The 144,179-nt window shown below is 39.3% G+C and overlaps 2 protein-coding genes across 11 annotated transcripts; one reads left to right on the top strand and one right to left on the bottom strand.

The window, feature by feature from the left end:
- Window positions 1–49,372: 49,372 nt before the first annotated feature.
- Window positions 49,373–71,291, bottom strand: ZNF146 (zinc finger protein 146). Of its 5 annotated transcripts, XM_053666630.1 has the most exons (4): window positions 71,018–71,125; window positions 60,702–60,934; window positions 56,387–56,516; window positions 49,373–53,279 (listed from the first exon to the last, which is right to left on the bottom strand). In XM_053666630.1, exon 4 carries the CDS (start codon window positions 52,566–52,568, stop codon window positions 51,690–51,692), a length of 879 nt encoding a protein of 292 aa, XP_053522605.1. In that variant the 5' UTR covers window positions 52,569–53,279; window positions 56,387–56,516; window positions 60,702–60,934; window positions 71,018–71,125; the 3' UTR covers window positions 49,373–51,689. The 5 variants fall into 5 exon arrangements, with proteins under 5 accessions (XP_053522605.1, XP_037001879.1, XP_037001878.1 ...); XM_037145984.2 differs by lacking the exons at window positions 56,387–56,516; window positions 71,018–71,125 and adding an exon at window positions 71,192–71,291; XM_037145983.2 differs by lacking the exon at window positions 56,387–56,516 and having other exon boundaries at window positions 71,058–71,157.
- A 141-nt stretch (window positions 71,292–71,432) lies between these two features.
- On the top strand, window positions 71,433–141,967 carry ZNF565 (zinc finger protein 565). 6 transcript variants are annotated; one of them, XM_053666624.1, is made up of 8 exons: window positions 71,433–71,580; window positions 85,871–85,980; window positions 88,272–88,429; window positions 104,067–104,141; window positions 106,715–106,841; window positions 107,317–107,406; window positions 127,141–127,209; window positions 136,337–141,967. In XM_053666624.1, exons 4-8 carry the CDS (start codon window positions 104,133–104,135, stop codon window positions 137,602–137,604), a joined length of 1,563 nt encoding a protein of 520 aa, XP_053522599.1. In that variant the 5' UTR covers window positions 71,433–71,580; window positions 85,871–85,980; window positions 88,272–88,429; window positions 104,067–104,132; the 3' UTR covers window positions 137,605–141,967. The 6 variants fall into 6 exon arrangements, with proteins under 6 accessions (XP_053522599.1, XP_053522598.1, XP_037001866.2 ...); XM_053666623.1 differs by lacking the exons at window positions 85,871–85,980; window positions 88,272–88,429; XM_037145971.2 differs by lacking the exons at window positions 85,871–85,980; window positions 88,272–88,429; window positions 127,141–127,209 and having other exon boundaries at window positions 136,337–141,966.
- The last annotated feature ends 2,212 nt before the right edge of the window (window positions 141,968–144,179 follow it).

Raw genomic sequence — 144,179 nt, 5'->3', positions numbered from 1 at the left:
AAGACAGAGCAACCACAGCTACAGGTGGGTGAACCTGGCAGGTCTCCCTGTGCTGGACACCTGTCAGTTTATGTCCACGAGGGAATATACTTTGCTGAGTTAGGAGAGTTAGGAAACAGATACAGGCAGAAAGAGAAGAAGTCTGTAGCAGTCTGGGTGCTGCACTTGTGGGATTCAGGTGCCAAAGGTATTTTTCTGTTAAGGACACATGGCCCATGGAGAAAACAGGCTAATGCACTGTGTGAGTGTAAGTCACGAGGAAGCTAGCCACGAGACAGAGACAAATATTGAGATTGAGATTTATTCCTGGTTTATATTAGCGTGGGTGAGAAACAGGCCAGGTGCTTTCTCAAAATAACTAATTAACTTTCCAAACTTTCATGTGCTATGGGTGGGTCCACCTCCCAACCAATCCTTTTTTTCCCCAAGCTAGACTGACAGGCCTCTCTGGTTCAGCACTTCTTCCCTGCTGTCATTTTGACTTCTGTGGTACACATCTCCGCCCTCACCTCATCCCACTTCCACTATGGTACTGAAAGGGAGAGGGAGGGGCTTTTCATGCACTCAATCTAAGAAACTCCCCCTGCTGACTTCTTGGCCAGGAGGGAGACTCCCCAGGCTCTGTTTGACCACCGTAGCCTTAACAACTCTCTTTTCCTTATCTATCTTCAGACTCTCCCATAACTCTACTACTCCAGCAGACATTTTCAATGCATTCTCATACTCACAAGCCTCCAATGCCCGTGCCAACTGGTTCAGAGAATGAGGACTTGGCCATCCTGCAATATCCCTCCACAGTGCCTGTTTTTCCCTTATTTTGCTACTGGATTTCATGGGTTCTTCAGAATCCTCCTCACAGCACCAACTGTAGGGGGAAAGCCCCAAAAGTCTAATTCAGAATCAATTCTGAATAACTGACACATAACCTTATTCATATCCATATAAGCTTTAATAGGGAAAGCTTATTATATACATGGACAAAGCAGTTGCTTGCTCCCAGTGGTGGCTGGCTAGGAGAGGTCCACACTCCCAAGTCAGGGTCTCTTTGTTATAAGGAGTTAATAGTAAAGCCATATGGTGGGTAGTCACAAAGACTACCAGGAAGAACAATGCATTTCCAAGTTCACAGATAACATCAGGTTTTATCCATAGTCTATACATCATTAACCTCCTTCCTGGGGGGCATGACATTTGTTATCTTTTTTTTTATTAAAGATTTTGTTTATTTATTTTTAGAGAGGAAGGGAAGGAGAGAAGGAGAGAAATATCAATATATGGTTGCCTCTCGTGAGTCCCCTGCTGGGAACTGGCCTGTAACCCAGGCATGTGCCCTGACTGGGAATCGAACCTCAATCATATGGTTCACAGGCCCACGCTCAATCCACTGAGCTACACCAGCCAGGGCTGAGATTTGTTATTTTTAGGTGGCACTCTGGCTTTCTGAGTAGTCAGCCAAGCCAGAGGTTACAGAGAGTTAAACAATATCAGAAGATTAAACAGAGTCCAACATTTCCCAAGTGTATTACTGTTAGAGCCATATTGTATTTCTTACTTCTCCTACAGTTGAATAAACTACATTTCGTTTATATATTCATCAGTAAATAGGTTGGAATTAATTGTGAAAACTGCTGCTACAATCATATTTATACAAGGTTTTGTTTAAACACATATTTTCTATTATGGAGGTGTATCTCTAGGAGCAGAAAGTCTGGATCACATGGTAATTCTATGTTTAATTTACTGATAAACTACCAAAATATTTTCTACCGTAACAGTACCCTTTTAAATTAAATATAGCAATATATGAGAGTTTCAGTTTCTTTATATCCTTGTCAAGACTTATTATTTTCCATTGTTTTGGCTATCACGTTTCTAGTGGATGTGAAGTGGTATCTTATTATGGTTTTAATTTGCATTTCCCTAAATATTAGTGACATTGAATATCTTGTTATGTATTTGTTGAACATTTATATACCTTCTTTGAAAAAAAAGGACTCAACTTTCTTGTGCATTTTTTATCAGGTTGACTTTTTTTTATTATAAAAGTTCTGCCAGTATAAGAAACATCCAAACCTGTCAGAATTTTTATGAGTTTATTAGAACCAAATTGACAATTGTTGGGAAGCAAAATCTCAAGATTTAGAAAATGCAACAGAAGGAAGATGGCACAAGATAGGTGGGAGTGGAGTCCACTTCCCCCCCAGCTCCCTGCTCCCGCCCCCACCATGCGCAGAGGTGAAACACCTAGCTGATCTGAAGAACAGAGTGAACAGACAACGGCATCCTAGCATATATGAAGATTGGCGGCCAAAACCGCAGAAGACATTGAAAAATCAGACGGTAAGGAGTGCTTTGGGACAATAAGGTCCCTGAGACCTGCACTTGAACTAGAGCAACTGCAGCCCCAGGCCTGGTGCCTGCTGAGTCTGCCACAGGATTCTTGGGAGAGGGCCAAGTCAACAGCTCCCTCCTCTGCCAAACAAGTTTTGAGCAGTACCAGGAGAGACCTGGATGCTTGACATGGCAGGGACGGGAATAGGGATGAAGTGGCAAACACCTAGGTGCATTGTGCAACTGCTGAGACTGTGGATGCCAGCTGGGAAGAGTTGGGCTGTGACAGACCCTGACCCAGATAGTCCGGGGTCTGGTTGGAGAGTTCGGCTGTGTGAGAGGCCAGGTGCTTGTTTGGAGTGGCAGGCCTGAATAGGAGGAATTTTTCAAAAAGAAAAAGAAAAAAAAGTTACTCAGAGGTTGTTTAGGAAATTCTTCCACAGCAGCCGCCTCTGCCTCCTGCACCCCCTACCCTCAGCTTCAGCAGCTGTGCTCCCGCTGCAGCAGCAGAGGCCAAGCGCTCCTGCCTACAGCCCCTGGGACGGTGAGCACCCAAACCCGCTACCCAGAGGCTGCCCATACCACCCCAGTGGCAGAGGCCTAGTGTTGACGGAAAAGACCTGGTTCTTGCGGACGCATGTAAAGAATTACATATCAGTAAATCCAGTAGCATGTAATCAGTTTTATTAGTGGCCTGTTCCTGTGGAAGAGAATAGGACTGGGTAGAGAAAGGAGTAAAAGGCAAAGTTTCAGGGCAAAGCAGGGTGACATAAGCAAGAGTGGCTGAAGACCAGGGTGGTAAGCTCCTGGGCAGCCTGAGGCCAGGTGACCAGAGGCCCAATGGCCCAAGAGCCAAGAGCAGCCTGAGAGCTACCAAGAGAGAGAGAAAAAGAAAGAGTCTTTTGTTCTCAGATCTTATATAGTTGGTGGGATAGGAGGGAAAAAAGTTACATATTGGTTAACAGGTCAATGCGGTGCCAGCTTCCTGGGGGAATATAACTACCCAAACTTAGGTATGTGTGGGGGTCTGTTAGCCCGAACCCTTATCTTGCTCCAGACCTCATTTGTTCATCTTGTTGTAAAACAAATATGTGACAGGAGGCAGTTAACTAAAATTGGGGCACTTCCCAAAATTATTTATGGGCTCTTTCTGTAAGCATCAGGGACTCCCTCATAAAACAGACAGTGACCAGAGGCAGGCAGTTAACCAAAGTTGCTTTATGGGCTCTTTCTTTGGGCACTGGGAGCCCTCTCCTACATTCAGGCCTTGGGATGAAAAGAGAGTTTCAAGGCTTTCTTTCCCAGATAGTGGAAATGTTACATAGAATTTCAAGGACTTCCCTTCTTTCTTGCTAATATAGTGTTTCTTATGATGTTGGAACACCTGGCAATATTATTGGACCAGGCTCAGAACTGCTGAGTTAGCATGTGAGACTTGTCTTCTTCCTCCTCTGTGCCCTGTTTTACTGTTTATTCTACCTAATTGGTAAAAGACATTTCCTGGCAACCAGGGTGCTAAATGCTGGCCAGTAACAGCAGTGTAGTCTTAGAGTTCTTCCTATGCTGTCTCCTGCCTCACTAGCACTCACTTCCACAGCTCTGGGGGCGGAAGGCACCTGACGCCACCATCCCAGCCCCATAGTAGCAGCAGCAGTAGCAGCAGAGGCCACACACTCACATCTGAAGCCCCAGAGATGCTGAGCACCCAAGGTGGCCCAGAGGCTGCCAGTCCCTAGCAGCAGAGGCCAAGCCCTCACATTCATGCCAGCAGCCCTGGGGAAAAAGCACACCTGACCCAACTGCCCAGAGGCACCTCACACCCACCCCCACCACCCAGAACACAGCAGAAGAGAAGTCACTCACCTGCATCCACCAGAGCAGCCCCCACCCCACAGGGCTGACTGCCCCTTCAAGAGGAAGGTAAAGATGCCCCCTGCAGAGGAAAGCATCAGGGTTCAGGAAGTCAGCAATCCCCAGAAAGACTTAAGGGGGGGGGGGGGGCTGAACTACCCAGAAGAGACTTTGAGAGGCCCTAGCCTGTAGGACAGCAAACAGCAAGAAACTGGTGTCTGAGTTGCCCCTAATTGGTGCACCTCAAGGTCAGCACAACTGGTGGACTGAAGGCATAGGCCAGGCACAGAAGGGCACTGGGGGCCAGGCATCAAACTGAGGAAATGGCCTGGAGGCTGGACAACTGTGAAGAGTACAGCTCAGACTTGGCCCCCACCGCCTGCAAAACCACAAGAAGGGAGAAAAGTGAAACCAATCCCCCCTCAGCCTGCTGTAGCCAGGAAGACCAGCAGAAGTGGCTTGGCTTGTCTAAACCCAGCAGGAGGCTTTAAAAAATTTTTTTTCTTCCTTTCTTTCCTTCTTTCTTTTTTCATTCCTTCTTCCTTTCTTTCTTTTTTTATTTCTTCTTCCTTTTTTCTTTTTTTTAAAATTCCCACAAGTAAGACGATAAAACCTAGACCTGTGAAAGAACCAGAGTTAGACCCAAAGAGGGGTCATCCCAACAACTGACACAGTGACAGAAATTTCAGTTTGCTACTCCAGAGAATTTGCAAGTTATTGTATATTTGTATTATGATTATTTTTCATTATTTTTACATCTTTTATTTAATCAGTCCTTTTTTCTTTCTCTACTTTCTGTTTAGTCTTCTTTGCTTGGTTTGTTAAATTGCATGATTTGAATGGTTTCTCTTGTTCTCTCTTTCATAGCGTGCTTTTAATTTGCCATCTTTCACTTCATTTGTGTTCCAATAGTACACTATTTTAAGTCCCGTACTTCCTATTCTTGTTATTCAGATCACATAGATTCTGTCATACAATTGTTGCTCCATTACTATTATAAATGCTACACCTATTTTCTATCCTTTACTCTCACTTTATCACATAATCTGACCTCACACAAGCTCACTTCTTTCTAGATCCAACTCACAATCCTTATCTCCCTTAACAAGAGTCTTATCTTTTTTCCATCCTTTCTAAAAAATGAGTAGTTGGCATATTATGGTTAACACTATATATAACCAAAGGATTTCCTATCTCTCCTCTATGGGTTGGTATCTTAAACACCATAGAATACAATCCCTCTGCTGTAAATCATTCTGCCTTCCCCCACCAACTGATCACAAAAAAAGAGTACATGGGAGCTATGAACATTAGTATACCTGCTGGAAGAGTAAACCGACCAACAAAGGAACCACCAATAAATAACAACAGAAGAAGGTGAAGGAGGGAGTAGAAGCCACACTAACCTCCACCCAGGATCAATCTGGAAATACAACTAAATGGTGGAGAAGTTACCCAGAACAAAGAACTGAAGAAGAAGAGAGAAGTCTCGAAACCTCATACAGACAGAAGAACTAGCTTCAACACAAACTGTTCACACCTGCACAACAGAATACAAGACGTGGTGGATGAAGTGACCCTCAGTTAACCAGCTGGTGGGAAGGACCCACCAAAGAAAGACCCACCAACAATCAAAACCCAAAGGCATGCAGAGAGCCAATATAAACGACAGCCCAAGACCACCAAGCTCAGGAGGTCAAGGAGACGGCACCACTAAATTCCACAGGTCTTCTACTATAGAAGTTCACACCAGAAACCCAGGGAGTCAGAACAGATTAATTTAAGAAGCAGAGGCTAACAAGAAGAGTCTCACAAACAATAGAAAGACAAAGAAACAATCCCCAAATGAAAGGAAAGGAAGGAGCATCAGAAACAATGCTAAATGAAATAGAAGCAAGTCAACTATCAGATACTGAGTTCGAAGCAGTGGTTATAAGGAAGCTCAATGAGCTCACAGAGAATTACCAAAAACTACAGGGAAACTACAGTGAACTCACTGAAAACATATCAACATGAAACAGAAAACAGAAACCATCAGCAAGGGACAAGAGGAAATGAAGAATACAATTTCTAAACTAAAGAACACAGTAGAAGGAATCAAAAGCAGGATCGATGAAGCAAAAGATCAGATCAGTGAGTTGGAGGACAAAGTATGAAAAAAACACCCAGAATGAGCAAGACAAGAAAAAAGGGCTCAGAAAGAATGAAAAGGGCATAAGGAAAATGCAGGACAACATGAAACAAAATAATATCCATATAATAGGGAAAAAAGAAGGAGGAGGAAGAAGAAGAAGAAGAAGAAGAAGAAGAAGAAGAAGAAGAAGAAGAAGAAGAAGAAGAAGAAGAAGAAGAAGAAGAAGAAGAGGAAGAGGAGGAGGAGGAGGAGGGGAGGAGGAGGAGGAGGAGGAGGAGGAGGAGGAGGAGGAGCAAGGGATAGAAAACCTGTTTGAAAAAGTAATGACGGATCCTGGCTAGTGTGGCTCAGTGGATTGAGCGCAGGTCTGTGAACCAGAGGATCACAATTCGGTTCCTGGTCAGGGCGCATGCCTGGGTTGTGGGCCAGTTCCCAGCAGGGGTCCCATGAGAGGCAACCATACATTGATATTCTCTCCCTCTCTCCTCCCCTTCCCCTCTAAAGATAAATACATTTTTTTTAAAGTAATGATGGAAAACTTCCCTAATTTGATGAGGGAAAAAGTCACACAAATCGAGGAAATACAGACAGTCCAATCAAGAGGAACCCAAAGAGGCCCACTTTAAGTATTATAATTAAAATGGTAAAATTCCAAGATGAAGACAGAATCTTAAAGGCAGCAAGGGAAAAACAGAAAGTAACATACAAGGGAGCCCCCATAAGGCTAGCAGCTGACTTCTCAATGAAAATGCTCCAGGCCAGAAGAGAATGGCAAGAAATATTCAAAGTAATGAAAACCAAGGGCCTGCAACCGAGACTACTCTATTCAGCAATGCTTCCAATTAAAATGGAAGGCCAATTAAGGAGCTTCCCGAACATAAGAAGCCTTAAAGAATATGCCTCCTTCAAACCTGCTCTGCAAGAGATCCTAAAGGGTCTGCTTTATGAACAGGAAGAAAAACAGTGAGAGAGAAAGGAATGCAGGTATGAAAAAATAGCCATGGATAAGTACCTATCAATAATAACCTAAATGTTAACTGATTAAAGTCCCCAGTCAAAAGAAATAAAATAGCTGAATGGGTAAGAAATCATGAGCCACATATGTGCTGCCACAAAAGACCCACCTCAGAACAAAAGACCTACACAGGCTTAAAGTGAAGGGCTGAAAACAAATATTTCAAGCAAATGGACAGGAAAAAAAAACCTGGGGTAGCAATACTCATATCAGACAAAGTAGACTTTAAGACAAGGGCCATAAAAAGAAACCCAGAGACTTCCACCAAGATGGAGGCATAGGTGGATGTGCCGTGCCTTCTCACACAACCAAGTTTAGAGACAACTAAATATTAGCAACAGAAAACACAGCCAGAACACGGAAAATTGAACTTTTTGGAAGTCCGTTAACAACAAATTCTTCAGCCTGACCGGTAAGGGGCAAAACCAGTGGCTGGTAAAGCGGAGTTGCACAGGAGGACTCAGTCAGACAGACTCAGGCGCACGGAATCCAGAGCGTGGAATCCAGGTGCGCGGATCCCAGGAGCAGGGTTGGACCTAGTGAGCAACCGCCGGGGAGAGAGCGGGGCAGTGGGGCTGCGTGTTGACTATGGTCGCGCATTTGTGCACGGGTGGACAGGCAAGGGAGTGGGTGGTTGGACTGGGGCCCGGCGGGTCCTCGAGGCCAGTGGCAGTGGAGGGTGCCGCCATTTCCCTGCTCTGACCCCACCTCCACATACAGCGTCATAACCCAGTGACTCTGAGTGGCCTGGCCCAGGTGAACTACCTAAGGCTCTGCTCCTACCCAGCTGTGAGAAACAGCAGAGGGAATCGCCATTTCCCCGCTCTGACCCCGCCCCCACATACAGCGTCACAACCCAGCAACCTGGGAGTCCAAGGCGCCGCTTCTCACACTTAAAGGGCATGAACAGACTAAAAATGGCACAGGAAGATCTCAAAGCCCCAGAGCCTATAGATCTAAGCAATGAAGAAATAGCAAAACTCCCAGACGCACAGTTTAAAACACTGGTGATAAGGATCCTCACAGAACTGGTTGATTATAGCCACAAATTAGACAAATATATGAAGGTGAAACTAATTGAAATGAATGGAATTGCACAGGGCACCAATAGCAATGAAAAGGAAACTGGGACTCAAATCAATGAAGTGGACCAGAAGAAAGCAAATAATGGCCAAACAGAAAAGAGTGAAGAAGCAAGAATTCAAAGAAATGAGGAGAGTCTTAGGAACCTCCAGGATATCTTTAAACACTCCAACATCTGAATTATAGGGGTACTAGAAGGGGGAAAGGCACAGCCATCAGTGGAAAACTTATTTGAACAAATAATAAAGGAGAATTTCCCCAATCTGGCAAAGGAAATAGACTTCCAGGAAATCCAGGAAGCTCTGAGAGTCCCAAAGAAGTTGGACCCAAGAAGGAACACACCAAGGCACATCATCATTACATTAGCCAAAATTAAAATGGAGGAGAGAATCCTAGAAGCAGCAAGAGCTAAGGGCACAGTCACCTACAAAGGAGTCCCCATCAGACTGTCAGCAGATTTCTCAAAAGAGACCTTACAGGCAAGAAGAGGCTGGAAAGAGGTATTCCAAGTCATGAAATCCAAAGACCTACAACCAAGATTGCTCTATCCAGCAAAACTTTCATTTAGAATGGAAGGACAGATAAGGTGCTTCTCAGATAAGATCAAATTCAAGGAGTTCATCATCACCAAGCCCTTATTATATGAAATGTTAAAGGGACTTATCTAAGAAAAAAGAAGTTAAAGAAACATGAACAGTGAAAGGACAACAAACTCACAGTTATTAACAACCACACCTAAAACAAAAGCAAACTAAAAGGACAGCTAGATCAGGAGTGGAAACATAGAAATGAAGATCTCAGGGAGGGTTAGCAACAGGGGAGTGGGAGGAGGAGAAAGGGGGCGAAGGTACAAAAAATAAGTAGCATAGACAGTAGATAGAAAATAGATGGGGGGGGCAAGAATAGCATGGGAAATATAGAATCTAAAGGACTTGACACACTTGGTCATAAACTAAGGGGGGGGTAATGGTGGGGATGGGGGGTAGGGTGGAGGGGAATGAAAGGGGGAATAGAACAACTGTAACAGCATAATCAATAAAATAAAAAAATAAAATGTGCATTTCCTTAAAAAAATAAAATAAAATAAATAAAAAGAAACCCAGAGGTCACTTCATAATACTGAAGATAAGAATCCATTAAGAAGACATAAACATTATAACATATATATGCACCCAACATAGGAGCACCCAAATACATAAAGAAAATCTTGGAGGACTTCAAGAAACATACTGACAACAAAAAAATAATAATGGAGTATTTCAACACTCCAAAGTCAAAATGAATAGATCTTTCAAACAAAGTATCAACCAAGATATTGTAGCATTGAACAATGCCCTAGATCAATTGGACTTACCTGATATATATAGAGAGACTTTCATCCCAAAGAAGCAAAACGCACATTCTTTTCAAATGCACAAGGAACATTTTCAAAGATAGGCCACATAATGGGACACAAAACAAGCCTCAACAAATTCAAAAAAATTGAAATCATCCCAAGCATTTTCTCTGACCACAAGGGACTGAAATCAGAAACTAACCTCAAGGAAAACACTCAAACTCATGGAGATTGACTAGCATGCTATTAAACAATTAATGGGTCAAGAATAAAATCATAGGAGAAATCAAAAAGTTTTTGAAAACAAATGGAAATGAACTTACAACAACCCAAAACTTATGGGACACAGCGAAGGCAGTCCTGACAGGGAAGTTCATAGTAATACAGGCCTACCTAAAAAGATAGAAACATTTCAAACAAACAACCTAACCCTACTCCTACAAGAACTCGAGGAACAACAAGAAAGACAGCCCAGAGCAAGTAGAAGGAAAGAAATAACCAAGATCATATCAGAATTAAATGGCATAGAGTCTAAAGGCACAATTCTAAGGATCAATAAATCCAGAAGCTGCCACGTCCTTTTCCAACCATGTTGTCTGACAAGGTCCGGGCATGGAGGATTTGAGTTCAAGGAATTCATCTCCCCAGAGGAGAACATGGCATCCAAAATGGGTTAACAATTGGCTTTTTATCTTAATTATTTTACTCTTGCTACTGAATATAGACATTGAACTGTACTTACTTATTCCTGTGAAAGTCACCCAAGAGGAGGGAACAGTTCAGGGGAAAACATTAGTATTGCCCATGGAACTGCCTGAAAGGATGGAAAAATCTCCACAGATTCCCCTCTCCTTTATACAGGGGAGTATGTACGACAGCAAGGGTAATATAATTGTTAACCATAAGGGAAAACATGTCAAGTTGTATAAATTACCCTGGTTTGAGCAACTTAAAGCAATCAGGACCGCCATAGTGTACCAGAAATAAGAAAAACAAGTTACATGTTTGTTTGGGTGATCAAAAGGTGGTAGAATTGTTACACACTTATATTTCAGGTTCATTGATTCGCATAATTCCTATGAAGTTGTACAAAATAATTTCTTGACCAGAGAACAAATTTTCTTCTAATGAAATAGTCCCTGAATGTTTAGAAGTTGTTGAAGTAACAGCCTCTCCTTTACCTTGAATAAGAATATATATCAATTACACAGGCAAAGAAATAACAAAAGCTGGCTAGTTATTACAAACTAAACACGTAGAAACAGTTACTAGAGAGTCAGTTTATAGTACACAGAGAAACATTTTAGACAGAAAAGGATAGATAGCTAAGTTAGACATCACAAAGGCCTTATAATAAATTTCCTATTACCTGTACTCAATCTAGCATATTCTTTTGCCCCATGATAAATTCTGAGAAACTTTAATATACAATTAAGACATTCAAATTCTGTACATACAGCTACTTCTAATTGTCTGATTAATGGCTCTCCTTGTCAAAATAATCTTTGTTTATTATAACTGAATCTATGGGAACTTTCATATTTTTCCTGGTTACCTTTGTATTGATTTTTTCTGCTTAACTGATCATGCTATACACCTGCAGATGTTAGTAATTACCTAAAATGAAAAGATAAAAACCTGCTTGTACTTGCAATAAATGGAACAGAGCTTCACTGTCCTTTGAGGCATGTTGTCTCCTGTTACCCATCGCTGATGCCTTACCCACCTTCGGGACTCCTAGACCCTGTTGTGGCTGGACCGAGGCAAGAAGCTAGTTCCTTGAAAAGATAAACAAAATAAAAAAGCCTGTAAGCAGACTCATAAAGAAAAAAAGAGACAGGACCAAAATAAACACAATAAGAAATGAAAGAGGAGAGATTACAACCAATACCACAGAAATAAAAGGATTGTAAGAAATTACTACAAAGAACTATATGCCAAGAAATTTGAAAACCTAGGTGAAATGGACAAATTTCTAGAAAAATAAAATTTTCAAAAACTAAATCAAGAAGAAGCAGAAAGCCCGAACAGACCAATAACAGCCAACAAAACTGAAATAGTAATCAGAAAACTGACACACAAAAGCTCTGGACCAGGTGGTTTCACAGGAGAATTCTACAAAGCATTTAAGGAAGAGCTAACCCCTATCCTTCATAGACTATTCAAAAAAATTCAAGAAGTTGAAAGATTCCCAAACTCTTTTTATGAAGCCAGCATCATCCTAATCTCCAAACTAGATGAAGACACAAAAAAGAGAGAAAACTCTAGGTCAGTATTGCTGATGAACATGGACACTAAACTCCTCAACAAAATATTGGAAAACTGCATCCAGCAATACATTTAAAAGATCATACACCATGACCAAGTGGGATTCATCCCAGGGATGCAAGAATGACACAATATTTGCTAATCAATAAACAATACATTACATAAACAAAACCAAAGGCAAAACCCACATGATCATATCAATAGATGCAGGAAGAGCTCTTGATAAGGTACAGTGCCCATTTATAATAACAACACTTACCAAAGTGGGAGTAGAGGGAGAATTCCTCAACATAATAAAGGCCATATATGAGAGACCTGCAGCCAACATCATACTCAATGTGCAAAAACTAAACTTTCCCACTAAGATCAGGAACAAGACAAGAATGCGTGCTTTCACCACTCCTATTCAACATAGTGTTGGAAGTCCTAGACACAACAATCAGACAAGAAGAAGAAATAAAAAAGCATCCAAATTGGAAAGGAGGAAGTAAAACTGTCATTGTTTGCAGATGACATGATAGTGTACATAGAAAATCCTATAGACTCCACCAAAAAACTACTTGACCTATTTAGTGAATTTGGCAAAACAGTGGGATACAAGGTATATATTCAGAAATCAAAGACATTTTATACACCAAAAATGAAATATCAGAAACAGAAATCAGGGAAAAAAATCCCATTTGATACAGCAACAAGAAAAATAAAGTATGTAGGAATAAACCTAACCAAGGAGGTAAAATACCTGTACTCAGAAAACTATACAACACTGAAGAAAGAAATTAAGGAAGACACAAACAAATGGAAGCATGTACTATGTTCATGGATTGGAAGAATTAACATCATCAAAATGTCCATACTACCCAAAGCAATTTGTAGATTTAATGCAATCCCTATTAAAGTACTAATGGTATATTTCAAAGATATAGAACAAACATTTCAAAAATTTATATCGAATCATAAATGACCCTGAATAGCCACAGCAAATTTGAGAAAGAACAAAGTGGGAGGGATCACAATACCTGATATAAAACTGTATTACAAGGCCACTCTAATCAAAACAGCCTGGTACTGGCATGAGAACAGACACATAGACCAATGGAACAGAAAAGAGAACCCCAAAATAAATCCAAGTCTCTATGGTCAACAAATTTCAACAAAGAGAGCAGAAGCATAAAGTGGAGTAAAAATACCTCTTCAACAAATGGTGTTGAGAGATCTGGACATCTACATGCAAAACAAAAATTAAATTTGATCTCCAACTTACATCATACACAAAAATAAATTTAAGGTAAATAAAAGACTTAAATATAAGTCATGACACCATAAAAGTCCTGGAGGAGAACATAGGCAGGAAAATATCTGATATCCCATGCCACAATATTTTCACTGATACATCCCCTAAAACAAGGGACATCAAAGAACGAATAAACAAATGGGATTTCATCAAAATAAAAAGCCCCTGTATGGCTGAAAAGAACAGCATTAAAATGAAAAGAGAACCAACTGAATGGGAAAATATATTTCCCAATATACCTCAGAGAAGGGTTTGAACTCCAATATATGTAAAGAACTCACACAACTCCACTCTAAGAAGACAAGCAACACAATTAAAAAATGGGCAAAGGACCTGAACAGACACTTCTTCAAGGAGGACATACAGAGGGCCCAGAAGACATATGAAAACATGCTCAGCATCACTAGCCATTAGAGAGATGCAAATTAAAACCACAATGAGATACCACTTCACACTGGTCAGAATGGCTGTCATAAACAAAACAACAAACAACAAGTATTTAAGAGGATGTGGAGAAAAGGGAACTTTAGTGCACTGTTGGTGGGAATGCCGACTGGTGCAGCCACTGTGGAAAACAGTATGAAATTTCCTCAGAAAACTAAAAATGGAACTGCCTTTTGACCCAGAAATTCCATTGTTGGGATTAGGCTCTAAGAATCCTGAAACACCAATCCAAAAGAGCCTATGCACCCCAATGTTCATAGAAGCACAATTTATTTTTTAATTTATTTTTTTATTTATTATGCTGTTACAGTTGTTCTATTCCCCCCTTCATTCCCCTCCACCCTACCCCCCGTCTCCACCATTACCCCCCCTTTAGTTTATGACCATGTGTCTCAAGTTCTTTAGATGCTACATTTCCCATACTATTCTTGCCCCCCCATCAATTTTCTATCTACTGTCTATGCTACTTATTTTTTGTACCTTCTCCCCCCTTCTCCTCCTCCCACTCCCCTGTTGCTAACCCTCCCTGAGATCTTCATTTCTATGTTTCCACTCCTGATCTAGCTGTCCTTTTAGTTTGCTTTTGTTTTAGGTGTGGTTGTTAATAACTGTGAGTTTGCTGTCCTTTCACTGTTCATGTTTTTTTAACTTCTTTTTCTTGGATAAGTCCCTTTAACATTTCATATAATAAGGGCTTGGTGATGATGAACTCCTTGAATTTGATCTTATCTGAGAAGCACTTTATCTGTCCTTCCATTCTAAATGAAAGTTTTGCTGGATAGAGCAATCTTGGATGTAGGTCTTTGGATTTCATGACTTGGAATACTTCTTTCCAGCCCCTTCTTGCCTGTAGGGTCTCTTTTGAGAAATCAGCTGACAGTCTGATGGGGACTCCTTTGTAGGTGATTGTCCCCTTAGCTCTTGCTGCTTCTAGGATTCTCTCCTTCATTTTAATCTTGGCTAATATAATGATGATGTGCCTTGGTGTGTTTCTTCTTGGGTCCAACTTCTTTGGGAATCTCTGAGCTTCCTGGATTTCCTGGAAGTCTATTTCCTTTGCCAGATTGGGGAAATTCTCCTTTATTATTTGTTCAAATAAGTTTTCCACTGGTGGCTGTGCCTTTCCCCCTCTGGTACCCCTATAATTTGGATGTTGGAGCATTTAAAGATGTCCTGGAGGTTCCTAAGACTCTCCTCATTTCTTTGAATTCTTGCTTCTTCACTCTTTTCTGTTTGGCCATTATTTGCTTTCTTCTGGTCCACTTCATTGATTTGAGTCCCAGTTTCCTTTTCATCACTATTGGTTTCCTGTGCAATTCCCTTCATTTCAATTAGTTTCGCCTTCATATATTTGTCTAATTTGTGGCTATAATCAACCAGTTCTGTGAGGATCCTGATCACCAGTGTTTTAAACTGTGCATCTGAGAGTTTTGCTATTTCTTCATCGCTTAGATTTATAGGCTCTGGGGCTTTGAGATCTTCTTGAGCCATTTTTGGTCTGTTCATGCTCTTTAAGTGTGAGGAGCGGAGCCTTGGACTCCCAGGTCGCTGGGTTGTGACTCTGTATGTGGAGGCAGGGTTACAGCGAGGAAATGGCGGCATCCTCTGCTGCCGCTTGACACTGGGGTTGCTGGCTCTCATCCAATCGCCCACTCCCTCGCTTGTTTATTCACACAAGAATGCGCGACCACAGTCAACCTGCAGCCCTGCTTCCTCGCTGTTTCCCCACAATTGCTTGCTGAGTTGCCCACTAGGTCCAACCCTGTGCCTGGATTCCGTGCGCCTGAGTCTGTCTGACCGAGTCCTCCTGTGCAACCCCGCTTCACCAGCCGCTGGTTTCGCCCCTTACCGGTCAGGCTGAAGAATTTGTTGTTATCAGACTTCCAAAAAGTTCAATTTTCTGTGTTCTGGCTGTGTTTTCTGTTGCTATTATTTAGTTTTCTCTGAACTTGGTTGTGTGAGGAAGCACGGTATCTACACCTATGCCTCCATCGTGGCAGAAGTAGCAGCACAATTTATAATAGCCAAGTGCTGGAAGTAACCTAAGTGCCCACCAGTAAATGAGTGGATCAAAAAACCATGATACATTTACTCAATAGAATACTATGCAGTAGAGAGAAAGAAGGAGCTCCTACACTTTGCAATAGCATGGATGGACCTGGAGAGTATTATGCTAAGTGAAATAAGCCAGGTGGTGAGGGACAAATACCATATGATCTCACCTATAAGTGGAACCTAATCAACAAAACAAACAAGAAATCAATATATATAACCAGATATAGTGAGATTAGGAACAAAGGGACACATGGACAAAACCAAAGGGGGATAGGATCAAGGGTGGGGAGTTGGGATGACTGGGGTGGAGGGAGTGGTGGAAGGAAATGGAGGCAACTGTACTCAAATAACAATAAAAATATATACATATACATATACATATATATAATTTAAATTTAAAAATATCATGCACCATGATCAAATGAAATTTACACTGGGAATTCAAGGTTAGTATAAATTCACAAATCAATAAATATGATCACATAAATTAAAGATAAAAACCACATGATCATATCAATAGATGCAGAATGGGAATTTGGTAAAATCCAGCACCTATGTATGATAAAAATTCTCAGCCAAATGGGAATGGAGGAAACATACTTAAACGTAATAAAGGCTATATGTGACAAAACCACTTCCTGCGTCATATTCAACAGGCAAAAACTACAAATGTCCCCCTTAAGATTGAAAACAAGACAGGAATGTCTACTTTCACCTCTATTATTCAACATAGTACTGGAAGTCCAAGCCACAGAAATCAGTCAAGAAGAAGAAACAAAGGCATCCATATTGGAAAGGAAGAAGTAAAACTGTCACTATATGTAGATAACACGATATTGTAATGTAGAGAGCCCTAAAGATTCTACCAAGAAATTACTGGAACTGATAAATGAATTCAATACAGTAGCAGGATTCAAAATTAATATCCAGAAATCAGTTGCATTTTTATAGCCAATGATGAATTGTCATAAAGCGAAATTAAGAAAACAATCCCATTCACAATCCTTGAAAAAGAATAAAATATCTAGGAATAAATTTAACCAAGGATGTGAAAGAACTATACTGAGAAAATTATAAGACACTGAAGAAAGAAATTCAAGAGAATATAAGTAAATGGAAGCACATATGGCATTCATGGATAAGGAGAATTAACATCCATAAAATGTCCATACTACCTAGAGCAATCTATAAATTCAACACAATTCCTCTCAAGATGTCAAAGACATATTTTACAGAACTAGAACAAATATTTTAAAAATTTATATGGAGCCAGAGAAGACCCCAAATAGCAACAGCAATCTTGAGAAAGAAGGACAAAATTGGAGGAATCACCCTAGCTGATATCAAACTACTATAAGGCCACAGTAATCAAAACAGTGTGGTACTGACATAAAAAATAAGACACATAGATCAATGTGTTTTGTTTTGAGTAGGGAGCCCAGAAATAAACCCACACCTTTATAGTCAATTAATATTTGGCATAGGAAGCAAGCACATACAATGGACTAAAGATAGTTTATTCACAAATCATGATGAGAAATTTGGACAGATACATGAAAAAATATGTAACTAGGGCATCTTCTTATGCCACACACACAGAATAAATTCAAAATGAATTAAAGACTTAAATGTTAGTGTGAAACCCTAAAAATCCTAGAAGAAAACATAGGCAGTAAAATCTTGGCCATTGCTCATAGCCATATTTTTTCTGACATATCTCCCAGGCAAGGGAAACAAAAGATAAAACAAATGGGATCACATCAAAAAAGTTTTTGCACAGCAAAGGAAACCATCAACAAAATGAAAAGACAAGTTCCTGAATGTGAGAGTATATTCACTAATACGTCCAAAATTTATAAAGAACTTATAAAACTCAACATCAAAAGAATTAATAATCCAAACTAAAAATGGGAGTTTGGGGGTGCTAGGTAGAAAAGGGTAAAGGAAAAAAAGTTGGTATAACTGTAAAAGCATAATCAATAAAATAAATAAATAAATAAATAAATAAATAGGCAAAGGACTTGAATAGATACTTCTCCAAAGAGAACACAAAGATGGCCAATAGACCTAGGAACAGATGCTCAACACCATAATCATGAAAGAAATGCAAATTAAAACCACAATGAAAAAAAAACCCACAATGAGATAACATGGCACACCTGTCAGAATGACTGTCATCAATAAATCAACAAACAAGTGTTGGCAAGAATGTGGAGAATGGGGAATTGCTGGTTGAAATGCAGATTGGTTCAGCCACATGGAAAGCAGTATAGAGTTACCTGAAATAATGAAAAATAGAACTGCCTTATGATCCAGCAATTCCACTTCTGGGAATTTATCTGAAAAAATCTGAAACACTAATTTGAAAGAATATATGCACCCCTATGTTTATTGCAGTGTTATTTACAATAGTAAAGATTTAGAAGCAGCTCAAGCATCCATCAGTAGGTGAGTGAATAAAATAGCTATGGTATATTTCCACAAAGGAATACTACTCATCTGTAAAAAAGAAGAAAATTTTACCCTTTGTGACAGCATGGATGGATCTGGAGAACACTATGCTAAGTGAAATAAGCCAGTAAGAGAATAACAAACACCACATGATTCTATTCACATTCCCATTCTGCATATATTGATATGATCATGTGGTTTTTATCTTTCATTTAATTTATGTGATCATATTTATTGATTTGTAAATTTATACTAACTTCGAATTCCCAGTGTAAACTTTATTTGATCATGGTGTATATTTTTTAATTTAAATTATATATATGTATATGTATATATATATTGTATTTTTATTGTTGTTTGAGTACAATTGTCTCCATTTCCTTCCACCACTCCCTCCACCCCAGCCATCCCCACTCCGCACCCTTGATCCTATCCCCCTTTGTTCTTGATTTCACTATATCTTTCACTATATTTCACCAAAATTTCATGTGGAATCTAATGAACAAACTGAACTAACAAGCAAAATAAACACAGACTCAGAGAGCAGGCTGATAGCTCTGAAGCAGTGAGGTAGAGGGATGAGTAAAAAAAAAAAAAAGAGCTCATGGAATGGACAGGTCAACAGTGTGCTGAGTGCAGAGGTGGGGGTGGGAGGTGGGTGGAGGTGGAAAAAGGGTAAGGGGGGATAAACAGTAACGTAAGAAGCGCACTAAGATAATAAATACAAGAAAGTAAATTTTGTAAATTAAAAAAAGAACTGTGGACATTTTGAGCATTATTTTATAAGGCAAAATCTTATTTGAACCTTCAATTTCAGATGGCTTCCTCTGACACTAACAGAACTAAAAGAGCAAAAATACCACCTTATTTTTGCCAGATGTGGATAGAAGTCTAGGTTCCTCACTCAGCCTTGACACCTGAGATGGGGAGGCCTCCTTGTTATTGATAAAGAGGAATAGAAGTTCCAGCTTTCTATTAGGTATCCACTGGTAACCACCATGACTGGTACAGATAAGACTGTGTATTATTACTGTTTCCCAGGTGGTCTCCACCGACAGCCTAGGAGTGTGTGTGGTATTGTTAACATGGACAGTGGTGAAAGTCCTCTCCAGTAAGCCTCCCAGACACCACTCAGTAAGGAGGTTGAGGAGTGTACATGCTTCAATACTGCTGGGTTGGAGTAGAAGTCCCAGTTCCCCAAATGGTCTACACTGACACCATGCATGGGGTGGGCATTGTCTCTTAACCTCCCAGTGGAGATGATAGTCCCAGCTCCTTACTTATCCTTTTCTGACACTGCTACTGTAAAAGGGTGGTGGCTTTGGAGCAGTCTTTTACAGCCTGGAGAGTGTGAAAATCCAACCTGCGCTCACAAACCGCACCACAGGACCTTTGCTGGTATGAGTAGGGCCAGTTTTTTTTTTGTTTTTTTTTTGTGGTGGTGTTGGCTGTAATATAGCCATAAAAGTTTTCTCTCTTATTGGGCTGTCCCTTACTTTGTTCTTTGGTTAGAGAGAACAGGCTTTTGGAGGGGCTTTTTTTCTTCCTGTTCTTTTCTTCTATCTACACCATTTGGCATGTCAGGGTCTCCAGCTTCTTCAGCTTTAAGTCTGAGACACATAAGGCAAAAAGAAAACCCAGATAACTTAGCACCATGATATTCCTTAGGCCCTATGGTCCCAACCTGGTCTGCCTCCTTTTTTCCACTTTAAAAGCCTTATCTTTCTTTTCTATAAACATCCCAAGTTTTTATTTGTACTTACCAGGAGATAGAAAAAATACATCTACTCAATGGATGTATTTTCACTACATGAAAATAGAAGAGGGACCTTCCTGAAGCAGAAGTCCTACTTCTAAATTGTAATCTGTTCTTTTCTTGCCCTTTTAAATGTCTAGCATGTGGATAGAGGTTATTCTAGCTCTATTATTATATTTTTAATTTTCTCTCATAATTTCAATGTCATTTTTTTTAGTCCAGTGATAACTTATCAAGCTGTTAAGATGAACTGATTTGGTACCATCCCATATTCAGTCTGCTAAATATAATTTCTGAATCCAATTGCTTCATTTTATTGGCCTTTGTTTGTTCGCTTATAAAGAAATTAGTCTTGCCCTGGCTGGTGTAGCTCAGTGGATTGAGCGCGGGCCTGCAAACCAGAGTATCGCGGTTCGATTCCCAGTCAGGGCACATGCCTGGGTTGTAGGCCAGTTCCCAGCAGGGAACTCACGAGAGGCAACCACACATTGATGTTTCTCTCCCACTCTTTCTCCTTCCCTTCCCCTCTCTCTAAAAATAAATAAATAAAATATTAAAAAAAAAAGAAATTAGTCTTTAGTTTTCCAACTTATCTTTAAAGATACACTATTACAATAATGGTTTGAGAACTAATAATTACTATGTAAATTTCTATTACCTCACTTATAAAAGAAAAATCCATGGTTAATTACTAGCTAGCTAAATTCTATTTCCTTATTTGTAAAATGAAAATAAGTGACTATATTTCATAGACCTGATATGAAGATTGACACAAGATAAAGTTTTTAGAACAGTATCTGGCAAATACTAAAAACCCAATTATTGGTAGTTTTTATTCAGAAACCTATGATTTCTTAGTGAACAAAGGCAGACATGTATAGAAAAGGCTTAATGAAAGAGTGACAACTGATCTCTGCCTCTGATGATGAATGCATTTTGATAGCTGATAATTGAGAACTACAGTAGATGGATATTCCAAGTAAAAAGGCATAAGAAAAATTGCTAATATGGAAAAGTGCAAAGCAATTTATGGGACCATCAAGCAATCTACTGTATATTTAGTTACTACATAAAGTACATAAATTTTAAAAAGTGAACAAAATATGTAAGACCTTAAATACTGAGTTAAGGAGCTCAGACTGTTCTCTACAGAAACTGAAGGATGATAAATGTTTATTCTTAGTATGCCAATCAGAAAACCAAAATTATCATTTTGATTTCTCTGAAAGATAAATGAAGATTACATGATTACCCAATAACTACATTCTGTATGGCTCTTATCATCTGAAAAAAAATTTGCTTCTCTTTGCCATTTCCTTCCTGGGTTATGTATTGGTGTGGAATTCTTCAATTATCTCAGCAACCCAGGCAATGAGACATTCAACCATTTTAACAAGGTCAGGAAAAAAATTTAAATGGTTTTGTTTCTATATGAAAGAGACGACTGTGACTGTCATAAATAATCCAGAGACTTTGCCCCAGAAAGTCAAACAGAACTGTGAGATCTCTTTAGTCCCACTTTTCAGTCCTGTGGGCATGGCCACTGCAATGAAGCATCCTAAGCTACACTTCCCCTCTGCTACTGTCTATGTCCTTGGAAATGCCAATCATAACACTAAGAGGGCTCATGTGCTAAACCTCAACACTAAATATTCTACACTTCTCCAAGGAGGACATACAGAAGATCCAGAGACACATGAAGAGATGCTCAATATCGTTAGCTATCAGAGAGATGCAAATTAAAACCACGATGAGATACCACTTTACACCGGTCAGGATGGCTATCATAAATAAAGCAACCAACAACAAATGTTGGAGGCGTTGTGGGGAAAAGGGGACCTTAGTTCACTGTTGGTAGGATTGCAGACTGGTACAACCATTATGAAAAACAGCATGGAATTTTCTCAGAAAAATAAAAATCGACCTGCCCTTTGACCCAGCAATTCCACTGCTAGGATTATATCCTAAGAATTCTAAAACATCAATTTCAAATAACCTATGCACCCCAATGTTCATAGCAGCACAATTTACAATAGCCAAGAGTTGGAAGCAACCTAGGTGCCCATCAGTAAGTGAATGGATAAAAAAAATGGTGGTACATATACACAATGGAATTCTATGCAGCAGAGAGAAAGAAGGAGCTACTACCCTTTGCAACAACATGGATGGAACTGGAAAGCATTATGCTGAGTGAAATAGGCCAGGCATTGAAAGACAAATACCATATGATCTCTCCTTTAATAGGAAGCTAAACAACAAAACAAACAAGCAAGCAGAATAAAAACAAAGACACTGAAATAGAGAACAAGGGGGGCAGTGACCAGAGGGGAGAGGGAAGGGAATTTAAGGGGGAAAAAAGGGAGGGATTTGGAGGAACAAATATGAAGGACACAGGGACGAAAACTAAGGGGGGTGGAAATGGGAGGGAGGTGGGGAGCATGGGGTGGAGGGGGCTGGGATGGGAGAAATAGACAAAAAACTGTACTTGAAAAATAACTAAATAAAATTAAAAAAATAAATATTCTACCTCCACTTCCTTTTTTTTCTTTTTAATCCTCACTTGAGGCTATGCCTACTGACTTGAGGGGCAACGGGGATAACATTGATGTGAAAGAGAAACATCAACTGGTTGCTTCTCATACATGTCCCAACATGGAGCAGGGAGATGAACCCGCAACCTTTTTGGTGTACACTCCAACCAACTGAGCCAACCAACCAGGGTGTACTTCCACTTTGTCTTAATTTAACCATACTTTTCAAAATATTTATCTTCCCCTATAGTACTATAGATGTTGCTCATTTCCCATGCCTCACATCCCATGGGTCCCATGGGATGAGAAAATAGGTGAATGTTATTTTTGTTGCCTACACATTCCTACAGCTCATCCTTACATAAAGTGCTTCAGTCAGAGCTATATCATTGATTATACCTCTCTCTACACTTTAACTTGATTAAACTTTAATTTGCTTAACTTCCTATACTATAATTTGCTTGAAACTCAGGCTGGAATATAGTTTTGAGAAAACTCATGGATCCAAGTATTTCTGTGTGCTTTTTCTTAAAAAAGAAACTTGCATTTCAGCTAAATTTGCTCAAATTCATGCTGGTAAATTTAAAGACTTGTGTATCTAAGCTTATTTTCACAGAATCTTCTCTTTTAGCTAAGCAAACTGATGTCCAAGGGTTGGATTATGTCTCCAAAAGGTATGTTTAAATTCAATGGGTTCCTGTATATGTGACTTCATTTGGATACAGGGTCTTGACAGATATAATGAAGTTAAGATGAGATTATACTTAGAGTAGGCCATAAACCCAAAAACTTGTATACTTATAAAGAGAGGAAGGTTTGGGAGGACTTCCAGTCAAGATGGAGGCATAGGTAGATGCCTCCTTCCACAACCAAGAGAAGAACAACAAATTTAAAAACAAAAATCAACCATAAATGCTGGAAAATTGAGCTGCATGGAAGTCTGACAACCAAGGAGTTACACAAACATTCATTCAGACTGGTAGGGGGGTGGAGACAGGCAGCTGGAGCATAGAGGACATGTGCCTGGGCAGTGGCTGGAGGTCCTGGGCAGGCCAGGTGGCAGCTGGTGGACTGAGTGGTACCACAACTGGGAGGAAAACCTGGGGAGCAACAGAAACATCTTAAATCAAGGTTCCGGTATGGGGAAATAAAGCCTCAAAACCTCTGACTGAGAAATCTATTATGTGTTGTGATGGTGGGAGAATCTCTGAGCCTCACAGGAGAGTGCATTGGAGAGACCCACAGCATCCTAGAAAATACACAAACCCATCCACCTACCCAGGAATCAGCACCTGAAGAGCCCAATTTCCTTGTGGGTGACAGGAAATGAGTGAAAGCTGGCAGAGAGCTGAGCGACTGGCATTGTTCCCTCTCGGACCCCTCCATGACATACAGTGCCACAAAGCAGTGAAGTGGATTGCCCCACACTGGTGGATACCTAAGGCTCTGCCTCTTAATATGTAATAGGCACACAAAGACAAAAAATGGCACAAATGGAAGAACAGATCAAACCTCTGAAAAAATTTAACTAAGCAATGAGTAGATGCACGACCTATCAGATGCACAGTTCAAAACACTGGTAATCAAGATGCTCACAGAAATAGTTTAGTATGGTCAAAAACACAGGAAAAAGTAAAGGCTATGAAAAGTGAAATAAAAGAAAATGTACGGGGAACCAACAATGATGAAAAGGAAACAAGAACTCAAATCAATGGTTTGGAACAGAAGGAAGAAACAAACATTCAGCCAGAACAGAATGAATAAGGAAGAATTCAAAAAATTTAGGAGAGGCTTAGGAACCTCCAAGACAACTTTAAACATTCCAACATTGGAATTACAGAGGTACCAAAAGGAGAAGAGGAAGACCAAGAAATTGAAAACTTATTTGAAAATGTAATGAAGGACACCTTCCCCAATCTGCCGACGAAAATAGGCTTCCAGGAAGTCCAGGAAGATCAGAGAGTCCCAAAGAAGTTGGACCCAAAGAAGCAGACACCAAGGCACATCATGATTACATTAGTCAAGATTAAAATGAAGGAGAGAATCCTAGAAGCAGCAAGAGATAATCAGACAGTTACCTACAAAGGACTTCCCATCAGACTGCCAGCTGATTTCTCAAAAGGAACATCGCAGGCAAGAAGGGGCTGGCAAGAAGTATTCAAAGTCATGAAAGGCAAGGACCTATGTCCAGAATTACTCTATCCAGCAAAGCTTTCATTTAGAATGGACGGGCAGAGAAAGCAGTTCTCAGATGAGGTCAAATTAAAGAAGTTCAACATCACTGAGCCCTTATTATATAAAATGTTAAAGGGACTTATCTAAGAAAAAGAAGAGCAAAAACTAGTAACAGTAAATTGGTAACAGACTTACAACTATCAACTGAACCTAAGAAAACAAAAACTAAGCAAACAAGTAGAACAGGAACAGAATTGCAGAAACAGAGATCACATAGGGAGTTATCAGTGGGGAGGGGGAAGGTATTGGGGCAAACGGTACGGGGAATAAGAAGCATAAATGTTAGGTATGAAATAGACAAGTGGAATTTAAGAATAGTGTAAGAAATGTAGAAGCCAAAGAACTTATATGTACAACCCATGAACATGAACTAAAGGGTGGGAATGTGGATGGGAATGGGTGTGCAAGAGGGAGGGGAGTGAGGGGAAGATATGGAACAACTGTAATAGCATAATCAATAAAATATATTAAATGTATAGTTTTATATTTTTATTTTATTTATCTTTTATTTGTGTGTTTATTTTAATATATTTTCATATTATTAAAAATAAATTTTATTGATTATGCCATTTAAAATTGTCCCATTTTCCCTCTTCATCCTCCTCCACCCTGCACCCCACTTCCCACCCATATTCCCACCCCTTAGTTCCTGTCCATGGGTAGTACATATAAGTTCTTTGGCTTCTACATTTCCTATACTATTCTTAACCTCCCCCTGTCTATTTTCTAACTACCATCTACGCTACTTACTCTCTGTACCTTTTCCCCCTCTCTCCCCTACCCATTCCCCTGTTGATAACCCTCCATGTGATCTCCATTTCTGTGATTCTGCTCCTTTTCCAGTTGTTTGTTTAGTTTGTTTTTGTGTTTGTTTCCAGTGTGGTTGTTAATGATTGTGAGCATGCTGTCATTTTACTGTTCATATTTTTTCTCTTTTCTTAGATAAGTCCCTTTAACATTTCATATAATAAGGGCTTGGTGATGATGAACTCCTTTAACTTGATCTTATCTAAGAAGCGCTTTATCTGCCCTTCCATTCTAAATGAAAGCTTTTCTGGATAGAGCAGTCTTGGATATAGGTCCTTGATTTTCATGACTTGGAATACTTCTTTCCAGCCCCTTCTTGCCTGTAAGGTCTCTTTTGAGAAATCCACTGACAGTCTGATGGGAACTCCTTTGTAGGTAACTGTCACCTTTTCTCTTGCTGCTTCTAGGATTCTCTCCTTCATTTTATTTTATTTCTTTTAAATTTTTTTTATTGATTATTCTGTTACAGTTGTTCTATTCCCCCTTTCATTCCCCTCCACCCTACCCCCCATCCCCACCATTACCCCCCCTTTAGTTTATGACCATGTGTCTCAAGTCTTTTAGATTCTATATTTCCCATGCTATTCTTGCCCCCCCATCTACTGTCTATGCTACTTATTTTCTGTACCTTCTCCCACCTTCTTCTCCTCCCACTCCCCTGTTGCTAACCCTCCCTGAGATCTTCATTTCTATGTTTCCACTCCTGATCTAGCTGTCCTTTTAGTTTGCTTTTTGTTTTAGGTGTGGTTGTTAATAACTGTGAGTTTGTTGTCCTTTCACTGTTCATGTTTCTTTAACTTCTTTTTCTTAGATAAGTCCCTTTAACATTTCATATAATAAGGGCTTGGTGATGATGAACTCCTTGAATTTGATCTTATCTGAGAAGCACCTTATCTGTCCTTCCATTCCAAATGAAAGTTTTGCTGGATAGAGCAATCTTGGTTGTAGGTCTTTGGATTTCATGACTTGGAATACTTCTTTCCAGCCCCTTCTTGCCTGTAAGGTCTCTTTTGAGAAATCTGCTGACAGTCTGATGGGGACTCCTTTGTAGGTGACTGTGCCCTTAGCTCTTGCTGCTTCTAGGATTCTCTCCTCCATTTTAATTTTGGCTAATGTAATTATGATGTGCCTTGGTGGGTTTCTTCTTGGGTCCAACTTCTTTGGGACTCTCTGAGCTTCCTGGATTTCCTGGAAGTCTATTTCCTTTGCCAGATTGGGGAAATTCTCCTTTATTATTTGTTCAAATAAGTTTTCCACTGGTGGCTGTGCCTTTCCCCCTTCTGGTACCCCTATAATTCAGATGTTGGAGCATTTAAAGATGTCCTGGAGGTTCCTAAGACTCTCCTCATTTCTTTGAATTCTTGCTTCTTGACTCTTTTCTGTTTGGCCATTATTTGCTTTCTTCTGGTCCACTTCATTGATTTGAGTCCCAGTTTCCTTTTCATTGCTATTGGTGTCCTGTGCAATTCCATTCATTTCAATTAGTTTCACCTTCATATATTTGTCTAATTTGTGGCTATAGTCAACCAGTTCTGTGAGGATCCTGATCACCAATGTTTTAAACTGTGCGTCTGAGAGTTTTGCTATTTCTTCATCGCTTAGATCTATAGGTTCTGGGGCTTTGAGGTCTTCTTGCGCCATTTTTGGTCTGTTCGTGCCCTTTAAGTGTGAGGAGCGGAGCCTTGGACTCCCAGGTCGCTGGGTTGTGACGCTGTATGTGGGGGCGGGGTCAGAGCGGGGAAATGGCGATCCCCTCTGCTGTTTCTCACAGCTGGGTGAGGAGCAGCACTTTAGATGGTTCACCAGGGCCGGGCCACTCAGAGTCGCTGGGTTAAGACGCTGTATGTGGAGGTGGGGTCAGAGCAGGGAAATGGCGGCACCCTCCACTGCCGCTGGCCGCGGGGACCCTCCGGCCCCGGTCCAACCGCCCACTCCCTCACCTGTCCACTCGCGCAAAAATGCGCGACCACAGTCAACATGCAGCCCCGCTGCCCCGCTGTCTCCCCCGCGGTCGCTTATTAGGTCCACCCCTGCTCCTGGATTCTGTGCGCCTGGATTCTGCACGCCTGGATTCCGCGCTTCTGAGTCCGTCTGACTGAGTCCTCCTGTGCAACCCTGCTTCACCAGGCGCTGGTTTCGCCCTTTACCGGTCAGGCTGAAGAATTTGTTGTTAATGGACTTCCAAAAAGTTCAATTTTCCGTGTTCTGGCTATGTTTTCTGTTGCTAATATTTAGTTGTCTCTAAACTTGGTTGTGTGAGAAGGCATGGCACATCCACCTATGCCTCCATCTTGGCGGAAGTCTCTCTCCTTCATTTTAATCTTGGGTAATGTAATTATGGTGTGCCTTGGTATGTTGTTCCTCCTTGGGTCCGACTTCTTTGGGACTCTCTGAGCTTCCTGGACTTCTGGAAGTCTATTTCCTTTGCCAGAGTGGGAAAGTTCTCTTATTATTGGTTTAGGTAAGTTTCCAATTTGGTGCTCTTCCTCTTCTTCTTCTGGTACTTGTATAATTTGGATATTGAACATTTATAAATGTCCTGGAGGTTCCTAAGCTTCTCCTCATTTTGTTGAATTCTTGTTTCTTGATTCTTTTCTGGTTGGATGTTTCTTTCTTCCTTCTGTTCCACACCATTGATCTGAGTCCCAGTTTCCTCCCCATCACTATTGATTCCCTGTACATTTTCCTTTATTTCACTTAGCATAGCCTTCATTTTTTCATCTAATTTGCAATTATATTCAACCAATTCTGTGAGCATCCTGATCACCAGTGTTTTGAACTGTGCATCTGATAGGTTGGCTATCTCTTCATTGCTTAGTTGTATTTTTTCTGGAGCTTTGATCTGTTCTTTCATTTGGGCCATTTTCTTTTTGTCTTGATGCCTCTGTTACATAGTAAGGGGCATAGTTACATAGTTAGGTATTCACCAGGGCAGAGTAACCCATGTCACTGTGTTGTGATGCTGTATGTGAGAAAGGAGTCTGAGAGGGAACAATGGCACTTGCTCAGCTCTCTGCCAGATTTCAGTCACTTCCCCCACTTCCCGCAAGCAAATTGGGCCCTCTGGTACTGATTCCCAGGTGGGTAGGTTTCTGTACATTCTAGGACCCAGTGGGTCTCTCCAACGATTTCTCCTGTGAGGCTAAGAGTTTCTCCTGCTGCCACCTCAACCCCCTCAAGTGTTTTCAAATCAGAGGTTTGAGGCTTTATTTCTCTGCACTGGGGTCCTGGGTTGTGCAATTTGTCCAGCTCCCCAGTTGTTTCTCCTGGTTTATCTGTACACAAATGTGGGACTGACAGGTTTGCAATCTGCTGCCTCACCAGGTCTGCCCACTGCAGCCTTGTGGGCCAGTTGCTCCACACTCTGTCACCTCGCTGGGTCTGCCAACCACCATCTTGCCACAAGTCCTCTTTGCCTGGCTGCCTGTCTTCACCCCTCCTACCAGTCTGGATGAATGTATTTTCTTTAACTCAGTGGTTGTTAGATTTCCATACACTTCAATTTTCTATCAGTTCTGTTTGGTTTTTGTTTTAAGATTGTTGTCCTTTTTTTGATTGTGCAAGGAGGCACAATAGGCCTACCTATGCCTCCATCTTGGCCTGAAGTCTCTATATTATCCTCAATAAAGATACATTTTTTAAATATATTTTATTGATTATGTCATTACAGTTGTTCTATTTCCCCCCTTAATTCCCCTCCACCCTGCACACCCCCTCCCCCACCATTCCCCCCCTTTACTTTATGACCACGTATCTCAAGTTCTTTAGATTCTATATTTCCCATACTATTCTTGCCCTCCCCCTATTTATTTTCTACCTACCGTCTATGCTACTTATTTTCTGTACCTTCTCCCCCCTTCTCCTTCTCCCACTCCCCTGTTGCTAACCCTCCATGTGATCTTCATTTCTATGGTTCTGCTCCTGATCTAGCTGTCCTCTTAGTTTGCTTTTTGTTTTAGCTGTGGTTAATAACTGTGAGTTTGCTGTCCTTTCACTGTTCATATTTTTTATCTTCTTTTTCTTAGATAAGTCCCTTTAACATTTCATATAATAAGGGCTTGGTGATGATGAACTCCTTGAATTTGATCTTATCTGAGAAGCACTTTATCTGCCCTTCCATTCTAAGTGAAAGTTTTGCTGGATAGATCAATCTTGGTTGTAGGTCTTTGGATTTCATGACTTGGAATACTTCTTTCCAGCCCCTTCTTGCCTGTAAGGTCTCTTTTGAGGAATCTGCTGACAGTCTGATGGGAACTCCTTTGTAGGTGACTGTCCCCTTATCTCTTGCTGCTTCTAGGATTCTCTCCTCCATTTTAATCTTGGCTAATGTAATGATGATGTGCCTTGGTGTGTTTCTTCTTGGGTCCAACTTCTTTGGGACTCTGAGCTTCCTGGAGTTCCTAGAGGTCTATTTATTTCCTTTGCCAGATTGGGGAAATTCTCCTTTATTATTAGTTCAAATAAGTTTTCCACTTGTGGCTGTTCCTCTTCTCCTCCTGGTACCCCTATAATTCTGATGTTGGAATGTTTAAAGATGTCCTGAAAGTTCGTAAGCCTCTCCTCATTTTTTTTGAATTCTTGTTTCTTCATCCTTTTCTGTTTGGTCATTTTTTTCCTCTTTCTGGTCCACTCCTTTGATTTGAGTCCCAGTTTCCTTTCCATTACTATTGGTTTCCTGTGTATTTCCCTTCATTTCAATTAGTTTAGCCTTCATATGTTCCTCTAATTTGTTACTAAAATCAACCAGTTCTGTGAGCATCCTGATCACCAGTGTTTTGAACTGTGCATCTGAAAGTTTGGCAATTTCTTGTTCACTTAGATTTATTGGCTCTGGGGTTCCGAGTTGTTCTTGAGCCATGTTTTGCTCTGATCATGCCTGTTACATATGAGGAGCGGGAGCCTTATATGTTCACCAGGGCGGGCCACCCAGGTCGCTGGTTTGTGACACTGTATGTGGGGGCGGGGTCAGAGAGGGACAACGGTTGTCCCCTCTGCCGCTTCCCGCCACTGGGGCCTGAGCGGTCTGTCTCACCACTCGCTCCTTCACCGATTTATCTGCACACGAATGTGTGACATCAGTCAGCACCACCTTGTGCCCTCAGTGGGTCCAACGCTTTTTTGCCTCATTGGGTCTGCCCACTACTCCACAGCTGGGACCCGCCCACAGCTGCTGGTGCACCTGGTTTGTGTGCCCGGGTCAGTCTGGTGTATCTTTCCTGCCAGACCCTGCTCTGCTGCTGGCGCTGCCCTTCTTACCAGTTTGGCTGAAGGGTTCATTGTTGTCGGACTTCCGTGTAGTTCAATTTTATGTGGTTTGGCTGCGTTTTTGTTGCTAAAACTTTGTTTTTTTTAAACTTGGTTGTGAGAGAAGGTGCAGTGCTTCCACCTATACCTCCATCTTGGTGGAAGTTCCAGGAGAGAATTTTAAAAGACTGATCTTTCTCTTCCTCTCTTTCTCCTTCCCTTCTTCTCCTCCTTAGGCTTTTGAAGCAGTATTTCCAGGGCGGGCAGAGCTGATTTTGGCAGCCAAAGATGAAACAGTTTTCTTTCTGTTTTGTTCCAGTGGAAGCAACCTTCCTGGTAGTTTTTGACTAAACGTGCAGCCCAGGAGATTGAAGCACGTGTCACTGGAACCCGAACTGCAGGAGAGGGTGGCGCCCGGTGCCCTTGCCCACTCTTGCAGCACTGCCTGACCCCAGCGGCGCCGGGTCTCAATAAAATATATTTTTATAAATAAGAGAGAGGGAGTTTGGAGACACACACATAGAAGAAACAAGGCGAGGAGAGCCATGTGAAGAATTTGGAGTGGTGATGACTCTATACAACCCAAGGAATGCCTAGAGTCACAAAAGTTGTTTGAGGAAAAAAACAGGATTCTTCTCTAGAGCCTTTGGAGTAGTCATGGCCCTTATCACACTTGTGGGTTTTAGACTTCTAGTCTCCAGAACTGTGAGAGAGGAACAAAATACCACACTTGGTGGATTTTTAACAAAGTACTTGATGGCTAGTTTTTTTTTAATTGTTGTTCAAATACAGTTGTCTCCACTTCCCCCTTACCACTCCCTCCCACCCCTTCCAGCCCTACCTCCCACCCTTGATCCCAATGGCTTTGGTTTTTTCCATGTGTCCTGGCTAGTTTTAAGTTTTGAAGTATTTTGCCATGGAAAATACTAGGGCCGATGTTTGCAGCCCTAGGAAACAAACATCTCATTCACTGAGAATTTCAGTACTAGTTTGTCAATTATCCTATCTCTACTTTTTAAAAAATCATTATCAGCATAAAAATTTAACCAATTGGCTAGTCCTCTTCTTCTCATATATTTTTACAATGGTGGAGAGTAGTAATAAATAAGAACATATCATGTATACTACAAACTCGAATTTAAAAGGAAAGTATGTATCAGTTTCACTTATGAAATAAAATATGAATGCTTAAATATAACCAAAGTTATTCCAGTAGGACTCCTAGTTAGTTGGTCAAGCAGAAATTCTTCAAGGAATGTAAAATAAAATTTTGTTGATTACTTTTATTACATAATACATCTATATTTTTAAAAGAAAAAATAAAATAGTAAAGAAAACCCTAGGTCATCCATAATCCTACCTATTCAAAACTTCCTATCATATCCTAGGAAATTACAGACTTATTGCACTGTACAAAGATGTAAGGGCAGTAGAAAAAGTGACTTGAGGGTAAAAAGTATGTGTCATGTAACTTTCCCACCCCACTCAATTCATGCTTCTTGGCACTCCCGAGCTAAGAAGAAAAGAGATTTCTCCTTTAAAGTATTTTTGATGGAAAGGTTTTCAAAAAGAGTGTGAGACTTCCAACTTACACACAGCCCTATGAGAAGGCCACTCTGATTCCATTATTAGTGAGAAAATAGTGCCCTGAGTAGAAAGAGCCAGGTCAAGGCCATGACACAACTTGGGATCCAGTTCTTACCCCTTCCAAAATCTTTTTAGGTATTCAAGCATGAGAAAGTAAAAAATAATAGCAATGATGAGTTTATCTTGAATTAGCTTTGCTCCAGATAATTTAAAAATATCTGGTAAATTCATTGATTTCTCTCTGCTTAATTTTTGCTGAGAATTTTTAATTCTTGGGCTATATTATTTAGAAATATACAAGATTAAAATCATTACATCTTCCTGGTGAATTGAAATTTTTACCTGACATGGACACCAGCCCACAGTGTCCATGGCTTTATGGATGAGATACGAGACAAATTCACATGGACTACCAAGTCCTGTGGAGGAAAAGGGATGGCACAGCTACTCTCTCAAGGGGAGAGTGCCTTGGAGCAGCCTGGCCACTCTCTCTCTCAAGAGGAGAGTGTGCAGACCCTTGCCTTGACAGGTTTTTATTGGCTTTCAGTTTGCACAGGAATACAGGTAAAGTTCATTAATCATTGTCAGGCAGGAAGGATCAAACGATAGCATACAAAGAACTATGAGGGCTTATTCTGAGACAGGGTATGTTATTTAAAGGGCTATGAGACTTTGGGAAACAAACTCATTTCCTGCTCAGACCCTTATCATTTAATTGAGAGTATTTTTAGTGGAGCAGGTTTCACAGGATTCTATGCATTCTATCTTAGGCCTGATCACCACCCTAGGGAACCCGCCCTTTCCAGGACAGGGCTGCATCCCCCTTTGTCATTGTTTCAGGCATAAGTCACGCAGGGGAAATAAGGCAACCAAGTGATTAGACTTCTCAGAGACAGAATGAGGACTCAGGCTATGTCAAAGAGGGTGAGGGTCCATCACCCTCTTTTGCTATAGCCCCCTAAGTCCTTCCCTGGGGCCTCCCCATGATCCTGCTTGTCTTAGATCATTCCCCCTTTGGGGAATCTTACTGTCATTGGCTAACTTATCAAGCATTGGGGGCCAGTTATGGATAAAATAAAAGGAGCAGAAACAGTGCTCCTGCCAGGGAGATAAGCTTTGTCTCCTTAGTGGCTTACAGTCTGAAGGTCACTCACTCAGCCTTAGCCATGGTGAGGTTACAGCTTCTGAAACCAGGCAGAGCAGTTCCCAACATTTACCAACTCTAGTGACTTTATCTCCAGCAGTGTGTTTGCCTTAAAAGACTATTTTGTCTGGTAATTAAATGCAACAGCTTTCTCTTGATTTCTATTGCCTGATATACTGTCTTCTGTATTTTTTCACTTGACTTCTTATCTTTTTAGATGTGCCCCTTGTAAATAGCCTATAGCTGCTTTAAAATAAAACTCCCATTTCACAATCTTTGATTTTAACTAAATAGTTTAGTTCATTTCTATTGGGATTAATGATATACTTAGAATTTTTCTATTATGTTGTTCCTACTTGTGCTTTTGTTTTTGTTTCTTCCTTGATTTCCTGCCTTTCTCTGGGTTGGATTTTTCTCATTCCATTATTTTTTTCTAGTTCAAAAGTCTTCTCTACTTGCTGCCCACCCTCCCTTCCTCTTTTTTAGTGGCCATCCTGGTTATTTTAGCATGTACTGTACACTTAAGTCAATATGTCGGCCAACCTTCCAGAATCAAAGGAAATTAGAATGCTTTTAACCCAGCAATTTTCAACTTTTTTATCTTATGGTACACATAAATTAATTACTAAAATTCTGCAGCACACCTAAAATACATTAGACCTTCCACCAACCTGACAAAAAATAGGTATAATTTTGATTCATTCACACTGAACAGCTAGTTGTATTGCCTGTTGTCATTTTTTATTTGACAATCTAAGGGAAAAGAGATCAGTGCCCCTAACTAAATAGTCAGGTGTTACATGTTTTAAAAACTCTGGTTGAATGAAAATCACATCCTTAACCCAGTAATTCCCAATTTTTTTCCTCAAAACTTTAGCTCTTTTAACTCTTAAAAATAGGTATTATCATTGCTTTATAGTCACTACTCCTTTAACCAACCATTTATATGTCTTGGCTGATGTGTCTCAGTGGGTTGTTGTGTCTCAGTGGGTCAGGGCCCATGCCTGGGTTGCAGGCCAGGTCCCTGGTTGGGGGCATGTAAGAGGTAACCAACTGATATTTCTCTCATGCATCAATATTTTTCTCCCTCTTCCTCCCTCCCTCTCTCTAAAAATAAAGAAAATTTTTAAATAAATATTTTTCTTAAAAATTATTTTGCATAAATAAATTAACCCATGTGTATGGTGACAACATAGGCCCCTTCCCAAGCTCCAACTCTCCCATCTTGTGGGAATATAATGAAGGCCATTTGTAAGTGTGCTGTGGGACCTTGGGAGCTTGACCAGCTTTTCAGTCAAGAAATGGTCTAACTGAAACTGGTTTCCAATGTGAGCCTGGATTGTAAATAGCTGGCATTTTGATCTCACACAGCTTTCATGGGAGCATATCCACCCTGCATGCCCTATTTGCTTTGTTTTCTGTACTCTATAGAACCTGTGTCGGAAGAGCCTGTGTTGTGTAGAACTTCACCAGCCAGCCACCCCTGGTGCGCATGTAAGTCCTAATAAATTCTTATCTTTTACAGCCAGTTCTCTGGGTTATTTCTTTGCAATTGGCAAGCAACATGCTGAAGCCTTCTTGGACCTTAGCTTTTTGCATAACAATTGGCATAGTTAGCAGGATTCCAGAGAAATTTCTGTAGAGTCCACAGCTGGTGAAGACACGATGGGGGCAGTGTGAATGCAATGGGTGAAATACCAGGTTAGGAAAGAAGCTCCATATGGTATGATGTAGCCACCCTAACTGACAGTGTGGACTACCACATGAGTACAGGTGCACTCCAAAAACACCAGCAGGACTACTTTTGGTCCTAGAATCAGTGGCACAGAAGCTGCCACTGGCAAAAGAGAAGGAACTTAGAGCAGCTGTTGCGGTGTTCACCTTGCCACTCTTACAGGCAGTGTGATATGCTACAGAGGCAGAGCTAGCCACTAACACAGCTCTACCTAGTCAAACTCCAAGAAGAGGTCAAATTGGAAAGGGACACTATGCTAACCTCTCTTTCTCCCCAAAGTTTAGAAGAGTGTGCTCCATGGGTGGTAGTGTACCTAAAAGCACAAGCATGGGCAATAAACCCCAACAAAATACAAGGGCCTGGGCTGTCAAGTTCTTGGGTGTTATCTGCTCTGGTAAGACAAAAGTACTATCTAATGCTGTTATAGATAAAGTACAAGCTTATCCCTTATCCACTACAAAAAAGAATGTTGCCAGAATTTGTTGAGCTACTAGGCTAATGGAGAACCTTTATCTCTCATTTAGCCCAGATACTGAAAGTTTTGTATGCTTTTATAAGGACAAAACAACAGTGAGATTGGGAGAAGCATCAGTGGGCTTAGGAGGAAGCAAAAAGAGCCGTTAAATAGGTAAAGGTGTTTTGTTGGTATCTATGATCCAGCCCTATCTGGAGAATTGGATGTACATGTAGCCCAGGAGGGGATGTCAATGTAGTCTTTGGCAATGACAGGGGAGGCTCCACACTCCAATAGAGTTTTGGTACCAGGTATGAAAAGGGGCTAAAGAGAGACACAATCTAAAAGAGAAACAGCTCTGCGCCACCTAATAAGGCCTGCAAGCAACAGAGCCTATAACTGGAAGCTCTGCTGTAACAGTGCAGACCACTATACCATCACAATGTGGCTGCATGATGTGTCTCACACTCTGAAGTCTGGCATAGCACAGACACAAACTATAATGAAACGAAGTGTTTACCTACAGCAGAGACACATTTATTCAACAGCTCCTCTTAGCCAGAAACTGCACAATTTGGGGCCAGTCACCTTTGTGTCAGGAGATGCTGAAAAGACACTCTTTACCAGTGAAAGCAAATGCAGTTCCAATACCACCTGAAGCATGATATACTAATGGCTCATGCAAAGGACAGCCCCCTAAGTGGCAAGCCATGATATACCAACCCCTCATGGAAGCCATTTGGATGGAGGATGGGGAAAAACACAGTAGTCAATGGGCTAAATTAAGGGCCATATGGCTGGTGATTGTACATGAACCAAATCCAATATTCATCTGTATGGATAGTTGGGCTGTTTTCAAAGGCCTGGCCTATGGTTAGAGTAATGGCGTGCTCAGGGTTGGTCTATCAACAATAGACCACTGTGGGATCAAATCATGTAGGCTGACATGGACAGTGGTACAGACTAAGGAGGTGACCCTATATCATGTCTCAGGACATCAAATGTTAAAATGTTCAGGGAATGATGAAACAGATACCCTCACTCACCTTTGATGGCTAGACCTGGCTACATGGCTACACAGGAAAATGAAGCATGCAGGGCAGAAAACTCTAAAGGCAACAGCTAAAGCCTAGGGACTCCCATTGAAAATGATACATTTGCCTGGCTGGTGTGGCTTAGTTGGCTGGGTATCCTCCTGCAGACCAAAAGGTCATGAGTTCGATTTCCAGTCAAGACACACAACTTGGTTACATGTTCAGTCCCCAGTCAGGGCATGTGCAGGAAGCAACCAATTGATGTTTCTCTCTCATATTGATAATTCTTTCCCTCTCTTTCTCCCTCCTGTACCCTCTCTCTGGAATCAATAAAAGAAAAAAATTGACTGACATTGTTACAGCTTGTGATCAGTGTTCTATACATGCATAGCAATATCCATATCCCTTGCTGGCAATGTCAGGATAAAGAAAGGATAAGATCCCCTGACCAGGTAACAAGTAGAGTATATAGGCCCTCTACTACTGTCAGAGGGAGCTCATAGATACAATAGTCTTGCTGTAAGGATGTCTCAGTAATAGACCTGCCTATATATGGTACTTCACATGCTATTGCAAGTGACTAAAGACCTATTTTATAAGACATATCTGCAAGACTGAGCCAAGAGCCACAACATTGAATGGCAAGTGCACATCCCTTATAATCCAACAGGAAGTGGACTGAGAGAATGTTATAATGGACTGTTGAATAAAAGCCCTGAAAACTAAAGGAGCATGGGGGTCATTACAAAGATGGACCACAAGACTCTGACACACTACTAACTATGAATGAAAAGTCCTGACCAGATAGACCTGTAGTGTTCCAGATGCTGCAGCAGACATGGGCATCCCCACTGACTGTGCAAGTTCAAACAGTAAATACTAAGAAAAGACCTTCTTGGTGAAGGGAGAACAACCTCTTGTTACCAGCACCCCAGGACATACACCCTCAAGCTAATGTATTAACCTGGGCCTGGGAAACTCAAACTGGTACATGTTGGTGTGTTATCCTAGCCCAATCTACCACATTCAAGTAAATGACCTTGGGCAACTTATTGGAGTAGGTGCCTTATTTATTTACATCTAATGGATTAATACTTCTCCTCTCACAGCTAGTGTTTTAGACTGGTGGGATGTCACTAAAGGTATGGTATAGGAGGCCAAGGAAACTATCTGAACACTCCACTGTTCTTACACAGGGTAAAGCAATGGCCTATATACTATCTACCAGTGCTGATTTGTCTCTGTTGGTGCTTGCTAAACATTTGTCTTATTCTCCTTATTTCAGTGCAGACTAACAGCTTTGCAAGAGCTCTTCTTCTTTGTGAAGAAGAGCTCTCTGGTGCAATGTTTTGAACCATTGAATATATTCAGAGATGCCCCTCTGCTGTCCTGGCTTGGAATATGAATCCAGTCAACCTAAAAGAATGATCCTATCTCAACATGGTTTGGAAGCTTGAGTGATCAGCTTTACATACTTTGTTACTGATATGTTTAAGTCTGTTATTCCTGTACCAGTCACATATTTGTTTTTCACAAAAATAGTGTTTCTGGACATTTTGATGTAAAAATTCTTGATTTATTAATTTTCATTGTAATGACACAAATGTAGCATTCTCCTTGGAATGGAAAACTTGCTTGTCCAGGTTATTTCATTCTTTTTCTCTTTATCAAAAGTGCATCTCGTAGTGCCAACTGCTTGTTTTGGAAGGCACGTTTATTTTTTTAAGTGGACATTATGGCTACACCACAGGCTGTGGAATAAAGACACAATGTCTCACCCATTCTCCTCCCTCTCCAGAACATATGCAAAAGATGTAATCGGCAGATCGTATGGGAGTAGAGAAAGGTACCATGTTGGGGTGGAATGTGTGGTATGTGAGAACATGAGCCCCTTCCTAAGCTCCAACTCCCCTTCCCACCCTATGGGAATATAATGAAGACCATCTGTAAGTGTGCTGCAGGACCTTGGGAATCTGGCCAGCTCCTTGGTCAAGAAGTGGCCATAATGAAACTGTTCTTGGATGTGAGCCAGGATTATAAATAGCTGTTATTTTGATGTCAAACAGCTTGCACACACGCATGACCACCCTGCATGCCCTTTACTGTTTTCTGTACTCTATACAACCCTGTGCTGGGAAAGCCTGTGTTATGGAGACTTCACCAGCAGGCTGCCCCCACCCCTCCACCTTCACAAGCATGTAAATCCTGATAAACTCGTGTCTTTTGCAGCCAGCCCTCTGGGTTACTTCTTTGGAATTGGCAAGCAATATGCTGAGGACTTCTCAGACCTTAGCTCTTTGCATAACACCTTGGTATATTTTAGTCTGGTCATTAGTATTTTCTCCTGTTTTACTTATCAACCTATTTTCTACAAGATTCCTGATGCAGCACTACCAGGAATTTCCTAGCCTCGATATGCTAATTAACTCTACCCAGCTAACAAAGATGCTCTCAAGTTCACTCCTCCAACTGTAGGAGGGTGCAGCCAGGGGGCCCCTAAAAGAAGGATTTGTAATGGGGTCCAGAACTCAGGGTATCCAGAAAATATTAAAAATATAGGATGTCCTCACCCCCACAAGTCTGAGCTGGGGGGATGGGATACATGGAGCAGAGACATTGAGTTGTTTTGTATAGCAACAGTTTCACAGATAACCTCTAGAATGGTCATTTAACATATCTGTAATGTTTAACTGGTTTCATAGGTATGTTAAATAGCTGTGGCCATGCTTTGAGCCAGGGAGAAGAGAATGACTTCCACCCAAGATGTAACTGGCAGGCAACTCCCAGCCTCTATTACAGCACTTCTGTGAGAGCTTGGAGATGATTGGCTCCATGCCATGGGGCCATGCCCTGCCCTGCCCAGACTCACTATGGCAGCCCAGTAAAGCTGGGAGGATATGGGAAGTCTGGCAAGTGCAGCTGATGGTGGGAGGAGTCGGAAATGGGGCTGCAGAGAGATTGGCACAGGGATTTAAATGCAGACATGGCAGCCACTGAAGAGAAAACCATGTGCTTTTGGCTAGAATGTGGCTTTGGCCAGAGTGGGGGGACCACTCCACCCTGCTGCAGCCATGAGAAGAATCATTATGCAGCTTCAGCAGAGAACCACTACACAGCTTTAGCAAAGAATCACCACACGGCTTTCTATTCTTTTCCCGAGATACGGTACCTTGGACTGGGCAAAGGGGGAAAGAAAGACTTTCCCCTTCATGTGTGTTTGTGGGTGTTTTAAGAGACTTTGGGATTTTGATGAAGACATTAAGTCATTACTCTTAAGTGTGTATAACTTGAATAAATAATTCCTTTCCTTTTCACCAATCTCTAACATGGAGAGCTATAATTCTCTGGCGAAGGGAAAGGTGAACCTAGTACAGGGGACTGCAGGAGAAGGGGAGGTCAACTAGGTAACATTGTGGGACCCCCTTCCCTGGCGGCCAATTCAGGAAAACCATGGGAGACCACATGTGCAGTAGCTTTAAAGTAATACTGTTACAGAACAACAGCACCCTCTCCCCCCCGCCCCCCCCCCACCAATGACAGTATACTAATACTGTCCTGACCACCTACTGGGCTCATCTGTTGGCCAGAGGAAAAAAATCTCTCAATGCCAGAGATTTGTGAAAAGGAAATGTTTATTTCATGCTATACAGACTTAAAGTAGTGACCCAATGTCTCCATTAAAATATCAAAGTCCTGTAGGGAAACCACAGGCGCCCACTGTGCTTCCTTCTCCGCCTGCCCTAATTTGGGATACCGTATCTCAGGAAAAGAAGCACATATCTGTGTTTCAGGCCGCTGGCACCATCAGCTACGTTGCCATCCAGGCAGGATCTCTAATTACTCCAAAGTCATGTGGCACCTTCTCATGGTCCACTGGCAAGAGTTCTTTGTACCCATTTTTTCAGGCAAAGTCTTTCCTGCTTCCCAGGCCACACGGTCAAAGGGAGCACCCTAAAGCCGAATGGGCCTCTTCTACCAGAGCTGCAGGGGTCTGCACTCTGATCAAAACCTCATGATTCTTTCCTTCACATGGCTGCAGGGTTTCCCACTCTGGCAAAGCCGCATGGTTCTCTCTCCAATGGCTGCCGTGTCTGGGTTTTTAAGACCCCGGGCCAGTCCTCCTTTGCAGCCCCATTTCCAACTCCTCCTACAATCAGCTACACTTGCCAGCATTCCTGTATTATTCCAAGTTTACTGGGCTGCCATTGTGAGTCTAGGCAGGTATGGCTCCCTGGCATAGAGCCAGTCATCTCCGAGCTCTCATGCAGGTGCTGTAACTTGGGGGACCTGCCCCCCCAGTTACATCTTGGGTGGAAGTCATTTCCATCTCCCTGGCTCAGAGCATGGCTACAACTATTTAACATATCTATGCAACCAGTTAAAGGTTATCAATAGGTTAAAACCATGCCAGAGGTTAGCTGCAAAGCCTTTGCTGTACAAAACAGCTCTCAATGGCCCTGTTCCATTTGTCCCTTCCCCCGACACCTGTGTGTCCTCCTCCCTCCAGAGGAGGACATCTTAATATTTCCCGGACACCTTGAGTTCCGGACCCCATTCCAAATCCCTTTTTGGGGCCCCCCTCTTAGCTGCACCCTGTTACAATACAACTACTTGTACATGCACAGTAAAAGCCTGCCAAAACTAGCCAGGAAGGATCCACCCTATAAGAATAGAGTCCCTCCAGCCCATGAGGTCAATCTTTCCTTGGAGTTGACCTACTCCCACATACTCTTCTATAAACTGTGGGTGTTTGGTTCAATTCTTCATCCCAATCACCAAGAATCTGGTTACCTGTGACTACTTGTGACACAATCATCTGCATTTTATGTTAAGTTGTGTAGGAGGATAATTTCATTATATAGAACTTTCATTAAGTAACACTGTTGAAATTCCCTTTCATGTGGCAGGGTGTCTGAATAAAAGTCTCTCAAGTGTAATAGTCATCTTACAGTACAAAAAAATCACTGGAGGACTTCCGCCAAGATGGAGGCATAGGTGGATATGCCATGCCTTCTCACACAACCAAGTTTAGAGACAACTAAATATTAGCAACAGAAAACACAGCCAGAACACGGAAAATTGAACTTTTTGGAAGTCCGTTAACAACAAATTCTTCAGCCTGACCGGTAAGGGGCGAAACCAGCGGCTGGTGAAGCGGGGTTGCATAGGAGGACTCAGTCAGACGGACACAGGCGCGCGGAATCCAGACGCGTGGAATCCAGGCGCAGGGTTGGACCTAGTGAGCGACCGAGCGAGTGACCAGGTGAGCGACCGCGGGGGAGACAGCGGTGCTGCATGTTGACTGTAGTCGCGCATTTGTGCACGGGTGGACAGGCAAGGGAGTGGGCGGTTGGACCAGGCCCGGCGGGTCCCCGTGGCCAGTGGCAGTGGAGGGTGCCGCCATTTCCCTGCTCTGACCCCACCTCCACATACAGGGTCATAACCCAGCGACTCTGAGTGGCCCGGCCCAGGTGAACCACCTAAGGCTCTGCTCCGCACCCAGCTGTGAGAAACAGCAGAGGGGATCGCCATTTCCCCGCTCTGACCACGCCCCCACATACAGCGTCACAACCCAGCAACCTGGGAGTCCAAGGCGCCGCTTCTCACACTTAAAGGGCATGAACAGACCAAAAATGGCGCAGGAAGATCTCAAAGCCCCAGAACCTATAGATCTAAGCAATGAAGAAATAGCAAAACTCTCAGACGCACAGTTTAAAACACTGCTGATCAGGATCCTCACAGAACTGGTTGATTATAGCCACAAATTAGACAAATATATGAAGGCAAAACTAATTGAAATGAATGGAATTGCACAGGGCACCAATAGCAATGAAAAGGAAACTGGGACTCAAATCAATGGAGTGGACCAGAAGAAAGCAAATAATGGCCAAACAGAAAAGAGTCTAGAAGCAAGAATTCAAAGAAATGAGGAGAGTCTTAGGAACCTCCAGGACATCTTTAAACACTCCAACATCCGAATTATAGGGGTATCAGAAGGGGGAAAGGCACAGCCACCAGTGGAAAACTTATTTGAACAAATAATAAAGGAGAATTTCCCCAATCTGGCAAAGGAAATAGACTTCCAGGAAATCCAGGAAGCTCAGAGAGTACCAAAGAAGTTGGACCTAAGAAGGAACACACCAAGGCACATCATAATTATATTAGCCAAAATTAAAATGAAGGAGAGAATCCTAGAAGCAGCAAGAGCTAAAGGGACAGTCACCTACAAAGGACTTCCCATCAGACTGTAAGCTGATCTCTCAAAAGACACCTTACAGGCAAGAAGGGGCTGGAAGGAAGTATTCCAAGTAATGAAATCCCAAGACCTACATCCAAGACTGCTCTATCCAGCAAAGCTTTCATTTAGAATGGAAGGGCAGATATAGTGCTTCTCAGATAAGGTCAAGTTCAAGGAGTTCATCATCACCAAGCCCTTATTATATGAAATGTTAAAGGGACTTAAAAAAAGGAGTTAGAAATATGAACAGTGAAAGGATAGCAAAATCAGTTACTAACAACCACACCTAAAACAAAAGCAAACTAAAAGGACAGCTAGATCAGGAGTGGAAACATAGAAATGAAGATCTCAAGGAGGGTTAGCAACAGGGGAGTGGGAGGAGGAGAAGAGGGGAGAAGGTATAGAAAATAAGTAGCATAGACAGTAGATAGAAAATAGAAGGGGGGCAATAATAGCATGGGAAATATAGAATCTAAAGGACTTGAGACACATGGTCATAAACTAAAGGGGGGGTAATGGTGGGGATAGGGGGATAGGGTGGAGGGGAATGAAAGGGGGAATAGAACAACTGTAACAGCATAATCAATAAAAAAATGAAAAAAAAAGAAAAGTGACAAACAACACCTTGTCTTTGAACAATTTTTGAGGAGAGAAGGTAAGTCTTCAGAGATTTCAAAGTCTTCATTTAGATAGTCTCCACAATCTTCAATACCTCTAAAAAATATAATGTTTTATATACAAAAAATCCACCATGTCTCATGATTCTATTTTAAAGAAATTAAATATTAAGATTACTTTATAAATGTACTAATAAAGACTTATGTTTTCTCTCATAAAAAAAATCACTGGAGAAGAACCACTGTGAGTATGTTTTAGATCAACTCCAGAAAATCCCAAAGGCATGCTTCAAATTGGACACATCTTAAGGATGTCTGAAATGATTGCCTGATGAGGAAAAAGAAATTTTTACTAAAAAATTTCAGAACCCTGAACAAGACAGATTTTATTGGGGATGTGTGAGCATGATTCAACAAGAGTAACACACATCTTTTTATCAACAAGAGTAACACACATCTTTTTATCTTATCAAATTTTGCATATTTCCTCCTTTTTCATTCTAACCAAACTACTTCACCTGATATTTCATTGGGAAAACAACCAGATAGAAACTTTTATTCTCCCCACCACTAAATTCTCAGATCTGCCTGTATTTACACCTATATTATCCTCCTGTTCACAGAAAAAGTAACCCAGTTCTTATCAACCACTAAATGTATCACCTATGCAACAGCTCATCTTCATTTGGCTTCTCAAATACTTTGCCATTAAGTTATCTAACTGGGTCTTTACCATAGTTTATACAAATATATTCTATGGATTCCAGCTTTAATAACAAACCCAAAACAAAGAACCCAAAATTCTTTCCTTAATCTTACATCTGCCTCAAGCTGACCCACCTTTGGGCTTCTGACAAAACATTACAAGATTGATCTGTTTACACTTGCAGTGATAACCTTTTCCTACCTTTATGTTCACTTTTAAACTCAGTAAAATACTGAACATTTACTATGTGTTGAGCACTACTCTGAAATTTAAAAACTGTGAGTTCAGTCCAACTCTATAAGCTGGTGATAAGGCAACTGTGGCAAATGTTACAAAACTTGCACAAAGGCTTAGAAACAGTGGTAAATAGGACCAATTTCAAAACCAGGCAGGATGATAGCAGAGCTATCAATTTAACCTATGCTACTCCAATCTGGTTTAATATAGGGAACCGATCTGCATGGCAATAACAAATGTAGCCCAGCCCAACTCAGAAAACCAGTGGGAGCGAGTCTGCACACAGGAACTGGGCCCACAGATTGGTTTTCCAGTGGGACACCACACCTGCACTGTACCTAGGCTGCTTTGAGGTTTGCTTTTGCTAAAACTCCCTCACTCTGAATTGAGGCAGAAAATGTTTACTGCATATCTTTAAAGTAACTTCCTAGTCTGTGCTAAACCTCCCAAGGATGGAGTGTAAGTGATGCAGATACTGGCCCACAGTGTCCGCGTCACTATGGATGAAATGATACATTCACATGGACTACCGAGTCCAGCGGAGGAAAAGGGACAGCATGGCTTTTCTCTCAAGGGGAGCATAAGCCCAGGCCCTTGCCGTGACCAGCCTTTATTGGGTTTCTCGGCACATTACATTATCATCCTCATTTACTTTGCACAGGTTCGCTTTAGGTGGTTATCTTTTACAGACAACAAAGGAGCCAATGCTGCTAATTGCATCACAGAAGAGGGATATTTGCAAATGAAAAGGGAAAAGTGGTTGAACCAGTTACATTCCTCCTTGTAAAGTTTAGCGTGGATTTCAGGAAGTTACTTTGCAATGTTTGCCACTAGGGACTGGGCCCATGCCAAGCAAAATGATCTCCGACAGTAAGCAGTTCAACCACTTTTCCCCTTGCATTTGCAACATACTTTCCTTTGTTATCTCTAAAAGGTAATCACCTAAAATGCAAATCACCTTATCATGCAAACCTGTGCATGATAAATGAGGACCATCCTCGATATAATGTGCCCAGAAAAGCAATAAAAGCTAGTCCAGGCAGGAGTCAGCACTCTTGTCACTCAGAGAGTGGCCATGCCATGCCTTTTTCTCCACAGGACTTCTGCAGTCTGTGAGAATTTGTTTGTTGCATCCACAACACACGCAGCTCTCTGGCCAGAGTCCACATCAGTTTATGACACCAACACAGCACCAAAAAGGTTTTTTGTTTACAATGGCCTACACAGTGCCAAATCTAAAGGACACTGGGTTCATTTTATAGTATTTTGTAGTAGCAATCAACAGAATGACTGTATCTTCATACACTTTGCTGTCTTGGCTACTAAGGCATCACACCTGCCCTGTTAGGAGACTGGCAGCATTTTTCTACATGACTTATGCTGGAGTGCCATGGCTCAAACCTAGGCTTTCTTATCCTCTATATCCTTTCCCTAAATGATCATATCCTATTGCCTGTCTTTAACGCTTAAAGGCTTGATTCCAAAGTTACCAAGTTGTCCCCTCTAATTTCCACAAAGTGTCAAAAATAAGCTTTTCAAATATAAAACACCGCAAACTAAATTCTATTTGCTTCTAAAGTGCTTCTCCATATCCCAGAACATCATAGCCAGTTGTCAAGGTTCCAAAAGTTGGTACAGTACTTAATGCCTTCCTTTATCATACACGCCACATAAATCTCAGGACTACTCACCTCTATCTCTCTCCAATGTACCATCTCTGTTCCCAACCTTTACCACCTTGCTTCAGTGATTATTTGGCCTCTAAAATGGTCGCCCTGCTTCTACTCTTGCTGCTATTTCAATCCACTCTACACAAAGCCTCACTGTTCTAATCAAAATGTTTGTCACATCACTGCCATTCTTAAAACCCACTGCACTTATAAAATCCAAGACTGTGACCAAAACATGTGCTCCATGCCAGTATCAACCACATCCCACACTTTGCCCTTTCCTACTAATGTATTATACAAGGTCTGTCCAGAAAAAGTCCAGCCATTGTTAATATAATGAGAATGGTTCACAAAATATGACATTACCCAATAGCCAAGGAAAGTCAACTGGAATGTACATGTGTGAACAGTGACAACTTCACTGCTGTAGTCAGTGGGGACAGTAGACACTATTGAATGAGCATGTGTACTGTGTGGCTGTAGCATTCAAAATGACTGAGCGAGCAGAGCAATGCATCTACATCAAATATTGCATGAAACTTGAACATTCCTCTACAGAAGATATTCAGATTTAGAATGCCACACTTACTGGCAACTTGTCATTGGAAGCTTCATCAGGACCACATGCCTCTTCATACATCACATCTCATGCAGTTTTTTGGCAAAACATCAAATCATCCAGGTGACTCAGCCTCCCTACAACCCAGATTTGGATGCCTGCAACTTATGTTTTTCCACAAAATTAAAATCACCTTTGAAAGGGCAGTCAATGAGATTCAGGAAAATATGACAGGGCAGCTGATGGTGATTGGGAGAGCTGTGTGAGTTCCCCAAGTGCCTACTTTACAGGGGACTGAGGCATCATTGTCCTATGCACGTTTGTCTCTTCAATAAATGCCACTATTTTCCTAATACATGGCTGGATACTTCCTGGGCAGGCCTGTATTTTTTGACATTTTTGAGTGATTTTTAAAAATTTAATCTTTATTATGTTTTCATTTCTATTTAGCCCCCTTAAACCTTCCTGCCCCCAGTAATCACCATTGTTGTCCATGTTCATACATCCTTTTTCCTCAATCTCTGCACCCCCTAATTTGGCCCCCTCCACACTAGCTGTCATGCCAGGTTATCATTGTATGACCAAAAAAAAAAAAAAAACCCAATCACACTTGTTATTCAACAGTAATTAGTAAAATTACAAAGCCATGTTTTTTTTTAAAATATTTGTTAGTTCATAGTATTTTAAACACGAAACACCTTAAATGTGAAATATATATGCAGCCATGCAAGGAAAGTAATGATAGTAGTTTACATAACCCACAACTATCAAGATTATGCCTTGCATTAGTATATGAGTAATAAACGAGGCTATTTCTAGGTCTCTCACATGGACTGGGTACTATACAAGGTAGCTAGTACTATACATCCAATGCGGAATTAACTGATTTGACAATTTAGGTGTCTAACATTCAAGTCACTTATACCTACATTCTGTCAATTGGGATGGAGTAAGATAAATGTGCTGAGGTCTGCCTCCTAACTCGAGTGAAATGATTCTGAATTGTTTAAGGGTTTTTTTTTAAAGAGGAAGGGAGATAAACAGTAACATGTGGTTGACTCTCACATGCCCCTTACTGGGTACCTGGTCCACAATGCAGGCATGTGCACTGACTGGGAATTGAACCAGCGACCCTTTCACAGGCCAGCACTCAACCACTGAGCCACACCAGCCAGGGGAGCTCTAAGCAATGGCCTATACATATTTAAAATATTCCCTGGTTTTGTCATCAGTCACACATCATTTCATTCTGTTGAGTCTGAAGTTGCAAAAACAAAAGCAGAGTTCAGAGTTAAGTGTTAAATAAAAGAGATTAAGAAGTGGTAGTTTAGGAAAACATCTTTTGACTAAAATCTTATTTTACCTACTGTGGGTGATAAATGCAGACAATTTTTAAATGTTGTACACATATCTGACATAACTTCTTAGTAGATTTAGTATATACATCCTTTTAAAGATGTCCTGGAGGTTCCTAAGACTCTCCTCATTTCTTTGAATTCTTGCTTCTTGACTCTTTCCTGTTTGGCCATTATTCGCTTTCTTCTGGTCCACTCCATTGATTTGAGTCCCAGTTTCCTTTTCATTGCTATTGGTGCCCTGTGCAATTCCATTCATTTCAATTAGTTTTGCCTTCATATATTTGTCTAATTTGTGGGTATAATCAACCAGTTCTGTGAGGATCCTGATCAGCAGTGTTTTAAACTGTGCGTCTGAGAGTTTTGCTATTTCTTCATTGCTTAGATTTATAGGCTCTGGGGCTTTGAGATCTTCTTGAGCCATTTGGGTCTGTTCGTGCCCTTTAAGTATGAGGAGCAGAGCCTTGGACTCCCAGGTCACTGGGTTGTGACTCTGTATGTGGGGGCGTGGTCAGAGCGGGGAAATGGCGGCCCCCTCTGCTGTTTCTCACAGCTGGGTGCGGAGCAGAGCCTTAGGTGGTTCACCTGGGCAGGGCCACTCAGAGTTGCTACATTATGACACGAGGTGGGGTCAGAGCAGGCAAATGGCGGCGCCCTCCCTGCCGTGGGGACCTGCTGGGTTCCGGTCCAATCGCCCACTCCCTCGCTTGTCTATCCACGCACCAATACGCGACCAGTCAACCCACAGCCCTGCTCCCTTGCTGTTTCCCCACGGTTGCTCGCTTGGTCGGTAGCTCACTAGGTCCAACCCTGCGCCTGGATTCCGCGCGCCTGAGTCCATCTGACCGAGTTTTCCTGTGCAACCCCGCCCCACCAACTGCTGGTTTCGCCCCTTACCGGTCAGGCTAAATAATTTGTTAACAGACTTCCGAAAAGTTCAATTTCCTGTGTTCTGGCTGTGTTTTCTATTGCTAATATTTAGTTGTCTCTAAACTTGGTTGTGTGAGAAGGCACAGCTTATCCACCTATGCCTCCATCTTGGCGGAAGTCCTCTATACATCCTTTTAAAAAAGGGGGTGAGGGACTCCCTATTAAAAAGGACTATTTCCTTTAGATAACTACGTATATAATTCATTCCTCAAAAAACACTAATAAAACACAGTAATGCTGTGGCAATTAACAAGTTTAAAACCTTTTGACATTTAAAAAATTTATTTATAGAAAGTGGGGCAGGGAAAGAAACAGAGAGGGAGAGAAAACATCAATGTGCAAGAGAAACATCAACTTGGTTGCCTTTTGTACACACCTTGACCAGGAACCAAGCCCGCAGCCCAGGCATATACTGTGACTGGGAATCCAACCCGTTACCTCTTGCTTCAGGGAACAAGGCCCAACAAATGGGCCAAACGAGTCATGGCTTAAAAGCTCTTTAAAAGCAGATTTGAAGTCAATCTCAAATGTTGTATTGCTGATGTTCACTACTATTCAAGAAAATCTTCAATGACATATCAATTTACACTGCAAACATGGGCAAAGAAAAAACAACTTTAGGAAGGATTGGTTTACACATAATTCTTCTTAGGATCTGTACCACTTTTCTCATACTGTCCCAACCTCTACACTTCTGTAAAAGAAACAACTTGATTGGGGGGTGTATTCCCTTCACAATGTATCTGTATATCAAGTCACCACATTATACACTTTCATTATCTTACAATTTTATTTGTCAACTACACCTCAATAAAGCGGGGAAAAAACTCAAGAGGGTTTCGAACCACTGGGAGGGATAAGAGTCTGTAGCTTGTAAATAAGATCCAGGTGTTAGCATTTAACTCATATTGTGGACGTTGTAGGAAGCTTTTTTTAAAAATAAAACTACCATTTATTAATGCATATCTGTTCCCATGGAAATTTACAGACAGGAAATTTGACATTCCAGAAGGTTTATCTAAAACGGCAAGTTATATGAAGTCTGTGTATCCTTAATTTAACTAAAAGCTCTAAAAGTTTTCTAAGCTTAAATGTTGCAAAATGTTACAAATGTATAGACCAACCATATAGTGTGTTCCATAACATGATAAAAAAAAGACTTGAATTATGCTATAATTTGTGATTTTAATAAAATAGATAATTTCATACTACATAGAGAACAGGTCCACCCACTCATCATTGATAAAATTTTACAATTATTTTCTATAAAAAGTTTAGTATTTGGGAATAAATCCATTCAAACATGATTTCTATAGGTTATGTTCCCATCCTCACCCCATTCTTATTAATTCTGAGAAAATTTAAAAATACAGAAAAGTACAAAAAATAAGACAAGATAGCCATATACCACAATCCAGAATTACCCAGTATTTTGATATATATATTTACTTGCAGTCTCTTGTTTTTAACAGAAATGGATGTTTACATATGAAAAGCAAGTCCCCTTTAACCAATCCCCAATCCACCCCCCCCCCAACACTTATCCCCTTCTCTTTTCAACTCTTCACAGGAAACTACTATCAAGAGTTTGGTCTGTATCTTTCCAATTCATTTCAAAAACATACATACATACATACATACACACACATATGTGTCTGTTACTAATATATAGTATTGAACTTTGTGAGGCAAATTTTAATTCAAATATACAAAAATGTCATGGTATTAAGATGTGTCATTCTGCAACGTCATTTCCCCCCAATATTTTTGATATCTTTCTCTGTAATACATGTAGGTAGATCTCATTTGTTACATTTTACAGACATGTATCCCATCATTCAGTACTTTGCACTTTACTCCTCATGGGCATTTAAGTTGTTTCCAATTTATGGCTACTACAAATCAAGCCACAGTAAATAGCCCGGTACATATTTCCTGAGCATACAAACTCAAGAGTAAAAATGTTATGTATTCTTCAATTCATTATAAGGAAAGTTTCCCTACTCCCAAGGTCATAATCATTTTAGTATATAGCTTTTCCATATTCCTGTTTTTAATCCCCATGGATTTTACCTTTGTGCATAGTTCATGGTCACTTTTTTCCTCAGAGAATTATCTCCAAATCATTTTTTAAAGTATCATTATCTTCTCACCTCCTGATGCCATTTCTCTCCTATTCTAAATTCTAATATATGCATAGGTATTTCCAGAATCTCTTCTGTGTGGCTAAAGCAATATCATAAAAGTAATTTCCTTTCCAATGCTTACAACTTAATATTCTTACAACACTGGTGAAGATCTCCAGATCTATCTATGCAGACAGTAACAACAAGAAGCATATTTTGACTTAGTGAAAATCCATTTAAAGTTTCAGCATTACCTTTGCTGTAGATTATTTTGCAGGGCACAGGATTTTTATAATACAAATGTCTTTCTCTTCAGTACAAATTCTCTGGTGTCCCTTAAGTTTTTAGTTTTTGTTTCCCTCATTTGTGATGTTTTCCTTCAGAATGATAATTACTGATGTGCTATGAGATATAAATTCCTGATGAATGCTTTCCAATTATCAAAATATTCATAGGGTTTTCTTAATGAGCATGAATTTTCTGATGTCTAATGTGATGTGACTTCTGGCTAAAAGCTTTCCCACATTCACTACATTGGTAAGGCTTCTTACCTGTGTGAATTCTCAAATGCAGAGCAAGAGTTGAAAATTGAGAGAAGGCTTTGCCACATTCATTACATCCATAGGGCTTCTCACCTGTATGGCTTCTTGCATGCACAGTGAGAGATGAGCTTTGGGAGAAGGCTTTCCCACATACATTGCATTCATAAGGCTTATCACCGGAATGAATTCTCACATGGACAATAAGTGATGTTCGTTGAGAGAAGGCTTTTCCACATTCATTACATTCATAGGGTTTCTCTCCAGTGTGAATGTTTTGATGTTTTATGAGGTACTTCTTCTGGCCAAAAGCTGTTCCACATTCACTGCATTTAAAGGGTTTCTCTCCAATATGAATTTTCTCATGCTCAGTAAGGTTTGATTTGCCACTGAAAGTTTTCCCACACTCCTTACATACAAAGGGTTTCTCTCCTGTGTGAGTTCTCTGGTGTCTAATGAGGTTTGACTTCTGAATGAAAGCTTTCCCACAATCTTTACACTCAAAAGGCTTCTCTCCAGTGTGAATTTTCTGATGGGTAAGAAGGTTTTCCTTCTGGCTGAAGGATTTTCCACATTCATTACATTCAAAAAGCTTTTCTCCAGTATGAGTGTTCTGATGTTTAATGACATACTGCTTTTGGCTGAAGGCTTTTCCACATTCATTACATTCAAAAGGTTTCTCTCTATTATGAAAATGCTCATGCTCAGTGAGATTTGATTTGTGGCTGAAGACTTTCCCACATACCTTACAGACAAAGGGGTTTTCCCCACTACAAATTCTCTGCTGACTGAGGCGTGACATCTGAATGGAAGCTTTCCCGCATTCACAAGGTTTCTCTCCAGTATGAATTTTTTGGTGAATGAGGCTTTACTTGTCGCTGAAGGTATTTCCACATTTCCTACATTTGTAGAGACTATCTGTTTATGACCTTTCAAATGTAAAGAAAGAGACCAGTTTGAGATAAAACTTTATCATACCAGGTTCAAAACTTTTTCATCAAATATAAATTTTCTTCTGCTCAATGAGGTATGTCATGTAGCTAGAGGCTTTTTAATATTCCTTAGAAGCAAAGGGTTTCTCTCCAGCCTGATTTCTACATTTCATAAGGTGTGACACATGAGTAAGTTTTCCCACATTCAGTAACTTCAGAGGGTATGAATATTCTGGTATCAGATGGAGTACAAACTTTTTAAACTGAAGGCATTTCCACACTGATTTATACTTATTACAGTAAGGAATAACCTGCGTCAGAATTTACAAATTAATACAACCGATGATTTGTTCCTATACAACATCCCTCAAGATCAAGTCTAAATTATGTTTCAAACTCTTCCGAGGTAAGTTGAAAAAGGTGTTGCTTTAAAAGATGTATAGTCTGAGATCAGAGGAATTATTTTTCCAATTTTTTATATTCACTGCTTTTCTCCTTCAGTCTGTACCTCACTGAAGACAGATGTAACTTGCCTCCCAAGTCTTGTTGCCTCTCTATCTGCTCATCATCTCAGGGGTCTTCTAAAATGGAGGACAAAAAAAATCATAATTTAAAGGAGTTAATGTATGAAGTGCTGAGAACTGTGACTGGCACATGATAAGTACTCAATAAATGTTAGCTTTATATTATCATCATTATTTATGAATTTCCCATACTAGTGATAAAATTTGTTTGTGCTTTTGGAGATCAACTCTGCTAGTTGATTTCACAATATGAATGGAGGTTCATAACCAACGTTTCCAACTAAATTCTGGTAAGACAACCCTTGTCGAAAATTAACATTCATTGGTACACAAGGTTTAGATTACTTTTTAAAAATAACCTTTCTCATTTCATAATTAAGCAATGAATGTAACAAACAATGAGTAATTAATAAATAAGATAAAAAGATGACCACATAAAAGTGAGAAAATCTACCTGTTTTGCCTAAGGGAAAGGAATAAACCAACATTTGCTTCCTCCCTAAACTCCATTACATGACAAAAGGGTAAATGGCCCAAACTCACATGAAAAAAGTATAACAGTATGATAGAAGACATCATTATACAGATATTAACAACCTTTTTGATAACATAAAGCAAATGGAAGATTTTCAACACAGAAGAACTTAGGAAGTTCAACTAACGTAAAGGTACTGAGACAGAGGATGCCAAGATCAAGCAAGCTAATTTGTGCTGTAAATTATTAAAAAGACTCAAAATGGAGGGAAATTAAATACCTCAAAACAAAGAATAAAGGATGGTGGGCCCTGGCTGGTGTAGCTCAGTGGATTGAGCACAGGCCTGTGAACCAAAGGATCGAGGTTCAATTCCCAGTCAGGGCACATGCCTGGGTTGCAGCCATTTCCCAGTAGGGGACACACAAGAGGCAACTATACATTGATAGTTCTCTCTCTCTCCTTCCCTTCCCCTCTAAAGATAAATTTAAAAATCTCAAAAAAAAAAAGTATATGCACACACACATAAATAACTGTATACAGATATACTTTTGTTGTACACCAAAGAATGATAGTTGTTTCACCTCTGTAAATAATCTAACTTGTAAGCTAAGCCAGTCTTTTTTTTTCCATAGGCACCATTAACTTGCTTTAAGTAAATTAATAAATGACTGCCTTAAAACCTATGATTATTGACACTTGGATATGGTTTGGCAGGTACTTTCTCCAGACAGAACAAAGACAATCCTTCCTTCAAAGGGAGAAACTGACAGTACACATGGCCAAATTTGAGTTTTAAAAAAATTAGAAGTTTTGTAAATTGGTATCCTCCACAAGATTGGTAGCTTCCAAATTCTTGAAAGACTTTTATGAGACTAGTGGTGATGTTAACAAAACATGTCTGATGTTATATGATGGGATACGTGAACATTTGAAAGATCTGCATAACTTAATTGACCAATGCATAATGTTAAGAAGCCCATTAGAAGTTTAAGACACATCAAAGGTTTAAGACATGGATTTCACTATAAAATTTTTGATATACCTTCAAATTCCACATTGAGGCTAATCTTGAAAAAATTACCACTTGTCCAGTGTTAGTGGTGTACCAAAAAATATCCGTAATTTTCTGAAGACTATTTTAACTATACCTGTATGAAGTCTCAATTTTAAAAAATACTTCAAAAGGTTATAAAAGCAGAAATGAGATCCCAGCTGTATTTTATTTAGCCAGACAGTGAAGATATTTACAAATATGCAAATATATAATATCACTTTCCTCACCACTATTTTTTTTTTTGAAAAATTATTACCTTTATAAGACATGTAATATAAGTTGGGAACTTCCAGCAAAGATGGAGGCGTGGGTAGACACACTGTACCTCCTCGCACAACCAAGGACAACACAAATTTAAAAACAAAACACAACTACAAGTGACAGAAAATCAAACTATATGTAAGTCTGACAACCAAGGAGTTAAAGAAGAAACATTCTTCCAGACTGGTAGGAGGGATAGTAATGGGCAGCTGGGTAAAGACTACTCACAGCAACGCAGTGGCTGGAGGACTGGGTGGTCCCACATTTGCCTGCAGATAAAACTGTGGACCAAGACAGATCACACAACCCAGAGTTCCAACACTGGGAAATAAAGCTTCAAACCTCTGACTGAGAACACCTGTGGGGGTTGAGACAGCAGCTGGAGAAAACTCCCAACTTCACAAGAGAGTTCAATGGAGACACCAACAGGGTCCTAGAATATACACAAACCCACACACCTGGGAATCAGCACCAGAAGGGCCCGATTTGATTGCAGGTAGCAGGGGAAGTGACTAAAAACCAGCAGAGAGAGGAGCAAGCAGCACTGTTCCCTCTCCGATCCCTCTCCCACATATGGAATCACAATGCAGTGAGGTGAGTTGCCCCGCCATGGTGAACATCTAAGGCTCCCCCATTACTACATTACAGGTGCACCAAGAGGGGGGAAAATAGCCAAAATGAAAGAACAGGTCAAAACGCCAAAAAAAATACAACTAAGAAACAAAGAGAGAGCCAACCTATCAGATGCACAGTTCAAAACACTGGTTATCAGGATGCCCACAGAATTGGTTGAATATGGTTGCAAATGAGATGGAAAATGAAGGCTACGCTTCATTTTTGTGAAATAAAAGAAAATGTACAGGGAACCAGTAGTGATAAGAAGGAAACCAGGACTCAACAATCTAGAGCAGAAGTTAAGAATAAATATCCAACCAGAACAGAATGAAGAAACAAGAACTCAAAAAAAAAAAGAGGAGAGGCTTGGGAACCTCCAGGACATCTTTAAATCTTCCAACATCCGAATTATAGGGGTACCAGAAGGGGAAGAAGAAGAGAAACAAGTGGAAAACTTATTTGAACAGACAAGAAAGGAGAACTTCCTCAATCTAGCAAAGGAAATAAGACTTCCAGGAAGTCCGGGAAGCTCAGAGAATCCCAAAGAAGTTGGACCCAAGAAGGAACACACCAAGGCACATCACAATCACATTACCCCAGATTAAAATGAAGGAGAAAATTCTAGAAGCAGCAAGAGATAAGGAGAGTTACCTACAAAGGAGTTCACATCAGACTGTCAGGTGATTTCTCAAAAGAGACCTTACAGGCAAGAAGGGTCTGGAAACCAGTATTCCAATTCACGAAAGGCAAGTACCTACATTCAAAATTGCTCTATCCAGCAAAGCTTTCATTTAGAATGGAATGGCAGATACAGTGCTTCTCAGATAAGGTCAAGTTCAAGGAGTTCATCACCAAGCCCTTATTATATGAAATGTTAAAGGGACTTACCTAAGAAAAAGAAGATAAAAAAGATGAACAGTAAAATAACAGTAAGCTCACAATCATTAACAACCACACCTTAAAAAAAAAAACACACTATACACACACAACTGAACCTAAAACAAAGAAAACAGAAAAACTAGTTGTTTGCTTAGACGGCAAACAACTAGACAGGAATAGAATCACAGAAATGGAGATCACATGGAGGGTTATTAGTGAGGGAGTTGGTGGGGAAAAGAGGGGGAAAAGGTACAGAGAATAAGTAGTATAAATGGTATATAGAAAATAGACAGGGAGAGGTTAAGAATAGTATAGGAAATGTAGAAACCAAAGAACTTATATGTATGACTCATGGACATGAACCAAAGGGGAATGGCAGGTGGGAAAGGGTGTACAGGGCAGAGGGGAATAAAGGGTGGAAAATGGGACAACTATAATAGCATAACAATAAAATATATTTATATAAGAAAAGAAATATAAGTTTATATGTAATGGGCTATTATTTGCGGTATTTTTATTTTTTACTACTATTATTTTTTAAGATTTTATTTATTTATCTTTATAGGATAAGGGAAGGAGAGAGGGAGAGAAATGTCAATGTATGCTTGCCTCTCATGCATTCCCTGCTGGGAACTGGCGTGCAAGCCAGGCATGTTCCCTGACTGGGAATCAAACCGTGATCCTTTGGTTTGCAGGCCCGTGCTCAATCCACTGAGCTACACCAGCCGGGGCTTATTTGTGGTATTTTTAAATAAATCAATGTTTTTAAATTTTTCTCAATTTTACTTTTAAATAAGGGGAATTATCACTAATTCCATATAAACCAAAGTTCTTTGGGGTGGGGGTCTTCAAATTTTAAGAATGTAAAGATTACCGCTAATAGTTATTGGGTTTCCTTTAGTGGTAATAAAAGTCTTCTAAAATTAAAAAAACTTCTAAAATTTGATAATGGCTATGGCTACAGAACTCTGAATTGAACATACTAAAAACAACTTAATAGTATACTCTAAAAACTAGATTTTATGTTATATGAATTAATAAAACTGTTATTTAAAAAAAGTTAAGAATGTAAAGAGGCCAAAAAGTATGAGAACTATTGCTCCAAATTATTTCTCATTATTCATCCAACAAATACCTTTTTCTCTCCTTAATATGTGCCTGGCACAGTTCTAAGCTCTAGGAATACAGTATTGAACAAAAGTGACAAAATTCTCTGCCCTCATTAAGTTTACACTCTATTTTGACCCAATTATTTCACCGCTGGTATTATATCCTAATAATTCTAAAACACCAATTCAAAAGAACCCATGTATGCCAATATTCATAGCAGCTTTATTTACAATAGCCTAAGTGCCCATCAGTAAATGAGTGGATCAAAAAAACTGGTGTGTTTATACAATGGAATACTATGCAGCAAAAAGAAACTCCCACCTTTCATGACAGTATGGATGGAACTGTAGAGTATTAATGCTAAGTGAAATAATCCAGGCAATGAAAGACAAATACCATATGATCTCACCTATAGGTGGAACCTAGTGAACAAAATAAACAAATGAGCAAAATAGAATCTGAGTCATAGAAACAAGGAACAGACTGACAATGACCAAAGTGATGGGAGAGGATAATGAGGAAAAAAGGGTCTAGTCAAGCAACATGAATAGAGCACCCATGGACATGGACAATGGGGTGGGGATTTACTATGGAAGTGGAGGTGGGAGGGGCAGTGGAGAGCAAAAGGGAAAAATTGGGACAAATGTAACAGAACAATCACAGAAAAAAAATTGAGTAGAAGTTTACAGTGCATACAAAAGTAGTTCACAAACTGAGAGCTTTAAAATGTAAAAGACTGATGAAGCTCTCTACCATGACATTTCGGGATGGCAAATAAAGATGAGTATGTTGTTTCACCAAAATAGTTTACAAAATGTGAAAAAATTTCAAGGAGATAGTGTGTTAAGAAATTGTAACTGCTATAAAAACATTTTCAGAAGGGATAGAGTTTTAATTTTAGATACAGCAGCCTCTCAGAAGGCAAGGTTCAAGATATGAAGGAAGAGAAGGATCCTTACAAATAAGCAGAAATGCATTTCTGCATTCTAAGCAGAAACTAAACAAACTCACAGGACCTGAGAAAGAGCCCACCAAGCATATTAAATATGTAATAAATGAGTCAGTCACATTTATGGCCGTCGTGCTCATGTACTTCTACCTCCTATTCCTTTTTTGAATCTATAAAACCTCCTGGAAGTATCTTTCCCTAAACTTTAAATCACAGTCAGATTCACTTTTTCTAAAATAAGTGTTTCATATGAAATATTTAAAAACCCAAATTTCTATGTAGTTATTTAACTTAATATCTTAACTATATAGCCTGAGATGCCAGATTGCATTAATGGTTCTACTCTATTCTTTGAATGGCTGACAGTAAATATTTGTTAAATACTGGGAGCAGTATTAAGGGGGAATGGAGAAAAGGAGAGAACGGTTTATATTTTAAAAACAAAAAAGGCAGCCCGGGATGGTGTGGCTCAGTAGCTTGAGCACAGGCCTATAAAGCAAAAGGTCACTGGTTTGATTCCCAATCAGGGCACATGCCTGAGTGGCAGGCCAGGTCCCTAGTAGGGGGAACGTTAGAGGCAACCACACATTAATGTTTCTCTTCCTCTCTCTCTAAAAATAAATAAGCAAATAAAATATTTAAAATAAAATGACAACCAAATTCAAAGTTTAAACCTTGACTGGATTCTGGTACTTAAAAAAAATGCTATATGAGGTATTTGGGAAATTAAAGAAATGCAGACCTCTTTAATACACGGTAACTCATTCTCTTTTGGTTAAAATTTCAGAGTCATCAGTTTATCAGCCAACCCTGTCAGCTATTACTTTAACATATCTTAAGAATGTGACTACTTGTCACTAGCTCAAGTACAACTATTTTCTTATCTAGATTATTGCAATAGCCTCCAATTACTCTCCTAGCCTTGCCACCCCACCCTACGTAATTTTCTATACAGGAGACAAAATGTAATTCTGACCTTATCACTCTTTTGCTCAAAACCCTCTGGTCTCCCAAAACACTCAGAACAAAGACCAAAGTCTATGATTTAGCCTGTTATCTAACAAATCTTCTCTTATTAACCTTGACCCAGCATTTCCACTTAGAATAAATCATTATGTAGTTACATCTGCATATCTCTGCAAAACAGTTATAAAGAAGTATATACATTTGTGTCTTCAATAGCGTAAGCCTGGAAGCAACCTAAATGGCCATTAATTAATAGGAGACAGGCTATTGATACAGAATCTCTCCAATACGCCCTGCCCCTGCCAAAACAAAACTATATACACAACACATACCACCATTTATATAAAAAGGAAAACTAAGGGCTTATATAGATTCTTATTTGCAGCACAGATACATAATATATGCTGGGTTTTTCATAGACTACCTTAAGAATCTATGTGAAACTCTTGAAAGTGTCTGCATCTTTGAAAAAGTACAGTACCAGGGCTCAGAGATTAGAAGAGAATTTTTCATTTTTTACCTTAATGTCCAAAAATTTCTTAGAAGTTCATGTATCACATTAAAAAATACAGACTCATACACTCATATTCTCACACACACAAGAGAAAGGCAGAAATTATTTCTAAAGCAACAACTTTTGAAAGAGGTATATGGGGCAGGCAGGGAGAGGGGTCAGTTTGTTGTTGTATAATGGAGGTAGATAAGACAATAGGAAGTATGATCACAGAGATAAAATATAATTCTGAAGCATTTAACCACTGAGAGAATGAGAAAGAGTGGTCAATAATAAAAAAAAAAAGACCCTAAATGTCAAGATAGTATGTAAAGACTCAAAACCTATAAAAGACAATTCATGAGGGAAGAAATTGATACACACTGGGAGATATGAGACTATGAGACCAAAGGTATCCATGAAAGAAAACAATCACACAGAGGCAGTACAAATGAAGTACAAAGCGTAGACATTCCAATTAAAGATAATAGGGGACTTGGTCCTCTAGAATCTAATTAAAGAGGTAGAATACTGAAACAGAAAACACAGGGGCTGAAAATGTCATTTGAGTATATAAAGAATTCATACCAAGTGATACTCCAAGACAAGGGCCTGTAAGAAAAAATACTTTAAAAGCATTTCAGGTGTCAATGCTGTCTGGTCATCATTCACTCACCTGAAAAAATTTCCTTTCATTCCTTTCTCCACCATCCAATTTGTCTTTTTGCTCCAAAAGAGGTTCACGTTCAGCTTGGTCAGCTTATAACCTGCTATTGGGGAAATGACATACCACTAGAATGTTAATGCTGGGCCAAAATACCAGTCTAGAACTCAGTCTGAGCCCTGGGGCCTCGGGCTTTCTGAAGGATGAGGACGATGCAATTTCCAGGGATGCACAAGAATGGGGACCTGTGAAAAAGAACAAAGTAATGATCTTTTTTATCTTACAATTACAATTACAAGAGCAAAGGGACTAAGATGATTTGAATCTTGAATTTCAAAGCCATATCCATTTAAGCCTCCACACATCCTGAAATGGGGGAAAAAAAGAAAACTTACTTTCAGATTTTTACTTACATAGGAAAGATGTTCATACCTTACCTGACTAGTTACTATCATTCTCTAGCACCACACCCCTGCACAAGTTCCTGAGTGGATTTTAACTATGGCCCTTATTCCTAAATGAATTTGATAGTCTTATCTATGCCTATCAGAACTAAACCACAAGTATACAATGCATAGGAAGTTGCTGTGACAGTATTCAGGAATAAAAAAACTCAAAACATTTTCCTGAAATCCTAATACTTACTTTGTTTGCATTATACTCTTGAGTAAAACTACATATTAGAAATGTCCTATAAATATTATCATACATTCAAAAAACATTTTTAAGATTATAAAAACTGACAATCTGAATATGGAATGGACTGAGAGTATTAACGTATCCATGTTAAATTTTCTGAGTTTGAAAAAGAAATGTTTTTGTTCTTAAAAAGTTCATGTTGAAGTATTCATAAAGGGAACATGTATGAACTTAGTCTCATATGCTTCAGAAAAAATTACACACATACTTAGAGAGAAGAAAAAATAAAGTGAAAAAACAAAATGTAAATGATCAGTGGATGTGGGCAAAGGATTTATAGGACTTCTCTGAGCTACTCTAATTTTTCTGTAATGTTGAAATCATACTTAAAAAGCAAAATTCTATAAAACTTAACTTACTGCTTATAAACACACTATCTACACCACAAGTAGCAAACACAAGGCCTGAACCCAGCCCTCCGCCTTATTTTATCCGGCCGGCACCTTGTTTCTTACCAGCAGCAGTGCTGAGCTCTTGCTTAACTGTTAAGGAGCAGTTATGTAACAGTTATACAGTCCTAAAATTATATTCAGCCCTATGAAGGCCACCACAAGGCTGACATGGCCCTCAGTGAAAATGAGTTTGACACCCCTGATCTACACTGTTTGTTGAAAAGGCTTGGTCATTATTTTGTACTGGGGTATGGCAGAGATGGACGACTTAGAGCCTTATTTAAAAAGTAATAGGAACAGACAGGAACATGAGAAGGTAAGCTGGCTGAATATTCTGATATTCTGGAATTCAGTGTCAGGTTTCTAAGGAACATACAAACGTATCATTTGTCAATTGTATGTGCAGATGAGGAGCTCAGACTAGACCTAGAATCATAATAGGAATTTGTCAGGTGTCAGAATATTGTTGCTGAAGACACAGATGAAATGTTACTATGACTACTTACAGAGAATATACACACTATGTGAGAAAGATGGCCAAGAATACAGACTCCTAAGAACACCATCAAGGAAGCAAGAAAAAGTTTGACAGAAACATTGTGGCTGCTAGTTTTGAAAAACACTTTTTGAAAACCATACAAACTTCAGGAATAAACAATGAGGAATAATACCAACCAGCCAATCCATAAACTACCTCTTTAGTGAAACTACTAGAATATGTTAACTTCAAATTATATGTAAGTATGGCACAAAACACCCAAAATAACAGGTGCTATAGGAACCATAATAGTGCAGTAGGAGTTACCAAGAATGGCTAGAATGCCCTGGCTGGTGTAGCTCAGTGGATTGAGTACCTGCCTGAAAAACAAAGGGTCACCAGTTCAATTCCCAGTCAGGGCACATGCCTGGTTTTCATGCCAGGTCCCCAGTAGGGAACAAACAAGGGGCAACCATATGTTGATGTTTCTCTATCTCTCCTTTCCCCTCTCTAAAAATAAATAAAATCTTAAAAAAAAAAAAGAATGGCTAGAAAATGGTGAGAAGTCCTTTAATAGTTAACAGTTCTCAGAAATAAAGCAAATATTCATTCTCAGAATGAGGCATTCACCCTAAGTGTCTACTTTTAGCCAACTCTAAGAACCAAACTAGGGACAAAGTAACCCCCCAAATTCCACATATTGGGTTGGCCAAAAAGTCCATATGGTTCTTTCCATAAAATGAGAGACACATTTTTTCATTTTTACCAATAACTGTACTGATTTGGATATTTTGAGTATGTCAGTTATTTCCTGCATGGTATAACACTGGTTGTTCTCAATGTCTTGATTTGATCACTATGAACTGGAACTGGTCTACCTGACCATGGGGCATTGTCCAACAAGAAATCTCCAGCACGACACTTTGCAAACCACTTCTGACATGTTCAATCTGTCACAGCGCCTTCTCTATACACTGCACAAACCTCTTTGTGTTCACCTGTGCTTTTACCTTCTTGAATAAAGCATAATATGCCAAAAATATTGTGTATTTCCTTCCATCTTCAATATTAAAATGGCTACACAAAAATTCACCAATTCTGATATTTTTTAATGCATGCTAATATCACAGCAGTCACAACACAATCTAATAAAATTGTTTAAAATGAAGTTAAAGACAACTAAGCACTACTAAAATCATCTTACAGGATAAAAAATGAACTTTTTGGCCAATCTCTGCTAAAGGCAGGCTCAAATAGGAGACCTAAACAAGTTACAAAGAAGCCTAGAAAGTACTGGAAATGCTGAGGGAAACTCTAAGGACTTCAAAGTTCAAATCTGAAGATAATATTTCCTTATATTCAAGTAGGCCTCACCCTAAGAGGTAACTGATGAAAGCAAAAACTAGATTAAACAGAAAAGGACTGAAGAGGGAAGCAAAAAGTAGACTTAAAAAACATAGTAAGCTCTTACTCAATATCATCAATAGGTTCTGCAACTTAAAGCAAAACAATGTGTAATGAAACCAATTTTACCACTGGCTAATCAATATAAACAAGAGTTCAGTTCCTATGGAATCTTATCAACATTATTTAACAAAAATAAAATAAAAAATAAAGGAAATGACATTACTCCAGGGCCTACTGTACTTGGGAGTGGGGCAGCCCCAGATTTAGCAACTTCTAAATACATCACTCTAAAATACAAGTTCTATGAGGAATTACAGGAAACAGAGATAGAGAATTCAGCCTCAACCAGGTTAGAGTCAATGAGCAAGAGATGATGCACAAGTTCCTTGCTTTAAAAACTAGAAGGCCCTAACTGGGTGGCTCAGTTGATTACAGCATCCTTGTGTGCATCAAAAGGTCGCAGGTTCAGTTCCTGGTGAGGGCAAATACCTGGGTTACCAATTTGACCCCTGGTCATGGCGCATGTGGGAGGCAGCCAATCAATGTTTCTCACATTGATATCTGTCTCTCTCTCCAAAACCAACAAACATATCTTTGGGTAAGTATTAAAAATAAATAAGCAAAAACTAGAAGAGGCACATGAGCTTTAAACCACAGAAAGATACTATGCCTCCATTATCCTGGTATTCACCTAGGAAAATCTGATACAAACATGAGTAACACAAAATAATTTGGGTCCATAAAAGGATACTATAGCCCTGGCTGGTGTAGCTCAGTGGATTGAGTGCGGGCCTGGGAACCAAGCAACCACGGTTTCGATTCCTAGTCAGGGCACATTCCTGGGTTGCAAGCCAGTTCCCAGCAGGGGACACATAAGAGGCAACCATACATTGATATTTCTCTCCCTCTCTCCTTCCTTTCCCCTCTAAAGATAAATAAATAAAATCTTTTAAAAAAAGATACTATAATAAACAGTAAAAATGAATAACATAATTTTCCAACAATTAAATAAACTCATCTGAAAAATATCGACACAAACCAGGTAAACATGAAACACAACAAAACAAAATGAACTTTTAAATTAAGACAAACTTTTAAGGAACAAGCAAAGCTACAAAAAGCACAAAAAAGACAAACAGAGGAACTGCATTTAAAAAAGGAAGAGGGAAAGGGAAGAAAACAGGATAGGAATGAACATCTACTGGGCATCTTATTTTTGTTCTGTTTGTCTTTTTTTTTTTTTTAAGATTGCAGTATCACAGTATGGAGGGATTTTTGTTTCCTTGATTAACATGATCTTCCTTGATCTTTCCTGGTTGTTGTATCCTAGACACAGCAGTAGCCCCAGCCTTATTAAACTTTTTGTTTCTATTTACATTTCTAGAGACCCAGGCAGCATGAGTAAACTTTATAGATAATTGTAATCTATCAGAACCACAAAAGCCATATTTTTTTTTAATTTTTGAAATTATTTTATTGTTGTTCAATCACAGTTGTCTGCATTTACCCTCCACTACTGTCCCCCAAGCCATATCCTTATTTAATGCAAAATCACTGGAAGTATCTGTATAAAATTCTGAAGATAGGATGCCCATATATCAATTATTTAACATAAACAGTTCAGTAAATTAAGCAGAGAATAAAACTATTTTATAGATATCAACAAGCTTCCCATATGACTCCACTGATAATAGTAATATAAAAGATAAAGTACCTAGAAACAAATTTAGTAAACAGTATCTAAAACCTATAGGAGTATTTAACATCGAAAAGGTCTAATGTTCCTTCCCACTAAATTATTTTATAAGTTTAATGAAATACAAGTAAAAATAAGGTTTCTTTCCCCCTAGAATGACAAGCTGATTCTAAAGTTTACATAGAAAAACAAACAAGTAGAATAGCTGGGAAACTGCAAAGGACAAGCAGTAAGAGACTAGTTACAGCAGATAATAAAACAAAAGTATAAAGCCTCAATAATAAAGACATAAATATTGGGCCCTGGCCAGCCTCAGCTGACTGGAGCATTGACTTGTGCATGAAAAGGTTGAGGGTTTCAGTTCCAGTCAAGGCACATACCTAGGTTGCAGCTTTTATCACCCGTTGGGGCATGTACAAGAGGCAATTGATATGTCTCTCTCCTCTTTCTCTTCTCTCTCTAAAATCAATAAACTTATCCTTAGGTGAGGATTTTTTTTAAAAGACATAAATATTGTGGCCCTGGCTGGTGTAGCTCAGTGGACTGAGCATGGGCCTGCGAACCAGAGGATCGTGGTTCGTTCCCAGTCAGGGCACATGCCTGGGTTGGGGTTCAGGCCAGTTCTAGGCAGGGGACACGGCCAGGGACCTACAAGAGGCAACCATACATTGATATTTCTCCCTCTCTCCTTCCCTTCTCCTCTAAAGATAATAAAATCTTTAAAAAAATAAAATAAAAATAAAAGGCACATACCTAGGTTGCAGCTTTTAGCCTGGAAGACGGAGACTATGAAGTCTAGAAATAAACTAAATACATAGAATTTAGTATATGATCAAAATGTAATCTTAAAATAATCAACACCTTAAATAAACAGTGTTGGAAGAAATGGGTAGCCAATTAGAAAAAGATAAATCTGGATACACACCTAATACTATATACCAAGAGAAACTCTAATTGAATTAAAAATATGAATAGGAAAATAAAACCCTATAAAAATTATAGCCTTGTAAGGATTTGAAAGTACAGCTAAATTTGGAATGGGAAAGGCATTCTTCTCTTAACTTGAAAAAAAAAAGTTGCAACTCATTTCACAAAGAGCTAAACTTTCTAATGCAATTTAAACAGGCCTTAAAAGAAAAAGGCACCCACCCCCAAAGAAAAATGAGATACGAACAAACAGTTCTCAGATAAACACATGTGACCCTTAAACATATAGAAAATACTCAACCTCACTCATAATGAGGAATATAAATTAAACCTAGAATGAGATACCAATATTTATTTATGCCTTTGCTTTGCCCCCTCCCCCAAATCAACTATTGTGGGAAAATAGGTGCTCTTGTACTCTGCTAAGTGCTAATGGGAGTATTAAATACTTAGTAACAAGGGCAACTCCACTTGTACCTATCTGCTTTAGAGATATTCCTGTGTTAAGGACAAAAATGACACAGATAAAAAAAGAAATTATTCATTATTGCAGTTAGTAACAGCAAAAGATTGGAAATAACCCCAGTGTCCAACAGAATGAACTATGGTACATGCACAGAGTAACATTTATTCAGCAGTTACAAGGAAAAAAAAAAGATAATGATTATCAACAAAGGAGATCTCCATGACATATTGTTAAGTGAACAAAGTCAGTAAGAGATGTATATAGTATGCTACCTTTAATGTAAGGAAGGTGAGGTATGTGAGAGAAAAAGAAATATACACTAGTGGCCCAACAAACAAACAATCCACTTAATAAACAAGAAAAAATACTTGAAGATTGTAATATGGGAGGGGAACAGAATGAGACAAGTATCTCTGAAATATATTTTGGTAAATCAGAAATGCATTACTTTTCTAAATGATCAAATTCATTTTCTAAAAAGCAATCCTTGAACTTGAAAACATATAGAAACAAATGAACCCAACTTGCTACCAATTATGTTACCATTAATTTGGTAGCATAATTCCTCAAAGAAAGGATTTATCTCAAATGCCTTAAAAACAGAGAACTTGACTACACATCTTTAGTACTATGCTTTCTAACCACAAAAATAGGTACAGTGAAGTTTCTCATGTAATACAGTGTTTATATTTATTATTAATATCAGCGGTATTTTGAAAACTTTTATGTTGCAGGACAAAGCTAAGAAAATTAAGTACTTATGTTAACTTGTTTCAGAATTTTTACTATAAAACACAGCTATGAGCTAATTGTTAGGTAAAAATACTGTACTATTTATAATGAATTAGAAATACTAATATGAACTCATGATTTTTAAAAATCAATTTCCTAGGTCTGTCACTGAAATGGCCTTGAAATAATGTTACCCCTGCAGCAATGAAAACATCCAGTACCCCGCCTTGCTCTCTCAATACCATTCTGCAGTAAAAGAAACCAGAGCTCCTTAGAGACATGGCCATTTCCTTGTCTGGGAAGGAAAGTACAACCTGGGCCTAGAGTAGGAAAGCTTTCAAATTTAAATAGTGACATATCAAAATAAAACAAATCAACTTGAAAGAGAGTCCCTGAGCTAAAAATGTGATGAATGAGAGTCACAAAGAACACTAGCTGCAGTTATCAGAACTCAACTTAAAATGAAGCTTAAAGAAGAAAAAGGCAGGAAAACTTTGAAACAATTTAAGGTAGCAAATAAATATCAAAGGAATGAAAAGTTATCACTTTGTAACCCCTTGGCTATTGATGAGCCAAGAATTATTTATTGGTGTTAAAACGATCCATTCAATGATTGGTGGGGAATGGACATTTGTATGATACCAAAGTAAAACCATACACATTACACCTTTGTCATAAAAGGACAAATACAATTAATGGTGGCCAAGTCACACAGTATGTCTCTACTGATATTATGCAATTTGAAGATCATCTCCCAAAAGTCACAATTGGGATTTTTAAAAATATCATCAGAGGTTCTGAATTAGAACCATAATAAAGTAATTATCATAGAAATCAAAGAACAAACATCACAAAGGCAGTGATGAGTTTCTAAGATGAATGTAACAAACACAGAAAGCTAACGTCCTCATTCCAGTTTTAAAAAGAAATGTCCCTCACCCAAAACTGTTTAAAAATGGAAATAAGGCCCTGGCTGGTATAGGTCAGTGGATTGAACATGGGCCTGCAAAACAGACAATCGCAGTTCGATTCCCAGTCAGGGCACATACTGGGGTTGCAGGCAGGTTCCCTGCAGGCCGGTTCCCAGCAGGGGACGCATGAAAGGCAACCATACGTTGATGTTTCTCTCCCTCTCTCCTTCCCTTCCCCTCTAAAGATAAATAAATAAAATCTTTTAAAAAAATGGAAATAAGAAGAGCCTCTTTCAGAAATCTCTAACAGAAACAGTAAGAACAACTGTACTATTTCTGAGAAAGTATTATTTTATGGATAGTAATAACAGTAGTAACATTTATCCAGTATTTGCTACATCCCAGGCACTATTCTACAGAATTAGAATTCCATGATCTGCACAACCACCCTGTAAATCAAGCATTATTTTCTCTATATTATTAGATAAAAAACTGAGGCACAAGTTTTAAGTGACTGCCTAAGGTCACCAAGATACAAGGTGGCAAAGGAAGGAGTTAACAGAAGCAGTCTTGCTCCGGGGCCTATTTCCTCCTTTAAAAAAAATAGCAAACACTAACTATTGAATATATACTAAGTTCATATAGTTAAAAAACAAACAAAAAGGTTTTTGCCTTTGCCCTACCCATCCCTGTACCACTGCTCTTAACAAAGATAGCCACTTTCCTTATTTCTCCCTTTTCTTACTCCATACCATATATTCTGCATATGGTGCAGAATATATGCACCATATATTGCATAGCTTGAAATAAGCTATAAAAAGCTTCCTTTTCATTCTTTTGTATAGCTGCTTATTACTGTTAAATATATGTACTATAATTTTATCCAAACAGTCTCTGAATGATAGGCAAGAACTGTTTCTAATCTTTTCTTCTGCCTAACACTAATGCACTGAGCAACCATGTACCCTTATTATTCCATGCAAATGCAGGTACACTTGTAGGATTAATTTCCAGGTATGAAATAGCTAGCTCCAAAACAACAACAAAAAAACCCACACAAGCAAACTTGTAGTTATATAGATACTGCCAAATTGCCATTCCTAGGCCAGCTTCATGCTACTACTATGTTAATTTCCAAGGATTTATATTTTCAAACATCACCAGTGGCTCCCACTTTCATGCACCCAACTGCTTTCCTTTTCCAGTTTTACTGGGTACTCTAGCTTGTCTATTTTTCCATCTGAAGTGCAGAATCAGTTTATCTAGTTCCAAAGGGAGAACTGTACTTTTATCTAAAACATATTAATCAATTTATTCAAGTTTGCACACACTTCTTTTTATCTTATTGAAAAACATGGTATATCTAATTATTCACATCTTATGTTAACACCCCTTAGTCCTTTAAAGTTATTTTCTGTTAGTTTTGCCTATTTAAGTTTATCCCTCAATATTTATTGCTCTTGTAAATATTGGTTTTCTTATGTCTTCTAACTTCTGTTATCTATTTGAATTTGGAGTCTATGGCCACACCACACTGAATGTGCTGGATCTAGTCTGATTTTGGAACTCAAGAACTTTAACCCTACATAACTTTAATAACAATTATTAAAAATTATGTGAAGGATAACTGTGGTTGGATTCCTTACAAAAAGCACCTTTGGAGACACGAATTTTTTTCATTACTTCACAAAATCCACAAATCTGTGACTACCTCCATTCATCCAGATTCTAGTCCAGACTCTTAAATAAAGATGGCAACAGAACCGGTTTCTTGAAAGAACGAAAATAATGCTGGACTCCCTAATTCTGGGCTTTCTGTGCCCAGAATATAACACTGCTTCTCAAAGTGTAACATTGATATTTAGTCTAGGACTCTTTGGGGTTAAGTAACCCAAAAGATCAGGGGATCGGAAATCGTCTGAGGCAGGCCCTCTCAAAACAAAAATTCAGCCCTGGCTTGTGTGTCTCAGTGGATTGAGCGCCAGCCTACAAACCAAAGGGTGGTGGGTTCATTTCCAGACAGGGCACATGCCTCAGTTGCGAGCCAGGTCCGCAGTAGGCGGCCTGCTAGACGCAACCACCCATTAATGTCTGTCTCTCTCTCCCTTCCTATCTCTAAAAATAAATTTTTAAAAAACCTCCTTTTAAACATTCATGGTTTTAAAAAAGAGTTAGAAATCATGGGGTTTTGCATTCCACCGCAATTAAAAACAAATGTGGTTTTATACAAAAATCCACTTTTAAATTATTTACAACTTAGCTCCCCCCCTTCAAATCTTCATGTAAAATTGATACTCCAGGAAGATGGCACCGTCATCAGCACTTTCGACCAGGGAAGTGCGGCTCAAATGTAATTACCTCAATACTAGTCTCCTATAGCTACCCCTCAAACACAGCCACACACAATCCTGCACTCAGTTTCTCACTCAATAACTTCAAACATCGGTAAAACTGAAAGTCACACATGCTCGAATCCTCTTTAAGGGCCGCCAACCCGACCCCACACGTAGGCCGAAAGCCGTTAAACCCACTCCCCCGGCCCCCGGCCGCATCCCAAAAGATCTGGAGTTCTCCCCTTCTACCTTCCGAACCCGACCGCACCAAGACACCCACATCCCACCTCCTACTTTCGCGCCACGTGGACCCACGGACGGACTGACCAGCGGACAAAGACCAAAATGTCCACTCGGTGCGATGCGCCTGCGCTTTCGGAGGGCTGCTGAGCAATCCCACAAGTCTCCGCGACTCAGCACGCACAGTCAATAAGGCCTATCCCAGGGTGGTGTCTGATTACCTACTATCAACAGCAATGCAGTTTTTCTGGCCTTAGACTACATTTCCCTTAAGGCTTTGCTGGTCGACACGTTGTCTCTTCAACTCGAACTTGATGGCTCTTCCTGCGATTGTGGCGCTCTTGGGACGAGTAGTCCTGCCTCGGAGGAAGTTCAGCTCGTGCTTAGTGAGAGGTCGGGAGTGGGAACTCCCTCTTTGAAATCTCCCGAGAACAACGTCAAGCGAACCAATTTCAAATTCTGAAATAGGAGGACGCCATCTTATCTGGCTGGTCCGGATCTGAACTACGTTTCCCAGAGTCAACAGCGGTGCGACGTTACCTCTTTCAAAGAGGTGACAAGATTGCTTTCTCCCCGCAGGGACCCACGCGGGACTAAGGGGAGACACAAGGTAAGGGGGGTCTGGGACTCTCAGGCGGGAATGGGGCGTGTCCAGAGCTTCGGGTGGGTGTGCTGGCTGTAGCGGGCTGAGGACGTCGCCTTTGAGTGAATCTTTGTGGCTGTGGTTAGGTGCCTGTGAGTGTGCGGTTGTGACCAGGGTATGTGTCTGGTTGGGTTTTTTGTAACCACCTGTGATAGTGTTGGATTGGGGGGAAGGTGAGAGTCTTGTGTCTGGGGGTAATACTGCCTGTGCCCCTGTTGTGTACATATGACCAGACCCCTTGTCCTTGGAGGTGTGAGTATAGTTGTAACTGTGCAATGGGCGTGAGTATGTGGGATATGATAACATGTTTCTAAGGTGAATGTATGGTTGCGCGGTATTATGCCCTTGTGTGGTACCATGGGCATTGTGTGTCTGTGACGGTGTAGTGACACTGTCATCCCAGTTACAACTGTGTATCCGTTGTCTTGTGCGGGTGTGGCATGTCTTTCCCTGTGTGAGTGTAGCTGTGTGTTTCCAGAATGAATGTTGAATTGTGACTGGTTAACATTGAGTTGGCCAGAGTAGAGTGTCAGTGTATGCGTGTGTCCCCTAAGTAGATATGTGATGTGTCTGTGTGGAGCATTTGTGAGTGTTGGTGTAGGGAGTCTGTGACTATATGAGAGAGATTTTGTGTGTCTCGGTGGTGAGGTTTTGTGATTATGTCTTTTTAGTAGGTGTGAGATTGTGACTGTGTATAAGAGTGTTGAGGTATCTATAATTAGTGTGATTGTGTCCTGTGTGTCTCAGGAGTGGATGTGTGGTTATGTTTGTGTGACACTGACCATTTGTGCAGCACCAAGTGTGTGGATGTGAGGTGTCTGTGACTCCAGTGCACTTTTTCACTGCCGAACCTGTGAAATTAAGACAGATTGTGGCCCTAGGCAGTGAGAACCTCAGCCTTAAACTGTAACACTGGGATTGGGCCGAGTGGCAAGTCTTCCCTGACTTCTCTCCTGTGTGGGAAGTAGGGAGTTGACCCTTCAAAAATATCTTGGTCCCTCATTATTCCTTTTTTCATAAACATGTATTTTACTGATTATGCTATTACAGTTGTCCCACTCCCCCCCCCCCTTTATTGCCCTGCATACCTCCTCCCACCCACATTTCCCTCCTTTACATATGTATGTCCATGGTCATACATATGTAAGTTCTGTGGTTTCTGCATTTTCCATACTATTCTCAACCTCCCCCTGTCTTATTCTACCTACCATTTATGATACCTTTCCCCCCTCCCCCACTGATAATCCTCCATGTGATCTCCATTTCTGTGATTCTATTCCTGTTCTAGCTGTTTGCTTAGTTTTTGTTTTTGATTTTTGATTTTTTGGTTCAGTTATAGCTGTGAGTTTGTTGTCATTTTACTGTTCATATTTTTTCTCTTCTTTTTCTTAGATAAGTCTCTTTAACATTTTATATAATAAGGGCTTGGTGATGATGAACTCCTTTAACTTGACCTTATCTGGGAAGCACTTTATCTGCCCTTCCATTCTAAATGAAAGCTTTGCTGGAGAGAGTAATCTTGGGTGTAAGTCTTGGGATTTCATGACTTCAGATACTTCTTTCCAGACCCTTTCTTGCCTGCAAGTTTTTGGGTGTTTGTTTGTTTGTTTTATGAGAAATGAGCCGAGAGTCTAATGGAAACTTCTTTGTAGTCAACTGTCTCCTTTTCTCTTGCTACTTTTAAGATTCTGTCCTTATCCTTAATCTTCGATAATGTAATTATGATGTGCCTTGGTGTGTGTTTCCCTGGGTCCAACTTCTTTGGGACTCTGAGCTTCCTGGACTTCCTGGAAGTCTATCTTCTTTGCCAGATTAGGGAAGTTCTTCTTCATTATGTTTTCAATTTCTTGGTCTTCTTCTCCTCTGGCACCCCTAGGATTCAGATGTTGGAATGTTTAAAATGTCCTGGAGATTGCTAAGCCTCTCTTCATTTTCTTTGAGTTCTTGTTTCTTCATTCTGTTCTGGTTGAATGTTTATTTCTTCCTTCTGCTCCAAATTGTTGATTTGAGTCCTGGTTTCCTTCCTGTCACTCTCTTTGTTACTTAGTTGTATTTTTTGGAGCTTTGAGCTGTTCTTTCATTTGGGCAATTTTTTTTCCCCTCTGGCACACCTGTTACATAGTAAGGGGACGAAGACTTAGATGTTCACCTTGTGTGGCAACCTACCTTGCTGCATTGTGATTGGTATGTGGGGGAGGGGTCCAAGAGGGAACAGTGCTGCTTGCTCAGCTCTCTGCCAGTTTTCGGTCACTTCCTTTGCTACCCACAAGCAAATTGGGCCTTTCTGGTGCTGATTCCCGGGTGGGTCGGTTTGTGTATGTTCTAGGACCCTGTGGGTCTCTCCAACAAACTCTCCTCTGAGGCCAGGAGTTTCTCCCAATGCCACTTCAACCCCCACGGGTGTTTTCAGTAAGAGATTTTAACTTTATTTCCCCATACTGTAACTCTAGGTTGTGTGGTCTGTCTTGCTCCCCAGTTGTTCCTCCGGCTTTATCTGTATGTGAATCTGGGACTGCCCAGTCTGCGAGCCACTGCCTCACCCACCCACATCCACCAGCCACTGCCTTGCCTGCCTAGTCCTCCAGCAGCTGCTTTGCTGCAGTCCTCTCCGCCCCTCCTACCAGTCTGGGTGAATGTTTTTTCTTTAACTCCTCATTGTCAGACTTCCATACAGTTTGATTTTTCTGTCAGTTCTGGTTGGTTTTTGTTTTTAAATTGTTGTCCTTCTTTTGGTTGTGCAAGGAGGCACAGTATGTCTACCTGTCTTGGCTGGAAGTCCATTATTGCTTTTTCTTAACTCCAAGAGAGATGTTCAGAGAAGGAAAAAATTTCTATTGAACATCTGAAAGCCAAGTTTAAGGTTTATCAAGTTTTCTTCTAACTTCCCTAAAATTCTTCTTGTTTTTCAAGATGTGCTTTTCTTTCCTTCTTTTTTGAGGGGAAGGGGGAAGAAAGAGAAAGAGAAACATCAATGTGCAGTTGCTTCTGGGCAACCAATGTGAGGGTTACCTGGCTCCCTACTGGGGATTTGGCCCGCAGCCCAGGCATGTGCCCTGACTGGGAATAGAACAGGCGATCCTTTGGTTTGCAGGCCAGCACTCAATCCACCTAACACCATTATCCTCCCTCCTGCCAACATGACCTGGTTTCTAGTAGTAGGTGCCATTGAAGTAAATTACTGGGTGCCTTGGAGGTGAACTGAAAGGCACTCCTGGCTCTCTGCATACCTAATATTCATTAAAAAATTTTTTTTAACTTTTCATTGAATTAGTTTTAGACTTAAAATTGCTACAGAAAATAGAATTCCCACATGATCTTCACCTAGCTTCTTCATATGTTAACATCTTGCATAATAACAATACATGATCAAAACCAGGAGATCATGTCTCTTAATGTCTTTTTTCTGGACAAGGATCCAATCCACAATCATATGTTGCCTTAGTTAGTAAGTCTCCTTAGTCTTTTTGATCTGGCACAGTTCCTCAGTCTTTCTTTGTCTTTCCTGTACTTGACACTTGAAAAGAGTATGCTATTTATTTTGTAAATTTTGCCATGGAGAATGTTCCTTAAATTGAGATTGTCTGATGCTTCTTCATGATTTAATTCAGATTATGCATTTGAGGCAAGAATACCCCAAAAATGATGTTTTCAGTGCTCCATATCAGGAAATCCATGAAGTCATTTGTTTTATTATTAGAGTGTTCACTTAGGCAGTTGATTACTGTGGTATCTCCACTATTTTTCCTGTTTTGATTAATGTGTTTTATGGAGAAATACTTTAAATCTATATAAAATCCCTGTTTCTCATTCTAATTTTATCTACTAACCTTTTTAAAAAATAAATAGTGCTCTTTTTTATTTTTTATTTTAGATTTTATTTATTTATCTTTAGAGGGGAAGGGAAGGGGAGTGGGAGAAAAATATCAATGTATGGTTGCCTCTCATGCATCCCCTTCTGGGACCTGCCCTGCAACCCAGGCATGTGCTCTGACTGGGAATCGAACCACTATCCTTTGGTTCGCAGGCCCGTGCTCAATCCAGTGAGCTACACTAGCCAGGGCCTTTTTTTTTTTTTTTTTAAATAAAAAATTATTTATTTATATTTAGGGAGAGGGGGAGGGAGAGAGAAAGAGAGGGAGGGAAACATCAATGTGTGGTTGTCCCTCACATAACCTGTACCAGGGACCTGGCCTGCAACCCAGGCATATGCCCTGACTGGCGATTGAACTGGTGACCATTTGTTTTGCAGGCCAGTTCTCAGTCCACTGAGCCACACCAGCCAGGGCTCACCTACTACTCTTGATCCATTGATAATTCTTGCTTGAAAATGTTATTACTAGCTGTTTGCCTAAGGGTATCTTTTTTGTTTGTTTCCATCATTTCTTCTTTATTTATTAATTAGAATCTACTGATAGAGAGATTTTCCTTCTCCCCCAGTTACTTATTTACTAAATTATGTAAGTATAGATTGCATTCATTTTTGTTATTCTATAGGTTACAATTGATCTCTCACTATTTTGTTGGTCAGATTGTTCCAAATTTGGCCACTGGAAGCCCCTTCCAGTTGGTTTCTTTCTCCTTTCAATGTTCTCTTTATTACTTATTTTTTAGTACTTTCTTATTTTCTGCACCACAAAATGTTCCAGGCTGATACTGTACTTTACCAGCCTCAATCCTAAATCAGGAAATTTCCCAGGGAACACTGGCTCTTTTTATTAGAAAATGATACTTGTGGACTTCTGCTAAGATGGAGGTGTAGGTGGAAGCATTGCTCCTTCTCCCACAACCAAGTTTAAAAACAACAAAGTTTTAACAACAAAAACGCAGCCAAACCACAGAAAATTGAACTACACAGAGGTCCGACAACAATGAACCCTTCAGCCAAACTGGTAAGAGGGGCAGAGCCAGCAGCAGAGCGGGGTCCAACAGGAAAGATCCACCAGACCGACCCGGGCACACAACCCAGGTACACCAGCAGCCATGGGAGGATCCTAGGTGTGGAGAAGCGGGCAGACCCACTGAGGGCACAAGGCGGTGGACCCACTGAGGGCTGATCTCAGTCACACATTCGAGTGCAGATAAACTGGTGAAGGAAATAGCAGTGAGACGGGCAGGCCCCAGTGACAGGAAGTGGCAGAGGGAACTGCCATTGTTTCTCTCTGACCCCGCCCCGACATACGCCAGCACAAACCAATGACCTGAGTGGCCCCTCTCTGACCACACCCCCACATACAGCGTCAGAAACCAGTGATCTGGGTGGCCCCACCCTGGTAAACAACTAAGGCTCTGCTCCTCATACGTAAAGGGCACAAACAGATCAAAACATGGCTGAAGAACTTAGAGCCCCAGAGTCGAAGAATCTAAGCGATGAAGAAATAGTAAAACTTTCAGATGCACAGTTGAAAACACTGGTGATCAGGATACTCACAGAACTGGTTGATTTTAGTCACAAATTAGAGGAACATATGAAGGCTAAACTAATTGAAATGAATGGAAATGCACAGGAAACCAATAGTAGTAGAAAGGAAACTGGGACTCAAATCAAAGGAGTGGACCAGAAGGAGGAAAAAAATGACCAAACAGAAAAGGATGAAGAAACAAGAATTCAAAAAAATGAGGAGAGGCTTAGGAACCTTCAGGACATCTTTAAATGTTCAAACATCTGAATTATAGGGGTACCAGAAGGAGAAGAGGAACAGCCACGAGTGGAAAACTTATTTGAACAACTAATAAAGGAGAACTTCCCCAATCTGGCAAAGGAAATACACTTCCAGGAAATTCAGGAAGCTCAGAGAGTCCCAAAGAAGTTGGACCCAAGAAGAAACACACCAAAGCACATCATAATTACATTAGCCAAAATTAAAATGAAGCAGAGAATCCTAGAAGCAGCAAGAGATAAGGGGACAGTCACCTACGAATGAGTTCCCATCAGACTGTCAGCTGATTTCTCAAAAGAGACCTTGCAGGCAAGAAGGGGCTGGAAAGAAGTATTCCAAGTCATGAAATCCAAAGGCCTACATCCAAGATTGCTCTATCCAGCAAAGCTTTCATTTAGAATGGAAGGACAGATAAAGTGCTTCTCAGATAAGATCAAATTCAAGGAGTTCATCATCACCATGCCCTTATTATATGAAATGTTAAAGGGACTTACTTAAGAAAAAAAAGATGAACAGTGAAAGGACAGCAAACTCAAAGTTATTGAGAACCACACCTAAAACAAAAGCAAACTAAGAGGACAGCTAGATGAGGAGCAGAACCATAGAAATGAAGATCACATGAAGGGTTAACAACAGGGGAGTGGGAGGAGGAGAAGGGGGGAGAAGGTACAGAAAATAAGTAGCATAGACGGTAGGTAGAAAATAGATGGGGGGAGGGAGTATGGGAAATATAGAATCTAAAGAACTTGAGACGTGGTCATAAACTAAAGGGGGGGTGGTGGGGGAGGAGGTATGCAGGGTGAAGTGAAATGAAGGGGGGAAATAGAACAAATGTAATGGCATAATTAATAAAATATATTTTAAAAAATACTTATTTTTTTCAAGATTTTATTTATTTTTTAGAGAGAGAAGAAGGGAGGGAGAAAGAGAGGGAGAGAAACATCAATGTGTGGTTGCCCCTCATGTGTCCTGCACTGAGTACCTGGCCTGAAACTCAGGCATGTGCCCTGACTGGGAATGGAACCAGTGACCCTTTGGTTCCCAGGCCAGAGCTTGATCCACTGTGATCACACCAGCAGAAAATAATATTTAAAAATCAAGGTTAGATGTGCTTATTGCTATTGGATGTCATTGTTTCTTGCACCTCTCACTATGAAATATGTATGTATCTACACACATGCACGTCTGTATTTATCTGCATGTATACCTATCCAGATAATCCATGATTTCATAGGATATCTTCAGTTCTGCTTCAATACCACAGGGCTTATTTTTGCTGCCCCCTTTTGCTTTTTCATAACTCCTTTCCCTAAACTGAAAAACTTGACTCTAATGAACCACAATACATTTATTTGCTGAATCTTAAGTAGAAAATTTAAGAATTGCTAACAATACCCCCACACCTCATACAGTTCTTTTTGTCTTTAGTCTTTTGCGTATGTGAAACATTAACATGTTTCTAAAAGTCAGAATTAAAGAAAAGGTCTACTCAGTCACTCTTCTTCATTTCTGTACCCGATAACCCATTGTAGGTAACCAGTCTCATCAGTTTGTGAGGGGTTTTTGTAGATAAATATTCATAACAGAAAATTTACCATTTTGACTATTTTTAAGTAGTTGAGTGACATTAAGAACATTTGCACTGTTGCACAGACATCACCACTGTCCATCTCCAGAATTCCTTCAGTCTCCCAGAACTGAAGTTCTATACCCATTAAACAATAACTCCCCATTGCCCCCTCCATCCAGCCTCTGGAAACCACCATTTTTCTCTTTATCTCTATTAATTATTGGATAATAATGATTAATTTGTAATCAAATTATTATAATTTGTAGCTTTGATACCTTTGGCTTTGTTCTTTTTTCTCAGGGTTGCTTTGGCTTTTTGGGATCTTTTGTGGTTCCATACAAATTTGATTTTTTTGTTGTACTTTAAAAAATGCCATTGGGATTTTGATATGATTGTATTAAATCTGTATATTGCTTTGGATAATATGGCCATTTTAATTATGTTGATTCTTATAATCTGTGAACATATAATATATTTCCATTTTTTGCTGTCATCTTTAATTTCTTTTAATAATGCCTTGTAGGGTTTTTTTCTAAAATTTCATTGGATTTTTGTTCATTTGCAACTCTGCTGTATTTCTTTATTGTTTCTAGCAGTTTTTTTGGTGGAGTCTTTAGGATTTTCTACATAAAGAATGAGGTCATCTGCAAAAAATAATATTTTTACTTCTTCATTTCCAACATTTGTATGCCTTTTATTTTTTTCTCTTGCCTGATTGCTCTGGCTGAGACTTGCAATGCTATGCTATGCTGAATAACAGTGGTGAGAATGGGTATCCTTGTCTTGTTTCTGATCTTAGATGAAATGCTTTCAGTTTTTTACCATTGAGTATATGATATTAGCTGAGGTTTTGTCATATAGCCTTTATTATGTTGAGGTACTTTCCTTCCATACCTATTTCATTGAGCATGTTAATCACAAATGGATATTGTATCTTGTCAAATGTTTTTTCTGCATCTGTTGATATGATCATATGGCTCTTTATCCTTTACTTTGTTAATGTGGTGTATCACATTGATCAACTTACATATGCTGAACCATCCTAGTCCCCCTAGAATGAACCCCACTTGATCATAATGTATTATCTGGTGTCAAATATTCTTTGAATGTTTGGTAGAATTCACAAATGAAGCCATCTGGTCCTGGATTTTTACTTTGGGAAGATTTTTTATAGTAATTTCAATATCCTTACTGTTGATTGGTCTATTTAGATTTTCCAGTTTTTCATGATTTAGTCTAAGAAGGTTATATATTTCTAAGCATTTGTCCATGTCTTCTAGCTTGTTGAATTTGGTGTTAGATACCTTATTTTGTCATGTATAATGTGCTCCTGTGTGTTCTGCACACTCACATTTTTGGGCCAAACTTTCAGGAAATAAGAAAAATTAGAAGACAAAGAAAAACACTGATGTGAGAGAGAAACATCGATTGGTTGCCTCCTATAAGTGCCCCAACAGGGATCAAATCTGCAACTTAGATATGTGCCCCGACAGGAATCGAACCCATGCTCTTTCAGTATATGGGACAGTGCTCTAAGCCACCCCACCAGGGCCAAACCAGTTTTTTAAATTTTTAATTCAATTTTTTATTTATATTTAGAAACAAAACCAATTATCATATTTCAGGATATTACTTTGCATATGGACATTGTTATTGCTTTCTAGAGTTACACTCTTAATGCATAAGCATAAATAAAAGAACTTAAAACATTTATATGGATACAGAATTAGTACTACCCATGTGTAATGTGCATCTTTATTTTTCCCTCAAAAGTTTGGGCAGAAAAGTGTGCGTTATACATGACAAAATTAGGTAAGTCTTTCATTGCATTATTATATAGTTCTTGTGTCTGTTGTAACTTCTCTTTCTTATTTTGTTTATTTGAATCTTTTTTCTTAGTGAGTCTAGTCTTATCAATCTTTTTAAAGAACAAGTTCTTTGACCCTGGTGGGGTGGCTTAGAGCATTGTCCCATACACCAAAAGATCATGGGTTCGATTCCTGTCAGGGCACATACCTAAGTTGCAGATTTGATCCCTGTTGGGGCACTTAGAGGAGGCAACCAATCGATGTTTCTCTCTCACATCAGTGGTTTTCTTTTTCTTCTAATTTTTCTTATTTCCTTCCTTTTACTGACCTTAGGCTTCATTTGTTGTTTTTTCAGTTCTTAAAAGTGTAGTGTGGGGTTATTTGAGATTTTTTTTTGCTTCTTGAGGTAGACCTGTAATACTATAAACTATTGCCATTTTTGCTGTATCCTAAAAATTTTGATATGTCATATTGTCATTCTCATTTGTCTTTATGGTATCTTTTGTTATTTTGTTATTTTTATTTGGTTTTTTTATTGTTGTTCAAGTACAGTTTTCTGCCTTTTTCCCCACCTCTTCCCACCATCCCAGCCCTCCCGGACACCCTCCCCCATTTCCACACTCCCCTTGTTGTTGTCCATGTGTCCTTTATAATTGTTCCTGAAAACCCTTCACCCTTTTCCTCCTTTATCCCCTCCCCTCTCCCTTCTGATCACTCTCAGCCTGTTCTCAATTTCATTGTCTTTGGCTATATTTGGCTTGCTTATTCATTTTGTTGATTAGGTTCCTGTTAATGGTGAAATCTTTTGAGCTTTTAAAAAATTTCTTCTTTAACCCTGTTGTTGTTTAGTAGCATGTTGTCTGACTTCCACATATTTGTGATTTTTCCTGCTTTCTTTTTGCAGTTGATTTTAAATTTCAAAGCATTGTGACTGAAGAATATGTTTGGTATGATTTCAATCTTCTTAAATTCATCAAAGCTGGTTTTGTTTCCCTAATGTATGGTCTATCCTTAAGAATATTCCAGGTGCATTAGAGAAGAATTTATAATCTGGTGTTCTGGTATGAAAAACTCTGTAAATATCAATTATGTCTATTTGGTTTAATGTGTCATTAAGGAAGATATTTCCTTATTGATTTTCTTTTTGGATGATCTGTCTATAGCTATCAATGGGGCATTTAGGTCCCCTATATGATTATATTTTTGTCAGTTTCTACCTTTAGTTCTGTTTGTATAATTGCTTTATATCTTTTGGTGCTGTCAGGTTGGGTGCATATATATTAATAAGTATGTCTTTTTGATGTATTCTTTCCTTTATCAGTATAAACTATCCATCTTTGTCTCGTTACTTTTTTTAATTTAATCTTGAAATCTATTTTGTTATAAGTGTGGCTACATCTGCTTTTCTCTGGATGCCATTTGCTTGGAGTATCCTTTTCCACCCCTTTACTTTGATTATGTGTTTGTCTTTGCAGCTAAGATGTATCTCCTGAAGGGAGCATACAGTTTTTGTTGCTGTTTTTATTGGTGGTGGTGTTGGGTTTTTATCAATCTCACTATTCTGTGCCCTTTTTATTGGTGAGTTCAGTCCATTTACATTTAGGGTGATTATAGATATGTGAGGATTTTTAAGCTTATTTATATTTTGTTATCTGATAGTTCTGTGCTTTCATTGTTTCTTTTCTCATGTGTTTCTGTCTGTGATTTTAGTTTGGTGGTATCTTATGATACCACCAAAATCCTATGATTTTTTTCCCTTTCTTTCTTCTTTTTGTTTGTATGGGTTGTTTTTTTGTTACGAGTTTCAGTTCTAGATTTGTATGTGAGTGTGCATGTGTGGTTACCATTAGGCTTATGTAAAAGAAAGTTTAGTTTCAGATACATAGTAGTTCTTTTTCTTCTGATTGTACCTTTTCCATTCCTTTGTGCAAATTCAGACCTTTTCCCCCTCCTCTTTTATGTTTTTGTTTTCACAAATCATCCCTCTTGATGCTGTGAGTTCATTTCCAACTTGCAGTAGGTATTGTGTTCTTTTTTTAATGTTTTTGCCTCCTTTAATGTTTATGTTATATTTATCGTTTGATATCCTATTCTGAATAAGGATTATAGTTTTCTGTTTCTCTCTGCTTGTCATCTTACTCATAATTTTGAGTTCTTTTTTCTTTTTGTCTCAGGTAGAAGAACAAACACCCTTCTGTATTTCCTGTAATTCAGGTCTTGTGAATTTCCTCAGCTTCTGTATGTCTGGAAAAGCCTTTATTTCTCTTTCATATCTAAAGGATAACTTTGCCAGATAAATTATTCTTAGCTGGTGATTTCTCTTTCAATAATTTGAATATTTGGATCTAGGTACAGAAACTCTTTTCTAGTTTTTATAGGGGTTCTGTTGAAAACCCCTATAATAATCTAATGGGATCCTTTTTAGGTTACCATCTACTTTTTCCTAGATGCCTTGAGAATTCTCTGTCATAAATTTTTGAGTTTTAATACAATGTGCCTTGGAGAAAGCCTTTTTTGGATTGAGATAATTAGGTGTTGTGTTAGCCTCTTGAATTCAAGGATCAGTTCTTTCTATTGGTTATTTATTTCAATACACTCTCAGTCCCTCCTCCCTCTCATCTCCTTCTGGTTAACCCATTATTCTTATACTGCTCTTTCTGATGGAGTCAGATATTTCTCCTAGAGTTTTTCTCTATTTTTACTCTCAGATCTTACACTTCATCTGGGTCATTTCTAGATTTCTATCTTCAATATCACTAATTCTGTTTTTTTAATATATTTTATTGATTATGCCATTACAGTTGTCCCATTTCCCCCCCTTCATTCCCCTCCACCCTGCACACCCCCTCCCCCACCATTCCTTCCCTTTGGTTTATGACCATGTGTCTCAAGTTCTTTAGATTCTATATTTCCCCTACTATTCTTGCCGTCCCCCCTATCTATTTTCTACCTACCGTCTATGCTACTTATTTTCTGTACCTTCTCCCCCCTTCTCCTTCTCTCAGTCCCCTGTTGCTAACCCTCCATGTGATCTCCATTTCTATGGTTCCTCTCCTGATCTAGCTGTCCTCTCAGTTTGCTTTTGTTTTAGGTGTGGCTGTTAATAACTGCGAGTTTGCTGTCCTTTCACTGTTCATATTTTTTATCTTCTATTCTTAGGTAAGTCCTTTTAACATTTCATATAATAAGGGCTTGGTGATGATGAACTCCTTGAATTTGATCTTACCTGAGAAGCACTTTATCTGTCCTTCTATTCTAAATGAAAGCTTTGCTGGATAGAGCAATCTTGGATGTAGGTCTTTGGATTTCATGACTTGGAATACTTCTTTCCAGCCCCTTCTTGCCTGTAAGGTCTCTTTTGAGAAATCCACGGACAGTCTGATGGGAACTCCTTTCTAAGTGACTATTCCCTTATCTCTTGCTGCTTCTAGGATTCTCTCCTTCATTTTAATTTTGGCTAATGTAATTATGATGTGCCTTGGTGTGTTCCTTCTTGGGTCCAACTTCTTTGGGACTCTCTGAGCATTCTGGATTTCCTGGAAGTGTATTTCCTTTGCCAGATTGGGGAGGTTCTCCTTTATTACTTGTTCAAATAAGTTTTCCACTCGTGGCTGTTCCTCTTCCCCTTCTGGTACCCCTATAATTCAGATGTTGGAACGTTTAAAGGTGTCCTGGAGGTTCCTAAGCCTCTCCTCATTTTTTTGAATTCTTGTTTCTTCATCCTTTTTTGTTTGGTCATTTTTCCCCTCTTTCTGGTCCAGTCCTTCGATTTGAGTCCCAGTTTCCTTTCCATTACTATTGGTTTCCTGTGCATTTCCCTTCATTTCAATTAGTTTCGTCTTCATGTGTTCCTCTAATTTGTGACTAAAATCAACCAGTTCTGTGAGCATCCTGGTCACCAGTGTTTTAGAAAGTTTTGCTATTTCTTCATCGCTTAGATTTATTGGCTCTGGGGCTCTGAGTTGTTCTTGAGCCATGTTTTCATCTGTTTGTGCCTGTTACCTATGAGGAGTGGAGCTTTAGATGTTCACCAGGGCAGGCCACCCAGATCGCTGGTTTGTGACCATACGCTATATGTGGGGGAGTTGTCCGAGAGGGGTCACCCAGGTTGCTGGCTTGTGACGCTGTATGTATGGCAGGGTCAGAGAGGGACAATGGCGGTTCCCTCTGCCACTTACCACCACTGGGGCCTGCATGGTGAGGTCCGTCTCACTGCTATCTCCTTCACCAGTTTATCTGCACGTGAATGTGTGACTGAAATCAGCCCTCAGTGGGTCCACCCGCTTCTCTACACCTGGGATCCACCCACAGCTGCTGGCTACCTGGGTCATGCGCCCAGGTCGGTCTGGTGGATCTTTCCTGCCCAACCCCACTCTGCTGCTGGGTCTGCCCATCTTACCGGTTTAGCTGAAGGGTTCATTGTTGTCAGACTTCCATATAGTTCAGTTTTCTGTGGTTTGGCTGCATTTTTGTTGCTAAAACTTTGTTGTTTTTAAACTTGGTTGTGTGAGAAGGTACAGTGCTTCCACCTATGCCTCCATCTTGGCGGAAGTAATTCTGTTTTTTTAAGGTTTATTTTATTCTCATTTGAGAATAAGTTCACAGATTTTTAGAAAGAGGGGAAGAAAGAGAGAGACACAGACAGACAGACATTGATCAGCTGCCTTTTGTTGGCAACCTGACCAGGGATGGAACCTGCAATCTAGGTATGTGCCCTGACCAGGCATAGAACCAGAGACCCTTTGTTGTACAGGGACAACTCTCTAACCAACTGATCCACACCAGCCAGGGCAGTATCACTAAGTCTTTTGTCCATCTGGTCTGGTCTGTTTCTTAAGCTCATTCTTTTTCTCTTTTTATTATTGAGTTCTTCAGCTCCAGAATTATATTATTTTTATAGTTTTAATTTCTTTGGTAAAGTACTTGTTTTGTTCATTGATTTTATTTCTGAGTTCATTAAACTATCTTTCTGAGTTATCTTGTATCCTGTTGAGTTTTTTCAGAATGGCAATCTCTATCATTTCAATCATGTTTCTATGTCTTTAAGCTTATTTTCTGGAGGTTCTTTATTTTGTTTCTCAGCTACCTAGTTACCTTGATTACTCGTGGTATTTGATGGACTATGTTTCTGCTTTTATAGGAATGAAATTTGCTTTTTTAACAGGTATTCAGTGCTTCACTGTTTTAGGCTGGTAAGTAAAAGTCTTTCTTTTGTTTTCCAGTAGGTGGCACAAGTTTTATTTTTCTCTTAACTTGCACTGCTGGGGCTTCTGGGATCTCTGTAGGATGGTGTTACCTCACCTGTGGAAAATGCCCTGTCCTCCCTGGGAAGGTAGGCATCCCCTCTGTCAACAGGTCTCCTTTGTCTCAGGGCTCTATGCTAGTGGGGAAATGTCATGGACAGTGGGGCTCCTGAGATGCTAGTGCTGCCTCCTGCAACTAGATGCTTCCAGCAATGCTGTGCTGCCTGAGGTATCCCAGGTGCCTCCACTGCAATGGATGGGGACAAGTTGAGCCTGTTCCTGTATTTTTTACCTTGTTCTCCTTCCAGTAATGGTGGCTGCCAGACCTCGGTTGACACATCTCTGTGTCTCTGTGTTCCTGTCAGTGGGTTTAGCCACAGTATGTGCCTGCCGCTTAGAGAGAAATGTTTCTGCTTTTCTAGTCTTCAGGGCTGCCTAGAGAGTGTGTGTTGCAACCTAACACTTAGCAGCTACAGGGTCTGCGAGGGCCACTTCTCTGGGAGGTGAGGGGAAGCAGCTATGTATCTGGGGCTTTGTTTTCTTTTTTTTTTTGAGGTTTTTAAAAAGATTTTATTTATTTATCTTTAGAGGCGAAGGGAAGGAGAGAAGGAGAGAAATACCAATATATGGTTGCCTCTTGTGAATCCCTTGCTGGGAACTGGCCTGCAACCCAGGCATGTGCCCTGACTGGGAATCGAACTAGTGACCCTTTGGTTCACAGGCCTGCACTCAATCCACTGAGCTACACCAGCCAGGGCTGGGGCTTTATTTTCTACCCAGTAATGGCAGCTGCTAGACCACAGCCGGCACACCTTTATGTTCCTTTCTGCCTCTGTCACTGAGTTCACATGCAGTATGTGCTGACTACTTAGGCAGGAGTGTTGATTTTAGCCCCTGCTCCTTAGGGCTGCAGAGTGTGTCCACTGTAACCCAACTCCTCCCCTGCTCCTGAGTTTTCTGGAGTCACAGTGAGCTCCACATTTTGGATCTGTAGCACCCATCTCCATCCTCCCCTGTTCTCTCAAATGTGCCCACCTTCAGTTGTTTCAATGCAGGGATCTCTCAGACATGTTTGTGTATTGAACAGGGACTTCTTTGTTGAATTGTAGTTGTGCAGCTTGTACAAGAGCAAAAAGCTGGAGGACCTCTCATGCATCCATCCTGCTGATATCACTCTGGTATCACTTTATAAATTCTGTAACCTGCCTGCCTTGCTTAATAGTGCATTGCTATGGTACTGTTACTTTTTAAATACTTTTTAAAATATTTTATTTATTGATTTTCAAGAAGGAGAGGAAAGGAGAGTGAGAGAAACATTGATTTGTTGTGCACTTATTTATGTAATTTATTGGTTGCTTCTTGTATGTGCCCTAACTGGAGATTGAACCCACAACCTTGGCATTTCAGGACGGCACTCTAGCCTGCTGAGCTACCTGATCAGAGCACTACTGTTACATTATAAAATCACTGTATTGTATTTCATTACTGAGATACACCTTAATGTATTTATTTTATTGCCTACTAGAAAGTACTTATGTTTCTATATTTTAATTTTGAAATAGTCCCCAAAGTATTCCTGTACATACAACTTTGTATGTTTTTTTTTAAGATTTTATTTATTTATCTTTAGAGGGAAAAGAAAGGAGAGAGGGAGAGAAACATCAATGTATGGTTGCCTCTCATGTGTCCCCTGCTGGAAACTGGCCTGCAGGGAACTGGCCTGCAACCCAGGCATGTGCCCTGACTGGGAACCGAACCAGGATTGTCTGGTTCGCAGGCCCGAGCTCAATCCACTGAGCTACACCAGCCGGGGCCAACTTTGTATGTTTTTGTAGTGAATTTATTGGGGTTGGGCATTACACATTTATTAAGAATTTGCAAATATGAAAAATCTACTAGAATTCAGAGAAATGAAATATTTTTTAAAGTTATGCTCACTTTTTAAATTGCACATAATGTTATAGGAGAGATTAAATTTTTATACAAATAACCAAAGTAAAGGATGATAAAGGGGACTAGTGTGGCCTGATAAGTATACTGTGAGAATTCATAATAGGGAGATATTTGTATGACCCGAGTAGCTGTTATCATGTCATATCATATATCGTATCTACGTCAACTGATCCAATAAGAACTTTGTGAAAATGGATTCATTTTCTTGAATGATCTATATTCCCTGCAGTTTTCATTCTAATTATCAGAAGGTAATCCAAGGTATTGACCAATGGATGGAACACAACGATTCTGTAGCTGTTTGGAGAACATTGGGGCAAATAGGACAGGTGCAGAAACATAATAAACTGATCTGGGAAGAAAGGCTGAAAAGAAAAGCATCACTTATACAGAGGACATAGACAAGTGACTTTTAGTTTTTTTCCAGGCAGGACTCCAGTACACATGAATATAGTTACCAAATCAAGAAGTTTTCAACTATTGGGAGCTGATGAAGCAAAAACAACAAAAGGCATCTATAAAAATACAGCTGTTTTTAGAATACCCTGAGCTATTATTTCATGTTCAAAGGAAGGTATTTTTAAAGTAAGTATTTTTTTTATCTGCTATTTGGAAACAGCTTACAATTTTTATAGAATTTTAAAATACACATTTAAAAATTAATGCATTGTTATTGAAAAAATACACTTAGGTAAAACTAAGAAAATTAGAGATCACAGCCCAGAGGTAACCACAGGAATCTTTTTTTTTTTAATCGTATTCTTTCCATTACCATTTATCGCCTTATACCCTCTTCCCTCCTACCTCCACCATCACCCCCACAAGTACCACACTGTTGTCCATGCCCATGGGTCCTTTTTCTGTTATTTATTTATTTATTTATTTTAGAGGAGAAGAGGGGGAAAAAGAGAGGGAGAGAATCATTGATGTGAGAGAGAAACAAAAATTGGTTGTCTATTGCACATGCCCCAACTGGGGAACAAGTCTGCAACCTAGGCATGTGCCCTGACTGGGAATCAAACCCACATCACTGGCCAGCGCTCAGCAGTTTCATAATCTACTTTTTTCCCACTGGTCATATTTTGAACAATTTCTATGTATTGATTATTACATAAGTACTAAATTTGTAAGTATTCAGAATTACTATTTTATAGAAATGTTTCATTCATTTAACCTGCTATTGTATGACTCAGGATACTGAATATTGCCTGAGAATGTACATGTCTGTAATGTATTGATTTTTGGTTAATGTGTATACTGGAAAATCTTAGGTTTATATCCATATAATTCAACACAACATTTTAAAATATGACACATAGGAAAAGTTTCAAATTACATCAGAAGTACAATTAGTAAAACCATAGAGTTATATAAATATTTTGATTAGTATATAGATTGGTATATATCAACAAAATGGATGTGCAGATGTTCATGATATTAAGAGAGGCCATGTTGTTGCACACAAAGCAACTAGCTGTTAATAACCATAATTTTGTTTGGCCATCAGATGTTTGGTGATCAGCAAGTGATATTTTAATTTTTGTCCAAATATAATAGTTTATTACTTATGTAGTTTGTGTTGTTTAATTGTGTTTTAGGAAATAATGTGGGGGTTTTGCATTTAATGTGATGCATTATATTTTTCACTTTCTAAATATTGGAGAAAAGCCTTCTGGGTAGAGATTTTCACTCAGAAAGATTGCTTTTTCAAGAATAGTTAAGGTGGAGAGACCTATGTAATATCTAGTTCTCATAACCTGGCAACACCCCCCAAACTCCCAGTCCCCCAGCCCAGATCCTGTGTGATGTAGGACTTATGCATGGTCTCTAAAAAAGTAAGAATATCTGTCAATTTAGAGATAGGGAAAAATCTAGCATCAAGCTTTACTAGGTTTTACATAGATGGCCAAGTTTTGCTTAGAATTTGCATTATACAAATCTGATGTTAAGAGATCTAGAGGAGCATGGTTTTGCTAGGTCAAGATCAACTTGTGACATTATTTCTAATCTGCCTTTTTAGGGCCTTTTGTTTGATGTTGTGGGTTTGTGAAAAATCTCTTTGAGATGTGCAGAGTTGGAAATGGACACCTCTACTCTGTTATTTCTGTAGCTTCCTCTTCTTCCTAATTGTTCTTTCTCATATTGACCAAGGCTTTGAGTCGAATTTTGATATAGTCATAGTATAACTGAATTAGTATATTAGTTAGGATAAGTATCGTACTCTGTGTGCAAACAACCCCCAAACCTCAATGATTTACAAAATAACTTTTTATTTCTTGCTCACATTCCATGTCCAGTGTCAGCCAGCATAGACAGGGTCCTAGACCGAAGGAGGCTCCACCAACTTATAGCTGTACCACCCTGAACACACAGCTTCCTTTGCCACCACATCACGGAATAGAAAAATTAGGGAACTGTGCAGTTTTCGCAGTGCTTCAGACTGAAGTGACACATCACTTCAGCTCATATTTAACTGACTACAACCAGATTATGGCCCTACCTAACTGCTAGGGCATGAAATATGTTATCTTCTGTGTACCCAGAAGGAGGTGAAAACTGGATAACTGGAAAACTGGACAATGGTGATGAAACATTAGTAATAAAACTAGTAATATCTACCACACTGGCTAAGGCCTATTTCTTTTTCTATATGTAGGAAGTTGATTCTGTAAGTTAGGAATGATTTTTCTTTGTAGTAAGGACATCCTGGACTGTGGAGAGAGGGTTAACAAGAGGTCTGTGCCCAGGTGAGGGGACTGAGGAATCAGGAAGCCTTTCTTTCTTGTGAAAGTTCACCTCCTCTGTGGGAAGTCAGAAACTTTAAGTTATTTGAGAATATTTCCCTGAAAGGCTCTAAAACTATGAGAAAATAGAGCTCCTTCAGCATACAAATTCCCAAAGTCACCTACCTCGCTGTCACTCATGAATTACTCTGTTCATATTTACTTTTATAATATACCACTGCCCCCCATTAAAAAAGAAAAGGATTGATTGTATATGATTATAAAACATGCTTAAGGGAAACCTTGAAAATACAGGAAAAAAAGATCCCCCATAATTATACACCTATAGACAAAAGTGAAAATTTATTTTTGAAGTATATTTTATTGATTATGCTATTACAGTTGTCCCATTTTTTCTCTCTTTTATCACCCCACTGCCCTGCCCCGACTCCAACCAGCATTCCCTGCCCTTACTTCACTCATACATATAAGTTCTTTAGCTTCTCCATTTCCTGTACTATTCTTGAGCAACCCGTCTATTTCGTACTTACTATTTATGCTTCTTATTCCCTGTACCTTTTCACCCATTCCTCCCTCCCCCTCCCCACTGATAACAACCTGTGAGATTCCCATTTCTGTGATTCTGTTCCAGTTCTAGTTGTTCTGAGTTTGGTTTTTTTGTTTGTTTCTTTGTTTGTTTTTTAGGTTCAGTTGTTGATACTTGTGAGTGTGTTGTCATTTTACTGTTCATATTTCTTATCGATGTTCCATTTCATACGATAACAGCTTGGTGACGATGAACTCCTTTACCTCAACCCTATCTAGGAAGCACTTTATCTGCCCATCCATTCTAAATGATACCTTTGCTGGAGAGAGTAATATTAGATGTAGGTTAGATGTAGGTCCTTGCCTTTCATGACTTCAAATAATTCTTTTCAGACCCTTCTTGCCTATAAGGTTTCTTTTGAGAAATCAGCTGGTAATCTAATGGGAACTTCTTTGTAGGTAACTCTCTCCTTTTCTCTTGCTGCTTTCAAGATTCTCTCCTTATCTTTAATCTTGGGTAATGTAATTATAATGTGCCTTGGTGTGTGCTTCCTTAGGTCCAACTTTTATGGGATTCTCTGAGCTTCCTGGACTTCCTGAAAGACTCTTTGCCAGATTCGGGAACTTCTCCTTCATTATTTTTTCAAATAACCTTTCAATTTTTAAAAAATACATTTTATTGATTATGCTGTTACAGTTTTCCATTCCCCTTCCTTCATTCCCCTCCACTCTGCACAGCCCCTCACACACACATTCCCCCCTTTAGTTCATGTCCACACGTCCTAAGTTCTTTAGCTTCTACATTTCTTACACTATTCTTAACCTCTCCCTGCCTATTTTCTACCTACCATCTATGCTTTTTAAAATATATTTTATTGATTATGCCATTACAGTTGTCCCATTCCCCCCTTCATTCCCCTCCACCATACACACCCCCTCCCCCACTATTCCCCCTCTTTAGTTTATGTTCATGTGTCACAAGTTCTTTAGATTCTATATTTCCCATACTATTCTTTCCCTCCTCCCTATCTATTTTCTACCTACCATCTGTGCTACTTATTTTCTGTACCTTCTTCCTTCTTCTCCTCCCACTTCCCTGTTGTTAACCCTCCATGTGATCTCCATTTCTATGGTTCCTCTCCTGATCTAGCTGTCCTCTCAGTTTGCTTTTGTTTTAGGTGTGGCTGTTAATAACTGCAAGTTTGCTGTCCTTTCACTGTTCATATTTTTTATCTTCTTTTCTTAGGTAAGTCCCTTTAACATTTCATATAATAAGGGCATGGTGATGATGAACTCCTTGAATTTGATCTTATCTGAGAAGCACTTTATCTGTCCTTCCATTCTAAATGAAAGCTTTGCTGGATAGAGCAATCTTGGATGTAGGTCTTTGGATTTCATGACTTGCAATACTTCTTTCCAGCCCCTTCTTGCCTGTAAGGTCTCTTTTGAGAAATCCACGGACAGTCTGATGGGAACTCCTTTCTAAGTGACTGTCCCCTTATCTCTTGCTGCTTCTAGGATTCTCTCCTTCATTTTAATTTTGGCTAATGTAATTATGATGTGCCTTGGTGTGTTTCTTCTTGGGTCCAACTTCTTTGGGACTCTCTGAGCATTCTGGATTTCCTGGAAGTGTATTTCCTTTGCCAGATTGGGGAAGTTCTCCTTTATTACTTGTTCAAATAAGTTTTCCACTCGTGGCTGTTCCTCTTCCCCTTCTGGTACCCCTATTATTCGGATGTTGGAACATTAAAGTTGTCCTGGAGGTTCCTAAGCCTCTCCTCACTTTTTTGAATTCTTGTTTCTTCATTCTTTTCTGTTTGGTTGTTTCTTTCTCCCTTCTGGTCCACTTGATTGATTTGAGTCCCAGTTTCCTTCCCATTACTATTGGTTCCCGTTGTCTTTTGCTTCATTTCACTTAGCATAGCCTTCATTTTTTCATCTAATTTGGGACCAAAATCAACCAATTCTGTGAGCTTCCTGATCACTGGTGCTTTGAACTGTTCATCTGATAGGTTGGCTGTCTCTTGGTAGCTTAGGTGTATTGGCTCTGGGGCTTTGATCTGTTCTTCTGTTTGAGCCCCCCTCCCCCGCCCTTTTTCTTTTCTTTTTTTTTTTTTTTTTTTTTTTGGTCTGTTATATATGAGGGGCAGAGTTTTAGGTGTTCACCAGGGTGAGGCAACCCAGTTCCTGGGTTGTGACACTGTATGTGGAGACGGGGTCAGAGAGGGAATAACGGTACTTACTCTACTCTCTCTTGGATTTCAGTCTCTTCTGCCACTTCCCACAAGCAGACTGGGCCCTTCTGGTGCTGGTTCCCAGGTGTGTGGGCTTGTGTACATTCTAGGACCCTGTGGGTCTCTCCAACAAACTCTCCTGTGAGGTTGGGAGTCTCTCCCTGCACCTCAACCCCCACAGGTGTTTTCAATCATTGCTTTTAGGCTTTATTTCCTGGTGCTGGGGCCTTGGGTTGTGAGGTCTGTCTCACTGCCCACTTTCGCCTGTCTCACTACCCACTTTTGCCTGGTTTACTGGTCTGGATGAATAGTTGTCAGACTTCCATATAGTTCAATTTTCTCTCAGTTCTGGGTGGTTTTTTTGTTTCTAAATTTTTGTTGTCCTTAATTTTGGTTTCGTGAGGAGGCATAGTGTCTACCTGCGCCTCTGTCTTGGCCAGAAGTCCAGTTTTCAATTTCTTGATCTTCTTCTTTTTCTTCTGATATCCCTATAATTTGGGTGTTGAAACATTTAAAAGTTGTTCCAGAGTTTCCTAAGACTCTCCTCATTTAAAAAAAAAATTTATTTACTTATTTTTCAAATACAGTTTTCTATTTCTCCCATCCCTGCCCCCCCACCCCATGCTCCCCACCTCCCTCCCAAATCCACCCCCCTTAGTTCTTGTCCTTGTGTCCTTCATACTTGTTCCTCCAAATCCCTCCCCCTTTTCCCCCTTAATTTCTATTCCCTCTCCCCTCTGGTCACTGACCCCTTGTTCTCTATTTCAGTGTCTTTGTTTTTATTCTGCTTGCTTGTTTGTTTTGTTGTTTAGCTTCCTGTTAAAGGTGAGATCATATGGTATTTGTCTTTCAACACCTGGCCTATTTCACTCAGCATAATGCTTTCCAGTTCCATCCATGTTGTTGCAAAGAGTAGTAGCTCCTTCTTTCTCTCTGCTGCATAGAATTCCATTGTGTATATGTACCACAATTTTGTGATCCATTCATTTACTGATGGGCACCTAGGTTGCTTCCAACTCATGGCTATTGTAAATTGTGCTGCTATGAACATTGTGGTGCATAGGTTCTTTGATATTGATGTTTTAGGATTCTTAGGATATAATCCTAGCAGTGGTCTCTCCTCATTTTTAAAAATTATTTTCTCTCCATTCTGTTCTGCTTGAATGTTTATTTCTTCCTTCTGCTCCAAGTCATTAATTTGAGTCCCAGTTTCCTTCCCTTCACTGTTGGTTTCCTCTCTATATTCGTTTATTTCACTCTGGGTAGCCTTCACTTTTTCCTCTATTTTATAACCATACTGAGCCATTTCTGTGAACATCCTGATTAAGTGTTTTGAACTCTGCATCTGATAAGTTTGCTATCTCTTCCTTGATTTCTTAGTTCTATTTACAGAGTTTTCATCTGTTCTTTCATTTGGACCATATTTCTTTGTCACAGCTCACCTATTATGTTGTTAGGGGCAGAGCCTTACATATTTCACCAGGGTAGGGCAACCCACATGCTGCATTGTGGCTCTGTATGTGGGGTAGGGGTCAGACAAGGAACAATGCCACCTGCTCAGCTCTTGGCCAGCTTTCAGTCACTTCCCCCATTACCCATAAGCAAATTGGGCCCTTCTGGTGCTGATACCCAGGTGGGTGGGTTTGTGTTCATTCTAAGACCCAGTGGGTCTCTCCAACAAACTCTCCTGTGAGGCTGGGAGTTTCTTTTGCTGCCACAACTCCCACAGATTTTTACCGCCAGAGGTTTTGAGCCTTTCTTTTCCCACTCTGTAACCCTGTGTGCGGTCTGTCTCACGCACAAATGTGGGACCTCCCAGTCTGCTGGATGCCCATCTCTGCCCCTCCTACCAGTCTGGATGTTTCTTCTTTAACTCCTTGGTTGTCAGACTTCCATACAGTTCGATTTTCTGACAGTTCTGGTGATTTTTTGTTTTTAAATTTGTTGTCCTTTTTTTGGTTGTGCAAGGAGAGAAAGTGTATCTACCTACACTTCCACTTTGACCAGAATTCCAAATGTGAAAATTTAATTTAAATAGTTCAGTCCATCTTTTATACACATACATGCATACACACACATGAGGTCTGTCCAGAAGGTATCCGGCCATTTACTATGAAAAATAAAGACATTTATTGAAGAAGATATAAGGTACAAGAAACATTGTACATAGGACAATGATACCTCAGTCCCTTTCAAAATAGTTACCTTGGGATCTCACACTATACTCCCACTGTCTCTTCCTTTGTTTCAAACCCTGCAAAATCCTTTGTTGTAATTGCCATCAGCTGCCCCATTGTATTTTCCTGAATCTCATCAGCTGTCTGAAATCTCTTCCACTTCAAAGTTGATTTTGGTTTGGGGAAAAGCAGGAGTTACAGAACACCAAATCTGGGCTGTTGCAGGGCTGAGTCACCTGGGTAACTTGATGTTCCACAAAAAAAGTCTGCACGAGATGTGATGCATGAGACGTGATGAAGCTGCCAATTATAATTGCCCATAGCTGCAGACATTTTTATTGTTACATCTCAACTGACAAAGAACATTGAGGTAGTAGTACTCCTTATTAATTGTTTGGTCTGGGTGGACACACTTATGATGGACAACACCTTCCCATTCAGAAACAACAGTTAACATGTTCTTGATCTTGCTGCAGCTTTGCCATGCCTTCTTTGAGCATGGAGTACCAGGCAGCTTCCACTGGGACCACTGGGCCTTTATTTCCAGATCATAGTTGTAGAACCACCATTCATCTCTGGTTATGACCTTAGGAAATTTAGTCCACTGATTGTGGTGTGTACTGACCAGCAGTGCCCACAGCATCATGGATGAGACATGAGACAAATTCACACGGACTACCGAGTCCTGTAGAGGAAAAGATCTGGCGAGGCTACTTCCTCAAGGGGAGAGAACCTCAGAACGGCCTCGCCACCCACTCAAGGGGAGAGTGGCTTGGAGCGGCAGCTGGGCAACTCTCTCCAAGGGGGAGAGAACGCCCAGACCCTTGCTTAGTCAGGCTTTTATTGGGATTTTTGCACAGGAGTTCAGGTACAGCTTATTAATCATTGTCAAGCAGTAAACAGTAGATCGTATACAAAGAACCATTTGGGTTTCTTCTAAGTCAGGGCCTGTCAGCTAAAAGGCTACAGAACTTTGGGAACATAAACTCTTCTTCTGCTCAGGCCCTCATCATCTAACTAAAAGCATTCTTAAACAAAGCAGGTCTCACAGGGTTTCACATATTCCTTCTCAGGCCTAATTACCCAGGAAGCCCGCCATTCCCAGCACAAGGCTTGTATCACGTTCCCCATCATAAGTTTTTAGGCTTAAGTAGATTAGAGCCAGGAAGTGCTTCTCCCAGAGGACTTGGGGACTCAGGCTTCATGACAGCTGGGGGTGGGGGTGAGGGGTGGGGGTCCATCACTCCCTCTTTGTCGCAGCTCGTCGAGTCCTTCCATGATGCCCTCCCAAGTGATCGAGTCTGGCCTAGGTTGCCCCTCCTCTAAGGGGTCTCACCTGTCACTGACCACCCAGCCATACTTTGGTGGCAGGGAGATGAAGCAGGGGCAGCATCTGCTGCCAGAGACAAGCCTTGTCTCCTCAGCGGCTCGAATTCCAAAGGTTGCTCACAGCCTTAGACGGTTGCAATTCCTGAAACCAGGCAGGGCGGTCCCCAACAGCTGATAGTGGTGTGAATCAAGTCATTAGCAACTGCAGCATGATGTTCCTTCTGCTCTGGTAGCAGAAGCTGCAGAATGAATTTTGCCACAACATGTTTCATGCCAAGATCCTACATCAAAATCTTGGACACAGTAGTTTTTGGAATCCCCAGATCATCTTCTGGTTCTTGTGCCCTCAGTCAGCCATCTTTGTTGATTGCAGCCCATACACATTCTACATTCTCAGGTGCTCTGCTTATTGCAGGACTTCCAGAACGTGGATCACTTTCAACAGATTCTCAACCATCTTTGAAGCATTTGTGTCACTCTTTATTTATGCTGCATTCATTGCATCATCTCTGAAAGCCTTCTGAAGCCTGAATCATCTGAATAGTTTCCATGGAGAAATGTTCAAGCTTAACAGAGAAGTTGATATAGATTTGTTGTTCTACTTAGTCATTTTTAGTGCGACAGCCACACGGTACATATGCTGACTCAATAGCATCTACTGCCCCCACTGACTAGTACAGTGAAATCATTATTGTTTATGCATGTGTGTGTTCCAGTCCACTCTCCTTGACTGCCAGGTTTCATCGATGTTGTGCAAACCATTCTCATATTAATGATGAATGGACTTTTTCCTGACGGATCTCATATGTATGTATCTTTTTATAAAATAGCGTTTCATTAATCAGGGTGAGACAGAAATAGGTTAACAGTTGTGCATGTGAGAAACAGAGTTTATTCTTGTATTATTGATTCTTATATTATTTTTCATATGGACAACTGGAAACCCACATTTGCCCCACCCTCTACTGTTATATTATTACCTGCCTTATTTACTCAAGGTTGTTTTTTAACATCGTAACATCAGCAAAGATAGGTATCATTTTAAGGGCAACAGTGTCTCCATTGTATGGATACACTATGGTGTATCTAATCAGTCCTCTTTTGTAGGCTTATCTAATCATTCCTCTTTTGTAGGCTATTTAAGTGCTCTCCATGTTGTTTCCATTGTCAACAGGGTCTATATAATAATCCACATACACATCTGTTGGACAGAGCCTCAGCTATGGAATTGCTTCATCAGAGCACATTGTAGTTTAATTTCTACTAACATTGCCTTATTGAAAGTTTACACTAACTACAGCCTACTTTATGTGTCCATTTCCTCATGTCCTGCTATTGTGGAGTGTTATCAGTCTTTTAATTTTTGCCAAATCAGTAACTATAAAATGGTATTTTGTTGCTTTAATGCAGTCCCTTCATTACTGAAATTTAAATACTTTTGATAGGCTGAGCCACTTTATTACTTAGTGAATTGCCCATGTATAGCCTTTGTTCATCTATCTAAAATTACTGCTTTTTTCTGAAAATTTAATTTTAAAAGCACTAGCTATGAAGAGTTTTTATTGTTTTTCTGACATGTGACTTAAAGGTTTTTTTTCATTTTATCATTTGCCTTTTCATTTTGATTTTAATATTGGGGGTGGAATTTTTTTATCTCAAATGTTTTTTCTTTTTGTTTTTCTATGTTTTAATGTCATATGTCCACAAAATATAAATATATTATACTTGTCTGAGATACTTTTACAGTTATTTAAGTTTGTATAGTAAATATCAAGTTAGAACTTTTTTGGCCTATGATATGACCACAAAAAAATAGGATGAGAAATTTCCACTTTGATAAATTCCTAAGGTTTTCATTGTGATAGTGTGCATTCATTGAAGTGTTTGTGTGCCTCCCATGCAGAGTTTTGTGTCTTGATATTAATAATGAATAAAACTACCAAGATCCCTGCATTTAGGTTTAATGGGGAGAGTCAAATAGTAAAGCAGAGAAGGCTAGAAAGAAGGGCAATGTGTAATATTTTAATAGTTTGGTCACAGGGGTGAAGTTTAAGCAGAAACCTTCATGAAGGAGAAAGCAAGCTCTTTAACAACCTAATGGGGGAACATGCTTGGCATTATATGGTGAGTTCTAAATAGTCCAGGACACTTAAAAATCATGAATAATCCATTGGTAAGTACAATTTCTGAAATTGTTATCATTATTAGGATGCATACAGGTGTGGCTCCTTATGAATTTTATAAGCTCTCATGAATTCTTTTTAATTTAAAGGTTCAAATATCTCATTTCCTCCAAAAAACATTTTATTCATTATCTCAAGTTGTTCTGTTATCCACTTTTATACATATTTTATGTCTTATGGATCTCTCTCTGCCTTATCTCTGACCTTTATTTTCAGAGTCCATTCTTCTGTATCTTTTCCTTCTGAATTCCAAGATGTTCTCTAAGGCTCCCTCTATCCTGATATCTAAGACATCTGGTATCTTCTCTATAATTATTAGAACAAACTATTGTCAGGACTGTCTCCTGTGGCAAAGCACTTACAAAAGGTTCTTAGTTTCCTTCTTCTGTTAACCTCCAACTCTTTGAGTTGTCCCCTGCTACTCTGAGAATTATTGTTTATTCCTTCATTAACGGCAGCAACCACAGGATCCAGTTTTCTCAGAAATTTCCGAGGGCATCAACAGAGAACACTTGTGTTCTTATCCCATCTCTGATTTTATTAGCATTGTGGCCACAGGTGGATCTCATAACCTTTCAGGCATTCTAGCTTCTCTTCTGTGTGATGTGGGGAATACAGTCAACTTTATTTAACCCACAGGGTAGTTGTAAAAATAAAAGTAAGTAAAAAGTATATCTGAATAGTATCACATCACCTCGCCCTGGAATCCTGGGGGTCATTTCTATAGCTATATATTTACTTTTCCCAAGGATAAGTTATCTGTGATCTGTAATGCAGTCCCCAACACTTGGGTGCTAATTCCCATCCCCTCTCTCCTACTCAAGATCATTGCTTCAGCAATTGTCTCCTATGTTCCTGCTATATTAATTTCTCTCTATTGGGTCATTCCCATCACTATAAAACATGTTGTAATTTCTCCCACGTTCAATACAAACAACCCTGCCTGGACCACATATCCACCTCTGCCTCTGTTTTCTCTGTTCTTTTCAGCACATCTCCTTGAAAAGGGAGTACTCTCCTGTCTCCGTTTCATGTCCTCCTATTCTCTCTTGAACTCAACTCCAGCCAAGTTTTTGTGTCCTCCATTCCAGAGTATCAGCTTTTGTCCAGATTTCTAATATATCATAATGCCAAATTAACAGTTCTCATTTTTGATTTGGTCACTATTCTTAACTTCCTTCTTGGTACACTTTCTTCATTGGGCTTCCAGTGAAGCCCAATCCTCTTTATTTTTCCTTCTATTCAGGTGGTATCTCCTTTTCAGACTCCTTTTTACCTTTTCATCTCCCTGTTCTCTAACCAAATTTAAGCCCCCTGGCTCAGGTCTTGGACCTTTTAACCTAAAAATAAAAGGCCAAAGTAAGAGCCAACAAGTTTTTATTTGAGATCCAGGAAGCACTGGATCTCAAAAGCACTGATGAGGAAGCACTGATCCAGGCAGAATCCTGAATTGGTGTTCTGATTAGGAGATAGAGGCAAGGGATATTTATGAGAAAGAGAAGGGGGAAATTACATCGACAGAAGGAGGGCATTTCTATAGATAGAGATTAGCTAACATAGTGATGCTGATTCTAAAGATTATTGTTCATTTTCAGTCCAGTAATCATAATATCTCCTTTGCTGTTATCTCTGCAAACAGTTACTTGTGATACAGTGTTACTTCCTGCCCAGGCCAAAGGTTCTTTGTCCTAGTTTTAACATTCCAAAGGCTTAAGGAATAAGACTACAAGGCAGTTCCTCTGGGATTTCTGCTCTGGCTCCATTTTAGAGTGGCATCATTTATATTATTTTTTATAGACATTTTCCTTACTTTCACTCACTCTGGAGGTGAACTTATCTGGTCTCAGGGCTTTAAATGCCATCCGTACATCAGTAATTTTCTATTTTATTTATTTATTTTTAAATCTTTTATTGATCGATTTTAGAGAAAGAGGAAGGGAGCAAGGAGAGAGAGAGACGTCAATTTGTTGTTCCACTTATTCAGCATTCACTGTTGCTTCTTGTACGTGCTCTAGCTGGAGATTGAACCTGCAACAACCTTAGATGACTAAGATGATGCTCTAACGAACGAGCTACAGAGCCAGGGCTCCAATTTTATATTTGTACATTTAGACTTTGACTTTATCCTGAACTTCAAAACCAAATGTCTAATGGACACTTGACATTTCCACTTATGATTGTTGAGATGATTATTAAAGTCCATGATGGATGGACTTTTTCCTGATGGACCTCATATGTATATTTTTTTCTATAAAATAGGGTTTCATTAATCAGGGTGAGACAGAAATAAGTTAACAGCTGTGCATGTGAGAAACACAGAGTTTATTCTTGTTTTATTTATTCTTATATTTTCATATGGACAACTGGAAACCTATTTGCCCCACCCTCTACTGTTTTATTATTACAGTAGAGGTATATAATAATCATCTCAAGTATTAAAAGTCTAAAACAGAACTCGTAATGTTCACTCTAGAACTGATTCTCTCATAATCCTGTGTGTTAAAAAAAGGCAACTTCATATTTCTGGTTGCTCAAGCCAAAAACCTTAGTGTAATCTTGGTTTTATTTTCATATATACCTAAAATTAGCAAATCCTGTCAGCTCTGCCTTAAGAGTATATCTAAGCTCTGATCATTTCTCATCACCTCCACCACCCTAATGCAAACCATCCTCACCCCTTGCCTAGATTACTGCAATAACCTTCTCACTGGTCTCCCTGCTTCTCTCATCCCTTTGTTCTCTTCAGTCCATTTTTCATGCCTGACCTTTTTAAATCTAAATCAGATCATATCATTCCTTGGCTTAAAACAGTTCAGTGGCTCCCGTCTTACATAAGAGTAAACGCCTAAGTTCTTACAGTAATGTATAAGGCCCATGTGATCCAACTTCCAGCTACTTCTCTGACCCAGATGAGCCTCTGACCTTTCTCTCACATACCTCATTCCGCTGCTCTACTCTCCTTCCTGTGTTAATCAGAGAAAGCCTGCTCCTGCCTTGAGGCTTTTGCAATTGATCTCTCTGCTAGGAACGCACCTTCCCTAGATATCTGCATTACCCACTCTATTTTTACATGGCACCTTCTCAATGAAAAACCTTCTTGGGCCACCCTCTGTGCCCCTCAAACTCTCTATGCCCTTATTTTATTTTCTCCATAGTACTTTGGCCACCTGGCATATGAATAGCAATATCAGTGTATTTGCGACTGCCTTTTTTCTTTAGAATGTGGAATCCGCTAGGACAGGGACTAGATTTATTATCTTCCTCACAAATAAAACCATGCTATTTGAACTAGGAACTTAGTAAATATGGAAGAATTCTTTACTCCTTTTTCTTTCTCTGCCTCCCTCCAGATCCAGTTAGTTACCAGAGCCTTTGATTATACTACTTCTCTACACACGAATTCATCCCTTCCTTCTTATTTCCACTTGTCACTAACTGTCCTGGGGACAAGTACAAGCACCTTTCCGTTGATATTCCTGACTTCAATTTTACTACTCTCCAATAAAAGAATCTGGTCATATTGGCTTTATCACTTCCTTCTTTAAATTCTTCAGTGTCCTTCCACTTCTTAATGAATGAAAAGCAAACTTATATTTAGTGAGTATTCATTGATCAGTTATACCCTTCAAATACCATGGCAAGTGTCAGTCACAGTGATGATGAGACCTGGCCCTTGCTCTTATTTTATTTCATTCATACACCTTTACTTTCCAACCCCTAAGGTAATCTCCAGCAGTATCTTCCTCTAGTTTTTCAAAACTAATTAAACTTAAATTTGGATTGATTAAAATTAAATTAAGTAAGAAGTTTAGTTCCTCAGTCAAATGGGGCTAATGGCTATATTCTCTTGATGACACAGATTTCAATCATCACAGAAAGTTTATTGGCTAGCAAACACTGGTCTAGACTTTTCCCAAACTATACAAGTCATTCAAGCAGATTATTCTGTGCTCCTCAAACACATTATAAACTTTTGTCCACTGTTTTACCACTGCTCTTCACTCTTCTCTGAATGCTCTTCTTTCCCTTTTCTGTCTATTAAAATTATCTGATTTTAAGATCCCATATCATTTTCTATAACTTATAGGGAATTTTCCTTGACACCATCCCTATTGATTAAATCAGTCCTTCCTCTGACACTCCTACCACGGGAAGCTTCTTGCCCCTCTAATTAAAACCAGCCTTGCTATCCTTCTTAAAACCCTTGAGATCTCAATACCTGGAGGTACTGGCCATTCTCCACAGAACTCCAACCTTAGCAACTGCCAGCCAGTGAGGAAGTGATATTCTGCAGGAAAGCAATAGGAGGGATTTGAATGAAAAATAAGTGCTGGGCCAAGAGGCTGCTACAAATTGAGTTTCCACTTAGGTCAGTATTCTGGATGGGCAGGTGTGCTTATAAGATGCCTGTTTTTCTGTGGTTTTCTTGTTCTGTCTAATGAGTCCAGCTGGGGATGGAGGCTTTGATGAAGCCTCTAGAGTGAGTGGTATGTACAGTCAGGGAGCTACCCAAGAGGTTTTGCCTGTTGAGCATACAGAAACTGAAAGACTTTGTTTAAGAATGTCTTTCCCAGGGTTTGGACTATACAGGTATGCTATGCTGGCACTGTCCTAATCCTTAGAGGGTAAAGTCTGGGTTATGATCCTCCTTGCTGCAGCTGCAAAGGAAGATCTAATTGGAACAGGCAGAAGCTCTCTAGGCCCTATCTGAGGTACAGATTAACAGCAACAAGATGAGTGAATGTCCAGGCCATAATCCCTCCTGCAGAGGTGCATCGATTCTTGGTCAGTGCAGGAGCACACCTGCTTTGAATCCATCTTTTGGTTTCCCTAGGGTTTTAGGAGGGGCTGGGTTTTGTTTACTGTAGTTCTTAGAATTGGTATTGTGTGGAGAGACAAGGGGAGGGCAGGGGAAGTAGAGCAGGCACACTGGAAGTTCAACTGTTTTTCAGCTCATGTATTTCAGATTGTTAAGGCAAACTAAATTTATGAGAGATTTGCCCCTTCTCCCCCCTACTCTGCTTTTTCAGGACTCTGTACTTGTCTAAAAGAAGAACCTAGAGTAATCTGAGCAGGTCAGGTAGTTCTAAAAAGCCATGGCCCAGGTAAGTGGAAATTCTCTCTCTACTTGAAATAATCTGTCTTCCCTTCAGGTTATATGAACATGTGTCATCTCTGTGCTGAAATTTCCCTGTCTGAGCCCCACTTAGTAACCTGCTTGCAGTCCCTCCATTCCAGGGAATGAGTGATGGTGCTTCTCCTCTCCTAGTGGCCCTCTGTACCCAGTGTTCACATATGTACACAGTGCTTTATCAGAGCACCAATGGAGCAGAAATAAATTCTCTTGAGAGCCCCCCTTATAAGAACCATGGTTGAGTGGGGCCAAAGATAAGATAACTTTGATATTTTTCAGTAACCAGGTTAGTTTCTCTTTTTTTTTTCTATTTTTAAATGTCACCCCCTCTTTAAAAATCATAAAGTCTTTCACACTATCAGTAGTTCTTCAGCCTTGCAAGGGAATTTATGAGAGATGAATAACTGAAAAATGGTTCATTGAGGCTGAACAATCTGTGTTGGTTATGGGCCACATTTATGAGACTGAGGTACACCCTCCCTCAGCTCTTTTATTTTAGGAACAAGGAAGAGTAGACAGTGAAGAATGATAATTATTCACAAGTCTCGTTTAAACTAAATGCCCTCAAGATAATGGAATGATTATCTTATAGGACGTAAAGTACAATATTATATAACAAATAAAAATTCCCATGTTTATTATAAAATTTGCTATAACCAAAAATTGCTCATATGTCTAGCAAACAGAAGCAGTGAGAACACTATTGTCATTTTCAGCGGTATAGTTCTTTGTTGTATGGGACTGTCCAGGGTAAATAGCACAGCTAATTCAGGGTGTTTGACATTCCTGAGGCCCCAGCACACTATACCCCCTAGCCCAACCACCCACAACATGTGACAACTAGCCCACCTTCTGCATGGTCCCAAGTGTATTGTAAAGGAGAAGGTATAACGTATGTTGAGATCCACAGACTACTTATGACCCTGAATCTTCAGGATAGATTTTAAACTTCTATAAATCCTCTATTTTAAAATAGAGGATTATAAGATATTTTGAACCCTTTCTTTTTTATATCAAGGGAGGAAAAATGGTAAAGGGGGATGCATTTTTAAAGATGTTATTATTTGCTAGGCTGATGTTTGCTGCATGTTTTGTATATATTTATTTATAAGACCCTACTTAGCTAGATATTGCTCATTCCTAGACCTTGTAGTGAATAGGAAAGGAGATCTTTCTTATCTGTAGCCATCTAGGCCTTTCATTATGTATATTTGCTTCTTACACATCCTTTGTAGCATGGACATTCAGCCCCAGGCTACTAGTTTGCTTTATCACCTCCTTTCTACAGCAGCTTTTTCTTTCCATCTTACAGACATTTTCCTGGATGGATCAGGTTAAAACCTCAACCTACTCATCAATTTTAACCTCATTAAAAATGGGACAACAGTTATTGCCTCCTAATGGGACAGTACAGGAAGTACACAGGACCACCTCTAACATATTCATGCCCTCCTCAAGAAAAAGTCAGGCAGGTCTCCAGATCTTACTACCATTCACAGAAAATAAAGAAGTAGAATTTGTTAAACTGCATCATGAAGATGCAGTCAGCCAAATCCAAAATGTGGGAAACTGTACTGACTTAAATGTTTCTTTTTTAAAAATTCCTTTCTAGAGAAAGGGGAAGGGAAGGAAAAAGAGAGGGAGAGAAACATCAATCAGTTTCCTCTCATATTAAAGCATAACTGAACTAACAGCAGCTAACAGGGCTAATAACTATTGCACAGGAACAGATAAAAACTATTATTTTCATTTTCCTAGCAGCAAGGTTCATATATAAAATATTTTTGTGTTTAGTTAATTTAAGCTTTATCATGGAGTAATTTTTTAAAATATTTTCTTTACTCATTTCTAGAGAGAGGGGAAGGGAGGGAGAAAGAAAGAGAAACATAGCTATGACATAGACTGGTTGCCTCTCCCACATCCTCAACTGGGGACCTGGCTGGCAACCCAGGCATGTGGGCTGACTGGGAATCAAACCAGCAACCTTTGGGTTTGCAGGCCGGTCCTCAAATCACTGAACCACACCAGTCAGGGCTAAATATTTCTTAATAAATAGATAGTGATAAAAATTTTAGAGGCCTTTGGGAACTGTTATAGATTTGAGAGACTTTAGAAAACCTATTGGCTGAACACAGTACGTGGAGCTTGTTTGAATCCTGATTTGAACAAATCAACAGTAAGAAAAATCACTTTTGAGGAAGTTGGGGCAATTTGAAACTTAGTCTGATTACTAGGTAATTAATATTACTAATAATATTCTGGTTATGCTTTAAAAAATCTAATCAGATAGTAAAGCATTTATGGGTAAAATACTATGATGTTTGGTATGTGGGATTTGCCAAAAGATACACCAGAGGTAGAAAATGAAAAGAAAGAAATGAAACCAATTTGCAAACTCTTATTAATTGTTGAAGCAGAGTGATGAATTTATGGGGTCATTATACAAGTCTCTATACTTTTATGTATTTTGAAGTGTTTTGTAATAAATGAAAAAATTTAAAAGTCCTTTCATTTTACTAGTAATGCATGGATTTATTGTTTCAGGGATTTGTGACATTCAGGGATGTGGCCATAGAGTTCTCTCAGGAAGAATGGAAGTATCTGGAACCTGCCCAGAGGGACTTGTACAGGGATGTGACTTTGGAGAACTTCGGTAACTTGGTCTCACTAGGTAAGGATACAGGGACAGACAGAAACAAGGCTCCCAGGGACTACAACAGTGGGAGGCTGTACCAACAACTCTGGCCAGAAGGGGTAAATGAAGGAAAACACTGCTAGTGGAAGATTGTGGAGAAGGGCGTGGCTGGCAGCAGCTGAAGCTACTTCCAGAACTCCTGAGTCAAAGGATGGAGGGAAAGGGATAAGAAATAGCCTGAACTCTGTTTTCTCCTGCCAAACCAAATGAGAAACAAAAAGACCAGTATACTACAGTCCTTTACAAAGAAGCTGTCCAGAGCAGAGCAGGGTCAGGAACAGCAAGGAATGGAAATGGAAGTGGATAGTTCCATTGGCACCTCCACCTTCCCATCCTTTGGACAACTTTCATGCCTTCCTTTATGTAATTGCCCTTCTTCCTGGATAACTAAGAGACTAGGTTTGAATTTTGGAACAGCATGATCATTCCCTATATCTCTTCCTATAAACAGGACTTTCCTTTTCTAAGCCTGATGTCATCTCCTTATTGGAGCAAGGGAAAGAACCCTGGATGATTGCAAATGATGTAACCAGGTGCCCAGGTGAGCAAGAGTTGATCCAGTGGGGGAGGTCATTGGGATTAACAGCCGATTTGGTGAGTCACCTGGTAACAGTAACTTGAGCTATTGTGAGGGAAACTCCTCCCAAAGCCCTAACAACTAAGAAAAATGAAAGCCCAAGACATGAAAAGCAAACATCCTGTCAGCCTCAGCTCCCAAGGGAACCTTGTCCTTACCCACAATAATTTCTTTCTGTTCTTTCTTATCTCAGATTTTTATCCCATTTCAAAAAGAGATGTGCTCCCAACTTCCCCAGAGGCAGCCATTTTACCTATACTTGGGATTCTTTTTTCTGCAAGTCCATTTAAAAATACTTTTAAAAAAAATAGCTTCTCACTTGACCTAATTCAGCAACTCATCTGTAAACTTTTGGAGGTAAAGATTTGTAGTGGCTGAGGACAGACTCTGGAGTCAGACTGCCTGAGTTCAAATCCTGGCTCTGCCACTTCCTACATTTGTAAATGTAGGTAAATTATTTACATTCTCTATGCTTCAGTTTTCTTCTCTACAAATGGGATAACAATAGTATCTTAAGTAGTTATCGTGGCTTTTGTATGCATTAATAATGGGAAAATTCCTAGAACAATGCCAGGCAATCATGACCACTAAATAAATATTAGCAAATATTATTAATTAGCACTTGCTATACACTATTAGAACTTTTGAGTACTTAATTATAGGCTACCCTCCTTCCTGACTAATCTGCTGTGCTCATTATTTTTCATCTGAGGTCATTTTTTCCTCTTATGTGAAGAACACCCTTAAAATTTTCTTTTGTGAAGGTCTGCTGACAAATTCTCTGTTTTTGACTACATGAAAATGACTTCATTCTACATTATTCATTGTTAGTTGTAGGATACTTTCACTGAGTATGGAGTTCTGTTTTGACAAGAATTTTCTCTCATTTCAAAGAAGAAATCATTCCACTTCCTTTTCTCTTCCAATGTTGTCAACAAGTCAAATTGTTCCGATTTTAGAAAATGTGTCACATATATTTAAAAAGGCGAAAGATTTATACGATCTAAAGAGAAACCAGAGTATGTGTCACATATATTTAAAACTAGCGTTCTTTCGACAGAACCTCTTTGTCTTACTATAAATCTTTTGATTATGTTATTCAAGATCTGCATATTCTTTAACTTTCTCTGTACTTGTGCTATTAGATCTGAGAGCTGTATTATATATTTTGCTACTATAATTAAATTTTTGTAAAAATGAAATATAGCACTGGCTGGTGTGGCTCAGTGGATTGAGTTCAGGCTGCGAACCTTTAAAGATTTTATTTATTCATTTTTAGAGAGAGGGGAGGGGAAGGGGAAAGGGAGAGAAACACTGATGTGTGGTTGCCTCTCACACACCCCCTGCTGGGGACCTGACCTGCAACCCAGGCATGTGCCCTGACTGGGAATCGAACCAGTGACCCTTTGGTTCACAGTCCGTGCTCAATCTTCTGAGCTACACCAACCAGGTAAATAAAATCTTTACAAAAAATGAAATATAAATCCTTACATAGTTTGTGCTTTTATCAGTACATCCTTTCTTTTCCTACTTAGTGCTTTTAACCTTGATTTTTATATTTCTGATATTAATAACAAATGCCCTCTTTTGTTGACTAAAATAATGAAATATCTTTGCTTATCTTTTTTAAAAAAATATTGCTACTTTATTTTAAGTGTATCCATGATAATCAGGATTCTATTTGAGTTTTCTTTTTGAATCAGTCTGAAATTTTTTGACTTTAGTAAGGGAATTTAGTTCATTCTCATTTATTCTGATAATTAGTATGTCCTTATTCCTGCCATTTCATTTTATATTTTCTGTTCCTCATTCTTATTTCCAACTATTCCTAATTTGCTCACATTTTATTATACCACTGTTCTACTTTCAGGTGATTTTGAAGTTGTACTTCCTGTTGCTTTGTAATAGAATAGTCTTTAATTTGACTTTTAAAAATATGTTTAAACCTATATATTTATCTACTCACCTCAAGATTGAAATAGAATTTTTTCTTTGTAGTAAAGTTATTCTGAACTTTCTTATTCTGAAATAATTTTAGGCCTGCAAAAATATTACAGAGAATTCCCATATACCCTTCACTCAGCTTCCAATTATGTTAACATTTTATTTGACCACAGTACTATTGTCAAAAATGGAAATTAGACTTCTGCCCAGATGGAGGGATAGGTGGAGACGCTGTGCTTTCTCACACAACCAAGTTGAGAGACAACAAAATATTAGCAACAGAAAACACAGCCAGAACACGGAAAATTGAACTTTTCGGAAGTCTGATAACAACGAATTCTTCAGCCTGATTGGTAAGAGGGGCGAAGCCAGCAGCTGGCGGAGCAGGGTTGCACAGGAAAACTCAGTCAGACGGACTCAGGTGTGCGGATCCCAGGTGTGGGGTTGCAACAGGCAGACCCAGTGAGTGACCCAGTGAGCAATCCAGTGAGCTACTGGTAGACCCAGCGAAGGCGCAGGGTGGCGGGTTAACTGTGGTCGCACATTCCTGCACAGATAGACCAATGAGGGAGTAGGCGGTGAGACTGGACCAAGCAGGCCCCAGTGGCGGGGGCAGAGGGGGCTGCCCTTTACCTGCTCTGACCCTGCCCCCACATACAGCATCACAAACTGGCAACCTGGGCAGCTCCGCCCTGGTGAATACTTAAGGCTCTGCGCCTCATACTTAATGGGTGTGAACAGACCAAAAATGGCTTAAGAAGAACTCAAAGCTCCAGAGCCCATAACTAAACAATGAAGAAATAGCCAAACTTTGAGATGCACAGTTCAAAACACTGGTGACCAGGATGCTCACAGAACTGGTTGATTTTAGTCACAAATTAGACAGATATATGAAGGCGAAACTAATTGAAATGAATGGAATTGCACAGGGCACCAATAGCAATGAAAAGGAAACTGGGACTCAAATCAATGGAGTGGACCAGAAGAAAGCAAATAATGGCCAAACAGAAAAGAGTCAAGAAGCAAGAATTCAAAGAAATGAGGAGAGACTTAGGAACCTCCAGGACATCTTTAAATGCTCCAACATCCAAATTATAGGGGAATCAGAAGGGGGAAAGGCACAGCCACCAGTGGAAAACTTATCTGAACAAATAATAAAGGAGAATTTCCCCAATCTGGCAAAGGAAATAGACTTCCAGGAAATCCAGGAAGCTCAGAGAGTACCAAAGAAGTTGGACCCAAGAAGGAACACACCAAGGCACATCATAATTACATCAGCCAAGATTAAAATGAAGGAGAGAATCCTAGAAGCAGCAAGAGATAAGGGGACAGTCATCTACAAAGGAGTCCCCATCAGACTGTCAGCTGATTTCTCAAAAGAGACCTTACAGGCAAGAAGGGGCTGGAAAGAAGTATTCCAAGTCATGAAATCCAAAGACCTACAACCAAGATTGCTCTATCCAGCAAAGCTTTCATTTACAATGGAAGGACAGATAAAGTGCTTCTCAGATAAGATCAAATTCAAGGAGTTCATCATCACCAAGCCCTTATTATATGAAATGTTAAAGGGACTTATCTAAGAAAAAGAAGTTAAAAAAACATGAACAGTGAAAGGACAGCAAACTCACAGTTACTAACAACCACACCTAAAACAAAAGCAAACTAAAAGGACAGCTAGATCAGGAGTGGAAACATAGAAATGAAGATCTCATGGAGGGTTAGCAACAGGGGAGTGGGAGGAGGAGAAGGGGGGAGAAGGTACAGAAAGTAAGTAGCATAGACAGTAGGTAGAAAATTGATGGGGGGGCAAGAATAGTATGGGAAATATAGAATCTAAAGAACTTGAGATGCATGGTCATAAACTAAAGGGGGGGAACGGTGGGGGCGGGGGGTGCAGGGTGGAGGGGAATGAAGGGGGGAATAGAACAACTGTAATGGCATAATCAATAAAATTTTAAAAAAGGAAATTAACATTGATATAATTCTATTAACTACATATCTTACTATAATTTTATCAAGTTTTTCGGTAATGTCCTTCTTCTGTCTCAGGATCCAGTCCGTGACCTCACACTTCACTTACTTATTGTATCTTCTTAGCATCCTCAAATCAGTGCCAGTTCTTCAGTCTTTCATGACCTTGATACTTTTGATAAGTAATATTTTTGAGAGTTTTTCTTATGATTAGATTAAGATTATTCACCTTTGGCAAAATTTCACAGAAGCGATATGTATATCTCTATGATACTGCAACCTCTGTGCACCATATGAGAGTTTACTTGATGTTAATATGGCTTATTACCAGTGTTGTTAATTATGACCCCTTGGTTTAAGTAGTGTCTCCTATGTTTTTCCCCTGTAAAGTTCTATTTTTCCATCTGTAATTAGTAATTATCTTGTGGGGAGATATTTTGAGACTACACATTTTTATCTACTGAATTTTAGCATCCATTGGTGTATCTTGTCTATAGTTATAGAAAACCCTGATAATTATTAAAATAGTGTTGCCCAGTGTCGATTTTCTGTCCCTTATTCTTTCTATATTTACTAATTGGCATTCTTCTGTAAGGAACAGCTGTCCTTCCTCTCTCTTCCATTTATTTATTTATTCAATGATTTGGTTCTATCAGCATGAGATTATAGATGTTTATTGTAGTCTGTGGGTTATTTTCACTACTATCATTGTCTATTTCATTGAACAGTTATTTCAAGTTCTTCAAGCTTTGGGAATTCCTTCAGGTTGGCTCCTGGGCCCTCTCAGCATGCCTTTATTCTTTGGTACTTCCTATTTTCTGGTACCACAACATATTTTATTTTACTTTAATTATTTTATTGTGGTTTAATTACAGTTGTCTGAATTTTCTCCCCACCATTTCCCCCTACCCCAGCCAAATCCACCTTCTTCCCTTGCTTCCACCCTTCCCCTTGGTTTTGTCCATGTGTCCTTTATAGTAGTTCCTGAAAACCTTCCTCCCGTTATACCCTCCCCCCGTGGTTACTTTCAGATTGTTCTTAATTTCAGTGTCTCTCTCTGGTTACATTTTGCTTGCTTTTCTCTTTTGTTGATTATGTTCCAGTTAAAGGTGAGATCATACGGTGTTTGTCCCTTACCACCTGGCTTCTTTCACTTAGCATAGTGCTCTCCATTTCCAGCCATGCTGTCACAAAGGGCAGGAGCTCCTTCTTCCTTTCTATTGCTTAGAATCCCATCATGGAAAGGTGCCATAGTTTTTTGACCCATTCATTACTGATAGTCACTTAGCTTGCTTCCAGCACTTGGCTATTGTAAATTGTGCTGCTGTGAACATTGGGGTGCATAGGTTCTTTTGAATTGGTGTTTCAGGGTTCTTAGGATATAATCTTAGCAGTGGAATTGCTGAGTCAAAAGGTAGTTCCATTTTTAGTCTTCTGAGGAAACTTCATTCTGTTTTCCATAGTGCTTGCCCCAATCTGCAATCTCACCAACAGTGCACTGGGGTTCCCTTTTCTTCACAACCTCTCCAACACTTGTTGTTTGTTGATTTGTTTATGATGGCCATTCTGACGGGTGTGAAGTGATATCTCACTGTGGTTTTAATTTGCATCTCTCTGATGGCCAGTGATGCTGAGCATGTTTTCATATGTCTCTGAGCCCTCTGTATGTCGTCCTTGGAGAAGTGTCTCTTCAGGTCCTTTGCCCATTTTTTAATTGGGTTGTTTGTCTTCCTGGAGTGGAGTTGTGTGAGTTCTTTATATATTTTGGAGATCAAACCCTTGTCCAAGGTATCATTGGCGAATATGTTTTCCCATATAGTTGGTTCTCTCTTCATTTTAATCATTTTAATGCTGTTTTCTTTAGCCATGCAGAAGCTTTTTAATTTGATGAGGTCTCATTTCTTTATTCTTTCTTTTATGTCCCTTGCTTTAGGGAACATATCAGTGAAGATGTTGCTGCATGGAATATCTGAGATTTTCCTGCCAGTGTTTTCCTCCAGGACTTTTTTGAAGTCACAACTGATACTTAAGTCTTTTATCCATCTTGAATTCATTTTTCTATATGATGTAAGTTGGTGATCAAGTTTCATTATTTTGTATGTAGCTGTCCAGCTCTCCCAACACCATTTGTTGAAGAGGCTATCTTAACTCCATTTTATACTTCTTTCCCTTTGGCAATTATTACTTGACCATAGAGACTTGAGTTTATTTCTGGGCTCTCTGTTCTGTTCCATTGGTCCATGTGTCTGTTTTTATGCCAATACCAGGCTGTTTTGATTACAGTGGACTTGTAATACAGTTTGATATTGGATATTGTAATCCCTCCTCCTTTGTGCTTCTTTCTCAAAATTGCTGCAGCTATTTGGAGCCATTTATGGTTCCATATAAATTTTTGAAATGTTTGTTCTATATCTGTGAAATCTATCATTGGTACTTTAATAGGGATTGTGTTGAATCTATAAATTGCTTTGGGTAGTGTGGACATTTTGATGATGTTAATTCTTCTAATCCATGAACATGTTACATGCTTCCATTTGTTTTTGTCTTCCTTAATTTCTTTCTTCGTTGGTGTGTAGTTTTCTGAGTACAGGTCTTTTATCTCCTTGGTTAGGTTTATTCCTAGATACTTTGTTTTTTCTTGTTGCTATCTCAAATGGGATTTTTTTCCTGATTTCTGTTTCTGATATTTCATTTTTGGTGTATAAAAATGCCTTTGATTTTTGAATATTGACTTTGTATCCTGCTCTTTTGCCAAATTCACTTATTAGGTAGACTAGTTTTTTGGTAGCTGTCATCTGCAAAGAGCAACAGTTTTGCTTTCTCCTTTCCAGTTTGGATGCCCTTTATTTCTTTTTCTTGTCTGATTGCTGTGGCTAGGACTTTCAATACTGTGTCAAATAGGAGTGGTGAAAACGGGCATTCTTGTCTTGTTCCTGATCTTAGTGGGAAAGCTTTTAAGTTTTTTCTCATTGAGTATGATGTTGGCTGTAGGTCTCTCAATATATGGCCTTTATTATGTTGAGGAATACTTCCTCTATTCCCACTTTGATAAGTTTTTATCATAAATGGGTGCTGTACCTTATCAAATGCTTTTTCTGCATCTACTGATATGATCATGTGATTTTTGTCTTTTGTTTGTGTGATGTTTAATATTTATTGACTTGCAAATATTGCATATTTTAGACTTATCTTGTAATTTTTCTACCCCCATCCCTTAAATCAATCATTCCTCAAAAGTAGCCTTGGTTTCTTTTATTGGAAAATGGTATGAAATAGTATCTTTGATTTTTTTTTCTTGAGCAAAGTAATACCTCTGTCATGTTTTACTTCCCTATGTTCTAGACTGGAGTTTGGAAAGTACAATTTGTGGGTCAAATTCAGCCATGGCCAGTTTTTTGTACCACTCACAAGCTAAGAACAGTTTTTACATTTTGAAAAGGTTTTAATATATATATGAGGGGGACCAAAGAAAACTGGAATTTATTTATAAAAATTATGTATTCTCAGATGTTTGAACTTGAGTCACCTTCAAAGTACTCTCCATTCAATACAGTACATCTGTTGTTTTTTCCACAGCTCAAAACAGTTTTTGAACTCATTGATTTTGATGCCTTTTAGTATTTCTGCTGTTTTTTTGTTTCACCTCTTCCACATAGGCAAAAAGTCCTTTCAGGCCTGTTTTTTATCCAGGGAAACAAAAAAAAAGTCACTTGGCGGGCAACGCCAGGTGAATAGGGAGGATGGGGCACAAAGGTCATGCCATTTTTAGACAAAACAGCACAGTGTGGGAAGGTGCACTCCTAAGTCACCCATCATGAAATGGACAAATGTTACAAGAGTCTTCCAAAAAAATTTCACTGAATCCAAACGCAGCCTGTCATAACAACACAAGCTGATAGAGTTGGGTTCTTACAGTACTCACCTAGTGGGGGAAGTCTATGCTGCAAGGGACCTGCCCTCCAGGAGACAATTCTGGGTTTTTTGGGTCCTCCCCTTATATGACAGAGACCTTATGTGTCCCACAAAGCTTAAAACACTTACTGTCTTGTCTTTTACAGAAAAAAAGTTTTTTGACCCCTGCATAAAAGTTTTTTGATCCCTGCACAGATTCACTTTTATTTTCACCTCTAATTTGTTTTAGGGATCTGGAATTTTAGTTTTATACTATTGTTGTTCTTATAACGTTTAATAAATGTATAGTATGCGTTATTCTTCACTAACAATTGTGATATAAATCAGTCATCTGCACACTATGCCCTAAAGGTCATATCTAGCCTGCCACCTATTTTTATGTGTCCTATAAACCAATTGAATTCTATAAATGTTTTCTAAGGAATGAACATACAAAATTAAAATCTTATGCTCATGGGCTGTTATAAGTGTTTGGCAATACTATCTATATGAACACATTTTCAACATGAAGTATATAAAATCTCAGTATAGATCAGCACTAAAAGATGAACGTTTCCCATTAATTCTGATGCTGGAGAATACTAACCTTGAATTTCAGTTAAGTGAAATGTTATGTTATCTCTCAGAAAAAAATTTTATTCTTCTCATTCATATACCCGTATTATAAAAACAAAAATTATTTAAGTATAATATCAATTATTATTATACTTTGAATTTCATCTGTAAAAGTTTTGTGGTTAATTTCTTTTCTCTCATTATATAAAAGCCTACATAATATCCTTATTTCTGCCTCCTAGACCACAAAGCTTAAAATATTTACCATCTGGTCTTTCAAAGAAAATATTTGTCAACCCTTGATTTGGAGATACAGTTGAAAGTTCACGTTTGAAAAGTATATAGAATCAAAATTATACTTGCCATGCACCTAAGCCAGCCTTAAATCACCAAAACATCTGCACTTCAAAGCTCAAAAACAAGAACCAACTTTCTGGCTTTTCTTTGTACTTTGTTCTAGCCTACATTTTCCTGGGAGGGTACACTCCAAGGATAAGATTGAACAGGTGTGATGCATTGATGAAATGAATTACTCACTTGTTTCTTTCTCTATTACTTTCCTGTGGTTCCTATAACAAATTACTACAAACTTGATGGCTTAAAACACAAATGTATTATTTTAAAGGATTTTTAAAAATTTGTACTGGCTAGAGAGAGAAACATCAATTTTTGTTGTTCCACTTATTTATGCATTTATTGGTTGATTCCAACATGTGCCCACAGTCTTGGGGCATCAGGATGACGCTCCAACCAACTTAGCTACCTGGCCAGGGCCAAATTTATTATTTTATAGTTCTGGAGATTAGAAGTCCAAAATGCATTTCACCGGCCTAAAACCAAGATGTCTGCACAGCTGCACTCCTTTTTGGAGCCTCTAGAGGAGAATCAGTTTTTTTTTGCCTTTTCCAGCTTCTAGAAGTTGCCTGCATTCCCTGGGTCATAGCCCCCTTCCATCATAAAAGCTGGCAGCTTAGCATCTTCGAATCTCTCTTTGTCTCTGACTTTAGTCTCCTGCCTTTTTCTGTCACTTATAAGGACTCTGTGGTTATATTCGGCCCACCCAGGTAACCCAGGATCTCCTCATCTCATGGTCACCTGAGCAGCAACCATAATTTCATCTCTAACTTTAATTCCCCTTTGATCTGTAACATAACATACTCACAGGCTCCAGAGATTAAAACATGGAGATCTTTAGGGGTTCATTATTATACCTACCATACTATATGTGTTTTTTGAACATATATCATTCAGTATATATGGTATGACTCCACTGAAATTGTATATTTTATTGCTAGTAATGCCATTGCTGTTTTTTTCACAATAAGTATTATCTTTCACAGAATATTTGGTTGGTATATTTTCTAAGTCCTTATATTTTCTGGAATAAAAATCTTTCAAAATTAATGATAAGCATTACATGAAATTCAGCAGTTTGACCATTTTTCACTGTACAATTCACTGGCATTAATTACATTCACAGTGTTGTGCAACCATCTCCAGTGTCCATTTACAGAACTTTTTAAAGATTTTATTTATTTATTCTTGAGAGAGGAGAAGGCAGGGAGAAAGGGAGAGAAACATTGATATGTAAGAGAAACATCTATCAGTTGCCTCTGGCACATGTCGCAACTGGAGACTGGACCCACAACCCAGGAATGTGCACTGACTGGGAATCAAACCAGCAACCTTCAGCTTTACAGGACAATGCCTAACCAACTGAGCCACATTGGTTAGAGCTTCAGAACTTAATCATTACCCCAAACAGAAACTCTGTACCCATTAAACAATAACTTCATTTTCCCCTCCTCTTAGCCCCTGAGAACCTCTGTTCTACTTTCTGTCTCTATGAATTTGCCATGCTAGCTACCTCATATAAGTGGAATCATACAATATGTAGCCTTTTGCATCTGGATTGTTTCACTTAGTTTGTTTTCAAGGTTCATTCATGATATAGTATTTGTCACAAGTACATTCCTTTTTAAGCCTGAAAAATACTCCATTGTATGGTCTATAACATTTTGTTTATACATTTATCTGTTGATGCAAAATTTGCATTCTTTCTACCTTTTGGCTGTTGTGAATAATGCTGCTATGAATATTGGTATACTGTATCTGAGTCCCTGTTTTCACTTCTTTTATGTGTATACCTAGGATCAGAAGGCAACTATATGTTTAGCTTTTTAAGGGTATTTCTCAATTTTTAAGAGCTTTAAAAATTTTTTTTAATGTATTTCTTTTTAGAGACAGGGGCAAGGAGGGAGAAAGAGGGATAGAAACATTGATGTTTGAGAGAAACATTGAATGGTTGCCTCTTGCACACACTCCAACCAGGCATGGGGCCTGGAACACAGGCATGTGCCCTGACTGGAAATCGAACTGGTGACTCTTGACTTTGTGGGATAATGTTCAACCAACTGAGCCACGCCAGTCACGGCAAGAGCTTTTTATGACTTAATAAAGATCATCCCATTATGTGTGATAATAAGTTTCAAATATTTTCTCTGTTATTTGCCTTTTTTGACTTTGCTTTTGGTGTTTTTGTTTGTGTGCAAGCTTTGTTGTTTTGCTTTTCACCATTACATCGTGTAATATTTGAGGCTTTTCTAGCTTTTGGATTTTGACTCATTGTTATATTGTTAGGTTTCCCTATACCTAGATTATACAGTAACCCATTGTTAACCTAAAAATAAAACACTTTTCAAAATGAGAGGCAGTAGACACTGAGAATTGTTAATTCAGGCAGAAGCCCAAATAATATCCCAATTGAGAGACAAAGGCAACGGATATTTTTGAGAATGGAAAGAGGAACAATTACATCAATATAAGGAAGGCATTTCCATTGTTGCAGGTAACATGGCATGGAGATATTAGTTCTAAACTATGTTTTTAATTTTCAGTCTAGTAGCTATCATCTAGTACTTAATAGCTGCTTTTTTGTTATTTTTGCAAGGCACAAAGTTATATAAGCCCAGTCCAGAGATTATTTTGTCCTGTTTTAACATTCTAAAAATTTGAGGTGTAAAATTTGCATGCCAGTTTCTCTGGGATGGCAGCTCTGGCTCCCTTTTAAAGTGACTTTGTTTATATTATTATTTGCATTTTTCCCCTTTGATCATGATTTTTCCTTGAAAGCATCACTGATGAGTCATCAGAAAACAGCATTGATCAGTTATTAAAACCATAGTTGGTCCTCCATTGTCAAGTGGCTCATCATTTCATTATCTGTCTCTCATTGCCAGTAAGGCTTATTCTTGGTATGTCTTGTCCCATGTAGAAGGAAAAGTACTTTTTTTTTTTTGTCCTTTGTCCTTCATTTGATGGTGAAGGCTTCACCATCACAGCATTTTAAGGGCAAATATCTATAGTTTTTTTAGGGTTTTTTTTTAATGTGAAATCTCATAGGCCTTAGTAACCATCTCAAAATGTTGAACAGCCATTATCAGAGTGTGTTTTTGTAACATCAAGCTGTGCAAACCAAACAAAAATTTATAACAGCAAAAATTTTATAATAAAATGTTAAGTTCAATTTGAAGAATGGATCTGAACCAGAAAGTAGGTAGTTGAACAAATTAAAGAAACATGAGGTGTTAGTGAGCATTGTATTTAATCATTTGGCTTGTGTTTAGATTTTATCTAGTTTTATCTGTTTTATCAGAGTTGTTTTATTTAAATACAATAAGAAGTATTAATAATAGAACAAACCCTACCTTGCTTGACTGGGATATGGTCCAGAGCAATTCTGTTGTCTAATATAACTCTTGTAAGGAAATTTAAAGATTTTTTGGGGGTTGGGTATTACTGCAATAGTTATAATTTATATCTGCCCAAGGCGAAAATATTCTTTTAAATCTGGTACCTTCATTTTGGCTCACATCACCAGGCATAAAGCACCCTTGATTATGGGTGTAACTAGTTGTACATTTTGACCTGTGAAGTAGATTTAAAGATGATGTCCAATGTTATCTTTTGAGACAGAAATTAAGGGGGAAAAGGAAACAGTAACTATTATAGTGAATGCTTTGCCTTTCATGTATTTTGTGCACTAAATTGAGGGAAAAGGGGGAAAAGGCAAAAAGGAAGGTGCAGATTATACAGCCTTGTCCAGAATTTGGAGTTAGTCATTAATAATAGATGTTGCTTGTTTTATTTGTTAGTAGTTTAAAAAATTTTAATCCTCTATTAGTTGAACAGTTCAGTTAGGTGTAAGAGCTTTCTTTAAATTGGGAAATGTGAATCCAAGAGTCAGCATCTTTAAGTTTGGTCATATATCAATCAGTTAAGCGTACCTGAAGTTTTGTATTTTAGAGTCAGTCTTTTCCATGAAAATCTCTGAAGATGAAACATCTCTGTAGAAACATTTTTGTAAAAACATCAGAGTAAAATAATAATTGTCTGTAAATGACAAAAGACTTAATGGATTTGGTGAGAATTTACATACATATGTACATATAAATAATGTAATTGACTTAGTTATCTATTCTAATCTTACTTACCTTAACTATGTATAATTTTTTTTTTAGATAGAAAGTGAGAGAAACATCAATATGTGGTTGCCTTTCATGTGCCCCCAACTGGGGACCTTGCCCGCAACCCAGGCATGTGCCCTAACTGGGAATTGAACTGGTTCACAGGCCAGCACTCAATCCACTGAGCCACACCAGCCAGGGCTGTATAAAATTTTTTAAAGATCTCTCCTCCAAGAACCTTTTGTAAGTATACACACCTTCTGTAGCATACATATATTTTTTAGTTTTTGTTTTTTTAATTTTGAAGTAATTACTTTAGTCTATGGCCATACCACCCTGAACACACCTGGTCTGATCTGAAGTAATTATTTTACTCTAGGACAAAATTACTTTTTCTTTTTTTCAAAAAAGAAAACCATATACTTCATATCTTTCTCTATCTAAGAAACAGTTTTTTCTTCAACAAAAGCATATGTTTACGTTTCATATCTTTCTCTACCTAAAACATCATTTTACTTTTTGTATATAGTTATTTTGTTTTTTTATTTTAGGAATTTTGTAGGAAAAAATTACAACTTTTTTACAAATCAGTTTTGTAAAGGAATTTGTGCAGAAATTTGTCTTCTTAAAGGCCAGTTTTTTTTTTTTGGGGGGGGGTCTCTAGGCAATGTTTTGGTTAGTCCCTGGGTGTCAATACATTAAAGATATGGTAAGAGTTACAACTTTAAGAGACAGAGAAAGACTAAGTTTTTGGCATTATTTATTTCACAATCATCCCATGTAATTTAACATACTAAATAGGCCTGATTAGTTTACTTCTTTTCTTTTATAAAGAGAACAAATCTTTGAAATTATTTAGGCCTTCTTTTGAAAAACTGTACAAAGTTTTTAAAAATCTCAAGGGTCAAAGAAAAGACTTTAGTTATTTTAATCTTGGGAAGCTTGTCAGACATATCAAAAAATTTTAGATATTTGGTCAAATAAAATTATAGGTTGTTGTGGAACAATACTTGAGTTATTTATTTAACCAAAGTGACAATAAAAAATTTTAAAGACAAATACAGAAGGTTACATAGTTGTAAGCAAAATCTTAATTTGTTAATATTAAGACTTGGCATACTGTAACAATTAAAGACCTGATGATAAAGAGCACCGGAAATCACTTAAATAAGACAAAATCTTTGGGTCTTTTTATCATCTCATTGTGTTGCTGGTGGAAATAGTGTCCTTTCAGAGAGTTTCGAGAAAAGCATTTCTAAAGACTCAAGTGTGAAAGGATGATGTAGTGGTAAGATTAGAAGCAAATCAAAGGACTGCTGCTGGATTTTCAGTGTCTTGTTGCCATCTCTCCCACTGTGGAAAAAAATCCAGCTTTATCAAGCCCAGTACAAAGGCCAAGGTCCAGAGCTTTTGTGCCATTGTTTCAGTCCAGTTCAGTACTTACCCTCATCCATCTAGCTTAGTTTGTTTTCCTGGTGGCACTCTGGCTAACACAGTGCCCACTTCTAAACTTAGAGCTCGTGTAGTCTGCTGCAGGCCCCACACAGCTGCTAGAGCCTCGTGGCTGCAATGGAGAGAGAACACATGAATGAACAGGGAGAGTGTGTGTTACCAGGTGAGCGAGAGACAGAAATTGAAGGAGCTTTGTTAAGTTGGGTTACATTATTTCCAGCTTGGAAAGGACCAGCCATTCTTTCAAACTAACGAATGGACTTCCCAATCTTTCACGGGGCTTCTGCTGGTTCTTCTCCTTAATGAATCCATTTTCCAAATCTTCCAGGATATTGTGTTCCTTATCTAGTCTGATCCTTTTCTAAGGCTAGACAGACAGGCCTTTATAGTCACCATCTTGGTTTCTACTGCACATCCCTCAAAGTGGAAGTACCTCCCCCTCTGCCATCTTGGTTTCTACTGGGCATGCACCCAGCAGAACAAGTTCTCCTGCTGTTTCTAGTCCTCCCTGAGAAATGACCCTTTCTGCCCACTTGAAGATTAAGTCCCAAGGGCAGAGGATGCAGCAGCAGTCTCCTAGAATGTGTGAATGAGTCTATGAATGCTGTAACTTCCTAATAAAGCAAGCTCAGTATCTGATTCAGATTCCCAGTTTATTAAACTTAATATTTGATTTAGCTCCCTAGTTTATTTTGCTTAATGTATGATTCCCTTTGATCCCTTTCTTTATTAATAACTAGGTAACTACCTATGCTAACCAGAGTATACCGGTAGTGCAAGAAAATTTTGGTTTTTTTCAGGAGAGATATAACGTTTTAGCTTTACAGAACTATACCATTGATATTAAAGATTATTTTATTTTAATTCTTATATATTTCCCTGGCTGGTGTGACTCAGTTGGTTGGAGTGTTGTTTCATTCCTGGTTGAGGCACCTACCTAGATTATGGATTTGGTCCTCAGGGTACATATGACAGGCAACCAGTCAATGTTTCTCTCATTAATGTTTCTCTCTTTCATCAATGTTTCTCTCCCTCTCTCTGTCCCTCCCTTCCGTCGTCTCTGAAATTAATAAGGATGTCGTTAGGCGAGGATTTTAAAAAGCCTGTATATATTAACAACTTAATTTAAGCTAGCTTAATACATAAGGTAAAATTCTAAAATAACCAGGACAAAATTATCTTTGTTTTTTAATGAAAATATACCTTTATATATTATATCAGTTTTACTGAAAATATATATTAATTTTATATTAATTAAATGATAATTTTAAGACTTGCCTGTTTTAATTTAATCAGTTTGATTATTTTTGATGATTCTTTTTTATATCATGTGATACTGAAAAACATTTGAATTAGTTTCTGTTATATTTTGTAAATTTCTATAAGTATTTAATTATTAAACCAATTAGCCAGCTTTTTTGTAAGCCAATTTTATTTATTTTTTTCTGGAGATAAGTACACACACATATGCACACACAGACACAGCCAGAGACTTGATATTGATAATTATATTTTAAATAATTTATTTATGGATTTTTGGCCAAGATTGAGGTGTAGGTAGACACACTGTGCCTCCTCACACAATCAAAAGAAGGACGACAACGATTTAAAAGCAAAAAACAACCACAAGTGACAGAAAATCAAACTGTTTGTAAGTCCTACAACCCAGGAGTCGAAGACACACTCATCCAGACTGGTAGGAGGGGTGAAGATGGGCAGCTGGACAGAGAGGAATCATGTCAAGGTGGTGGCTGTAGGACCCAGCTGGCAGACCTACCAAGGCAGCAGATTGTGAAGCTGGGCAGGCAAGACTGCAGCTGGTGGACCCAGTGAGATGGTGGATGGTGGAGTGGGCAGTCCAACATTCGCATGTAGATAAATGGGGAGAAAAAACAAGGGAGTGAAACAGCGCAACCCAGGGCTCCAGCATGGGGAAATAAAGCCTCAAACCACTGATTGAAAACACCTGAGGGGGTTGAGAGAGCAGCAGGAGAAACTCCCAGCCTCACAGGAGAGTTCATTGGAGAGACCCACAGGGTACTACAATGTAGGCAAAACCACCTACCCAGCAATCACCACTGGAAGGGCCCAATTTGCTTCTGGGTAGTGGGGGAAGTGACTGAAATCTGAGGCAGAGCAGAGCAAGTGCTATTGTTCCCTCTCAGACCCCTCCCCCACAAACAGCGTCACAACTATGTGACCTGGGTTACCCCCCCCCCTTGGTGAATACCTAAGGCTCTGATCCTTACTAACAGGCATGTCAAGACAAAAAAAATAGTCCAAATGAAAGAACGGATCCAGAAAAAATACAACTAAGTGACCAAGAGGTAGCCAACCTATCAGATGCACAGTTCAAAACACTGGTAATCAGGATGCTCCACAGAATTGGTTGAACGTGGTTGCAAATTAGATGAAAAAATTAGATGAAGGCTATACTAAATGAAATAAAGGAAAATATACAGTGAACCAATAGTGATGGGAAGGAAACTGGGACTCTAATCAACGATGTAGACCAGAAGGAAGAAAGAAGCATTCAATCTGAAAAAAATAAGAAGTCAACAAAATGAGGAGAGGCTTGGGAACCTCCAGGACATCTTTAAATGTTCCAACCTTTGAATTATAGGGGTACCAGAAGGAGAAGAGGAAAAGCAACAAGTGGAAGAGTTATTTGAACAAATAATAAAAGAGAACTTCCCCAATCTGGCAAAGGAAACAGACTTTCAGGAAGTCCAGGAAGCCCAGAGAGTCCCAAAGAAGTTAGACCCAAGGAGGAACACACCAAGCACATCATCATTACATTACCCAAGATTAAAAATAAGGAGAGAATCTTAAAAGCAGCAAGAGAAAAGGAGACAGTAACCTACAGAAGACTTTCCATCAGACTGTCAGCTGATTTCCCAAAAGAGACCTTGCAGGCAAGAAGGGGCTGGAAAGAAGTATTCCAAGTCATGAAAGGCAAGGACCTACATCCAGCATTGCTCTTTCCAGCAAAGCTTTCATTTAGAATGGAAGGGCAGATAAAGCACTTCTCAGATAAGGTCAAGTTCAAGGAGTTCATCATCACCAAGCCCTTATTATATGAAATGTTAAAGGGACTTACCTAAGAAAAAGAAGATAAAAATATGAACGGTAAAATGACAGCAAGCTTACAATCATTAACAACCACACCTAAAATAAAAAAAGCAAACAATTGCAACAGGAACAGAACCACAAAAATGGAGGTCACATGGAGGGTTATCAACAGGAGAGGGTTAGGGGGAGAGAGGGGGAAAAGATACGGAAAAATAAGTAGCATAGATGGTAAGTAGAAAATAGGAGGAGGGCAAGAATAGTATGGGAAATGTAGAAGCCAAAGAACTTACATATATGACACATGGACATGAACTAAAGGGGAGGAATGTGGGTGGGAGGGGGTGTGCAGGGCAGAGGGGAGTGAAGGGGGGAAAATGGGACAACTATAATAACAATACAATTGTTATTACAATGGGACAATTGTAATAATAAAATATATTTTAAAATAAATAAAATTTATTTTTAGCCATAAGACGTATGATGGGGGGAACAGCAGTAATTTATAATATTGTAATAAGTTTAATTTTTTAGATGGCTATGACTTTTAAGATTTTTCTTTGTCCTTGATAAATGGTTTTTTTAAAGATCTTATTTATTTATTTTAGAGAGGTGAAGGAAGGGAGAAAGAAAAAGAAACAATGTGCAAGAGATACATTGATTGGCTGCCTCTTGCACACCCCCAACCAGTGACATAACCTGCAACCCAGGCATGTGCCTGCCCTGGGCATCAAAACAGTTACCCTTCAGTTCTCAGGCCGGCACTCAGTCCCCTGAACTACACTAGCCAGGGTGATAAATGGGGCAATTGAGGAGGAAGGGATTGTTTAGGCCAGGGAGACTTTTCAAACATCTGTGTTTTTATTTATTTTAAATATGTTTATTGATTTGAGAGACAGGGAAGGGAGATAAGAGAGAGAAACATTGATCATTTTCCTCCTGTGTACACCGCAACTGGGAATCAAACCTAGGTTATGACCTAGGTATGTGCCCCGACTGGGTAATTGAACCCATAACTTTTTGGTGTCCAGGACAATGCCCCAACCAACTGAGCCACCTGGTAGGGCTTATTTTTATCCTTTGTTGACAGGCAGTTGTAGACTGTTTACATTTCTTTCTTTTTTATTATTATTGTTTCAAGGACAGTTGTCTTCATTTTCCCCCCTCTCCCCCTGCCCAATTCCTCCCTGCCTCACCCTCAATCCTACTCTTCTTGGCTTTCTCCATATATCTTTATATATGTTCTTTGATGACCCTTTCCCTATTTTCCCCCATTATCCCTCTCCCCCTGCCCTCTGGTTACTGTCAGTTCTTTATTTCAATTTTTCTGGTTATATTTTGCTTGCTTGTTTGTTTTGTTGATTAGTTCCACTTACAGGTGAGATCATACGGTATTTGTCTTTCACCACAGCTAATTTCACTTAGCATAATGTTCTCCGATCTGTCTGTCTATGCTGTCATAAAGAGTAGGAGATCCTTTCTGCTGTATAGTATTGCACTGTGTAAATGTACCATAGTTTTTTGATCTACTCACTTAGTGATAGGCACTTAGCTTGCTTCAAACACTGGGCTGTTGTAAATAGTGCTCCTATGAACATTGGGGTGCATAGGTTCTTTTGAATTGGTATGTCAGGGTTCTTAGGCTATAATCCCAGCAGTAGAACTGCCAGGTCAAAAGGCAGTTGCATTTTTAGTTTTCTGAGGAAATTCCATACTGTTTTCCACAGTGGCTACACCAGTCTGCATTCCCAGCAACAGTGAACTAGAGTTCTCTTTTCTCCAAAACCTCACCAGCACTTGTTTGTTGATTTATGATGGCCATTCTGGTGTCAATTGAAAGTCTTTGGAAGTTACTGAAAAGACTTAAAAATTTTTGTTAGACTTAATTATGTCAAATTTTTGTTAGACTTAATTATGTCAAATTATGTTAATTATGTCAATTTTATTGAAATACCTGTTAGGTTTCAGGCAGGACAAACAGTAAGAAATCTTTTCTTTTAATATGTTTTATTGATTATCTATTACAATTGTCCCATTTTCCCCCCTTCACTCCCCTCTGCCCTGCACACCCCCTCCCACCCACACTCCCCCTCTTTAGTTCATGTCCATGTGTCATACTTATAAGTTCTTTGACTTCTACATTTCCCATACTGTTTTTGCCCTCTTCCTGTCTATTTTCTACCTACCATCTATGCTACTTAGCCTCCATATCTTTTCCCCCTCTCTCCCCCTCACAGTCCCCTGTTGATAACCCTCCCTGTGATCTCCATTTCTGTAATTCTGTTCCTGTTCTAATTGTTTGCTTAGTTTGCTTTTGCTTTTGTTTTAGGTGTGGTTGTTAATGATTGTGAGCTTGCTGTCCTTTCACTGTTCATATTTCTCGTCTTCTTTTTCTTAGGTAAGTCCCTTTAACATTTCATATAATAAGGGCTTGGTGATGATGAACTCCTTGAACTTGACCTTATCTGAGAAGTGCTTTATCTGCCCTTCCATTCTAAATGAAAGCTTTGCTGGATAGAGCAATGTTGGATGTAGGTCCTTGCCTTTCATGACTTGGAATACTTCTTTCCAGCCCCTTCTTGCCTGCAAGGTCTCTTTTGGGAAATCAGCTGACAGTCTGATGGAAAGTCTTCTGTAGGTTACTGTCTCCTTTTCTCTTGCTGCTTTTAAGATTCTCTCCTTTTTTTAATCTTGGGTAATGTAATGATGATGTGCTTGGTGTGTTCCTCCTTGGGTCCAACTTCTTCAGGACTCTTTGGGCTTCCTGGACTTCCTGGATGTCTTTTCCTTTGCCAGATTGGGGAAGTTCTTTTGAGGGGGTTGAGAGAGCAGTTTTTTGGCATTATTTGGCACTTATTATTTGTTCAAATAACTCTTCCACTTGTTGCTTTTCCTCTTCTCCTTCTGGTACCCCTATAGGTCAGTTGTTAGAATGTTTAAAGATGTCCTAGAGGTACCTAAGCTTCTTCTCATTTTTTTGAATTTTTATTTCTTCATGCTCTTTTGGTTGGATGTTTCTTTTTTCTCTCTGGTCCACATTGTTGATTTGAGTCCCAGTTTCCTTCCCATATCTATTGGTTCCCTGTACATTTTTCTTTATTTCACTTAGCGTAATCTTCATTTTTTTCATCTAATTGCAACCAAATTCAACCAATTTCTCTGAGCATCCGGATTACCAGTGTTTTGAACTGTGCATCTGATAGGTTGGCTACCTCTTGGTCACTTAGTTGTATTTTTTCTGGAGCTTTTTCTGGATCTGTTGTTTCATTTGGGCCTTTTTTTTTTTTTTTTTGTCTTGACAAGCCTGTTATGTAGTGAGAGGCAGAGTCTTAGGTGTTTACCAAGGAGGGGTAACCCAGGTCACATAGTTGTGACGCTGTTTGTGGGGGGAGGAGTTCAAGAGGTAACAATGGCGCTTGCTCTGCTCTCTTACGGTTTTCAGTCACTTCTCCCACTTTCCAGAAGCAAATTGGACCCTTTTGGTGCTGATTCATATGTGGGTTGGCTTTTGTACGTTGTAGGACCCTGTGGGTCTCTCCAATGAACTCTCCTGTGAAGGTGGGAATTTCTCCCACTACCGCCTTAACCCCCACAGGTGTTTTTAACCTGCGGTTTGAGGCCATATTTCCCAGCACTGGAGCTCTGGGCTGTGTGGTCTGTCTTGACTTCCAACTGTTCCTCCTGGTTAATCTGCTCGTGAATGTCAGATTGCCCGCCCTGCTCCACAATCTGCCTTGTGTCCACCAGCCACAGCCTTGCCCGCCCCAGTCCTCCAGCCACCAGTGTATGTGGCCCTCCTCACGCACCTATCTCTGCCCCTCCTACTGGTCTGGATGAGTGTGTCTTCTTTAACTCCTTGGTTGTTGGACTTCCATACAGTTTGATTTTCTGTCAGTTCTGGTTGTTGTTTTTTTTTTAATTGTCCTTCTTTTGGTAGTGCAGGAGGCGCAGCATGTCTACCTACACCTCCATCTTGAGAAATGTTTTTTTAAATATATATTATTGACTATGCTATTATATACATTATATTGATTTTCTCTTGAGAAATCAGCTGATAGTCTTATGGGAAGTCCTTTGTAGGTAACTGTCTCCTTTTCTCTTGCTGCTTCTAGGATTCTCTCTTATTTTTAATCTTGGGTAATGCAATTATCATGTGCCTTGATGTGTTCCTTCTTGGGTCTAACTTCTTTGGGACTCTCTGAGCTTCTTGGACTTCCTGGAAGTCTATTTCTGTTACAGAACACAGCCACACATACAGGATCAAGGGGGGTCATGATATACTATTACCGAAAGGACCCCCTACCGGGTTTCTTATGTCCACTGCCAGATAAGACAGTGATTTGTGAAAAGGAAAGGAAATGTTTATTTAAAGCTATACAGACTTAAAGTAGTGACCTAATGTCTTCATTAAGATCTCAAAGTCCTTTTGGATACCCACAGACACCCATAGTGCTTCCTTATCCCCCCTGCCCTAATTTGGGGTGCTGTAACTCCGGAAAAGAAGCACACATATGTGTTTCAAGCTGCTGGCACCGTCAGCTGTGTTGCTGTCCAGGCCGGATCTCTGATTAATCCAAAGCCATGTGGAACCTTCTCATGGCCTACTGGCAAGAGTTTTTTCACCCTTCTTTTAGGCAGTCTCTCCTGCTTCCCAGGCCATGCTACCATAGGAAGCACCCCAAAGCCATGTGGTCCTCTTCTGCAAAAGTTGAAGGGATCCCCACTCTGGTCAAAACCACATGGTTCTCTCCACCAGAACTGTGGGGGGTCTGCACTCTGGCAAAACCGCATGGATCTCCCTGGGAAAAGTGCAGGGAGAGGGGGCATTGCCACTGTGCCAAAGCCGAGTTGCAGTTCTCTGCTGATGTCGCATGGTGATTCTCTCTACCCCAGCTGTGGGCATCCCCACTCTTGCCAAAACCATGTGGCTCTCCCCCTGCAGTGCCACAGCCGTGTGGTTTTCTCCCCTACCAAAGCTGCATGTGGCTCGCTCTCACATAAGCTGCGGGGAGGGAGTCCCCACTCTGGCAAAGCCGTGTGGTACTCTCACATGGCTGCAAGGGTCTCCACTCTGCCAGAAGTGTATGTCTCTCTTTCAAAGCTTAATGTGGTTCTCTCCACACTGCCACAACTGCGTGGTCATCTCTCCACCTAAGCTGCAGGGAGGGGGGTCCACACTCTGGCAAAACCATGTGGAGCTCCCCTCTCCTTCAAAGCTACAGGGCAGGGGGTGGCATTCGCCACTCTGCTAGAGCCAAATGGCTCCCCCTCCAATGGCTGCTGTGTCTGGATCTAAATCCCCATGCCAGTCTTCCTCTACAGCCCCGTTTCCAACTCCTCCCACAATTGGCTACACTTGCCAGCACTCCCATATCCTTCCAGCTTTACTGGGCTGCCATTGTGAGTCTGGGCAGGTGTGGCCCCATGGCCTGGAGCCAATCTTGTCCAAGCTCTCACATATGCACTGTAAACAGGGAGTTGCCTCCCAGTTACATCTTGGGTGGAAATCACTCCTCCCTGGCTCAAAGCATGGCCACAGCTATTCAACATATCTATGAAACCAGTTAAAATTTATAGATATATTAAATGACCCTGCCACAGGTTAGCTGCAAAGCCGTTGCTATGCAAAACTGTTCTCAATGGCCCTGCTTCATTTCTCCCTTCCCCCAACTCACACCTGAGTGGGGGAAGGGATGAAGACATCTTATATGTCTTTCTAATATTTCCTAGATACCTTGAGTTCTGGACCCCATTGCAAATCCTTTTTCGGGGCCCCCCTCTTGGCTGCACCCTGTAACATTTCCTTCGCCAGACTGGGGAAGTTCTCCTTTATTATATGTTCAAATAGCTTTTCTACTTGTTGCTTTTCCTCTTCTCCTGGTACCCCTATAATTCGAATGTTGGAACATTTAAAGATGTCCTGGAGGTTCCTAAGCCTCTCCTCATTTTGTTGAATTCTTGTTTCTTCATTTTTTTCAGATTGGATGCTTCTTTCTTCCTTCTGGTCCACACAGTTGATTTAGAGTCCCAGTTTCCTTCCCATCACTATTAGTTCACTGTATATTTTCCTTTATTTCACTTAGCATAGCCTTCATCTAATTTTTTCATCTAATTTGCAACCAAATTCAACCAATTCTGTGAGCATCCTAATTACCAGTGTTTTGAACTGTGCATTTGATAGGTTGGCTACCTCTTCATCACTTACTTGTATTTTTTTCTGGAGCTTTGATTTGTTCTTTCATTCGCACCATTTTCTTTTTTTGTATTGATGCACCTGTTACATTTTGAGGGGTGGAGCCTTAGGTATTCGCCCAGGCGGGCAACAAGAAATCTTAAAGCACCTATTCAGATGGCCAGAAGGCTTTCTTGGGATTTATTTAGAAATTGTCTTTTGGAAACTTTTGTTTATCAATTAAAGTATGTATTTTATTGTCCCTGAGAGTTTGGATTTTTATCTTTATGAAATTTTTTGTAACATAACAGAGACAAGAAAAGGAAACAAAAGCATGCAAAATTAAATAAGTACTTTGCTTTTGAAAATGCTGGAAAGATGCAACTGTACTGCAAACCTTTGGGTCCGTACAATAACAAACAGGCTTGTAGCCAATAACTGGGGAATGTTGAGAGAGAGAGAGAGAGAGAGAGGAAGAAAGAGAAACATCAACATGAAAGAGAAACATAGATTGGCTGCCTTCTCGTACGTAACTCAATTAGGAATTTAACCTGCAACCTGGGTTCACAGAAAATTATGCCTCAGCATGGGTTGTACCTGGAGCCCTTGCAGATACTGATTTACATGATGAGATTTGGCACTTTTGAGCTGGTAAGATTTGGTTGAGATTCTGGTGAGTTGGTGCTGTGATAGATTAAGGCATTTGGAGGAGACTTCCAGCCAAGATGGAAATGTACGTGGAAACACTGTGCCTCCTCGCACAACCAAGTTTAAAGAAAACAAAGTTTTAGTAACAAAAACAAAACCAAAATACAGAAAATTGAACTGTACAGAAGTCTGACAACAATGAACCATTCATCCAGACCAGTAAGAGGGGTGGAGTCAGTGGTGGAGCGGGGTTGGGCAGGAAAGATTGGTGGACCGACCCAGGAATGCAGGCGGTGGTTGGCAGATCCCAGGTGTGGGGTGGCAACAGGCAGACCCAGTGAGGGCGCAGGGCAGCTGGCTCATTGCGGTCACACTTTCGAGCACAGATAAACCAAGTGAAGGAGCGAGCAGTGAGACAGATCACTCAGGCTAGGGCCCCAGGGATGGGAATTAGAGCCTGAAAGCACTAATTGGAAAGACTTTTGGGCTCAAGGTGCTGGGAGAGTTCGTTGGAGAGACCCATGGGGTACTGGAGGGTACACAAGGCCACACACCCAAGAACCAGCACCAGAAGGGCCCAATTTGATTGTGGGAAGTGGAAGAGAGGACAGAAACGAGAGAGAGCAGAACAAACGCCATTGCCTCTCTCTGACCCCGCCCCCACATACAGACAGCATCACAACCCAGCAACTGGGTTGCCCCGCCCTGGTGAACACCTAAGGCTCCGCCCCTCATACTTAACAGGTGCGAACAGACCAAAACATTATGGCTCAAGAACAGCTCAAAGCCCCAGAACCAATAATTCTAAGCGACCAAGAGACAACCAAACTTTCAGATGCACAGTTCAAAACATTGGTGATCAGGATGCTCACAGAACTGGTTGATTTTAGTCACAAATTAGAGGAACAAATGAAGGCTACACTAAGTGTAATGAAGGGCAATGCACAGAAAACCAATAGTGATGGAAAGGAAACTCGAACTCAGATCAAGGGAGTGAGTGGACCAGAAGGAAGATAAAAATGACCAAACAGAAAAGAATGAAGAAACAAGAATTCAAAAAAATGAGGAGAGGCTTACGAACCTTCAGGACATATTTAAACATTCCGACATCCGAATTATAGGGGTACCAGAAGGGGAAGAGGAACAACCACAAGTGGAAAACTTATTTGAACAAATAATAAAGGAGAACCTCCCCAATCTGGCAAAGGAAATACACTTCCAGGAAATCCAGGAAGCTCACAGGGTCCCAAAGAAGTTGGACCCAAGAAGGAACACACCAAGGCACATTATAATTACATTAGCCAAGATTAAAATGAAGGAGAGAATCCTAGAAGCAGCAAGAGATAAGGGGACAGTCACCTACAAAGGACTTCCCATCAGACTGTCAGCTGATTTCTCAGAAGAGACCTTACAGGCAAGAAGGGGCTGGAAAGAAGTATTCCAAGTCATGAAATCCAAAGACCTACAACCAAGATTGCTCTATCCAGCAAAGCTTTCATTTAGAATGGAAGGACAGATAAAGTGCTTCTCAGATAAGATCAAATTCAAGGAGTTCATCATCACCAAGCCCTTATTATATGAAATGTTAAAGGGACTTACCTAAGAAAAAGAAGATAAAAAATATGAACAGTGAAAAGACAGCAAACTCACAGTTATTAAGAACCACACCCAAAACAAAAGCAAACTAAGCAGACAGCTAGATCAGGAGAGGAACCATAGAAATGGAGATCACAAGGAGGGTTAGCAACGGGAGTGGGAGGAGGAGAAGGGGGAGAAGGTACAGAGAACAAGTAGCATAGACGGTAGGTAGAAAATAGACGGGTGACTGCAAGAGTAGTATGGGAAATATAGAATCTAAGAACTTGTGACACATGGACATAAACGAAAGGGGAGAATGATGGAGGAGGGGTGTGCAGGGTGGAGGGGAATAAGGGGGGGGGGAATAAGTACTTACCCATCAAAGAGCCTCCTATAGAGCTGTTCATCACCCCCAGGGCACTTGTTACAAGTGGGGGCTGTGAAAATTCCCTCCTGAGAAAAAATGTTTCCCATGCAGTGGTAAACTCCTAAGGCATCTCCTCACTTGCTGGTACCTAGCAGTCACTCCCCCCACCCCAGGAGAAACCCCTCCTGATCTCAAATAAAGGCACCTCAACAACAACAAAAAAAGAAAAGAAAAGCAGGGATGTTTGATCTAAGAGGGCTTCACAGTCAAAGGAGACAGCAGTTCATGGGAATGGTGACCACAAAAGAGGCTCTGCAGTTAGCATAGCAGGTTCAAGGGAGCATTGGACCATGCAGATGTCACCACTTTAAATCCTATTTACTACACCAGAGATGTTAATTTAAAAATAAAAAGGCCTCTTGAAGTTAGAAGCAACAAGTTGTTTGAGTTCAATAAAAACATTTTTGGGGCTTTTGCCTTAAATAATGATTCCCATTCCCAAATAGCTTTTCTTATTGATCTCAAAGAAACACTTTGTTGTCTCCCAATTCAGAAAGCCATTTTATTTTTAGGTTAACACCGCTATGTTTCCTTCTACTATTTATATGGTTTCTATTTTTTTTTTTAAGAGTAAACTCAATTTGGAGTTGTTTGGGGTGTGTGATGGCATAATGTATGGATCCACTTTTATCTTTTATCTTACCCTAATGTTATTTATTGCAAAAACTATTCTTATCCTCTCTGAGATACCACCTTTATAATAAATTTAATTGTCATATAAACTCCACTCTACTTCTGGCCTTTCTGTTCCATTGGTCTATCTCTAGAAATCAATATTTATTCATCAAACAACCCATTATGCTAAATTTTTGTGACAATAACTAAAGAAAAAGGCATTGTTTCTGTGTTTCAGGAGACATAGGAGCAAGAAAGCAAACAGGTCAACAAATAAGTAAATGAAAATGTAATTATAACTGATAAGTTACAAGATGTGAGAGAGAAGCAAGGTGTATGCCTAGGGTTATCAGGCTGAGAGTTTTTTTGGAAGTGCATGTTTTAATATGAGGCCAGAAGGATGAGAAGAGCAGCCATACAAAGAGTCCAGGATAGGATTCCTGATAAATGGAAGGACAAGATGGAAAGAACCTGAGGTCTAAGATGGGAAAGACCTAGGGTTAGTCTAGATGCTTGAAGGAAGCCTGTGGTTTGGGTACATAGAAGGTGGGGAGGGGAGTGTTCAATATGAAGATGCACTGTCCTTGGTTGAGACAGAGTGACAGCAATGAAAATCAGTGACCTGCTTTGCCAGGAGCCCATGAACATGTGTTTAGAATTAGTGCAGTGGGAAGGCTGTGAAAAGTTTAAGCAGAGATTTTAATTTTAAGTGGCATCAGCAATGTGTTAGACTTAAAAATATAAGTACCTTATTCATATGAAATTCCCAGAATGGGCAAATTTATAAAGACAGAATTAGTGGTTCCTTACCATTAGTGATTTTCAGGGGCCAGAGGAATAGGGAGTGACTGTTCAGTGAGCACAGGATTTCTATCTGGGGTGATGAGAATTTTCCACAACTAGATAGTGGAGATGGTTGCATGATGACATTAGGAATGTATTGCAAACCATTGAATTGTTTTAAATGGTTAAATGGAAATTTTTTATGTTATATGAATTTTACATATAACTTTTAAAATATATAGAGAGGCAGACATGTATATATACATGGGCACATGCACACACACACCTTAGCCTTACTCCTGGAGATTTTGATTCAGTCTGGGGTGGTTCTTGGACATTGGTATTGTTAACAGGCTTCTAGGATAATTCTGATTCCTATCAAAATTGAGAACCCCTGGCTTAATGTGTTTTCATGCCCTCTGGCACTATATAAGCTCTCATATTTGTGCTTTTTAGAAATTGCACAGTGATATCTGAGGCTTATATTGTCACCAGACCAGTTCCATTCCAGGGGCTGGTATTTTGGGACCTCCAGGCTCTTGACTCACACAGGAAAGAATTCAGGAACAAGTTCCAGTCAGAGTGAGTGAGAGCAAGAACAAATTTTATTCAGGTAGAGACAAATAGGATTCCTGGAGACAGGATGAGTGGTTGAGTGTCCCGTTCCCTGGCTGCAAGTCTCACAAGGCATTGCTGTGAAAAAGTGAAAGTATACATGCATGTGGACACCGGTGAACTCCTAAATGAGTTGCATGCTAGGTCAGTCAGTCCTTAGGATTTCGTATGTTTCCAAGGGTAGATTATTTCTGGACTTTGTGGCACCAAGTTCTGACTCCTGGTTGGGAGGGACCTCGTCCCTAATGTAGTTCTTCTGAAAGGGTCATGGCATTCTTCCCTTTAGCCCCCCTTCTACTTGTGGTGTCAGTTGTCATAATGGGTCTTTCTCTGGTCCGTTTTTCCTTCATCTTGGATTGATCTGGCTTTAGCTAGTTTTTGTCATTGTTGACTTCTGCAACCACCACAGCAGGAGTTGCCTGCCATTAACTGTTTCCCTATGATCATGGATGGAGCCTGGGACTCTGGTGAGAGGACCTAGTACTGTGGGCCTGTGATATCTACTCCTACTTCCTCATTCCACTTAGGGAGTTTTCCCTAACTGCTTTCTATCTTGCCTCAGTATAAGCCATTCACTCTTTATGGTCATTATTTTCATTTTTTCTCTCTAGTCTACTATAGCATTATTTCTTATTTCTCTTAGAAAAGTAGAACACCTTGTGTTTATATATATTTTTTATTTTTCAGACTTGGAGTCCAGATGTGAGAAATTTCCACATAAAGATATTTTAGGAGTAAAGGCATTCAGTTGGGAGCTAATGGAAAGCCTTAAATGCTGTGATTTTGAGAGCACTGATTTTAAAGAAGACTGGGAATACAAACTTCAATTTGAAAAACAAGTAAATAAGGAATGTTATTTCAAGCAAGTGGAAATTACATCTGAAAACATACCTACATTTGAGCATCATACATCCCTCACTGTACATCAGAGCAATGAGATTGGCAAGAAACTAATTGAATGTAATGAATGTGGGAAAGCATTTAGCCGTGGCTCACACCTTATGCAACATCAGAAAACTCACACTGGTGAAAAACCCTTTGAATGTAAGGAATGTGGGAAGGCCTTTAGTCGAGCCTCACACCTTGTTCAACATCAGAGAATTCATACAGGTGAGAAACCTTATGACTGTAAGGAATGTGGGAAGGCCTTTGGTCGTTCTTCAGAACTTATTCTACATCAGAGACTTCATACAGGTGTCAAACCCTATGAATGTAAACAATGTGGAAAAACCTTTAGACAGCATTCACAACTCATTCTGCATCAAAGAACTCATACGGGTGAAAAACCTTATGTATGTAAAGATTGTGGGAAGGCTTTTATTCGTGGCTCACAACTTACTGTTCATCGGAGAATTCATACAGGTGCTAGACCCTATCAGTGTAAAGAGTGTGGGAAGGCCTTTAGACAGCATTCACAACTTACTGTGCATCAGAGAATTCATACTGGTGAGAAACCCTATGAATGTAAGGAATGTGGAAAAGGCTTTATTCATAGCTCAGAAGTTACTCGACATCAAAGAATTCATTCTGGGGAGAAACCTTATGAATGTAAGGAATGTGGAAAGGCCTTTAGACAGCATGCACAGCTTACTCGACATCAGAGAGTTCATACTGGTGACAGACCCTATGAATGTAAGGACTGTGGGAAGGCCTTTAGTCGTAGTTCATACCTTATTCAACATCAAAGAATTCATACAGGTGACAAACCCTATGAATGTAAGGAATGTGGAAAAGCCTTTATTCGTGTTTCACAACTGACTCATCATCAGCGAATTCATACTTGTGAGAAACCCTATCAATGTCGGGAATGTGGAATGGCCTTTATTCGTAGTTCACAACTTACTGAACATCAGAGAATTCATCCTGGTATCAAACCTTATGAATGTAGAGAATGTGGGCAGGCCTTTATTCTTGGTTCACAGCTCATTGAACACTACAGAATCCATACTGGTTAGAAAGCCTTGATTCCTATCAAAAGGGATGTAGGGATGTAGGAAAACCTTTATATGGAGTTTACACCTGACTTAATATTAGATAAAGCCTAATGTAGTATATCAGAAAACCTGCATTTGTCATATCCATTGTGGAACATCAGGCATCTCATGCCAGGAGAAAATTTAATAAATGTGGGAATTCTTTTTGCCTCACACTCACTGTTTACTATGTATCAGAGAAATTATGGTGAAAAAATACTAATGAATGTAAAACATCTCTGTTACTACTCAGAATATATTAAACTTATGAGAATTCCTAATAGAAAATGAATCTATTAAAATAGTTTGTGAATGTGCCTTTTGCCATGGCATATACCTTAACTTAATATTAGTTCATTTCTACCAGTTACTGACTGTATAGCATTGGGCCAATTATGCTGTCTCTCTTTTCCTCAGTTTACTTATTTTTAAGCCGTGATAATAATACCTACCTAATAGAGTTTTTGTGAGGACTGTCAGGTATTTTATATAAAGCCTGTGCTGAATAAATGGGTATTAGCTATTAATCATTAATAAATAGTGTTACCATTAAGTAGGGCCTTGCGAATGTGTCAAATATCAGAATGCCCTTATAACCACTTGTGATAATTCATTCTGAAAACCAGTAGTAAAGTATGTGACAAGTATTTCATCCAAAGGTTAGAAATTCAGATTAGTCCTGGGTACCTATAGCTATCTGTTCACAAAAGCCAAGTCAATAAAACATTGTCTTCTCTGTCTTTTAGCTGGAAAAAAAAATCAGAAGATTAGAGGTTAACAGAAAAGTAGCCAAAAGAAATCTGCCATTTATAAAAACCAAGTATACCTTGATTTCAAGAAAAACCAAACTAAAATTACAAACTAGAAATGAATGACAGTAAATTCTACATATCAAAACCAGTTCATTGTAGCCAAAGCTGTATTGTCAGAAGCCAAGGATAGAAGGTAGGGGTTCTTCAAATATTGATCTTCAACTCCCTTCAAGTCATTGCAAGTCACATACCAAGCACATTGAATGAATGGTCAACTCTAAAAGTTAGGAAAAAATTACCACCTAAAACCCAAGACAACAGAAAGAATAATTATTGAAAATAAAAGAAAAAAATTAGTAGAGAATAGTAGACTTAACCTAGAGGTTGTTTATTTAATAAGATATATAAGATGATTGACAAGTCTAATCTAGAAACAACACATTTACTATTATGAATGAGGAAGGGCAGATTCTTTTTAAGTAGTTCCTATGCATGACTTTATTCTAATATATTTGAAATCTACAGAGAATGGATTTTTACAAAAATATCAAAATTGGCTCAAGAAGATGTAGAATACCTGAATAAATTAGTGATTGTAAAAGGACATAAAAAGTCATCAAAGTTTCTACCCCTTCAGAGAAAGTAGTTTCACCTACAAAAACAAAGGATTATCTGCCAGTTCTCTTTCAAGGCTAAATAAAATTATGATTTAAAAAAAAAAACTTGACAAGGATAGCTCCCCAAAAACAAATTGTATATGGTTATCATTTGTAAAGATTAATATTAATAAAATTTCTCCTAATTTAATCCAGTCTATTCAAATGAAAAAGTAATTTTAGATGGAATATCTAGGATTTCACCTGTTCTGAAGTATGTCTTTAGAATTTTGGTATTGTAGCTGTAGGTGATGACAATGATGGGGCAAAGAGCATTGATCCAACCCCAATGACATTTGGATCAGGGCTTGTGAACCTGAGAGATTTTAAGAAATAGGTCCCCTCAGCCCTTGGGGCAGCCAAGTGTTGGGGGCAGGGGGCCTGTTGCATTCCAAATATCATTCACCTCAGAAATCCTGCATGTTGCATAAAAACATATGCATGTGCCACTGCCTACAAAGGATTAGAAAGCAGTGTTCTGCATGCCACTTTTCTTTAAGTGGTTTAATGATTAAGATGTACAGTTGGAGGGACTCGATGCTATGACATTAAAAAGTCATACAGGAATAGTTAATACACATGCACAAGACAAAATTTTTAAAGTTATACAAATTAGTATACAGACATAAATCTCCATGCTATCTGTGCCCCCTTTTCAGCCCATTAACTACTATTTAGTAATAGCTGGTATCAAGGTCTTGTGTATACTTCCTCACTTTTATGTTTGCATAAGGTTATACATAACACTAAGAACTTACAAAAATGGTAGCTAATCTCTCTATATATACATTGCTATTTTTACTTATCTATACACCACGAAGATTAGACCACATCAGTACATACATAACCCTTATTTTTAACAGCTGCATAGTATTTCATCATGTTTGGTTTCATTAATTGAAACCTTATTAATTTTATCTTTATTATTTTTGCTCTTTTAAACAATACTGTAATAAATGTCTGCACATAAATCTTTAGAAGTGGAAGTACCGATCAAAATGTGTACACTTTGTGAAAATGTAAACATATATAAAAATAACACAGAATATTATAATGTACCCCAAAGTCCCCATCACCAGCTTCAGTAATTATCAACTCATGGCCAGTCTTTTTAAAAAGTTTTTTTTTTTTTTTATTTTTAGAGGGGAAGGGAAGGAAAAAGAAAGGGAGAGAAACACTCATCATTTGCCTCTCGTACACTCCCAGCCTGAAACAGAACCTCCAACCCATCCATGCATGTGCCCTGACCAGGAATTGAACATTTCAGTTTGTGAGATAACAGCCAGCCCACTGAGCCACACCAGTCAGGGCATTGCCAGTCTAGTTTTATGTGTAATCTTACTCTTGCCATCTCCATGTTACAATATTTTTTAAGTAAATCCCAGATATATTATTTCATCCATAACTCTCAGTATGCATCTCTAAATACTATATCACAACTTTAGAAAAGATTTTCAAGTCCTTAAAAAAGTTGACAATACTGCCTTAATGTCATTATATATATGATAGTGTTTTCTAATTATTTTATGTGTCAATTTAAAAAAACAATGTAAAAAAATTTGAATTACATAAAGTAAAAATAAAAAAACAATGTCCACAAATTACAGTTGATTGTCATGTCTCTTAAAGTCTCAATCTAGCATTCTCCCTTGTCCTTTTTTTCTTGCAATGTATTTTTTTGAAGAAAGTTGTTTGCCTTGTAGAATTTCCAGAGCCTGCTTTTCATTGGCTGCATCCTCGTGGTGTAGTTTAACATGGCCCTCTATCCTTAGTGTTTCCTATTAATTGGTAGTTGGTATCTAGAAGCTTAATCACACTGAGATTAAATTTTTTTGTTAAGACCACTTACAGGTGATTAATATTAAAAGGCACAACATTTAGGTGTCTTTATGACTTAGCAGCCACTGATACTCAATTTATAAATCCAATCATTAGGGATTGCAAAATGATATCCTATTATTTATTCTTCTTTGTTAGCTAGAATATTTATGAAGAAAAACCCCTTCAACTATTATTTGGTTACCCATGTTACAGTAAGGAAAGGCAAGATAATGCTTCTTTCTTACTTTATTTCTTGATTTCTTTATTAATTTTCAAAATAATGAGTTGGTTCCCTAGCATTTTGCATGGTAATCAGTGAGTTGGGTGAGGGGGTGAAGTATACTTAATATATTTAAATCCATTTAACCTTACTGATATTCAAATTGTTCCATGTGTGGTGTATGGATGCCTCTTTCATCATTTGGCTCCTATATCCTTTTGAGATGACCACACTAGTCTTTAAAGTTTATTATTATTATTGATTTGAGAGAGAGAAATCAATTTGTTGTTTTACTTACTTATGCATTATCTGGTTGCTTCTCATATGTGCTCTTACCAGAGATCAAACCTGCAATCTTGGCATATCAGGGCAACGCTCAAAGCAACTGAGCTACCTGGCCAGGGCTAACGTAGCCTTTTATTGCTTGCTACTGGTCGCCACAAAATGTGCCACATTCATCTTGTTCATTTCCTGCCTTTCACCTTGAAGTAACCATTTCCAAGGAGTTCTCTTTATTTTTGATATTTTGGTACTTTCCAAATTGTATTTGGAAACTACATTGTATTGCTAAGAGTGCAATCTCACAGTCCTGGTTGGACATTTTTTATAAATATATACATTTTAAGCTATTTTATACACATTGCTCAAGTGCCTTCAAGAAGATTATGTATCTACCTGCAGTAAAAGATCCCAAAGCACCACATTTTTCTAACCCTGGAGGGAACATTTATTTTGAACATAGACTATTTAATAAATGAAAATGGAAAAGTCATTTTTGTTTTCACTTCCATTCCTTTGATTGTGATTAATGTAGAGATGACCATTTGTTTACCTATTTATTGACCAATGGCATTACATTTAGCATGGGCCTAAAACATAGTAGGTACTCAATAAATATTTTTCAATTGAATAAATTGTACATAGCCTTTGTTCACTTAATATTGGGCTAGTCATATTTTTCTTATTAAAATAACTTTTTCAGAGGAATAAATATGTATTAGATTCCTAGCACAATGTCTGAAACTTACAAACTACTAGTTCCCTATTTTCTTATTTGCATACATTGTCATTTGTCCCTTTTTTCTACTTTAACAGATAAAGAAATTGAGAGTCAAAGAGATTAAGTAGCTTGTCTAAAACTTCTTAAGTGGAGAATCCTAATTTCAAGAACAAGGCAGCAGAGGGTAGAGTGTCATATATACAGCTTTCAGAATGTATGACTGAAAACAATCTATCAATTTATAAAAGAAAAATGCAGTCCTAGTGGCAAAGATATGAAAGAACTTAATCTTTTTTTATATATATTTGCTTTGTCTTTATGAAAAGTAAAAATGTTCAAATAAAAGAATACAGAGAACATAGAAAAATTAAAGAAAAACATTTTTATTTCAATGTTTCTGGTTATATTTTGCTTGCTTGTTTGTTTTATTGATTAGGTTCCACTTACAGAGAAGATCACATGGTATTTGTCTTTCACTACCTGGCTTATTTCATTTAGCATGATACTCTCAGTTCCATCCATGCTGTCATGAAGGGTAGGAGCTCCTTTTTTTTCTGATGCATAGTATTCTGTTGTATAAATGTACCATAGTTTTTCATCCACTCATTTACTGATAGGCACTTAGGTTGCTTCCAGCACTTGGTTGTTGTAAATTGCGCTGCTATGATCATTGGGGTGCACAGGTTCTTTTGAATTGGTGTTTATTGTACTTGAACAACAATAAAATAAATAAATAAAAACATTTAGTGTTTTATGAACACACCAACCACAAGTGTGTTCATCTCTTCAATGTCTTTCTAACTTCTTTGGTTTTAAAAATATATACTTTATTATAGAAATCTTCAAAAATATACAAAAGTAGGAATATAACATCTGTAAATATTTCAGTAGTTATCTCTAAAAGATGCTTTTTAATTGAATTTATTGGGGTGACATTGGTTCACAAAACCATACAGGTTTCAAGTGTACAGCTCAAAACCTGCACACTGCATCATGCATCCATCACCCCAAACAAAGTCTTTCCATCCCCATTTTACTCCCATATGCCTACCTCCACCTACCCTCCCCTACCTCCTTTTCCCTCTGGCTACCTTTCACCTTCTGTTGTCTGTGTCTTTGTGATATACACGGTGGGTTTTGTTGGTTTTTTTTTTCTCAATCATTTCACTTCATCCACTTCTGGGATGAAGTGAAAATATATTCACTTCTGGGAATATATCTTCAGAATTCTAAAGATATTTTCTTTATCATTTTTTATTGTTCAAATATAATTGTCTCCATTTCCCCACCGTCACTTTCCCCCGTCTAACCCCCACCTCCAATCCTCACTCCTACCCACCTTAGCTTTGTCCATTGGTCCTTTATACATGTTCCTTGATGACCCTTGCCCTTCTTTCCCCCATTATCTCCCTCCCCTCTCCCCTCTGGTTACTGTCAGTTTGTTCTTTATTTCAATGGCTCTGGTTATATTTTGCTTGATTGTTTGTTCATCCAGTCCCCCAAAACCCTCCCCTCTGACAGTTGTCAGCCTCTCCCCTGTGTCCATGCCTGTTTCTATTTTGTTCATCAGTTTATTTTAATCATTACATTCCACATATAAGTTAAATCATATGGTATTTGTCTTTTTCTGAATGGCTTATTTCACTTAGCATAATCATTGCCAGGTCCATCGTCCTGTCACAAAGGGTAAGATTTCACTTTTATGGCCAAGTAGTAGTCCATTGTGTAAATGTACCACAGCTTTTTTATACACTCATTTACTGATGAGCACTTGTACTGTTTCCAGGTCTTGGCTGTTGTAAATAACACACAAGAATAAACTCAGTGGATAAGAGACTTAAATGTAAGTCAAAAATCATAGAAGAAAACATATGCAGCAAAATTCCAGACATCTCTTAGAGCAATATTTTAGCTGATACATCTCCTAGAGCAAGGAAAACAAAGGGGAAAACAGGAGTACTTCATGAAACTACAAAACATTTGCACAGCAAAAGAAATGATCAACAAAATGCAAAGGAAACCCACTGCATGGGAGAACATATTTGCCATGTCCGGAAAGGGGTTAATTTCCAAAACATATAAACAACTTACACAACTCAATACCAGGA

Source organism: Artibeus jamaicensis, unplaced genomic scaffold, assembly GCF_021234435.1.
Source record: "Artibeus jamaicensis isolate MK-2021 breed Jamaican fruit bat unplaced genomic scaffold, CSHL_Jam_final contig_464, whole genome shotgun sequence".
Classification (NCBI taxonomy): domain Eukaryota; kingdom Metazoa; phylum Chordata; class Mammalia; order Chiroptera; family Phyllostomidae; genus Artibeus; species Artibeus jamaicensis.
Note: the sequence above shows the minus strand (reverse complement) of the source record. Positions and strands in the feature narration are given on the sequence as shown.

Excerpts from the sequence above, each read along its gene's own strand:
- ZNF146 (XM_037145984.2), bottom strand. The coding sequence starts at position 52,568 with ATGTCACGCCTCAGTCAGCAGAGAATTTGTAGTGGGGAAAACCCCTTT.
- ZNF565 (XM_053666623.1), top strand. Across the intron at positions 107,407-127,140 it reads TGATGTAACCAGGTGCCCAG|GTGTGGTTGTTAATGATTGT; the intron begins GTGAGCAAGAGT and ends CTTTTGTTTTAG. Across the intron at positions 127,210-136,336 it reads TCTCGTCTTCTTTTTCTTAG|ACTTGGAGTCCAGATGTGAG; the intron begins GTAAGTCCCTTT and ends TTTATTTTTCAG.